The sequence below is a fragment of the Centropristis striata genome, chromosome 12, assembly GCF_030273125.1.
Source record: "Centropristis striata isolate RG_2023a ecotype Rhode Island chromosome 12, C.striata_1.0, whole genome shotgun sequence".
In the NCBI taxonomy this organism is placed as follows: domain Eukaryota; kingdom Metazoa; phylum Chordata; class Actinopteri; order Perciformes; family Serranidae; genus Centropristis; species Centropristis striata.
Window position 1 is genome coordinate 20,339,358 of NC_081528.1, and position 129,658 is coordinate 20,469,015.

The 129,658-nt window shown below is 39.7% G+C and overlaps 5 protein-coding genes and 1 long non-coding RNA gene across 8 annotated transcripts; 1 reads left to right on the plus strand and 5 right to left on the minus strand.

Moving 5' to 3' along the window:
* Window positions 1–6,321: 6,321 nt before the first annotated feature.
* Window positions 6,322–48,404, minus strand: psd2 (pleckstrin and Sec7 domain containing 2). Of its 2 annotated transcripts, XM_059345973.1 has the most exons (15): window positions 47,864–48,404; window positions 38,377–38,955; window positions 36,242–36,988; window positions 20,589–20,786; window positions 20,220–20,300; window positions 18,419–18,570; window positions 16,831–16,889; window positions 14,411–14,500; window positions 14,231–14,274; window positions 13,929–14,119; window positions 13,758–13,828; window positions 13,134–13,291; window positions 11,923–12,067; window positions 11,509–11,652; window positions 6,322–10,622 (listed from the first exon to the last, which is right to left on the minus strand). In XM_059345973.1, exons 2-15 carry the CDS (start codon window positions 38,868–38,870, stop codon window positions 10,404–10,406), a joined length of 2,793 nt encoding a protein of 930 aa, XP_059201956.1. In that variant the 5' UTR covers window positions 38,871–38,955; window positions 47,864–48,404; the 3' UTR covers window positions 6,322–10,403. The 2 variants fall into 2 exon arrangements, with proteins under 2 accessions (XP_059201956.1, XP_059201957.1); XM_059345974.1 differs by lacking the exon at window positions 6,322–10,622 and having other exon boundaries at window positions 11,170–11,652; window positions 14,411–14,501; window positions 16,829–16,889; window positions 47,864–48,392.
* Window positions 48,405–65,135: 16,731 nt separating this feature from the next.
* zgc:92242 (uncharacterized protein LOC436899 homolog) lies at window positions 65,136–73,682 on the plus strand. The gene is made up of 5 exons (XM_059346566.1): window positions 65,136–65,451; window positions 69,438–69,555; window positions 71,334–71,445; window positions 71,529–71,754; window positions 72,919–73,682. The coding sequence occupies exons 1-5, from the start codon at window positions 65,274–65,276 to the stop codon at window positions 73,068–73,070; spliced, it is 786 nt and encodes a 261-aa protein (XP_059202549.1). The 5' UTR covers window positions 65,136–65,273; the 3' UTR covers window positions 73,071–73,682.
* On the minus strand, window positions 70,535–75,872 carry LOC131982011 (uncharacterized). Its single transcript, XR_009395343.1, has 4 exons — window positions 75,625–75,872; window positions 73,232–73,306; window positions 72,895–73,152; window positions 70,535–71,717 (listed from the first exon to the last, which is right to left on the minus strand). It is a non-coding gene; the product is annotated as an uncharacterized LOC131982011 (long non-coding RNA).
* A 5,868-nt stretch (window positions 75,873–81,740) lies between these two features.
* On the minus strand, window positions 81,741–85,705 carry cxxc5b (CXXC finger protein 5b). 2 transcript variants are annotated; one of them, XM_059346248.1, is made up of 3 exons: window positions 85,548–85,705; window positions 84,182–84,450; window positions 81,741–83,345 (listed from the first exon to the last, which is right to left on the minus strand). In XM_059346248.1, exon 3 carries the CDS (start codon window positions 83,137–83,139, stop codon window positions 82,255–82,257), a length of 885 nt encoding a protein of 294 aa, XP_059202231.1. In that variant the 5' UTR covers window positions 83,140–83,345; window positions 84,182–84,450; window positions 85,548–85,705; the 3' UTR covers window positions 81,741–82,254. The 2 variants fall into 2 exon arrangements, with proteins under 2 accessions (XP_059202231.1, XP_059202232.1); XM_059346249.1 differs by lacking the exon at window positions 85,548–85,705 and having other exon boundaries at window positions 84,182–84,467.
* Window positions 85,706–86,199: 494 nt separating this feature from the next.
* Window positions 86,200–90,408, minus strand: zgc:110843 (uncharacterized protein LOC541492 homolog). Its single transcript, XM_059345621.1, has 3 exons — window positions 90,246–90,408; window positions 88,956–89,158; window positions 86,200–87,148 (listed from the first exon to the last, which is right to left on the minus strand). The coding sequence occupies exons 1-3, from the start codon at window positions 90,307–90,309 to the stop codon at window positions 87,056–87,058; spliced, it is 360 nt and encodes a 119-aa protein (XP_059201604.1). The 5' UTR covers window positions 90,310–90,408; the 3' UTR covers window positions 86,200–87,055.
* A 2,416-nt stretch (window positions 90,409–92,824) lies between these two features.
* ube2d2 (ubiquitin-conjugating enzyme E2D 2 (UBC4/5 homolog, yeast)) lies at window positions 92,825–105,730 on the minus strand. The gene is made up of 7 exons (XM_059345620.1): window positions 105,465–105,730; window positions 102,539–102,602; window positions 98,411–98,442; window positions 98,024–98,101; window positions 97,743–97,848; window positions 97,240–97,333; window positions 92,825–94,130 (listed from the first exon to the last, which is right to left on the minus strand). Exons 1-7 carry the CDS (start codon window positions 105,486–105,488, stop codon window positions 94,085–94,087), a joined length of 444 nt encoding a protein of 147 aa, XP_059201603.1. The 5' UTR covers window positions 105,489–105,730; the 3' UTR covers window positions 92,825–94,084.
* Window positions 105,731–129,658: the final 23,928 nt, after the last annotated feature.

Consider the following 129,658-nt stretch of genomic DNA (forward strand, 5'->3'; position numbering starts at 1 on the left):
TTTATTAGCTTTTTGAACCAGGCAATATCATTTTAGTTAAGTTTTTCTTTAAGTATGTTGTTGTTATTCTGTTTTGCGACAATAGGTTTTTGTTTTAGTTAAATTTCTTTGTTTTTGATAATAACCTTAAACCCTGCTCACATTTATATATTCATTATGTTAAACTAGCCAGCTGGTAAACAAGCTTACACTTTAATTTTGGTATTTTGGTTATTGTAATGACAGGACAGGAAATCACACTGTGTAAGGGGCAGAACCTCTTTTAAAGCATGCATATTCATGGTCCCTACAGGTTTCATCAAGTCAAATTTAAGACTTCTTAAGACTTTTTTAGGACCAAAATGAATACAATTTAAGACCCATTTCTCATCCACATTGGCAAAAAAAAGTACAAAAAACATGAAGTAAAATCGGTGGCCAGTAATTACTTGCAAAGTATATACATTTATTTACAGCTCAAATTCTGACCGGGCTGCACAGGTACTTAGTTGTTGTTTTTTGTAGTTATGTTATAGGGTCCTCAAACTCGTAAAATTTTAGACATTTTAAGGCCCTGCAGATATCCTGAAATGGTGGATTCACAATTTGAATAAAATTATATTGTATAATGAAATAAAATACCTAAATAAAAACAAACCAACCAGCAAAAATAATTATGGTTTACTTTTTTCTGTTTTGTTTTTTTTCCTTTGACAATGTCAAAGAGATTAAGCTTTAAACACCTGGTGCCACATGTCACACCAGGAGAGACAGGCATACGTGTTACTAATTAATTAATTAGGACTACATTTCAATTTACTAGTTTACACTAAATTACTAGCTTGAACTATTTTTGTCACACCCTACTCCTGACTGCCACCTCTCTAGTGTCAAAATTAAAGATATTGTTTTAGTGTACTTGAATAAATCATAACTCTTACCTTGTGTGCTGTTTCTTCATTCTGTTGTTCAGTTAAGTTTCAGGAACATAAAAACTTTCTCAGACTGTTAGCATCTTGCAGTGTGGGTCATCTGTCCACTTGCCGTTCAGTTGCACCCATAGACTGTATATAAATAATGGACGTAGTGACCATGACGTCAGCAACTGGTTTGTGGCCCGTTTGAGGCATCGAGTTCAGCGTTACACTCGTCGCCATCTTGTGTCGCCATCTTGTTTCGGATACGGGGAGCAGACCATATCTGGACTGTGGAGGAGCGAGAGGGATCTGATCACTGACTACAGCCTCTCTACACCTCAACCTGACTGAGAGAAGTCACTGCTAATTCATGTTAGCATTAACTGGAGCATTAACTGGGATGTTAGTTTTGGCTACAAACTAAAAGAAAATGTATGTTATTTACCTCAGAAAACTGAGCAGCGACTCCTTGGAGTGTCTGTTAGTCCAACCAAACGCTGAACAAGATATTTTTACTGAACAAAACGTTCAAATAAACTGTCATTAAGTGAAAATACAGTGGAAGGGTCAAAGTCATGAGACCAAACCGGTAAATTTTTTATACCTATATAGCGTTTTATATAACTTTATTGACTCCTGATGACGGCTCGCCTTGTTAGCTACCTGTCAATCAAAGGTAGAAAGGCCCCAAATCATACGATTCTTTATCTTCTATTTTCTTCTAAATAGGGCCATTACTAGAACTCTTAACATCAAATTGTCTTGAAGAAGATTTTTTACTGTAGACTGTAGTGTTGTGCTAAAAAAAAGAGATAATAAATCAAGTGAGAAGTTTTCTCATTTTGCATTGAAATGAATGGACAGAATTTTTTTTGCAGCCAAACTCAGCGCCCCCTGCTGGAATTTTTGGTAGAATGCAGCTTAAGGCATTTCCTGGTTTGCCTCCATGCTCAGACCAGGAGGTTGCCGCCTGGTTGCACTGCACCTGTTGGCCGCTTGATGTCATAACTTCTCGTTTTCATTAAAGACTTTGAAAGATGTTTTGGAGTCAAATTACGAAAAATAACACAAGACAGGTTAAATACTTTTTGAGGTTAAGGCAGTTCTTAGTAGACACTTTTTGGTCTGAAATAAACTTTTGTAGTGGACGTGTAGAAACAGCAACCTTAGCAACTGGTATAAAATCATTAGCCTAACAACCGGCTACAAACAACCCATAATGCATCACTCTCTCAAAGTGACAGACTTTGTAGCCCAGCAGAACAGGTACTGAGAAAATCTGCTGCTGTGAATAAATAAAACAAAATAACCATATTAACTTCCAGAAAATTAGTGTTAGCGTCTACACTTTCCACAGTTCACTGTGTACACAATATTTAGAGTGTTTTGTTTAACATGTATTGATTTTCAGATTTTCCATAAACTGTACAAGGATACGTATTTAAGCTGATATAAAAAATATATCGATATATTTTGAAATGTGATATGGAATAAGACCATGTGGCATATATTGATATAGTTCAATTTTCTTTCTTTCTTTATATATGAATGCTGCCCTTACTAGGGTTTGTCTATTTTATTTCATAGGCTATTTTTATTTAAGATATTTTTTTTATTTGAATATGCACTTTATGGAGCTTTGACTTTAATTTTTTTTAAAGGTACTCCTGTTGTTATACAGTATTTATGTTCACTTACATAAACGGTTTCAATAAAACTACTTGTGACAATAAGTACTTTGACTGAACATTTGCTCTCTTTTGTTTTAGTTTGCTCTCAAACATAAACATAATAGTCAGTGAACACATGGCTACCCTCCCCCCACCCTAATTGAATAATAAAACAAACAAAACTATCAAAAAAAAAAAAAAACAGCTACAAGAACAACAACAGAGACACACATAACATACTGTTACGAACACTGTTTTTGATTACTTTGATAATCACCTCGGTGTCTTAGATAACCATTAGCGACGTTAGCTAGTAACATTAGCCTGATTTTCACAGCTTAGCTAACTGAGGTCGCCCTGGCTCACCATCAGCTGGAAAGAAGTAAAAGCTCACAGAAGAGAAATTATTACTTACTGATGAAAAGCAAAGAAGGACCAGGCTAAACTCCACAGAGCTAAACACAGAGTCCTCATAAACCTAACAGTGTTTTGTTAGAAATAATCTGTTATTCTGTCTCTTATTCTGTCTCTGTTGTCTGTCTCTGTGGACGTGGGTTGCTGTCTGTTGACATACGTCATTATCTATGTGTATGTGTGTGCCCTCTCTGTGCATGCAAGGTGCTCTGATACAATGATCATGTGCTAATATTGTTTTAATAAATAAAACAATACAAAAATTTAAATTAAAATAAATTTACTGCATCTGCTTAAAATTCCTCTGCCCTATTTAGAGTATGATTCTATAATCACAAAAAAATTGCTTTATTGTTTTGTTGCAAAATCTGTGTCTCCAATAATATCTCTGCAAGTCCTATCAAGGCAGGAGGTTGTGATTTGAAAGTTTTGTGTGCTGAGCAAAAAGATAACTGTCTTCTCTTCTTGGTGACATGACGTGTCCACATATGCAATAAACTGACAAATCAGCGGATCGAAAGGAGGCACTTCTGGATAGATCTACCTACATTTTTTATTAAACCTCTGTTAGGATATAAAAAAGGGTTCAAGATAAAGTAGACTGGTCCAGACTTCATGAACTGACCAGCCTAATGTCATGTCAGGGACGTGTAGATTGAACCCAGAGACTCTGTAAACTGCACATTTCTTGACGTATTGTAATAAAGTGAAGTTAAACTGAGAACTCGGACGTCTCCTGCTCATCATTCCCCATCAAACGATCAGCTCAGAGAAATAGGTGAGGATTTCGTGTTGGCGTCAGATAATTTAATTTTAAAGGTTTCCTGCATTTCTCAACAGTTTTCTTCAGGCCCTACAAATGACCAAAAATTCTGAAAGTGCGTTTTATTTAACTAACAGTAAATACTACATGTATAAAGCTAACAAAAAGCTGTAATGTGATGACTGGAGGCTAAGATAACATTACTGTATACTGGACAGGAAGTAAAGTGACGTGCAGTTCGGAAAAAGGGTATATGTCCCATTACATTGTGCAGGTGGTTCATCAGGTATCTGTAGATATTATAATTATTATGAATGCAGTCATATTTTTGAGAGGCTCGGAAAGCTTGAATACTTCTACCCAAAATTTGGCACAAACATCATAACTGGCAAAACTTTCTGTGGTGATTGAGCTCAGACATTAGCTGGCTCCACATATATATATATATATATATATATATATATATATATATATATATATATATATATATATATATATATATATATATATATGGCTTTTTGCAGGAAAGTGATTGATGAAGAAAAATGTTGTTTTTAAATGTGGCTAAATTGTTAATGCTAATTGTATATTTTTTCAGAGAATAATGTTGGAAATAAAATAACTCAAATCAAACCTCATAAATATAGCACTTATCAAACAAATCAAATGCGTCTCAAAATGCTTTACGAACGGTTTACAAAAAACCTGTTAAAAATAGCAAAAAAGTCGAATGTGGATCTTGTTTCACCAATCTAAACAATTCAGTTCAATTAGCATTAGCTATAAAAAGATAACAGTACTTTTGTTTTTGAAGCTAGCATGTAATTATAGATCAGTCAGTTCAAGGTCAAAACAGCTCCCAAGTAACCGCGGCTATTTGACACTGATGGGACGTATCAGCAGTCAGTATTATGACATAAGTTTATTAATGTAATCAGCATCTCTCAGCTGCTGCAGCTGAGCCTCTCCAACATGTCTGCTGATGCACTAGAAATACTGCAAGACACCTGGGGGAACAAATCTGAGTGGTCGAGAGGGCGGTGCCTTTTAAGTTTAGATTTGATGCAGAAAAATGAAAATGAGGAGATGATACAGCAATGTGTTACACTGCCTTTTTTTACTGGAAGCTGGTCCGCACTAAGTTTTGCAAAAGATATGAATGCTGCACTGAAACAAAGGAATTCATACCACTATCAGTGTATCTAGTGTTATTCTAAACCATGCAGTTTTTAAAATGTGTCAAGATGAAGACTCTCGAAGGCATCTTTGGTGTTGTTCATGTAGTCTGTGTGTGTTATGATACATAATTTATGCCACATCAGGTCTGTTTTTGTGAATCTAGTTTTCTGACTGGGGTTGCAGCCCCCGGCTGAACATACTGTAAAAACTCTCCAATAATGACTTGTTTAAGGATTAATGATACTGCATGCTATTACATACTGAGTTTATAGTCTGTAGATATAAAGTACCTGGACACATATGGCTTTTGGTCAAGTAAACAGCTGTATTATACTGGATTTGACTAATGGGCTAACTTTCAAATTTAGCTGTTAAAGGACCCATATTGTAAAAAATTAGATTTTCACATCCCCTTTTTGATTAAAAAGCAGGTCTAGGTGCTATATTAATATTGTGAAAAGATGGTGCAGATACACACTTTCGCCAGTGTGACTACAGGTATATTCAGACCGACAGTGTGAGAAAAACAATGTGTTTTTTTAAACATAAAAGTATGTAAACATGTTATAGTTGAAAAGTATAAACCAGAAAATTAGCATAATATGTCTCCTTTAAAGGAACACTCCACCGTTTTTTCATATTAAAACATGTTATTCGGTCAAGTAAGACGAGTTGATACAGACCTCTTGCGTCTCAATGCGTGCACTCAATCGCCCTGGCGTGCGGCGCCACTTGGCTAGCACTTAGCTTAGCCCCGTTCATTCATTAGGATCCAAACAGATGGACAGTTAGAAGCGACCAAACTCCTCCACGTTTTCCCTATTTAAATACAGCTAAACGAGTAGTTAAACGACCAAGTATGGCGACACAAAATAAAACGTGGCGCTTTTCTAAGCGGATAAAAAGGATAACTACAATGTATGGCGGAATAGCACTTGGGAGCACTTCGACTCGGCGCAGTAATATCATCACTCCTGAGGGGAGAAGATTTTTCAGGGAAAACGTGGAGGAGTTTGGTCGATTCTAACTGTCCATCTGTTCGGATCCTAATGAATGAACGGGGCTAAGCTAAGTGCTAGCCAAGTGGCGCCGCACGCCAGGGTGATTGAGTGCACGCATTGAGACGCAAGAGGTCTGTATCAACTCGTCTTACTTGACCGAATAACATGTTTTAATATGAAAAAACGGTGGAGTGTTCCTTTAACTGCAGGTAAACATAACACCTGTAAACATCCTCCAAAAAGTGAATTTTCCCATCTTGGATTTTGTATAATGCTAAAGGTTTGAAAACAATGTGTTTGCATATTAAAGTAGATATCAAGACCACCAAGGTTAGCATACTGCTACTGTAAACCTTTTTTAGCTGAGTAGATAATATCAATAAATCACAACAACAATCATCTGTATAAAAGCTTACTTTATGAAGCACAGACTAAATATTCAGTAAATATGTCCTTTACATAGTATAAGCATCCTGTCAAAAAACAGTTCAGATATACAAACAAAACAAACAAAAAGACAGATCCAATGCTGACATCAAAGTGCCGAAGTTGTCTTTTTTTTTTAAATAAAACATAACAATCAACAAATATTTTTGTCACAATCCTATATTACAGCACAGGCCTACCCTAGAACATTGGGAAACAATGGTTAGCACAACAGCCAAAGTGACTATAAGGGGAAGTCTCCCTGTAAGAAAGCAGTTATTATCCTAACAATACAGCTTTATAAAATGGTATTTCCTCTCTGAAAACTCAGCTCCGCTTCAGCATTTTGGTCTGTACAAGGATCTGCTTCCAGGATTCCAGCTGTGATTCCAGGTTTCCAGCCAAGTCCCAGAAGGAGCCTCAGATCCTATCAGTCACTATTAATATGATATACGAAGCAACAGAAGCGCTGTGTCCCGAGCCAAAGATATCATAACCACAGCTCATGCTTCTGTGCCACACTGGGGCTGAGTGAGGGGGCACTAAGCTCACTGATCTACAGTTGTGTCATAAGCAAATTACGTAGAAAGAGAAAGGGTGTGTGTTTGGGTGGGCTGGGATCAATTAAGGTGCTCACAAACAGCGGTACCACCACATCCCCACAACATTACACGAGTACTTCTTCCATGAGAAACGGGCTTAATATGTTGTGTTCTTCTATTAGGAAAAACATGTGCTGGATGTCTGTTTTCTCTGTTCTTGGCTGGTAGAGACGGTCTTACCTAGAAAATCAAACCAGCCTCTTCTTCTTAGAAAACAAGTCTTTTCTCCTCCTCCTCCTCCCCCACGTGGGGGATGTTTTGATGGCTACTCTGCTGGTGGAGTTGTTTTGCTGCTGGTCCCCTCTCCGTTCCAGTATGCTGACAGGTTTCTTGACTTTAGCACATTGAGCTGGAGCAGTCCTGCTGCTACACTGTCCAATCAGCTGAACTCTGTCCTAAACAGGCAAGACCCTGCTTTCCCAAAAACATCTTCAGCTGTTAGGAAGAACACAGCAGTACTAGCAAATGTCCAATATGAGGCCAAGCAAGCAATGATAGGTCCATGTCACATGTTATCAGTCAGAACTTAGATTGGTAAGATGCTCTGTTTTAAGAGGTAAAGGTAGATTTTTTGCAAAATGATATCTGTATGGAAGCTCTGAGAGGCTAGTGAGAAAAACAATTCTGGTGATGCATTTTCTAAATTTGATCTAAATTGTTTTCCTCGTGTGTTTAGAACAGGTCAAAAAACGGTTTTCCCAGGATAATATCTTTCTAATTTAGTATTATTTTTTAAAATTGTGAGAACAGTTGAAAAAAAGTTTTGCCAGGGTTTTTTGTTGTTGTCTGGGTCATTCTTCTAATTTTCTTATTAAAATATGTTCATAGTGTTGGTGACTTCCCCCATAGGCTTCTGAAGCGCAGAAGTGAAATCTCAACAATGCTTGGACTCCTCCAAACTCCCGGCTAGTCCGAAAAAGGGCCGAAGAGGTGGAGCAGGGGATCGCTGAGGCGGGCTGAATGCAGCAGCGGGCCACCTGTGAGGGCAACAGCCTGTCACCCAAAGCGGCCATGCCCTTAATTATACATAACTTTAAGCCTTATTATAATCTAAATGGGTCAGCTGTAAAAAAAAAAAAATGTTTTAATAAAAATCATACCCCTCACAGTAATGAAGGAGGACATTTGCTATTGAGACCAAAACCTTTTTTTTGTGCCCAGCTGTTAACATGTTTATTTCTGCTGTGAAATCGGGCATTTTAATATGGGGGTCTATGAGGATTGACTCACTTTTGGTGGCAGCCTCTAGTGGCTGGTGAAGGAACTACAGCTTATGGCACTTTGGCGTTTGCATTTTTCAGCTCTGGAGGTTGCCGCTTCAAGTTTGTTATTATTATATTATTTCAGACCCAAGAGGCTGAACTAGTGCACTACCTAATGGTCTCAATACGATTAAACACATTCATGTTTTCTTCAGGTTATTTTTTTATTGCTCCATGCACTATAAACACAACTTACATATACTATATATCTTAAAGTGATGTAAAATTTCTGCCTTGTTTTTCTTTAGACTAAAAACCTGCCGTTAGGGTAAGGTGTACTGACATTAACCGACAGCTACGAGCTAGGTGAAATGGACTGCATAGCTAAAGTCATGGAAACGGGCACACTTCTCCACTTTTGAGTTGGAAGTTTAACCAATGAAAGAAAGCCTTCACAACAGTAATGTTACAAAACTTGCAAACACACAATATTTGTACCTTGTGTGTACTGTGCATAGAGAAATTAAACGGAGGAAGCATAAAAGATTTTAGTTCTATAGTGGTGCTCTTCAGCCTCTTGTGGCCAAAATGAGTATTACAACAACAAATACAAAAAGAAGAAGGTCCAGACAAAAATAATAGTCAGTCTTTTTTTCTAAAAGTAAGGAATTTACGAGCTTTTTTTCACCTGTTCTAAAATCATACACAGGAGCGAAAACTATTTAGAAAAGACTCATAAAATGTATCTTCGCCTTCAGGACAACCTTCGCTTCAACAAGTAAAGTTACATATTCTGTCAAAAGAACGATGTCTGCCTTTGTGCTGAAGATGCTTTTGAGAGCTCCAGGCCCGATTGTGATGTCAGTCTTATTCAGCAGAAGGCCATGGGATTGTTTCTCACAAAACATGCTCAATAAAGTCTTCATAGAAAAACATGACCCTGCTAAATGTACTTCTTCCTGTTGCCTACAGCTCCAACATCTCAACTGGAACCACTTTAAAAAGAGTAAGCCAATGCACACACGCATACACCAGCTGCCTCCCACCCACACTTTCCTGTTCTGCCCTTCACTTCCATCTTCACAAACCAAACATATACTGATAAACATCAGCTTATTATCACTCTGTTGTGATATAAGGAGAGTGGTTTGTAGGATAAAACAGAACATGGCACAGTGCTTTCATTCAGTCACATACCCTAATTCCACTTCACTTCAGATTTAACTTGTTGGAAACACAAACAGAATAATTGACTACATGTCAGTATTTGGGGTAGTGGCAGCTTAAAAATCACATAAACAGACTTGTGATCCCTCTGACAAGTGACTGACTAACACTCTCTAAATCCCTCAACATCTAGTGTCAAGGTGCCCTTGAGTAAGGCACTCAACCTCCAGTTCCTCTGGCGGAGCAGCTTAGTGAACAGTTAAAACCACTCGCCAGCTCCTTTACACTCACAGATGTATGTAACTGTATGAATGTCAATACGGAAATTGCTGAAAAAGAGCGAGCATGCTCAGTGTAAAACCCTTCCTGGGGCGAATAAAGGTTAGGAGAATTAAATAAATAAATAAATATGCTATACATGGCAGGGACTTGATCCTTCTGAGAAGTTCCTTTAAGAGTTTCTTGTAACTCTGGGACAGATATGTGGTATCTTCACTTGCCCCACTCCACCCACGCTGCAGGTCCATACACACGCCTGTGAGCGGCCGGGTGTGTAAACATGAGTGGAACAAAGGCCAAAATGCTACAGTAGTACCGTCTCCATCTGAATCCTGGAGCGCAGGATGAGGGCAGGACAGAGAGGACAAAGGCAGTCTGTCTCTCCTTCTTTGTTCTCTCTCTGGCCTTAAATGAACACATTATAAATGAGTCAAAGCTCTGCTCATAACTAAAAACACATTTCAGCTAAAGACCTCTGCATCGCTTTGAGTTTCATTTCAAAATAATACTGATGATGTTGTCATAAATAGTGATCACAGTTATGATCATTTGAATGTGCAATAATAAGAGTTCAAGGGACTGAGGTTTGGCAGGGTCACTTGTTGGGCTTTTCTTCATCTATTGCTCAAGGACAGAAACTTATCACCAGGGCTGATAAATTCTAAGGACGATGACAGTCGTTTCTCCAGCAGGAACGGAGGAACCCGAAACACAAAATACTAACAGAAAAACCCAGTAAGACGTTGGGGGATTAAGCTAGTTTGGCTTGGGGGGGTGATGTTGTCCTGGTCCTCCTGTCTTCCCTCAGCTCCTCTGTCCCGGGGCAGCCCTCCCGTTCAGCCCGCTGTGAGCCTGACTGATGGACGGGGAGGACTGCGTCTTGCGGAGGTGACACTCGCGGCCGGCCAGCCCACCCTCCATGATCAGGCCACCCATCACGCTCGCCTCGATCTTTTCAAGGTCGTCCGTCTCTGCGCGGATTTTAGCCTGCAGGAGGCTGATGTACGTCTCATACCGTGTCTTCTGCTCAGAGAGAGGGGAGAACGAGAGAGGACGTGAGACCAAAAGAAGGTGAAACGAGACACTAAACCCTGATCAAACATTCACCTCACAGCTGTCTTTTTATGCTAACTTGGAAATATATCCTATATTATACAGATTGTCTTTAATATTTAAATGGACTGAGGCTGTAATACAATGACTAAGAGTTTAAAAAAAATAAATAAAAAGAAGATGACTGTTTGAGTTAAAAAGACACTTCATATGTGCTAGCTGAACATCTTCCTTTCTACTAATAAAAAATATATAAAATTAAAAATAATATACAGTGATGGAACAAAATTATTAGACCACCCTTTTTCTTCAATTCCTTGTTCATTTTTTGTTGTTGATAATCACCAAAATCATTATCAAGAAAACCATGGAAAATGTCTAGATATCAGCTCTTAAATTAAACTCTTATCAGCTAGTTTTGTTGTTATCTTTATATTTATCCAAACAAATGTACCTTTAGTTGTACCAGGCATTAAAATGAACAAGAAACTGAAGAAAACAAGGGCGGTCTAATCATTTTTTCCATGACTGTACTTTAAAAACATATACATACAGTTTTCATATCATCACATCATCATAACTGCTTTATGTATTAATGTCTGTCTATTAAGTCTCTCCGCTGCATATGTAAGTATGTTACTTACTTGTGTTATCACATGTCATATTATTTAATTTGAAAAAATCTGAAAAAAGAATGGATATGAAAAAAACACCTAACAAGTGACATGGGCCATCTGTCATCTGTTTGGGTCTCTTGGCTGCCCTTTAACTTGGGGAGAAAAACAAAACATAAAACCTATAAAAACGAGACATAAAAAAGCAGACAAATTAACCGAGGCTGTCCAGAAGACTGTACCTCGTACGTGAGGTAGTGCTCTTTGAGCCGGTACTCCTCCCACTCGCGGCTTTTGGGGTCGGCTGAGGGCGAGTTTTTCCGGTGCTCCTCCAGCTCCAGGCTCATCTGCTTCAGCTTGCTCTCGTGACTCAGCAGCTGCTCCTCCTGCACCAATGAGAGCCCGCACCAAAAAACCAGAAGACCCCCAAAACAGCCAATCAGAGGAAAGCAGACACAAATAGAATATGTAAAAACGCCCTACACTGTGTCGAGACTTTTAATGCAGAGGGATTGTGCTTGCTGCTGTCATAAACTGTTTATTATGCACAATGAAAAATACCTATCAGAACTACGTATTTATATAACATATTATATAATATAAGCCTGCAGAGTGTGAGAGCAGCTCTGGTGCATCCTCTGTGTGAGTGTGTGTACCTGTTTCAGTCTGGTGGAGGAAGACGGCAGGATGGGCCGGCAGAATTTCTTCATGGAGCCGATGGCGGCAGGGAAGGCCGGAGCAGAGAACAGCGCTGCCACCAGGTTTATCCGGAAGATCCAAGACATCATCTCCTCCTCACTCCTGGAAAGAGACAGAGAGAGAGAGGAGAGTGAGGGGTTGCTGAAGGGCCGGAGAGCAGGTGAGTGCACAGAATGAAAATTACTTGATGGATGTTTCTTTTGTTGTATACATCAACAAAGGTTCTCTTCCAAGAAAAAGCCTGATACATTCAACTGGCTGCAGAAACTGACAGGAAACAGAGAATTGCTCAAATTCACAGAAATGTAATTGAAATAATGTCATCATCTCTCACTAGGTTCAACTATTATTTTAACATTGCAGCCCTAAATGTTTCAACGTTTAGTATTCTCTCTATCTTTACTGTATTGTATTAAATTATGTATTATTGTTTTTTTTTGCACCTTTTATTGTTTTGATCATGTTTGCCTGTATTGAGGCAGAACCTAGCCCAACTGCCTTGACTGAAAAGCACTTTAGGTCAACTCTTGTATTTTCTAAATGTTTTATATACATAAAGTGGCTTGACTTGACTTGAAAAAACAACAACTGTGAGGGAATTAAATTGTGAGCGGATTCAGGTATCACAAATTCACATAATTTTAGCTAGAGCCTTTTTAGCTACAATTTGCACTATAAAAGTATTTTATAAATTCATTATGAGAGAGGCACTACATCCGGCCTGACGTTCAGTTCTGTTGATTAAAAAAAGGTAAAAACCTGATGAAAAACAAATCATGGGAATGACGGATATTTTGCCACAATAAGTCCATTAAAGTAACAGAGCACTCCTGTGCTATAAGTAAAAGCCAATAACAACATGCATTATTAATGACAAAAGCCCTACTTTGCATGCCGCTGTTGTCGCAGGTTTGAAGCTAGCAGGTGTCCAGAAAACTGAAACTAGCTCTTTGTGTCAGGTATACATACCTTAGCTTTCTGAAAACATGGCCCCCTGAAAATAGTTGAATACCCCTAATTTAGTTCCTCATTATTACCATCCATTCTTTTTCTACATTAGTACATCCGGTTCAGGCCATTGCTACAAATAGTAATTGTCTTATTTCCTGTACTTTTGAGGCTTCATTTTTTGCCATGAAAACATCTCAGTTAGACATGGGTAACTTACGGTGCGTGCAGCAGAAAGACTCTCCAGTCGGAGGTTTTCAGCTTCAGTACGTTGGCTCTTTTGCTGTAGTCTGTGGCACGAGTGGCTAAAGCGTGGTGGATCCGCACTGCGTTCTTCAGGTCCACCTCTGAAATGTCAGCGTCAGGCTTGTACTCATCCTGGGTAAGTAAGGGGGAAAATATTAATTTAATAAAATAGTCATTTTGTCTATTTAGAAGCATATACATGGTGAGTATCTGCAGTATAAAGATGCTTAAAATACATTAAACAAATAAACCTTAAAATTAGCAACTCTTTTTAAAAATACCTACCACATAATCACGTTAAAACATAGCGGAAATATGACAGTGCCTGTGACAGAAATAGCTCATTCAGTTCATTTAAGTTGAGCATTTCTATGTGGTTAGTTGAGCCTTTCCATCAGCAGGGGGAGACAAACACGCAGCAGAGCAGCCATGCCTCATTTCCTCTCTTAATGCTCCATCTATCTCACTCCCTCTCCAACACACACACACATACACACACACACACACAGCAGAACAGCTAGCAGCATCCACCACCGCAATGACAGCGGTGGTGGATGTGTGTTACTATGGTAACAGAGCAGAGGAGGAGATGCGGTACCTTCTGGAGATACAAGATCATCCCCTTCAGGACCGCATAGAACTTCTTCCAACCGCGCCGACCCCTCGGGGCTGGGAGAGAGAACAGCGAAGAAATACAAAACTTTCCTGTCAGATTTTCTTACAATAACATTGTAAACAGTTAAACTGCGTCTTTGTGTCAATCACTCACTGCGTTTGCCGTCCATGTCAGCGTGGCTCTTGCGGGTCAGCACTCCATGTTTGTAGGTGACGGCGTTTAAGAGGATGGGGATGGCGATGAAAGGGTTACTGCCGTCCGTTACCCTGGCAACACGCTTACTCCCGCCCTCACACTGCTCCTCCACGAGCTCTGACAGACTCTTCCTCAGCTCCTCCTCCTCACTGCACACACAAATACCCATTCAAATAAAAATCCTGAGCAGAACATATTCAAGTGTACTTACTGGCATAGCCCAAATACTTTTCCTTGATGAACACAGAATGCATACTCACACTGCCCACTCAAGCTTCTCATTCTTGATGGAGTTATACAAGACCTGTGTGGGCAGGGCAATTAAAGAGAGAAGATGTAAACAACAAAGGGTTAGAATGCAGAGACATGCTTTAATTCTGAGGTATAGATGAATAAAAATAATTTGCTGTGGCTGTTCTTTCTCAGGAGGAGACCTGTACCTTTAATAAGTCTTTGGGAAAGTCTTTGCCGTTGTTGAGGCCGTCTAGATTACTGATAAACTGCTGGCAAGACATCTTCTTCCCAATGTTCTGAAGAGAGGTGAACAAACAGACAGACAGAGACAAAACAATCAGTCAAAGTTTTAGATGAAATTTCACCTTGCTAAAATATTTCACATTAATTTAAGGCCAGACAAGACAGGCAAAAACATTTTTTCATGTACTGGTTAATTTTGAGAGACTTCTTCTTTCAGACTAGTGGAAAGAAAACATCCAAAACACACTTTTACGTGTTAATTTTAATACACTTTGCCTATTTGAGTCTGTAGATTTCACTTAACTTCACCAAACGTTAGCATTGGATAATGCCTCATTTGTATAGTGAAAGATAAAATTCCAGAAAATTTGTAATACAAAAAAGTCTGAATTGTACTCATGTAGGTAATCAACTGGGGTAGTTTCAAGGTGGAAATTAATAATAATTTTACGATATTTATCTGTAGTCTTACAAAATGTATTGAATTTTATAATAAATATTTTTAAGGCTGTTTTCTTAAACTTATTCTTTTCGCAGCACCTGCATACACCAAACTTTACAGTTTCATTCCTATCTATATTCTGAGGGGTTGTTCACATACCATTCATTGCCTTTTCATTTATAGAACATTTTAGTCCTAAAACCTGGAAAAAATTGATTTTGTTTTCTGTTTTATGGAGTGTTAATAAAAAGACACATTCCAAATTCTTCTCAATAAAAACACTAAAACAATAATATTTTTAATAAATCTATGAACATTTTTTAACCTTGAATTATCCAATATTCAGATTTTTGTTTTGGAAAAGTATGCAGATAAGCACAAATTTTATAGCTAAACAAAACAAATTCAGAAAACCTTTAATACAAAAAAGTACTGTCTTTATGTAAATAATCAACTGGGGAAGTTTCATGTTGATATTATTAGTTGCAATGTGTACCATATTAATAAGTAGTAACCCCTCAATATGTGTGGAGTCAAACTGATCAATCTTAAGATCTGCTCAGCGTCCACAGAAGCTGACAAATATTCTAATTCCACAACAGCTAATAATTTCATCCGTCTTTATCTGCTCTGACATTGATGCAGTTTTGCAACTATCCACTGGGTGGCAGTGTTGTGCTGCTGGTTCTACTGGTCGTGGTGGGGAGAGGGGTAACATCTCTATCAGAGCTTATGGAATATCAGCTTACCACACAGTTCCCAGTGTTTTAACCTCTAATGATGATGCAGCATTACAGAAAGAAAACACGGGGAGGTGTTTGCGTGTTACTAGCCCTCTCTGTCTGAATAAAGCCAGTAACCTAAACAGATACAGATGTGGGAATAAAACTGACTGACTCACTCTGCTGCTACAAAAATTAGGAAGGGGAAAAAAAGATTTGGTTTGTGGTTCTTTATCAGCATTTTCTACTGCTGGGACTACGTTACAGTAGGGACAGCCCTGCTCTCTTTTCGAGGAAACGTACAGAACACCCAGGACGGGATGTAACAGGCATCACAAAAGGTTTTATGCTCCATTTATTTATAATATCTTGCAAATAGGTAGCGTGGTGTAGTCCACAGCCACATTTAATCTGGATTCAGTTTAGAACTGAACTTGTATTTTCATGCAAACTGTTCAAAACTTATGTTATAAAATATAGAGCCTTTGCAAAAATTAATCAATTGCATATCGTATTGCATATGCCGATATGGACTTTTATTTCAAGCAGAATAAAAATCAACTGTTAACAATATTTAAGCAACCAAATATTTTTTCGTGTTACTGCACAACATTGACTAAAATATTTACATCCCTGTGTGTGCATCCTTTATTATGAGCCCAATGTGACATCAGGTTTAAAATCATGACTTAGATTCTATCGTTAGCCGACAAGGGGAGGTACAGATATCAGTGAGGACAGTGTTAGCACTATAAATATACTTACCACCTGCAGGAGTGGAGAGGGACCGGGGGGCCACATTTGGTTAGCAGGGGGAGGATTTGAAAGGGAGGAGAAGGAAATTGAAAAGAGAGAAAGGATATTAGTTAGAGGGGGGATATTCACGAGAAGTACTACACGCAGGGACACGAGTTGAGCAGGAGGGTCAAGGAAAAGCAAAGCACAGGAACTAAGATACTGATGGTGTTGTGCTGCCCAGACCACAGTGCTCCAGTTTAGAACTGAACAGATGAGAGTACACGAGGAGAGGAGAGACAGAAACAGGTCAGAAAGTAGGCCGTGGAGGAGACAGATAGATAGAGAGACAGCAAGCGGTAGACAGAAAGAAATAGACAGGGAAGAAGATGTGACAAAAGGGCTGTCTTTATACTTTGTTGTGCAGGAAGATTAGAGGAAAGGGAATCCTGCAGAAGCCGTCAAACAGATAAACAGCACTTACATGTCCGTGTAGATCGGTGTTGAGCAGCATGAGGGCACAGGTTAATGTGTGGGCTCCATCTGCAACAGAACAATACACAAGGCCGAGGTCAGATAAATGTCATTCCACTCCTCTACACACATACAAATTCATGTGAATACAGTGCCATGCATCCATTTATAGTTTACTAGTGCAGTGCCATACATTCAAAATGTGACTCTTTAGAACAGGTTGACTGCTTGGCTTCTTATATTGCTGCTTGCAGCTTTCTCCAGAACTGCTCATTCAAACAACTTGACACTTGACTGAGCAATACACCTGCCGCTACATAGTTGTGTCCCTGATGCTTGAAATGTTTGAGTTTGCTACAATGCTCTCTGGTGTGTCCAATCTCTCTTTCTTCACCTGTTCTCAAATGTACTGTTTGATTATGTTAAAAATGTATAATATAACAATTATATTTTTCAACATTAAGCTCACAGTTATACAGTACTGTCCAAAAATCTTAGGCAGGTGTGAAAAAATTGCAGAGAAGAATTGGTGCTGGTTTGAAGGCAAAGGGTGGTCACAACAAAAATAGATTTGATTTCAATTTTTCTTAATTAATAAATTAACATTTCCATTTTTTTTTATCATTCTTGTTTTACAGCATTCTTTCACACCTGCCTAATACTTTACAGCACATCTATATAACAAGGATTGCCTTGAACTTCAAATATAATTAAACTGAAAAACACATTTTAAAAACTAAATTGTAATTTAGATAGTGTATAATATATAAATGAACATATAATTCTAAACAAACATTAAAAAAATAATGTTGTTCCACAGCCTAACTACTAAACATATATGCAATACATAAAAATAAAATTACATAAATTAAACCAAAATAAATGACATCAACTATGTAATGCACTGACACAACCTACTTAAAACAACTGAGCATATAGTCAACATTTTGGTAAACTATATTCAACATACAGTATTCTAGTCAATAACTCTGCTCATTTTCATAATCTTTAGAAGCCAAAAATTGTAATTAAAAATAAAATTAGGTTAATTGCCCAGCCCTAATGTACTGTAGCGAGCAACACATTGAGTTGTACCCAGCATGTGGTTCACTGGTGAGGAAGGTAATAAGGGTCCCCTCTCAATACACTACACAGTGTATACATAACACAATACTAATAAAAATGTCCTGTAGCCCTCAGTAGCTTGCGCTCAATACTGAACTTCCTTTGGTTGTCAGCAATACAACCGCCAAGCGTGAAGTCAAGGATGAACGCTTGTCAATAAAATCAAAGAACAAACAAACAAACAGACAGAGACTCCTTCTATTTTACTTCGATGTTGACACAAATCACACACACATCTGCAGAGCTGCATGCTAAATAATCAGCTAGTGCTGAATGGATTCAGTATTTATATTTGTGGCAGTCACATTTTAATGTGTCCCAACTTCAACACTGCAGAGTCAATATGCTGCAGTCATGACTGTTTGTTTAATTTGGATTAATATGGCAAACTGTAATTGTAATGCAAAATCATTTTGTTACTCATGATGTGGTATTTTGTACAGATGTTATGTATATTATAATATTCCTCTTACTGTCGTTGTCATCAGCATCATCATGCTCGTAGCTCTGACCTTCAGAGGTGAGTGTCTGTGGGTTGCAGTGACAGAAGCGTCTGGAGAAATGTACCAGAATCCTCTCTCTCTCCTGAGTCTCACCCATCAGTGGAAAAGCCTTTAAAAAGTTCCTGTCACACACACATGCCAGCACGAGGTCAACAGGAGGTCAAATCTTTCCCCACAATGCATCTCTGAAAAATGTAGGATTTCATCACTTCTGGCAGGAAATAGAAACTGTGAAGGAATGCAGCTGATGCAGCTTTTGTTGGAAACATTATCAAACAATTTACTCTGAGAAAACTTTCCTGCCTTTTAAATCTTGGACTAGCAGTCATGTGTTCTGTAATATATTGTCCCAATGAAGGATTGTGTTGTCTTGATTTTTTTTTCTTTAATACTCTTTTTATTGTTTTTTCATTTTTAAAAGCATAAACAAAAAGACAACAAAGCAAAACAAAATTAGTCCCACCCCAAACTAACAGTGAGTGCTGCCCTATATTTTTCTATTATACATAAAATAGGTAAGTAAATAAATGGATGACAGGAGACAGGTTAACAAAGAGCACATACATAAAATAAATTAAAAAGGCAGACAGTCGTCATCTTTCAGGGACAAATGAAGAGTTCTAGCTTCTGTAAAAAGGAATGCAATGGTTCCCAGATCCTCCAGAACTTGTCAGATTTGTGATTAATGTCATGAGTCAACTACTCCAGAGGAATAAGAGCAGAAATCTGTGATATCCACATGTCGACTGGAGGGATCTGGGGAGTCCACTGCAGGAAGATACATTTTTTAGCTTAAAACAAAAGATTTATCAACAGAGATTTGGTGTCCATGCATGATTAAGTAGATAGAAAGAAGGAGTCAACAAAAACTGTTTACCAGTGACCTCCTGGATTACAGAGAGAACCCCCTTCCAGAAAGTCTGGATGCAGTCACATGACCAAAACAAGTGGATAAATGTACCTTTGTGTATATTACATTTATAACAAAATGGTTGGAGGTGTTAGGGAACATTCTTCAAGGGCGGCTGTGGCTGGTTCGATCCCTGACCATGGCAGCTACATGTCGAAGTATCCTTGAACAAGATACTTAACCCCAAATTGCTCCTGATGCTGCGTTCATCGGTGTGTGAATGAATTCCCAATGGTGGCAGGTGGTACCAGTGTGCCTTGGTAGTATGAATGGGTGAATGAGCGTAGTGTGTAGTGTAAAGCGCGTTGGATAAGAGCGCTATATAAGTGCACCACATTTACCATTCCCTGGAGGCGAACTGGTGTGTAATAAGTTTGAAAAAATGTAAAGTTCTGTTTTGTCTTGATTTTTTAACTGTATGACAGAATCAACAGGTTTCATATAGCATCTCAACTTTCATACTTTTGAGGTTGAACATTGTAGAGTGTAAACAAATAGCGTATTCACTTTCAACAGATATCGGTTTTGTTAATTCTTTTATCTATGTTAATCATGTAGTGAAAATGTTCAATGTGACAGCCCGAGTGTGAAGACCTGATGAGGAAGATTACATACTGTATGGAATCCAAACTCTTAACGTGGGCTGAAGGCAGCAGTTTGAGACAGCAACATGTCAGGTACGAGGCAGTGATGCACTCTGCAGCTGTCAGCTACACTGGCTAACTGTACTCAACGAGACAGCTTGATTAGCACAAAGCTAATGTCTTTTGAAGAGGGAAAGTGGAGAACACATAGACGCGCGCATGTGTATGGACGTTTACATCACACACTCATCGTTCCAGACTGCTGACTGTGCATTACCTCAGGGCTCGATCCAGCGACAGGCCGGAGAAATCAAAGAAGCTCAGGTACTCGGATGCCACCAGCTGGCTGAACTCATTACTGCAAAGAGACGGGAAGAGAGCATCAGCACATTGACGTGGCACTGTGTGAACGTGTTATATAAATGTGTTCTACTGTTTCAGAGTAAAGAATAAAGTGTGTGTTTGATTATGTGTACCAGGTGTCTAGATTATGCCTCATCCATGCACTAATACTGAGCATATGTAGCTATATAAACATGTTTTCCTCAGTTTCTGGTGATTTGTCAGTCCATCAGTCATCATGTGTGCACATGTTTTACTGTGTGTGTGTGTGTGTGTGTGTGTGTGTGTGTGTGTGCATGCTTACTTCTTGCCCAGGTGTCTGGCCACATCACAGCGTTTGAAGCCCTCGAGGTGATAGAGGCGCTTGGCCAGCCTCTTGGCCGCCTCACAGTCGGCTCGGCAGCCATTGGCCAAAGTGTCGGTGCTGCCGCGCTCCAAACGCTCCAGACTGCCCAAATCACACTCTTCTGAGTCAGACAGCACGTCTGTGAGGTTGGCATCACTGCAGGAGAGAACATACGCACACACACAAACACACACACGAGCAGGTGCCTAGGTTAATGAATGGAACACATGTCCGTCGTTACACGCCCACTCACTTCAAACTAGACAGAGGAAACTGCTGAGCATTAAACTCAATTACACAAACATATGTTCACATATACACAAACAAAAGTCAAATGAGGTTTAAATGTCTTGTTATGACTCTGACCCAGTTTCACCGTCACTTAATACTTTAATGCAGTGAATCTAAAGGCTGATTATAATGTCGAAGCACCTGTCCCAATCTCTTCTAAAAAGCTCCACTAATCTCAGACAGTTAACCTCTCACACAATTTGAATTAAAGTGCTGTAATATAAAACCTCAATTCTACTTTTCTATCCCTCTGTTCAAGGAGAATATAGCCTGGGCGTCATAAAGGTCCAAATTGTGAACAAGTAATGCTCTCTCTGTCCTTAACAGCTCCCATCAACTCGTGGCCTTCAGCAAAACAACCAACTGAACCATTTAATTGTCCATCTCATGCTCACTGTCTATCACTAGGCTGTCTATCCCAGCTGTGAATGGGTGTATCTGTGTGAAAATCAAGCAGGGCGTTCCTGCAAAATCATCCCTGCAGGAGTAGTAAATGGTAGGAAAAAATTAAATGAACTGCCAAACAGTTAAAGACATGGCGTGAACACGAAGCCTTTTTTGTCGGGTAATGACTTGCAAAGACATGAATGACATGTTCTTGAACACTGTGTGCCCTATTTGAAGTTATAATCCTTTGCCAGGATTTGCTTTGACATTGTAATACAGTATTGTCTCCAACTGAAATGCATTGAAGATAAATGAAGTTACATAAAATTAATTGCAAACTATTTGTGATGATTATGACACCAGCTTCTTTCATGCTTTCTTTCAGCTTCACCAGACTTCCACTGGCGAGCTGCCATCTATTTTTATTTGAAGACATATATTAACACAAGAAGAAATAAATGTCAAAGCACTTGCAATGTTATTGAGCTGACTCAACTTAGGAGACGGAAGACTTGAAGGCTTAAAATTAAGAAATAAGTAGGGCTGTCCCAAATACCATTTTTAGGGCTCCGGAGCTTTGGTAGTAATCAACATGAAATATTTGAAGCCTCGGCCGGGGGATTGCTGAGCACGACTCTGCCAGACGTTTCTCTGTTCTCGGCTAAGATGAGGCATAGAACTGCAAAATTCAGTTTAATTAAAGGATTCTGTTATTCAACAGTATTGCTATTTGTACTGATTCTAAAACTTTCTTTGGTTGAAGAAGGTCCTATCTGTTCACTTTTTGTGACATAATAGAGCTCGTAACAGCTTGCAACATTTTTCATATAATGGATAAATATATTTCCACCTTCTAACAGAGGTATGGCTGGATAATGATCAATTCGGTTTTACTTATATAGCCCAAAATCATCACCCCAAATTCACAAATCTGCCTGGAAGGGATTTATAGTCTCTACAGCATTATGAAAGCCTCTATTCTTAAAAAAAAAACCTTTATCATGACAATATGCAGTACTGAGCAAAAGTCTTAGGCAGGTGTGAAAAATGCTGGAAATCAGAATGCTTTCAAAAATAGAAATGTTAATAGTTTATTTATATCATTTTACAAAATGCAAAGTGAGTGAACAGAAGTAGAACTAACTCATTCGAATCAATATTTGGTGTGACCAGCCTTTGCCTTCAAACCAGCATCAATTCTTCTAGGGTTTTTTCCACACCTGCCTAAGACTTTTGCGCAGTACTGTATATCATCAAAACAATAAAAAAAATGTCTATCGCTGAATTTTCTATATCGGGTCGAAAAACCATTGCCTCACAGCAGTACTTGTCATTTCAGTACTGAGTTATTTATATTTGTAAGTAGTATTTGTAAGTATTTAAATCACAATGAAGGATACAAAAATAAGCTTTATCATATTATTTCATATTGACCATTTATTTGTTATTAACCAGAAAACATGCCATATTGTGATATATATATATATTGGGTTGTTATATTGAGATATAACTAACTATAATTATCTATATCATGATGGAAAATTTTGGCCATATCGGCCATCCTTATCTAACAGTGCAATTAAAAAGTATAAATATAGTGCAATACAGTGTGCAGACAAAATTTATTTTAAAATTTGCTTCTATTGATAGCCTACATTTAGCAAATATTAAAAAGATCACCCAGCTGCAAACCAAATACCTACGCAACAAAAAATATCTAAATAGTTAAATATTCAGGTTCAGCCCTGGAAATAGAGCCATTACTGCAGACAGTACCTTGTGTCTTGCTCGGAGATACAGTTTAATGAACTAATCAAGCCAAGGCCTCACACTCTGTATAACTGTAAGTGTTATCAAGAGACAGCGAATCAATGCAGAGTATTAATTAGTGCCCTACTTATTTATTTATGACTTAGTGAGGTAGTTTGATTAAGATATTGAGTTGTGTCCTCTGTACTGCATTGAACTGAATAGTCTGCGACACACCACAGTCCATCAGGGGGGAGTTCATTAGCCTATTTATTGTACTTTAAAGGCCCAGTGCTGACTTTTGCAACTTCAGTTTACTGTGAAGCAAGCAACTTTTGATGGCTTCATTAACATTACTGATCTTCTTCACATCTTATTTACAGTGCCCATAATGCATTCATTTCACCCCCTACAGACTTAACATCAAACAGTCAAGCAAAACAGCATGCTACCATCCATGCTCAAAGAAACAAACATAAATGGCACTCCTTTGTATTAATGCAAATCAGCATATATACCTAATTATCTCAATTTTACATAATAAGAAGCAGACTGCACACATGCACCTCCATCAGTCTAATGGGCATTTCCTCATTTCCTGTCTGTGTGTGCATCTGCGTGGCACCGTCAGCATTCTCGCCAGATGATTCAGATGTTTTTTGCATAACCAGATCAGCCCAATTGCATTACCCGAACAAATTCAATACATTACGCGCTGTTGTCGTAAGGGATTTGCTGGTTCCCATGGATACAGCGGAAGCCAAATGTCCTGGCAATGGGAGAAGAGAAGAAGGAAAGGGATTGTCGACTACCTTACGGCTGTGTACCACAATTTTACACTGTGTGGCATAAAGGGACATCCGGAAAAACTGACTAATAAAAAGACTGATGAATAAACACAAACTATTCTTCTATAGTCAGAAGTCAGTCTCCTGCCTTCACATGCTGAATGGCTGACTACACACTCTACCCCTACAGCTGACCTCTACAAAGAGCCCTGATTCCCCTGCTCCAGGCAAGGTTACACTGCCCTGCCTTGACTGGTTCATTAGGCTCCTAGAATCACTCTTCATCTGATCCCTGACCTTGGACCAATTTGCCTTGGGACACACTACAAGAAGCTATTGCCCCGACAACACAGCTCTCAGGGTCACGAGGAACACATAAAGCCTCCACCATGATGAGGTGGGTCATGCTAACTCCTTATCACGGCAAAGCATCGCTGCCAAGAATGACAATAAGATTGCAGATACAGTTGGGTGAAAGCAGCTTCATTTGCAGGGTGCCTGGGCTCATCCTCAGGGACAGGGTGCGGAGTTTGTACATCCGGAAGGAGCAAAAACCACCGCTCTTTTGTCGGGACAAGGAGCCAGTTGAGGTGGTTTGGGGGATCTGATTTAAATGCTTCCTGTATGACTCCCTCTGGAGGTATTCTGGTCATGTCCGACAGGCAGTAGACTTCTCTGGGCAGATTCTGCTCAATGGACTATGTATGCCACCTAACCTGTGAGGAGCCACCTTTGGGACCCATACAAGTAGTGGATAACGGAAAAAAAAATGGGTGGATGGAAATATAAACGTATTGCACAATGACATAAACACACATATGGCCTCACACAAAATAAAATGGGTCTGTGGTAAACCATCAAAACAATATCTAGCCTGGTGTTTGCACTGAAATTGCCTTTGCTTGTCAGACCATATTAATTCACTAGACTCATAAATCATTCAAAGCTCATATCACTCACTGGGCTAAAATGATGCCCGAGCCCCCCCAATTCACTGCTGTCTGGCAATAATAGAACCAACACACACACACAAACTGAACAACAGTGAGAGAGACACAATATGAAGTGTCAGATATCTAGTGCAGGCCTTTTGTGCCAAGATACTTGGCGTCACTGAGGGCCAAGTGGCACACAGTAAACCTATTTGTCTATCTAAAGGCACAATTCTGTATCCCCAGGCCACACATATTCACCCACTGTGACCGCCACTCAGCCTCTGTGTGAGTGTGTCAGAGATACAGAGCATGATGGTGCATGCCAGTGACTCACATACTAATCTCTTTGACTGTGCACCACCCGTACCAACACCTACAAGGTGCGTCTGCGTGTAAGGTGTGTGTGTGTGTTGGTGTGTGAGCAAGGGGAAGGGGAGGATCTTCTTCCATGGGCATAATCAACTATTATGGGTTTAACCAGATAATGTAATTCTGTTATTTCACAGGCTTTTTCTTTCATTTTCACATCCTTTGATCGATGGCTAACTGAGGTAGACATATCATAAGAACACACACATCTTTGTGTGTTTGTGAATGTGTATCAGACAGACCATCTGCTGGGGTTTGTAGATACAATCTCTACACAGAACACTGTTGCAATATTGGACTCTGAAATGTAAAACATTTTCGCTGTTGGGTGATCAACAACAGCCATGACAGTTTTGTTTTTTAAACTGCTGTTCACAGTTGGAAGTACCCATGAAAATATCAATTTAAAACAATTAGGCATCTTTTGTGTGAGTTATAGCTACATTTGTTAATTTAATAATTACAGCTGAAATGATAATCCATCAACTGATTAAAGACTGGACACAAATTAATTAGAAATTATTTTGACCTTTAAGTCATTTGAGTAGGAAAAACCACTGCTTCCAGTTTCTCAAATGTAAGGATCTTTCATACTTATGTCCTTATTATATTAATTACTAAATAAACTAAATATATTTTGGTCTGTTAACATAAGACATCTTCTTGACGTCTGAAAACTTGTGATGGGTATTAGTTGTTATTTTACAGACTTTTTTTATTAACTAAACAATGAAAATATTGATTTGTTGATCATGAAAATAATTCTTGATCATAACTTCTCTTGTACCTGGTAATGTTTGGCTTGAGAAATAAAACCATCACAACCCATAACTCTTGCCTTACTACATGCCATTTTAAATTATAAGTCCTGATAAAGATAAATTGCTAATTTGTGGTAAAATCCTACTAAAACCTAAATCCACTACATTTATTAGCAGGCACTTTAAGTCCCTAAAGGCATACACCTCATATGATAACGATTAAATGTTATCCCAATCTTGGTGTCATAGATAAGTCCCCGTATAAATAGAATAGAAGTACTATAGTGACTGTTTGCCAAAGTAAAGTTACAGTACAGCTACTTCACTATTTCCACTTTGCCACGCAGCATAACGTTAATGTTCCCACCCATTTGGGATTTGTGAAATCTCAAAACAATTCCTGATCTGTAGAAATATGAAACTTACAGGAGTTGCAGCAAAAAGTCGAAGTGAACTTCATATTCCTCTTTCCACATCGTCTCTCGGAAATTTGTAAATCAGCGGTTAAAGGCGCGCTGAGGTCCCACCGCCTCATCATCCAGTAGTCAGTAAAATCTGCATCGGCCCGGTTTGTTATTTCACTTCAAGCCAAATCCGATTTCTTCAAAACGGAAGTCAGGTCAGAGATAATTACAGCCTATTCGGGTGATATATTGGACTGTATCGTTGTTTCATCATAGTGTCAACACACAGGGAGTGTGTTTTAGTTTTTCCTTGAAGTTTGTTGGCTGTGTGAACGCTGCACAGAGGAGAGGATGTTGGGGGCGGAGCCAGCGACTGCACAGACTTTTCCTGATGAATTACTGTTCCTAGCGGTGGCTTCACAATGGCCCTGTGTGTCCCAGCCAACACAACTTCCTCTGCATTTAAGTGAAAGGCTCTGAGCCAGCAGATCAGTTCAATATCAGCGGGACGTCCTGTATTTGGATTCACTTCACTAAGCTGCTTTCCAGCATGTAGTCATTTTATGTGGCTATTTCTGTACATTCCTCCAGGGTATTGCTTCAATATGGCTCAGCAGCCATGGATGCAGGACAGAGTAAAGCCATTTAAAACAGTTTCACCTTGAAAAAAGGTGAAACTATTTTAAATGTCCTATTTTAAATGTCAAATGAGGACGCCAAATTACGCTAAAAAGCTATGATATAATCATTAAAAGAAGCAGAAATGTACTCTATAAAAGTCACTGACTGTCCTTACACCTTTTTACAGACGTCTGCATCAATATAAATAATGTACAGTAATAACAGGGTACTCACGTGGGCTGATTATGAAACAATGGACCTCTGGGCAGAGACATGCACAAGGCCCCATCAGTTGGTGCTTTGTGTCTCTTTGTTGTCATTTTGTTACTTTTTTGGTCGTTTTGTGTTTCTTCGTAATCATGTATCTTTTAATAGTTACTTTGTGTCTTTTTGTTATCATTTTGTGGTTGTTTTGTGATTCTTTGTAGTTGCTTTGTGTATCTTTGTATTCCTTTTGTGTCTCTGTTAATTTTGTGTCTCTTTGTGGTAATTTTAAGTCTCCTTGTAGTTGTACTTGTCTTTAAGTTGAATTGCATCTTTATAGTCATTTTGTGTCTTTTTGTAGTTCTGTTGTGTCTCTTTGTAGTTGCTTTGCGTCTTTCTAGTCTTCTTGAGTCTCTGTAGTTGTTTTACGTCTCTTTGTAGTAACTTTGTGTCATTTTCTAGTTACTTTGTGTCTCTTGCAGCTGTTTTGCAAGTCTGTAGTTGTTTTGTTCTTTTTGTGGTGTTTTACTGTCTCTTTGTAGCCGTTTTATGTTTCTTTTGAGTCTCTTCCTGGTTGGTGTCTATAAGTGATATTTTACAGGTGAAGGCCAGGGGGGACCCTGTGCCTGCGTTCGTTAGGCCCATTCAGTAGTCAACCAGTGGGTACAGAGACATAAAAATAATCCTCACACACTATGTGATGGATTATGCTCCATTACAGACACTATAAGACACACTGACACATCCCTGCATGCTAATCCCTCCTTCCTCTTTTTCATCTTGTGGAAAGAAGAACAATAGAAAAATCAGTGGACAGAGAGGCAGCTGTGGGTTCAAAAGTACAACATTTGTGGGATGAAATGGAAGATGAAAATAGACATGAAGCCCCGGGGGAGGTTTGATTGGTATTTGGACAGACTAGTACTCCACAAGATTCACTGCAACCAGGTTCTGTGCATCATTAGGTACAGACAACAATGACTACATTTCCTTGACAACAACAATAACAGTGAAATTCAGCCAGCCCCGAGACCAGAATCCTTTTTTTTAGACCAAGCAGACGCTGCTGAATACTGATCATTCGTCAGTTTTTTGAGCAGCTGACTCATGGATAACCTTTGTCATTTTGCACACTGTGGATTTTCACAGACAGCAGAAATTATAAAGCTGTTGTAGCACAGATGAGATGTTCTCATGGCAGTCAGTGCATGGGAAAAACTGATTCAGGGTTTTTAAGCAGTTAGCCAAAGGGGGATAAATGCAATAAGTGCTCCTCAGTAACACATGCAGCATATTAAGATGAGCCCTTATTTTGTGCTCCTCAATCAGTCAGCGGTATTGTCATTATAAAGAGCTGTTCAGGCGGCCGTCCAAAATAAAAAAACACACAAGGTCTACATGTGTTTTATGGACTGGGAGAAACCTTATGAGCATCTCTCCCAGGGAGTCTTGTGGGGGACATTGCTCCCACTACAGTTATATAAGGGCCATTTCTACAAGCCATCCTGTCCTTATATAACTGGAGGGAGAGCCATGACTGTAATCTCAGAAAGGAAGTCAAACCTGTTAGTGGGTGTTGGGTTCTTTGTCACAATTTTAATTGTTATTTTTCATGGATAGGATCTCAAGGTGCACTGTCCAGTCTGAGGACTGAGAACTGCTTCTCTGCTTTTTGCAGACTATGTGGTTCTGTGGGCTTTATTATACAATGACCTCAAGCAGCTGGGGAGATTTGCAGTCAAGTGTGAAGCCTGAGGCCACGATTCTCCTCCAGAAAACGGCAGATGACTCTGTCTGGTTTGGGAGAGAGAGGCTGACCCAAGTGAAGGACTTTTAGTCTCAGGACTAAGTTTAATCTCTGGATCTTGTTCATGAGTGAGAGTAAAAAAGAACAAGGATCGACAGGTGGATTGTTGCACCATCAGCAGTAACGCAGGCATTGGTGATCAGGAAGGCGACAATTTTCAGCTCAGACATCCGGAGGGAGCTTGGAGTAGAGCTGCTGCTCCTTCATGCCGAAAGAGGTGGTTCAGGCATCTGATCAGGATGCCTCCTGGCTTTCTTTCTTTGGAGGTTTTCCGGGAACACACTGGAGAGATTATATATCTCATCTTGCCTGGAAACACCTCGACATCCCCCAGGAGAATTGGAAACATTAGGGGAGAGGGACTTCTGGACTACCTTGCCTAGCCTGCTGTTTTACCTCAATCTGGCCAATGATAAGCATTAGAAAATGGATTTATTGATAGACAGATTTTAAAATGGATTTGATCATTTGATAATGATAATATCTTGAACCAGCAGCAGCCACTATTGGTGTTAAAATAAATATCAACAAATCAACCTTGATCTAACTTGACTGAATTTTATTTATGTATCTACAAGACAAACAGAAATATGTGGAATTTAGCCATTGTACTTGTATGTGCCTAAGAAAACCTACTGGAATATTGCCATAACAGCAATAAAGGCTTTCACTTAAAACCACCTCGCAGTAATCTCATGAAATTTAATCGGTTACTTTACAGCTCTGTAAAGTACAATATTGTGGTATGGTTTGTTTTTCTCCCCTCTGTCTCTCTATTGCTCATACATAAACACACATAAAAGAACCCAGAAAACACCTACTCAGCAGCAGACAATGGACAATGGTGACCTCTTTCGGCTGGGTGAGACTAATTGTGTTCAGGTGTAGGATTGTGTTTGGTGAAACACTGAACGGCTTCATGTGACAACAACTAGAGGATGCCTTAAAATTGGCCACTGATTCAAAGAGGAGAACAGAAATAGAGGCGATTTTCTTGATTTTCTCTACTTGTCTAATACAGGAAGTGTTGACAGACGCCTCAGAGGAGAGAAGCCTGTGGTAAGAAGAACCTCATTCAGCCAAAACAGTCATTGGTACAGTAATACTGTGGGATGTGTCATAAAACATAGCGTTGAGCTAAAAATAGACAGGGATAAATCTGTTGGTGCTGAAATTATTCAGTTAGTGTGTGTGTCTGTGGTGAAAGGGTGAAAGAGAGAATTTGTATGTATTACTGCATGTGTTGCAAAAGTGTGTACACATATATTTATGTCTATGTGTGTGACTGTGCATGTCCATATCACTGCCTGACTGAGAGCCAGGAAAGGATAATCTGCAGAATGTTTCAGCAGTGCTATAGAACCGCGCTCAGGGTTTTATTCCCAAAATGACATCCTGAAAGATGTGTATGTGTTTTGTGTGTGTGTGTGTGTGTGTGCAAGTGAGAAACAGAAATAGTGAAAGATTCAGAGTGTGAAAGCTAGATAGGAAAGCTCCCATATTGGCGTCACTGAGCGAGCATTAGGATGTTTGAGCTTTATGCCCATTTTTGTTTACGCATGCATGCTGCTGGCCCGTGTGTCTTTTATGTGTGTGTGCGTTTCTGCACCCGACAGTGTATATGAAAGAGATTAGTCCACACGGCAGAGCTGCTTCTCTGATATGGAAACAACTGCGCCTGGCTTTTATCTGCTCTGCTTTGGCTTAGATCTAGTATGGCTCGCGAGCTTGGGGGGAGGAACACACACTCACAGCATGTCTCCCAAACAGATACACATAGAAACATATGCATGCATGCAAATGTTACGCCAGAATGTGCACATGAGTAAAAAGTATGCATAGATGAAAGGACATATACTTCCAATACCATGACTCTTGAATATTAGTTTTTGCTTTGATGTGACTCTGTGCATAATTGTCATAAATAGCATATCCCCATCTGTCTGCACTCTTTCTCTGAACAGTTCTCTGTGTATGCTCGTTTGTTTGCATGTGTGCTACTGTATGCCACAGGCTGCATTATAATATTAGCAACATTCAACTAGTTGCACTGCAAAAAAGTGTCTAAAACAAGATAAAAACACTAAATCTTAGGGGAACAAGATAAATTAAAGCTGCCAGCAGTGATGAACTGGCCCGAGCAGAGTGCACTGCAAATTATTTGTTTCTTACCAAGATTTTAAAAAACTTTTGATTTAGAAGTGTTGGAAAGTGTATCTTGTTTTAAGAGTTAATTTCTTATTTTAAGTGTTCTTAATTCAAGAAATCTTGTCAAGTGAAATTATCTGTTCATGCAGCAAGATCATTTCCCTCAGATTTAGTGTTTTATCTTGTTTTTAGACACGCTTTTTTTGCAGTGTGGCTCCACTGGTATATCAGCTGGCTATGTGCAGTGGTAAGCTGCTTGACAGACAAATAGACAGAGTGTGATTTCATGGCGGTTTCAGCAGCATCTATGGATTAAGGTTAAGCCTCAACCTCAGTGATGGTTCCCACAGGGCACAAACACAACTGTTAAAGCAACAGATTGATTGACAAACTAAACAAATGACCAAATGCGATTGACAGTCTAATCTAAAATACAACCTAATCGACTGGCTGACAGGTTTTCAAACTACATAATGTACAGTACAGGCTGAAATGTCTGACAATTAACAAGCAGTTTTACTGACAGAGGCACAACAGTATCGCTGTTTGCTTGAAAGAAAGCCTTCACTTCTTATTTCCATGTGTTGGATGGCTTGTCTACAACATCTGAAATACTCGCCAATGTTTCCTATATCCCTGTGGCCAGCTGCCGACTTTACTTCCTTCACCCACTGATGTCAGAATAATCAGCAGTAACAGGGAGAAGATCTGCAGGGAGAGTTTGGCTGAGGTGAGATTAGGTTTCTTTTCTTTGCCCGCGGCATCATCAAAGCTCTGTCTGTTATAGAATCTGAAGCCTGAATTTTAGACTGAGTCTGTATGCACTAAGGTTGTCTAAAACATTGATGCAAGGTTTGAAAGCCATGTGAATAAATCTGAATATTTTAATTCAGTGACAATCTGTGAGTCAGTGGTGTTTACTTTCATTGATGCACCACATATTGACAATACAGTTCAGAAATATATAATATACGATCACATTAACAATAAAAAATAATTAAAATATGGCACGAAGTATTCATGAAGGGCATGTTGGACATGTGTACAACTGATTTATGACTCACTAACAGTTTCTGCAGCATTTTGAGACACATATGGTGATCCAACTGCTTTTACACTGCATGCTAATGTTTTCCTGAAAGCATACACTCTCTCTCCTCTGCTTATTTGTCATTTACATACACTCTTTATCTTGCTGTGTGGCCATGTTAAGATCTGTGTGTCTTGGGAGCAAAACCTCTTTCTTCATACATGCTTATATATCTATGTATCTAGTACATGTGACTTATCTCTAGTGCCACCTTGAGTTGAAATGTTTTAAGTTGTTTAATACTTTAGTTTATGACTAAATATGGACAAAACTAACGACTTTACCATAAAGCTATACTCTGTGTTTAGAGCTAATCAGCTGTTAACATGCAAAAATAAAATAGGAAAAATGTTAACACTTATATGTTGTGTTTCCACTGCATGTTTTGGCTCTGCTTTACTCGACTCACTATGGTAACAGGTCTTTTTCTCTATTTCGTTTTCCACTGCACATAGTACCCGCAGCATTCTCAGCCAATCACCATGGCACTGTGGCATGAAACTGCCGTGACATCATCTTCAATACGACACTCACTGAATCCCATCATTGGCAACCAAACAGAGGAACATCTGCACTTTGTCAATTGTGCAGTGTAGTGTATGGCATAGTTTTGTGGGCCGCCATTTTTAGACAATTTGGGTCAAGTAAATTGAAAAAAAATGCTGGTAGGGTTAGGGTCTTAGTGTTGTTTCCCAATCTCTATTCTGGCTATGCTCTGTAGCTTGTGAACAGGAATATGATTTGGGTAATTCTATCTACTAACAAACAGAAAATCTGGATGACAGGCAAACACATGGACTGACTGACCCATAAAACAACTAAATCTCTGCCAGGTTGACGGACTGACTGACTGACTGACTGATTAACTTGCCATTTTTTATCCATTGCTTTGCAGCTGCTCTGTCCTGCAGTGAAAAAGACTAGTTATCCATGACGCCCGAAGTGCCAAAATGTGTTACTGTGCCAATTCTGTGGCTACCCACCGGGAAGAATGGAGGTAGGAAGAGGAAAGGAATGAAAGATAAGAAGCAGCAGCAGGACAGCACTGTAGGGGAAATGGAAGAGGAAGTGATGCAAAGAAGAAAGGAGGAGGACGGCAGGGGGGTGAGGGGAGGCGAGGATGAGAGATGAGATAAAGTGAGATAAGACAGATAAAGTGGAGAAATGAACACAGAGGCAGGAGGAGAGGTGGAGCAAACAGAGTTGGAGTGACGGAGTGAAGGAGAGAGAAGAAGAGATGAAGGAGGGAAATACACATTGTAATGGATGAGATAATGCATGTCGAAGGTTTTATAGCTTGTATTAATAATTATTTTGCTTTTACACACACATTTTACAGAGGTTGTGAATCATAAAAAGCTTTTAAGATGTGAATTTATAATGGCATGTCTGTCTATTCACTACAAGCTGTGTGTTCTTAAGAGTCCATCCAAAAAAATAAACCCTCCATTTCATTATTAGCATTTTTATCCAAGCTAGTTCAAGCTACTTCAATTCAAGTGGGCTGAAAAGTGAAAAGTAATTCTTTTAACATTATGCACACTCCCTCTGGAGAATATTGTAACAAAACAAACTTTTACTGTGTGTCAACTGGGATTTCAGAATGATGGCTTTTACCTTGGTTGACTTGCACTGAATTGCTAATGCTTGCAACCCCCTTTAATATCCTGAAAAATTAAAGTTGAATGGACATCAAGGACTTCTAGTTTCGTGATAAATTGGATAGTGTGAGTGTCTTTAAAACTTAAAATATCCCTTTAAGACTGACTAGCAGATGTATCCACTCTAGATTTAAGTGCTCAAATGTCTGGCAAGCTGGCTAGCATCGAGCAATAATCGCTCACTTACACACACACACACACACACACACAAAAGTATGTACGCATGCACGCACGCACGCACACACACGCACACACACACACACACACACACACACATTCATTCTAAGACCCTGCTGTGCAGAGGAAAGCTGAAGACGATGATGTCATGACATAAACAATAGCTCATTCAGTTTGGCGCTGGTGGTCAGGAAGCAAGACCGTGCTTAAAGGACAACATCTGTAGACAAGCAGAGAGAGAGTGGGAGAGAAGAGTAAGAAAAGGAGAACCGACATGTTAAATCCACTGTTCATCCTATAACTCATACTGAGCTGTGTGAGCATCGGGAGAGTCGGTGAACAAATCCCAGCAGTTAGCTGATCTGATCATGTCGGAGGTCCGTGCATCTATTCCAGTAACTGAAGCTGTGCAGGGGCTGCAGAGGTGGAGAACAAGCCACAGGGATTGTATAGAAGGCAGCCAGACAGACCTATAGCCAGCCGTAGTTCAGGTTACATGGCTTTTCCCATCTGGTTCCTGTTACCACCTCCCCCCCTTCAGTGGCTCTGTGCTGTCTTCCTCAACCCTCTTTAGTGCTATTAGGGTAATTAAATGTTAGAAAGTACTGTCAGCTGTTGCTAGATTCCCCCACGATTCCTTGGGGTCTATGCAAATGATGGACAAAGTGGATAAGTCAGAGATCCCAGTATAAAATATCAGCAATCATAAATATCAACTGGCTATCATAGAGAAGGATACTCCTGCTGTTTAGTTCATCCAAGTGATTCATTATACTGACAGGCACCCCGTATCTTATTTCCATACTGCTGTGTTAATCTGCCATATGAACCCACCACACCAGTCCTACACATTCTATTTCTGTTCAAAGAAGATCTTCTGTCATGCATAAACCTTATGTAATTTGGCAGTTTATCTCTCCCCACTGTGCAAGGACAATTTAAGCAAAATGGTTGAGGAAAGCAAATGCCTCAGCCACAATCTGCAGGTCTGCTTCATGAACTTGCTCTCTGGATTTACCAGGTTTTCACTACCAACCAAAGGGGCTGTTTCATTTCAAATGCAACAATCCCTCTTAAATAGTGCTTCTGACTCCATAAAAATGTAAAAGCTCTCCCACTGCATCTTTGAATTTCTTTTCAGTAGTGCCTTTTTGTTTGCTTGTTGCTTTTTAAGCCTGTTGTGCGAACATGTAACGTTCACGGTGAAGTGCACAAAGTTATTCAACCATGTACAGTACAGTTTCCCTTCTTCCTTCCAATTACAAAGATATGGAGGCTTTAAGCAGAGAAACATGAGCCTAGTATTTTGTGTTGGTTGGCTGGGTAGACTGGTGAGGGTTGCCTGCCAACTGAGTTTACATGTGTGGACAAATGACTTCCTTTAGAGCCACCAGACTACCACATTTACACCCAGCCAACCTCCCAGCCCCCTCCTCTGAGGGGCCCACAGCTGGGTCTCGCCATGCTCACGCCACCTGCTGGTTAAGCCAAGGTCAAAGCATATCACCATAATTACATTTCAGGACAAGAGTGTGATGTCTAACCAAAGCCTCCACTGCTGGACTGCAGCAGGACACACACTGGAATCTGCCATTAATAATGTGACATTCATCCAACTGTGTTAAACATGCACATACATACACATACACACACACACGGACACACACACACACATACACACACACACACACACACACACACACACACACACGTGTGTGTGTGTGTGTTTGTATGTATGTCATCTTCTACATTAGGGTGATTATCTTGACCACAGTTTTAAAGTGCTTTCTGTGTTATTATATATAGTTGCCAGAAGTGTTTTTTGCATTATGATGTTACAATAAAGTTGACATTGAATATAAAATGTCACTTCATCTTTTCATCCTTTTAGAAATGGGTGTGAATTTTGTGTCATGGTTAGCATATGATTTCTTGAGAAACATGAACTTGAAGAACTTGAAGAACTTCCCTCAAGGAGTTCGTGAAATATCACCTTCACGAAAATGGGACGGATGGACACACAGACAGACAGACAGAGTGAAAACATAATGCTTCCAACCACCAAGGGGAGAAAGATAGGTAGGATTTGAAAAATGTGACTTTCGTGACAGCTTGTGATAATATCAAAAAAGACAAGAAAAACAATAAAAAGGTAAAAAACTTTATGCTATAAATACCTAAATAACTAAACATAAATATGCCAAATCTGGCCTCCTTACCTGACAGAGTTGATCATGGCTCCCTGGGAGTCTGTGTGGTATCCATTGGGGATGGCCCAGCGTCCAGGTTGGCTCAACACAAACTCTGACCTGCTCCCTGGTATGGTGGTCCTCAGTGGGCTTCCTCCTACTCCAGCCCCAGCTCCAGCTCCAGGGACGCTGCCATCATCAGTGAGATCACCTGGGGAGTCTGGTCCCGCCTCAGCCCCTTCTTGCTCCTGAACAGTTGCCAGCTCCAGCTCCAGAGGTTCAGGACCCTGTAACAGCGCCCTCTGTTGGATGAGCGGCGTCAGTGGTGCCTCAAAGCTGACGCAGCTGTCCGTCTCATCTGTGAGTGACAGCACGTCCAGAGAGTCCAGGCTGCTGTAGCAGGTCCCGCCCCTTAGCAGGGCAGACTCCACGATGCGCTCGAACGTGGAGCTGAAGCCGTCTTTGTTGTCCACCCTACCCTTCTCCCTTTCCTCCTCCAACTCCCTCTCCTCTTCATCATCTTCCTCCTCCTGAACATCAACCTGCTCAACAATCTGCTCAAATGCTGAGCTGAAACTGTCCTGGTTTTCTCTCCCATCTCCCTCTTTCTGGACCTCTTCCTCCTCTTCCTCCACTTCTGTGTCGGCCTGTTCTACAGTTGTCTCAAAGTTAGAGCTGAAAGTGTCCAAGTGTGTGTGAGTCCCCCCCTCATCTCCTTCCTCGTCCTCCTCACCTGCTTCGTCGTCGTCTTCATTCCCACCTATGCCATTTGCCAGTCTGCTTCACCACGGAGAAAGAAAAGAAAGGAAAGTGGGAAATTATCTTTAGCATATGACTCAAACATACAGCACTTTCTTTGTGGAGATTGGCACACATGCATAGCAGATCATTCATATTCATAGCTGAAATCATTCCTCATTCAGGAGAAGTGCACACAATGGGCAAATATTTCAGCTTGAATAGCCACACTGACAATTGAGGCAAGATGAAAGATGAAAACGCACTGTCCAATTTGCTACTTTGTGAATAGCTGGAAGCTCATCTCCCCTGGTCTGTCAAACCTACACTATTTCATCCCTGTTATTTGTGACACTATGAATCTATTGTAGTGCTTGTGCTGAAGGGAAGAAATAACTCATAGAATTAGTTTTATCTCGAGTGAAACAGCTTAATTTATGTATATAATAACTCTATTTTGCATTGATGTATTAATGTTGTCTTTGTATCTCATTTTCTTATTAATTATGATGCATTCTATTTCATCTACATTGTTCCCACAAAGTTCTTGCTAATTAATAAACATGTCTCTGCCACATTTGGAACTGTTTACCTACTGCCCTTCACTGTCTTTGTTGGTTTAAAATTAGTTTACTGGGTCCTCCGGCTCTTTGAAAATTAGACCATTTTCTCCCTCTGTTTGTTTTCCTTTCAGCTCATTTAGCTTAGGCTTTTTGCCTGTTCATTTTGTAAAATGCTAATTAGGTTAATTATGTACCAGAGAACCACACTGAGAAAACAATTTGCCATTAAAACATTCTGCATGGAAATGTGGCACTCTATTATGATACATGAAACATAAACAAGGATTTCCGAACCACAAAAGTCTTAGGTCACCTCAAATGGTGAGCCTTAAAAAAGCTGTGTGTGTGTGTGCGTGTGTGTGTGTGTGTGTGTGTGTGTGGGTGTGTGGGAGTGTGTGTGTGTGTGTGTGTGTGTGTGTGTCAGAGTACCAAGATGAAAGCTGATGTAATGTTGATTGATTAACAGCTTTGTGCATGATTATTCTTATTGTCATGTGAACACAATAACGTAGAAAAGGGGAGAAAGTTAAATTTTATATGATACTTTAACATTTAAAGGTCAAAGATGTAGTCACACGATTTTCACAGCCTAAGGCCGTTTCTTGCTCTGATTGGTTGTTGGTCTGTTCAGAGGCATTTTGGTCTGCGCTCAAAGATAACCCCCTGTGGAAATAAAAAATGAACTGAGAGGTTCCAGACTAATACTAATTTGTGAATTAGTCTAACAAGCTAGGTGTGCATAGTTGTCACATGGAAAATCCTGATTCCTGCAGCCTATGTTCACATCGTACTGGCTAGAAAACACTTTTACAGGGATATATATCTTTACAAAGCACAACAATAGTGATGATATAGTGCACTGACCGCCCAGCTTGTTCAGGGTGAGTTGCCTCCTCCTCTGTAGACGCTTGCACCTCTTCATTTCTCTTGCCCTCCTCTTCTTCTTTCATCCCCTCCTCTTCATGTGTTGCCTCCTCCCCCGTTGAGCTTACCTCCTCATTTATACATCCTTCCCCTCTCGTCCCTTCCCTCTCTCCCTCCGCCCCTCCATCTGTTTGTTGATCCTCATCACCAGTGCCATCCACCTTCTCCTCTTTCAACTCTCCTCCCTCATCTTTTACTTCTTCCCTCCCCTCTCCTTCCCCATGTGTCTCCCCCTGAGCCTCCTCCTCTCCCTCTCTGATCTCTTCTTGTTGTTTCACCTCCTGGCTCTCGGCCTGTGCCCCGGCCCCCAGCTTGTCCTCCTCTGCCTGGCTGTGCGTCTCTGTGGGTGGGTCGGTGGTGGTGGTGACTGGATTGGGCTCCACTGGGTTCTCTGGAGGGGAGGGAGAGGGCAGAGCCTGCCCCTCCTGGGTCATGGTGCTCTTCACTAAGGGGGCGCGGCTGTCTACCCCAGCCAGAGATGAGGACCAGAGCTTCAGATCAGCAACCAGGGAGGACCCTCTGCGGGGAAAAAGACACAGAGAGACAGCAGAAACAGAGAGAGGAAAATCAGCATGAAATGAAGACAAAGTACCAAGAGAAAATGAGGAGGAGGGGTAGGCAGTGTTATAAAATGACTTTAATAACGACGGCAGATACTGATACAGTCATTTGATTATTTCTAGTCTTAATTACAAGTCACAGAGGTCACCTTCAATAAGAGAACAGCTGTGAATATGTGTGTTGCAGTGTGTGTGAGAGATGCATATGTCTGGAACACTTTGTCCTCTGCACCAGATGATCCCAGAACAGCTCTGAAAGGAGGGCAGGAAAAGGTAGATAAAGTAGAAAGCAGAGGAGTACAGACACAGGCAGGAAGGCAGAGAGAGAGAGAGATTTGTTTAATACAGCTCAACTGATTCCTGTCAGAATGATCCTGCCAGCTCATCCGCTCTCTGTCTATGTGGAGATTTCACAGCTGAATAGCTAACTATCTGTTTCTATCCCTGCTGTGACTGTGCTTTGTGTAAATGCATGATAGTAACCTGAGATTTAAACATGTATTCTAACAGTCTACTGTTACTCTCACTTGTACTGTTGGCTGAGCAGACCTCTGTACCGGAGGTCTTTCTTCCATCCTTAGCGAGGCTCAAGGGCAAATGCTAATGAGCACCTCTTAATTAAGGTTTTGCAGAGAGCTTGTGATGTTTGAATTAAGGAAGGCTGATATATTATTCTACTCATGAAAAATTAGCTTTTTTTGTGAGTATAAAAATATGAAATGAATCCGTTTTTGGATGCAATCTGATGAATTGTGTGAATAATGTTATTAGCAATAAAACAATTAGCTCATTAGCACCAAACTAATTTTGATAATCAATCGAGTATTTGACATAATTTGGATCACCCAACTTTCAAGGTCAACAATGAACTTTAAATCTAATTTTTTAAGGTCAACACAAAAGTCCTTATACTGCTAAGAACTGAGCAAACTTTACCCGCTGAGTAGGATTATGCAATGTAATTGAAAGATCCAGAATTCCATTCATGGACCTCGTGGTAAGTTTGTTTTGCCAAAAGCTGTTTCCAAGGTCAAGGATGAACTTTCAATCTCAATCAATCAATTGGAACATTATCGATTTGATTTGACATATATTTGCCCAGACAGTCTTTTCCCCAAAAATGGCAGTATAGGTTGCCTGAGTAAGCAGCTTAATGCGACAATGGCAATCATAAAGATATTCTTATTAACACAAATACCTCGATTTTAATAAATGAATAAAACAATAGTTTAGAATCACTAGGTCTATTTTAAAACATTTCCTTTGTCTCAACTGGCTTTTATGTGACATAACTCTTATGGTACAATGTCAGGACACAATTTTACCCCTTGGTAATGGAAAAAAACACAAGAATTCTGCAATAATCCAACAATAGGATGCTTCATTTCAAAATGGCATCAGTCAAGCTAAAGTGCATTCAGCAAAATGAATTAGGCCCACTTTATTAAGCACAAATATGCACTGATGGAGTGGATCTTTGAATCCTGATATTGTTGCAGGGTGCAGCCAGGAAGCAGCCTTTTACAGACAGTCCTTAGACAGCCATTAGATCTCTGCTCTGCTGAATCATCCATAGCAGCAGAGCACAACTGCAGCAACATGTTTGCAGGGATTCAGAGCTGTTCTGATGGCATGCAGATGCAGGTAAGGAGCTAGTTAAGCTGAAATGCACACTGAACACAGCCAGCAAAATGTTGTGGTTTCGCAAGGTAAATTTTGCTTTTCTGCTTCATTTTGATCAAATTGTGTAGAAAAATATGGGATCATGATGGAGAGGAAAGATTTGTGGCAGGCTAGGATGTGAGCCAAATTTGTATCTGTGATGTTGCAAGTGCTTTGGCTTAGCCCCTGAGCATGAGGATACCACAGGCCCACTAAATGTTTCATCACAGCTGCAAAAAGATGATGCAAATTATGCAGAACCAAGAAAGTCAGGCAAATTGCTCCCTTATTTCAAGCTTGTCTCTTAATTACAGAAGACTTTTCCTTTTTACGATTCAATGTTGTCACCGAAATGCAATGGTGGGATTGAGCTCTCCGTCTCAATCCCTGTGGCAAATGTTATTGTTGAAGCACCCAAAGTCAAGAACAAGTCAACAAAACACCTTGGCTGTGCACTGTCATCCTCCTTGTCAAATTTGAATAAATGAAAACTGTCTTCTGTCACGCTGAGAAGTACAAGCAGTGTAAAAAAAAACAGTATAACATCAGCAAATATGTGTTTCTTTTTCACAACCAAGCACAGGGTGTCTCTGCTAGCGTCTTCTAATCCTTCTCACTCTGACTGCTGTTGAAAGCGTGATCATCTCAAAGGACACTCTGACTGATCCCCCAACAAATTATTTCTGCATACGTGATCAGTCATTGGCCTACTCATTCTTTTTTTTCTTTTTTTTTTCATTGCATGAAGGAGCATGGGAATCGCTTGAATTAACTATTAGTCACCAGGCAGTTTGTCTCAGTGTATTCCATCTGCAGGAACATCAATCACATGCCACTTCACAGTATGGATCACATATGATTTATTAACTTCATTATGAAACATTGAGAAAGGTACATCTCAAAAACAACTGAAAGATTTTCGTTAGAGCTGACCGATATGGGATTTTTGAGACTGATATTGCTACTGATTTTAAAGATGAAAAATTCAACAATTACCAATATGGTTGCAGATATAGTTTTTTAAAGCTAGAATAAAAATACACCTTTTCTATGTGGACTGTTCACCAATTTGGGGCTATGGTTTTCATAAGTGTATCATTCATGGATCAGATTGTGCAATAAGTGATTAGCATGAGCTCAAATAATCCTAAATTCAGGTCCTTAATATTTTAACATTTCCATCTGAGTCACACACATATATATGCAAACAAGCACAATTTGCATCCATTTATGTCATTACACAAAGATGCATATGCGCATATTAATACGCAGTCTAATACACACACGCAAACAAAACAGTGACACATCTCCATAAATGGAAACTGTGAACAGTTATGAAACCAGACACGGAAAGTGGGAATTCTCTCTCTCTCTGTCTCTCTCTCTCTCTCTCTCACACACACACTCTCTCTCCGTGTCTCCAGTGTCCTGTTTTTCTCCCACTCTCTCCTCTTCATCTGTTCCACATTATGTTTTCTGCTATCTCACAGTCTAACTCTGCTCTCTCTTTTCTCTGTCTCGGGCTCTCATTTTGAAGTAATTGAGGTAAATAGGTCTTAGCCAGCAGAAAAAAGAAAGCTGAGGAAGTGAGCAACACCGTGACTCCCACTGCTGAGGAGGAGAAGATGTGCTCAGACACTCCACATAGATGGACGGAGAAAAACACAGCCAATGATAGAGAGAAGCTGTGTGGGGGGCTATATACGTGTGTGTCTTAGTCTTTGTGTCTCTATGTATACAATGGCTATCAGGAGAGACTTATTGCATTCCACTTTGTCAGCAGAACACTGGGACTCTAACATCTTATCAATTTCCTTTAATTGCGATCGGACCAGCTGCCAATCATGTGAACAACACACAAACACATATCTGAAAACGTCCATCCAGACATATAAACCACCAATCTAGTGAGGATGACGTTGGATAAAAGGCCAAATCCCCATTAAATAGCTCTTCTCTGTCTCTGGTGCCTTTTATATCTCTCTCTATCTCACTGCCTGTCTTTCTGTCTCGTTCAGACATACGCACACACTCTCTGATACACACACAAACACACACAAAAATGCACGCACATAGAGACGCACCATGAAGTAATTTATTGATCTCTGAGACACAGCCGCAGTCCACTGGGACTCTCCAGCGATAAGCATGACCAGTCTGTATAGGGGAAAAGATGCCAAAGAAACACTACAGAGATAATCAGACTATAGCCTTCAAAAATAAAATCAACTCTTTCTCAAGAATGGGCAGGTCTTACTGAAATAGGAAGCCCATCCAGCTGCTGCATTGCGTCCCAAAATTCAAAGTTATCCAACTTTATATTGTGGCTTAAACTATAAGCTGCAACTAAACAAATTACTTTGCAATGCCAGTGTTAAACTCTTATTTCAGTCATTTAGTATTACTATAAAGTGGGGGACATCGGCTGTCTTTTGTAATTGAGATATTGATATTTCCTGACAGCTACAATAACTCCGTCACTTGTAAGGAAATGCAGAAATTGGCAAAAGCGCCATTGCCAAAAGTTGCATTAAAATAAAATACAATAATAACATAAATACAATCAATTCTGCAGACTGAAAGGAGCTAAACAATGGTTGTTTGTAAGTGGTTTTACTCACTGCTCCAAATATGTGGCACAGCAAGTACTTCATTTAGGCCACTTAGATAATGTGACGGAAAGGCGAGCAAGGAATAATGTGGAACAATGTGTTCTTCCCATTCTGCTGACATTATGTGAAGCATGTATCTGTAGTTACCAAACCCCTGGGTCATTTTATTATTCTTAACAAAGCTCCTCCAGAGTAACAGAAGAAATTTTACAACAAAGCCAATTTGACATAGTGGCCAAACCACAGAATTATTTCCAGGTTTCTCAAAAGATGCCATTCAGCAGAAAATACTTTTTCCCATAAACTTACATTGTAAAAGAGATATCTCTAAATCACCAGCTAACTTTTTTTTTTTTTTTGAAGGGGGGGTGGGGGGCATTGACTTCCCAGTATGAAAACTTAAATAACCCTTCAAATCATCAGGTATTCAAAGTTAAAACAGTGCATAGTAAAATTACCTGGGAGGCGGACTTAAAGGAAATGCTAGTAATTAGTCCAAAGATGCGGAATATCCAGGTTATTGTATACATGGAAGTCAAACTTTTTTGGCTTCATGCGCCACTGAGCGACTTTCATAAGAATGAATTGGGACACCCCACCAACGGTGTATCCCATTTCCCTTATACATCCATGGTTTTCACATACCAAGTAGTTCCCTCCATTAGTCACACATGACTTTTATACATCTGTTCAAACATTAAATACAGAAAAACATAATAACTGGACACTTATGTGCCTTCAAGCAGAGCACCCAACATATTTCCTATTCATGTGGAGCTACACCATGGCCAGATGTTATTGGCAATGACTGAATGTAACATGGCACAATAGAGTGGATTACCCAGGATCCCCTGGGAGTTTAACAAATGACAAATCTACACAATAGGGAAGAAAATCATGCTGTGCATTCTCTGATCCAATATAATATGACTTGCAATATTGCAATAAGAACTGATTAAATAACAGCCTAAACATTTTATTTAAAAAAAACTTGTGATCTGCTTAAAAAACCTTAATCTCCTTAATCTATCTATCTATCTATCTATCTATCTATCTATCTATCTATCTATCTATCTATCTATCTATCTATCTATCTATCTCTGTTTTGCTGATAAATCCTTTTTAAAGCACAACTTGTCCTGCAGACACTCGTTTTGGGCATCACTGCACAACCTTTTCTGAGTTTAAGTGGTGGAACAGGCAGCCAATAGACCACTTTTAACTTGTCTGACCTCATTATGTTTGAAGCATTCATTTCAAACAAAAAAAACATTTGTGCAGTATTTTTGTTTTGTTGAAACCCTCCTGGTTGCTGTGTGCAACCAGGAGGGTTTCTTACCAGCAAGCACCACCACAGTACTGACAAGTGGTGTGAAGGACAAAGTGTTGGTGCTTCACTGTGGTCATTGACATCAAGTTGATTATCTCATACTCTAAAATGGTAATTATGTCACAAATTAGTTAAGCAGAGCCCACAGAGATTCAAAACCAGTATGTGTTACATATTTTATATTTTTAATAGTTTTTCTTTTTTTCTTTCTCTGTCAGAAAATGCAAGGACAGACAGGAGAAATCTGAGACAGCTATGAAACACAACAGAAAAATGTGCTTGTAAAGCAAAGGCTCATAGGAGTCATATCACTGGCGATTGCTGGGAGCCTGTCCCCACCACTTTTTGAAATGGGATATTTGACCTCCATCATTTTTTTTAAAGCAGAATTAGTTAAAAATGCTTTGAAAATAGTTTGCACGAAGAAATGTACCCTAAAAAATAGGAATGTTTTGAATAAGGCTTGTTTGAGCAATGAGAAGACATACAATGGAAAGTAGATATAGAAAAAAAAACATACGATGTGTCCTAAAAATCATCCTCAGCCTCCTGATTCAAAAATAACCACAAACGCGCTTGCCCCAACCATTTATAGCTGTGGATGTGATACATAGCTTATGTCAGTCAACGTTGCATTCATTTTATGCTGAATATTTTCATATTGTCGATGCTGTAGCCTACACTATGCCTTTTGTGAAAGCTAAAAACGTTTTCCCTATCACTGTTTGTTGCTTAAAATCACACGAAATTGATGAACAATACATTTTTAGTTGACCAAAAAGCTTGAAGACATAACACACAGAGCACATGTCAAACACAAGGTAGCCATGCCCTAAACCACACCGTGTTCTGTCATCTGTTTTTCTTTAAATGGGACCATAATGTACAAAATGAACATTCTGTATTGAAGAATATTCTGACTTATTTTTGTAACTAGTGGAGTTGCCCCCTACTGGCCATTAGAAAGAATGCAGGTTTTAGCTTCAACCCGGATGAAACCCACCCAATGATGTCTTAATAAACTCCTTAACTGCCAAGACCATTAGGACAACCCTCTAAACACTTTTCACAAGGAGCTCATTAGTAATCAAAATTAATTTATGAAGCTATCAGCTGAATACTGACGGATACTAATCAGATCTAAACACTAAGGACTTATCTCTTCCTCTCTTTATCTGTCTATCAGAGACATGTTTAGAAAAAACACTGCAGTCTCATACTATAAATGACCTACTGACCCTGTTCATAATCTGCAGGCTCAGTGCAGCACTGGCACTGCAGCCAACACACACACACACACACACACACACACACACACACACACACACACATACGGTGCAGAGATAGAGTCACCTTTCAAAAATGCTGTTGTGTTACAAGCACAGATGCAGACAGAGAGGAAGAAAAATCATTTCCTGGTCATTAGCCTGCACAGGAAAGCAGGGAAATATGCAGTCTGAAGTAGTCCAGGGTGTTTTCCTAGCCTGCCTGCCTGTCCACAACTCCCACCATTATGACCACAGAGCCTCCAACTAGCCACGCCATCAGCCTACTGGAGCGTAACAGTCAGCCAGCTTCCAAATCACCCCAATATGTCACTTCTATCCTGTCAAGGTCAACCATCCCCACGCATTGTCACTCTAAACGCTTACATCTAAATACATGCTCACAGTAATGTGGTGATTTATCTTGTTTTTCCCTGGGCATTTCTATTTTGTCATGCAAATTCACTCTTAGAATAACACACTTGCACGCACACACACTGGTATGCACGACATATCCTTTCTGGCATCTGAATGATTTGCAAAACTGCATGTTCCCTTTCTCATGTTGGAATTTCACGGTTAATAAAAACGTAGTATTTTGTGTTTTACATATTTGCTATCAAAATCTATATTTTCTGAACACAGTCTGGAATGTTTATTAAATGCTGCATCCTTAAGGGTCGTAGTATTGATCAGCTATTGTGACAAAAAAAAGTAATTAGAGGGATAACACATAGAGGAGCACCATAAGAGACAGAGCCAAGAGCAGAGGAAGAGATAAACAACAGTTTAGTCTGGAGCTGATGCTGCTGATGTGTCTGGATGTCTGACACCTTGAGTTCAAGATGATTACACTGGAGAGAGCTGCACTTTTGCTCGGGAGAGCCCACAGTTGTATTGGGGGAATGAATTACAATGGATCTAGACGAGACATGTAAATGCCTATAATTAAGATAATAGTGACTTTGCTTTGGGGATGAAAAATAACCTGCTATCAAACACCTGTTTAAAAGAAGCCACCCACATCCTGCAGAGGCAAAGATAAGGCAAAGACTAGTCCAGAAGCTGTGTGGGGAAAAAAACACTAAATTCCTATAATATTCTAGGCACTGTGGTAGTCCATGTTAGGCTTATAGTGATCTTATGGCTCATCATGCTATTTTTATCTCACTTATTGTCAATATAATCATACAGGGGCTTAGGGTTACCTTTAAAATGCATAGGATAATCGGGTACCCCTTAAAATGTATAATAAGGTTACTATGTGCCTGCTTCTGTTTCCAAAGTATCTCCCAGAACACTTAAAAAGACATAAACAAACATCAGATAGACAAGGCTTATTGTCTCTCTCGCTCTCCCCCTGTCTCTCTCCCTCTGTGTGTGTGTGTGTGTGTGTGTGTGTGTAAGAGAGAGGGAGAGAGTGAGTGAGAGAGCACAGCGCGAGACAGCCATGTTCTCCCAGCCTCCTCGAGCCAGTAACCATGACAACAGGATGGCTGGGAGACACGGTTCAAGCTCAATTGAGGCCGGTGTCTTTCTTTTCCTCCAAAATAGACCTTGGTCGCGTTTCAAGACCGACTTGTCCTCCTAAAAGCGGAAAGGAAACGTTTTTCTCTTTCTCTTCTCGGGGGGACACAGAGAGAGAGAAAAAAAAAACCCACACACCTCCATAAAATCCCACGGCCCGCACGGTGCATATCTCTCAGCCTATATTAGCTCCACAAACACTACTGCTGTCCTATAGCCTGCCGGTGCGAGCAGGCTGCAGGCTGTGTGTGCATTTTTTTTTGGTCACAGATTAGTAAGAAAAACAGGACGCGAAACCTCAACGCAGCCTATGAGAAATTCGCTTATAAAACTAAAATACATGATATGTAAGCATGGGCTGCGCTATAAACGCCGGTCAAACAAAACAGATTTTTTTTAGCGCTAACACAGAACTGCTGGCTTAAATATGATAACATTTAAAACTGAGTAACGTATCGTGTCTTTACTCACCAGTTAAATGTGCAGTCTGAGGCTGAAAAACGGGAGTTTTGCAGTGGTCCTGTCTCCCCCTGTGTGTCTCCTCATCCACACCGGGGACTAGCACTGACAGACGGGCTCTGTTCTCTCCACGCGGAGCGTCCTCCCCGCGGCCCCCCTCTCACCGGTGTGCGCGTGCGACGACCGTTGTTCACGGCCGCCGCTGCCGAAGCTCGTGGTGTTGTCTCGCGCCTCGCGGGGAGGTCCGGGCGGCGGAGAGAGCGGTTAGTGAGCGGCGGATTGATGAATGGATGGATGAACGGAGGCGTCCTCCCCGTCCCCTCCTCTCCGCCGTGGAGCCTCTGTGTGTTTGAATGGCAGCTGAGAAATTGTAATTCCGCTCCTCGGACTGCTCGGGAGCACCATCACTCTCCCGTGGCTACGGCGCGGTGTGAACGGGACGTGTCTCCAGGGCCTGTTGATATCACACACTGTAGCCTGCAGTGAAGATTAGTACTGTGTTGACACAAGTCCTTCTCCTCTCTCCACCACTGGTGATGATATAACTGCCCAGACCAAGCATGGATGAAAAACCACTACAATGAGTTTATCAGATCTGAATGCAAAGGGTGTCAACTTTTTCCCAGACTGAGGTCCAGGGGTGCCTAGAGGACCTTGGGTGGGGGTGTCCTCAGAGGAATGGGTTAGTCAGCTTGGCATTTGTTTATTTCACCAAACACGAACATTGGGAACACATGTTATTGGGAGGAAACGATTGGAAATTGACCAGAAAAACAGGCCATGCTGATGATTTACAGACAGTCAAATAGTCCTGTCCAAAGTCTAAAGTCCTGCAGCTGTCATATCCAGGATGTAACATTGGTCATGCTGTAGTTTGGTTTAGATAGGAATTTAATGTCTGCAAGGGAAAAAACATGACCCATGAAACAGTCAATAGTCGGATTTTATAGATTGTTAGATATGCTCCTCAATAAAAACAAATAGTTTGAAATATAATCATGGCCAAACAAATTAGGTAATTTCAAGGTAACTCAGTACAACTGAGACGCCTGAAGCGTAGTTATGCTTGAATGATGTTGTGTAAACTGAGTAATCCCTGACAAATTATGAAGAACTGAGATTCACTTGGCATGATACAGTTCCCCAAAAATCAGTTTCAGATGTTTGTGTTATATTAGATTATGTTGTCATTCTGCTTTTCCCAATATTTTATATATTGTACAACAATGTGGCCCTGACCTTTGACGTGCTGGTTATGCTTAGTTTGTGATGTTGGTGTTCAAGGACCAACGTCCCACTGTCCTGACCCACGGTGGTTGGACAGCGCCCTCACAGAAGCTAGGCTTTCGCTCTTAGTGCCGCTAGTACCGTTAGCATGAGTAGCCCTTCTTGCTGCTGTTATTTTACAGCTACAATGCTCCTTTAGTGTGTTGAAATTTTGAAGTTTGCTGTTCTTTGATTTGTTTGCCTTGCATGCTGATCCTGCAAGCATGTAGGTAGTGATGTGCTAATGAAGCCTCATGAACCATTTTCTTTATTTTCTGAGCCCTCTAGATGGCACTCTTGGATTATAAAAAAAAAACTTAAGCAATGGTAATTGAGTGTGCTTTTAGCTCTTGGTTGGAGAAAGAGAGCTCCATCTAGTGGGCTCAGAAAATAAAGAAAATGGTTCATGAGGCTTAATTGGCACATCACTACATCTAAGTAAAATTGCAAGTTCCCTTCTAAACTATTGACCCAATCCATTTGTCCCCACCTCATTTGCGTTCATATCCCAATGGCTAGCAAATTGCCACTGCTCTGAACTATTTATTTTCTGGGCCTGGCATGTGTTGGGGAACGATGCTCAACCTGCAGTTTCCACTGACAACGAACTGGCTTCTACAATGATGCCCTGCCACCACTGTGGGAGGGGTCATCCCTACGTTCCCCGGGTCCTATGTTCCCCGTTTTTCCCAAAAAGGGTCCTATGTTCCCCTGTAGCAATACATAGGCTACCGGGGAACATAGGACCCTTTTCCAGAAAAAGGGTCCTATGTTCCCCGCAGTCTGTCACACTTTATGGTAGATTCTCAGCATTGCCAGCAGGCCTACCACCGCATGGCCCACCTTAGCTCAAGCAGCCAAAAACTTAAATTTGCACAGCAGCTACTTTCTGGTTACTTTGTAGTTCATTTTTTGGCTTTTTAAATAGGGTTAGGGTTAGGGTTAGGCCTATTTGCCATGGAATTTGGCAGTAATGGTGGAAAAAGTAACAGACCGGAGAACATAGGACCCTTTTTGGGAACATAGACATGCTTCCTTGTGGGACTGTTAAGATTGTTAGCACCCAGTCTGTTAGCTTTGGTAGCAGAGCTTGTAACATTCAGACCGACAATGGCGGGACAGTGTTATCATAAAAGCTAAGTTGCAATTGTTAGAGCTGTTTGTACCGTTAGCTCCCTTAGCTGTGTTAGCACTGCTAGCTGTCTGAATGTCTATCAAACATTGCTGGGAGTTGTGTGGAGGCAATACCGGCCTAGCCTCTAAATATACCTCAGAGTCATGTATAGCACCTTTAAAGATGTATTGTTTATTTCCCATGCTTACTGTTAGCATGGATTGTATTAGCAATACTCCAACAATGTCACTGTTTTAAAACACAAAATGTTCTCTATCTAGCGGTATACCCACAGTGTGGGGTCGTACAAAGCTGGAGCCCATTCCAGCACGCACTGGGCGGGAAGTCGGGTATACCCTGTCTATCACAGACATAGCATTCACAAAACATAATCTTCTCTTGGTCAAATTTTTGCTAGCAATCGGAAATGCCATGACAGTTAGCCCTACCACAGAAGAAACTTCATTACTTGTGGTATTTACATTATTTTCTGTTGATCTGTGTCAGTTCCTTTTCTAAAGGTGCCAGTTATTCAGGAGGAAACCGCCAATACTCCTTTCTCTGTGGTGGGTCATAATTACAGCCTATCCAAAAGAGAAATACCACTAATTAAACCACTGTAAAGAGGACAATCAGTTATGTAGCCTGGAGAACAAAGATGAATAGCTTTCAGTGTTAGCCAGCATTTTCTGAAAAACTTTTATTAATAGAGTGTACATTCTTTTGTGTGTCTATATTTATATACATACTGTGTCATGCTGGGGAATCGAGTGGGAGTCTGATTTGCTTCCCATATTAGACAGACAGAAAGACAGATAAACAAGGCATGGTTTGAAATATCTGTGATCGTGCTGTCAAATAGGGAAGGATGCTTGATGATGCCGCTATGTTTGTTCTGTTGGATTGCAGAGGATCTCACACAAAATGTAAAATTCTTGGCTTAATAACAGGCATGCAGTTCATGTTATCTGCCAACATATAAATTAGCCTCTGTGTACTCTGCCCTTGACGAAGCATAGAGGACATTTCTTCTACTGTACCAGCGTGTGCCACCACCCATTTTTCACTGTCTTTCAACCTGCTCTTTCACTCTCACTCATCTCCCATGTGTAAAACCAGTGCAGTTAAATCCAGCCAAGAGCCAGTGGAAACCATTTGTATTGTATTTAAAACATACAGTGCTTTGAGAGTACCCTCTTACGGGTGCACCCCAAGGTCATAAACAGAAGCACAGCAGCAGTATATAATCACACATATGGCTCTGCTTTGTCTGCTGCCAAAATTTTACGATGTTTTCTTCAGGGATCTTGGATAAAGAAAGCCCTTGTAATGCAGAACAGTGCCAGGCTTTAATGTAACGTCTGCATGGATTGAGAACTTCAGCCTTCAATCCTGTGATCTACAGTGATCAATAGCACATTAGAAGGAGACAGAAGAAGAAGGGAGTGGCTGAGGAGAGAAGATGAAGAGAGAAAAGAAGGATTAAGAACAAGAGAGATGTGCAGAAAACAAGGGTGAGGATGTGGACAAAACAAAAGAGCCTGGTGTGTGTTTGAAGACAAGGGGAGGAGAAGGTTAGAGAGGCGAGGCCTGAAGTGAGACAGGTAGAGGGGGGTTATGCAAGGAGAGAGGGGAGAGACAGGGAGGGGAGGGGGAGAGGGAGGTGAAGATGACAAAGAGAGTTCAGAGGATGCACAGATGACCGGAGAGAGGGAAAACAGTTTTGGGGGAAACCCACTGCAGACGCAACGTCAATCCTAATTACTAATTCATTAACCTGCCCGACTCCCTTCCCCCTTGATAGCCACACACACACACACACACACACACACACACATGCACTCACTGCTCCCTGTTCTGTCCCTCCTCCGTGTCCCATGAGAGGCGGAGGGATGGATGGATGCAGAAATGAAGAGGTGGGTCTGCAGCTAAGTGACATCTGCAGGGCTGTGACGGCTGCAACGTGTTGGGGACACTGGAAATCCCTGATGTGACAATGGAAGGGAGGGAGGGAGGGAGGGGAGGGGGAGGTAACTGGTGAGGAAAAAAAGGCTAACAGCTTGCGTTTTGGTTTGTTAGGTGGGTGGTCTCCAGTGATGGTGCACATAAGTGTGTTAATGTGCATGGCTATGGTGTCAGAGTATGTATATGTCTGTGTGCCATCATGCATGCATTTACCTGTGTGTGTGTGTGTGTGTGTGTGTGTGTGTGTGTGTGTGTTCACAAGATGTGCAAGCATGAAGTGTGTGTGCATGCATGTATGTTAGCATATTAGATGAAAGCAGGTAGTGGGGAAGGTGAATCAATATGCTGATGTTGCCGTGCTCAAGTAATAGCATTGTGAGTATAATCAAAGCAAGGGGGAGGTGCTAGACAGACTGATGGTGTGTGTGTCTTCAGCCTCTGCTGCAAGACTCCTACCTCTTTTGTGTGTTTGTGTGTGTGTGTGTGTAGGCGAACAGAAGTGCACACATGGATGTTAGCATCCACACACTGAGACCTCCTGCAGAATTCCTCTGCACATGCTCACACAGACAACTCAATATGAAGATAGAGATACAAATTCACAAACAAGAACACATATTCACGCACCCAAGTGTTCAGACACATACACACACAAACACACACACATACACACACACACACACACACACACACACACAGAAGGATGAAGTGCTGCTGACTGAGGTGGAATTAAATGGAGAAATCCTCCAAACGAGCATCGATCCACAGAGTTTACAGCGTTGGCTCCGTCTGCCACGGCAGGCCAAACAACAGGGAGCTCTGTGAGACAGCTGGGGCGCACACACACACAAGCAGGAAGCATTGCGGGCACATACACCGCACACACACTGCAAAATGTGCACATGGAGTAGGTCTTTGATTTTGATCAGAGGACTTCACAGCAAAATGTGCTTTAGAGTGTAAAAGCATGTGTGCATCTCTGATATTTGATAATAAATGTATCCGTACATGTGTGTGTATTTGTCTGTGTGAGTGTGTGTGTATTGAATCTTCTTACTGAGACTTAGCTGAGAAGACAGATTCCACCATTGACTGTATAAAATAAATTGATGTAGCCACCATGGCATCACCAATTGCACCAATGAAATCTTGTTCTTTTTGGAGCCAGAAGTGACCAGTGAGAAGGTGGCTCTCACTGACATGGAGGAGAGCAAAGTTAGCTTTCATAATTCAAAGAAAACCAAAAACAATTTACAGCTATTTAGGGCCATGTGTATGCATTGCTAGACTCTATACTGATAAACAGGTAGCTGTGGTAGCAGCTTGCCAGTGACAACGTAGCCACACTTGAAGACATACTCTGCTTTATTGTCTATTTTACTCTAAATGGGACCGTAATTGACAACATGAACATCATGTTGTGTTGAAGACTTTAAACTAGTGACTAAAAACCATAAACTCATTAGGAAAATGTGTAGTGAGGTAATAAATCAAACTAGAAAATTTCCTCTGGGGAAATTCTGAAAGGGCCACGGGGGCTACTGCCGGTGTGTGTACACTATGATGAGATTCTTCAGAGATTTCAAGCTATGCCCTTTAACCTCAAAATGTGTGTGCATGTAGTTATAAATATATATAAAGTTACCTGTGCGTGTGTGTGTGTGTGTTTGAAGCAGTTGTATGCATGCGTGAGGAGTGTGCGCGCTTATGCGCATGTGTGTGTGTATCTGTAACTGTAATCACATCAAAGATCAAAGGCAATCAGATCAAAGCAATCAACAGAATTAACTGACACCTGTTTCGGCACACTGACAGCAGAGACTGATGGACTGGAATTTCTGGCCTCGAACAGAAAGCATTTTTGGAAAAACCATAATACCTATCATTGATCCGACTTCACTTTGAGCGTCCTGAGTTCTTCCTGAATGTCTACATATGTTTGTTTTTTTTTTTCAGAAAAATGAAAAAATAGCTTTGTTAGAGCGATCTAAAAAAATTGTTCCATCTTCCTTTTTCAGAAATCTTCCTGCGTTTTTAATATGGGAGCCAATGAGGCTGTTGGTGCGTGTTGGTGGATCATCTGTGCGTCCTGCACCCAAACTATAACTCTGACAGCTTTACCAGAGGATTGTGAGGGAGAAGACTAATTTTGCTATGTTTCTATGTATAAATTATTTCTGTAGAGTGGAATTTGCGGCCTGGAGCGCAGTTTTCAAATTTATTTTTTTACAATTTTTTCTCTCCCTCTACACTCTGGCGATGATGTCACACACTGTGACACCAACATTCCGTGCAATACACACCCATTATAATCTCAGAATTTCTCCAAAAATGATCATGGTCATTGAACAGGGATTGATAAAAAAACTATATGACCTATCGAAACCTGGATTAATACACCGATACACAAGACTTGTGTCTACTGTTTAAAGTTTAAATGGAGTCTCTAGGTGAAATTATGCCGGAGAAGTAGACATTTAAAAATCTCCAATTATTGTTCTTTTTCGCTCATTTTTTTTCGGCCGTCCCATTCATTTCAATTAAAAAAATTCATATTCTGTAGAGAAAAGTAATAGCACACTGATCCCGATCAAACCGCACGTTTTGATATATAATTTGTCCTGCAACTCTTCAAGTTGTAGGACTAGTAGCGGGACGAAATTGCGCCCAGAAGAAGAAGAAAAAACCAGTGCCCCGAGCACTGGTCCCTACAGCTATTGCTGTATGGGACCAGTGCTCGGTGCGATTGCCCTGTGGCCCTAATGAGAAATTGAATCATTTTCTCATAGACTTCTACACAACTAGACTTCTATTTTGTAACCAGTGGAGTTGCCCCCTGCTGGCAATTATAAAGAATGCAGGTTAAAGGCTTCACTTTTCAGACCTGAAGGCTGACATGATATTGATATTCTCATCAAACTCCCAGAAGGACAGTAAATAAGCTACATGTCAAACTATTTCTTCAATGCTAACAGTGAACGGCCAGTATGTTTGTCAAATGCATACATATAGATGTTAAAAGATCACAGGTTTGAGGTAGACAATTGTTGACACCATTAAAAAATGCTGTTACTTTAATACATTAGGTACAGTTGTTCAGCAGACATTCATTGGTAACATAATGGCTTTGTTCAACAATGTTTATATATATATATATATATATGGTCTCACCTGAATTTACCAGATTCAGTAAAAAAAAACAAAAAAAAACCATCCTTCCCATCTTCAGTATGGACATCATTATTTAGCAGCTTGGTGTTGGACTCCAGTGATTCCCATGACTACCTCATCAGCATTCATTACCACTGAAGAGGAGGGGGACGTGACATGTCACCACTTGCGTTTGTGTGAATGTGTGTGTGTGAGAGAGACAATGTGTCAGTGTGTGTGTGGCTCTCATCTGGGTCATTATATCCACAGGCATGAAAAAGCAGGTTACAATGACACACATCCCTCCACGTGACAGAGGCAAACACAGAGGGGGAGGGTCTTTATATGAGCATCACTCAACTCCACCTGTGACCACTTGTCCTCAAAACTGAACCGCCTCTATCTCTCTGTGTGTCTATCTGTCTGTGTGTCTATCTATCTATCTGTCTGTCTATCTATCTACCTGCTCTGGAGGAAATTAAAGTCGGGATGAAGTATTGATTCCACCAAATTTCCCCAGAGAGAAGACAAAGAAAAATGTACAGAAACAATCATCTTGAAGAGCTATATGTTCTCTATATGTTCATTTATGGAGAAACACCTTCACTGTTTATTTGGGTTCACATGTGTATGTGGGAGAGAGAGAGAGAGAGAGAGAGAGAGACAGATAGAAAAACAAGGAAAACACTCACAGCCTTGCCAACATGGCGACAGAATGTGCGGTGTGTGTTTGAAACGTTGTGTGTGTGTGTGTGTGTGTGTGTGTGTGGTATGTGTGCCAACTATAAGTCTGCTGGGCAGCCGGGTCAACAGACAGAACAGTAACCATAGCAACAGTGCCACACTCAGCGCCTCTGTGCCAAGTTGTAAATATGGAAGTCATATGAAACCGTGGATGTCTGACTGTTAAAAAGTTTAAGGACAGTGGCATTGCAACATCACTGTAAACTGAGCTAATGTAGCATACTACTGTCCAAAAATATAAGGCATGTAAACTCACCTCCCTCTGTATTGAAGAATACTTGAAACTAGAGATTGAGACCATAAATGAATTAAGAAAATGTTTAGTGAAGTGAGAATAGAGTCATTTTCTCATGGACTTCGAGACAATCTGACTTCTTTCTGCAGCCAGTGGAGTCGCCCCCTGTTGGCCATTAGCAAGAATGCAGGCTAAAAATCGCACCTGCATTGGCTTCACTTTTTCAGCCCACAGGCTACATCCACTTGCTTTTTTAAATACAGTCTGTGGTATTAGAAATGTGTTGTTTCTCCAAGGGAAAACATCAAGTTGTCTCTCAAATTTGCTTCAAACGTGTTTTCACTCTCTGATACGTGACCGTTTACGTGGCCTCAAATTGCTCACTAGTGTTACTGGTGTCTGTGGAAACGACACTCAAAAGACAAGTCCATCAAATAATGACACACATGCAGCCTGTGCATACACAGTATTGTGTATTGGGTGTATTTCGGTGTCAGAATGAAATTCGCTGGTGTTTTCCCTTCACTTTTCATCTCAGAACAGAAAGCTGTTTAAATGTGACAGCTTTTACAGCACTGACAGCATTCGTCTTAGAGCCTGGTGGGCACTGCTCCCAGCTAACAAGCTAGTTTTAGGCTAGAATTGCATACGAGCTACAGAAAGGAATATTGCTACTGATAGTAATAACATTTGAATTGTATATAGGTTTAGGTTAGGTTTATTTATTTGCACAGTTAGAATTACATAAAATGACAAAGATAACAAATAGTGTAAAGTGCAGGGAGAGGCAGAAAACCGAGATGGGCTTCTTCAAAAAGCCACCTAAAATGTCATCGTTATATGAAAGCAATAACAAACTGATAAAAGAAAAAACATATGTATAACATCAGCAAAAAGTTATGTCAATAACAAAAAAAATTATAAAAACAAAAATATGAACATGTTATAAAAGTGTATTTGTGTGTGAATTAGAATTTTTAAACAGCAGTTAAATGGGCTTTTAGACATCCTGTGAAATTTTTTATAGATGGAGTTCTTTGGCAGATGGGAAAAGGTATTCCATAATTTGATACCCCAAAATTTAACAATAAATTGTAAGAAATCTTGGAGGATGAAGATCTAAAGATTGATGTGTTGGATAAGAGTGAACCTGAGAATTACATTTAAAATAAGTCTTGCTCTGAATATCAATGCCTTTTCGCTGTAAGTTAATAGTATGTCAATGTTGTGCCTACAGCTTGTTACACTACCCGCATAAATAGGCAGGAAAGTCAAGTGATGCAGCTTTAACTGTTATAGGCTACTATGTTATTTCCTTTATGAGCCATATCATGTCATCAGAGGACCAGTCCTCCTGATGACACCAACACACAATGCAGGACTCCGCTCTGTACAAAACCTGATTAGTCAAATGTTCTCTGAATGTATTCAGGAATATGAATGTATTATTATCTACAATGGCTGTTAGGTTGCTATCATCAGGCACAAGCTGCATTCTATGTGGTGCAATGATGTTGAAGTCAGCTGAAAACTCCTTCAAAGTCATCATGCTAATCATGCAAAAATAGTCAACACGCGGCATCACAGTAGCACGTTACATCGACCACCCAAGGGTGCATGCTCCAGCACAGATGTACTGCCAGTTAAATTACTTTGGGGAATAAAGCAATACTTTGCGGTCTGTTAAACCACATGCATCTCTCATGTGAATCCATGCTAATGCACATCCTCTTCACAGAACAGGCTCCGTGTCGGTGGGCCGCATGCATTAAACATGGGGCGGTTTTGAAGGGAGAACATGTTGGAATACAAATAATTTTACCATGGAAAATCTGCCTGCCCATGTCGCTGAATTACGCCCCCAAAAGCATCATGGGAAGTACACTCTTGTGGTTCAAAAGGGAAAACTGACTTCCTCAGAGACTGCTGTTGGTGTCGCTTTGGACATATTGTAATTGTAATCTTTGTGTTGTATTTAGGTATACAGTAAATGGCATATGGAGTCACTGATAGATGGACCAGATAGATTATGCAGATTTGGTCTCGGCAGGGAATCTTATTGAATGCATCTACTTGATTTTTAATGCATGTTCAATATTACAGGTCAAAGATCATGGAAAATGTTGTTGACTGTGTATTTTTGGTGACCATCACTTAAAATGGACTGAAAAGCTGGGATGGATTAACCTGAAAAATCAACTGAAATTCACAGACAACTAAAACTCCTGCAATATTAATCAAAAGGAGCTTGTTGTGTTTTTCCCTGTGCTTTTCATTAGATGTATAATGTTACAATGTTGGATGATCATATTAAATGTGGAAAAAATTTCCAATAATGAAGCAAAGATATGTAAAAGTAATTTCATGGAGCAACAACCTCAGGTTTCCATCTGTTGTGGACCCTAAATTTCCAACAGTTTTACTAATTTGTTATATTTAAACTGTCTGTAAAAGTGAATTAGTTGTGGTTGCATCTTTATGCTTTAAAAAACAACACTATCAGATTTGTTATGCAGAATAATGCAATAACCAGCAAATGTAACAAGGTAAATATTGCAGTTTTGGTCTTACAAACCACTAACTGTGCTTTATAATATATAATTTTTATTATATTATAATCTTATTTTTATACAAGATTTTTTTATAATGGTTATGAGTTTTAAACTGCTTCAAATTATTAACATAAAGAAAATAAATACATACATTAATCAATTTTGCTAAATTATTCGTGAAATATAACCACAAACAACCTGCCATGTGTAGATGCAGGTTGTTTTTCTCACTGACTCGCTCTCCTCCCTTCCTCCAGCAGAGGGTGCTGTGCATGCATAATTTCCATTTGAATGTGACCACATGTCTAATCCTCTCCACGTGGATCCAGACTCAGTTATAATGCCTTGGTAACTGCAGGGAGTTTCCCAAGGTGTGCCATATCAAGGAAACATAAAATTGCGACAGATGGGCAGATTTTTTGTCCCCCATGGAAAGATATTTCCTCATACTTAATCATTCCTGTTAATAGCTCCTGCACACATCACCACATATTTAGTCACTACAGGCAGAAAAATATAAGAAGCTCAAGAAAGTCTCTTGTTGGTATATATGTGTTTATATCACACCTATATGTAGGTCACTGTATTGTTTTCCCTGGCATTTCTGACTTTGACCTAGGAGGAAAAGACGGAGAAAGAGATTATGTGTTTATGTGTGCATTCTCTTCCTTTTATCTTTCTGAAAAACACGTTTAGATAAGGAAAAGAGTAAGTGGCAACAGAAATGTCCTCACCTTAACCGCAATTTATGGTTGGACTCATTGGAATAACATTTACTGAAGTGGACATACATTTCATTTCAGACATGTTACCACTTGGGGTTAGAAGTTAACTTCAAGGATCTAGAGAGACATATTAATGTTCCTCACAAAAACAGCAGACCAAAGCTGTGTGTTCATGCGTCTGTGTGAGCAGACCTTGAGCTTCCTGATACCAGAGACAAACACACGGGTGTCTGGTTTCACTGAAACACAGGATTTGGTGGAAACCCAAATATACTGACCGATGACAGGTGTGGTTTCATTTTGCGTAAGAGTAAGGGGAAGATTGAGGGTAATCTCACTGAACAGATGACATTTTGTTGTTTTCATCCCAACTGCAACGAAACACAAGTATTGATTTTGTAAAAAAAAATTAATAAATAAAAGGTTCTTTGTTAAAGAAAAAACTTTTTTAAACTTTTCTTTGTCAAGCTTTATCATGCAGAAGTTATAGTTTGAGACAGTGTATTATATTCATACTCATTTTTACACATTTAAAAACAAACTTTTATTGGTAAAAACTAATATAAAGTTTCATCTGGTGGTCACAAAAGCTCATATCTACAACTATTCTGCAGTTTAAAGAAATGCAAAATTTGTCTATATTTTTGGTCACTAGTGGCAAATAACAAAGTTCTATCAAGAAACCATCCTGAAGTACTTCATAAAAACAAACTGGTGAAATAAATCATTACTCCCCTCTTTACTTGTGCTACTCTCACACTTCATGTCATTACCATTATCCTGTTGCTGAAAGGGAACATATTCTGCTTATTTTGCGTGTTCATAATTGTACTTTGGGTTTCTACAATATTAACGTGCTTTAATGCTTTATCACATTATTTTTCTCATACTGTCCGTCTGAATATACCTTTGTCTGAAACACTCAGCAAGCTATGCTTAAAAATCGATTTTGCCGTCTAATTGGACTTCTGTCTGGTCCAGTTTACATGCAACTGAAAAAATCGAATAACTGAAGGGACCGGCTTTCTTGAATGTTTTTGTTCCAGGATCATACGCCAGCACGGGGGGTGGGGGGTGGGGGATGGAGCATTCGCACATGCGTTGTCTTTTTATACATGCTAGTGTAGGTACCAAATCGGCTCGGCTGCCAGATCGGCTTGGGGTCCTTCGCCTGTTGATTACAAGCACAGAGCAACTACAAATAACTACAAAAAGACACAAAATGACTACATCCACCTATCTATCTATCTATCTATCTATCTATCTATCTATCTATCTATCTATCTATCTATCTATCTATCTATCTATCTATCTATCTATCTATCTATCTATCTATCTATCTATCTATCTATCTATCTATCTATCTATCTATCTATCTATCTATCTAAAAGTCAAAAGCTAATTAGTTTGTCCGAGTAGCCTTGCTGTAGGTAGCGTTTTGTGTGACGTAATCAGCATCAGACGAAGGCAGGCCGAGCCGATCTGGTACCTACACCGGCAAAAATCCTATTCCAATCATATTAGCTGGGTGTCCTAATCGAAGTTGGAAAACTCCGACATTAGTTGGACTAACACGTTTACATGCACTTCAGTTGTCCAGTTATAGTCAGATTAAAGGCAATAATTTGTTTTTTTCAAGTGTGAATTAAACATACTGACTCTGTTTTAGCACCTGTCTCTTTAACCCGCTCCCCCAAAATGTTCAGAAAAACCCAGCATGCATTTGCATTTACATTTAGTCATTTAGCAGACGCTTTTATCCAAAGCGACTTACAGGAAGAGTAAAAACAAACAATCAAGGTATAGTGCAACAATGCTCTGATTGGTCAGTGTTTGCTCTTACTAGAGTCTCTGCACCATCATTGCAGCCTGGGAATGACTGTACCGGCACTTAAGCAGCAGTTTCTAGTATAGCCGTGACATCCCGGCTTCACGGCTAACAGCATATTATCTACATCTGGTTTATAATAATAAAAAAAGACATGGAAATCTCACCTTCTGCAACATGGGACCTTTAACTGTCACCCTTAAGCTCCAGCCACTTGCTGACCTGAAAGAAAACGCAATGTTATTGTGGAAGGAGCACCTAATAATATTTACAGCACACTTTTATTTGCCGTAAACACTCCCAGTAGGTCGCACCCATACAGGCCAGACAGGTCAGTAACAGGTTAGTCAGCTCCATATAAATAAAGCACACTTGAATATGATTAGCTATAATTACTCAGAGCCATGTGACTGACATTTACACCATTCAGCTTCACTTATCTAATTTGTCACTGCGGGTTAACACAAAACAATGACTCGCTGGCACGATAAGTGTGTCAACAACCTGTTGACGGAAAAATCCGACGGAATAAATATCCAGCTTCCTTCCTGCACATGTGTTGTTGAGATTAATGCTTTCATACAAAGCCAGCAGGACTTCCTGAAGGAAGAAGAAGGAAGAAGGGGGTTGGGGGGGTACTGTCAGTTAAATAAGGTAAAAACAAAAAAAGACTTCTTCCCATGCTGCCACATATGAAAAGGTTACAGAGCCTGTCAGGGGAAATTAAATTCCTTGCGTCCTTGAATGTAGCTAAATGTCACAAGGGAGCAGATTAGAAACATGAAGCTATGCAGTTATTTATAGCAATGGATACACAGTATATGGATCAGGAGGAATTTAACTTGATAATATTTAACCAATTGTTATCTGATTTCATTATGGGAATGTAAACGAGATAAAGAAAGTGAAGGGGAGAGAAGGAAGGAGGAGATCAAGAGATGAATGCAGTGATGTCAGTCCGTCCCACTCCTATTCAGTACAAATGCAGCAGAGCAGAGCCTGCATACCACTGCTGCTGACTGATCTCACACACACACACACAAAAGCACGCTCACGTCACACACACTCATCATACCACACTCACAGAGGAGCTGAAACTCAGAGCGGTGCTGGGAGATGCAACCGGCTGGCAGCCACTGAGTAAGTCCACTCTTCCTCCTCTTCTTTCTCTCTCTCTCTCTGTCTTTGTTGTGATTGCCATTCTACGGCCCGTCTGAGTTCATTTATCTCTCACACTCTCCTCTGACGCTGTGAAATGCCCAGTGTTTTCTCACACTGAGAGACTTTTCAAACTTTTCTCTCAGTATGCCGTGCACATACCTTTCTCTCCTCTCCCTGCCTTTCTTTCTTTTCTCTGCATGTGAGCAAATCCCGGACCTATTTGCACGTTGGCACAGAGCCAGACCTGGACGTCTTTATGTTTGAATAACAGAGCTGAGCGTATATTCTCATTAACTCCTCCTGTGATTTCTCTATCCTAAAGTGTCTGTATTGGATGTGATTGTCTCTGAATAGTTTGGCAGGTTTATGATTTAATTGAGTTTTTTTCTGTTGTGCTGCAATGTGTTAGTGTGCAGTTATTGGACTGCTCAGAGGTGTGATTCTCTTATAGAAAATTTGAGCAATTTGCCAATGAATGGGCTGTTTTGTACTGAATCTTTAAGTCAGGTCCAGTTTATTTGCATTGGTCTTAATCAGAGTCTTGAAAGGCTTCACAATTCCTATATTGAGAAAGAATGAATGAAAACACACCCCTTATACATGAACAAGAACATGGGTCACAAAAACGTCACTCAGAAACACTATTGAAAGAGACTTGAGTGGTGCTGTACAGAGCAATGGATGAAGAATGGATGAATGCTGTTTCTAAGACTAATAATGCACTGAAGCTGTGTATAAGGGCTGTCGCAATATCAGACTTTCACTTCTCAATCATTGTGGCTGAAAGAATTTATGATAACGATATTATCTTGATGTCGACACTGATTTAAAAAAATCCTTTTTGATCTTCTTTAGAAAATTAACTTTTTGCCCTGGATTATTATGTAGATCAAGGGATTACATAAATACATGTTAAGGGGTAAAAAGAAGTGTCTTGTGTTTTGATGAATGAACATCAGCTCCTAAACTAAATTAATTCATTTAAAGAAACATTTTTTAAATGTTATCATCACAAACTAAATTATGCTACATTTACGCCAGCTCAGAATAATTTTTCCAGTGTGTAGAAAATTTTAATCAGTCAAATTAATCTTTAACTTTGTTTATTGTGTTTTTAATTTAATTAATTTAATTAATTACACTAACTTACAAGTGTAGGGAGGTATCTTTAACCATAGCTGTACAGAGGCATACAGAATGAACAATGACACTTAATGGATAGTTAAATGGCAATCATATCATCATGTGTATTATTAACATGATGTAAATAATAATTTAATAAATATCACATTCATCATCAGTGCCAGTAAGTTACAACACCCTTAGTGAGTGCACATTTAAAATAAATTAACTGACAGTAGGCCAAAGCATGTTTGGATTTTGGTTTAAGTTTACTATTGAAACAAACAGAGATTTATGAGCATGGGATTAAAAATAAAATGTTTAATACTATTATAATAATAATAATAATAATAATATTTCCACAGTTCTGCATTGAGTCCTGCTAGAGGCAGGAAAAACTTGTTTCACCGCCCTGTTTCGGCTCAGACTGTGGCATTATTCATGTCTAGTGTGAGGTTTACTGTAATTCTACGGCCCAACACCTGCCACACCTGAAACACTAACTGACAGGGTGATGTTTCACTTGTGTCAGCCTCAACTGATTTACCGTAATATTAGACTGCCCTCGTGTGCAGATTGGTGGACTCTTATCACAGATACAGATCCTATTGGCTGTCGCACGGCAACACACTGTTTCACATTTTTCAAAAGTGTTTACAGGGCGGAGATGGCTTTTATACAGAGTGTTTAAACAGTTTAGGGTGAAGGTTGATCTCTGGGATTTTTTTGACTATTGATATCTATCTGTGTCACATGTACTGATAAGATGTTAAACACAGTGGGGTGTGTGTGTGTGTGTGTGTGTGTATGAGAGAGAGAGAGAGAGAGAGAGTTACTGTTAATGCAATAATTCATGTGAACTGTGGCTGTCTTGCTCTCTATCTGTGTCTGTTAGACCCAGATAGCATGCAGCCATTAACGCCCTGCATGTGAGCATGTGTGTGTGTGTGTGTGTGTGTGTGTGTGTGTGTGTGTGTGTGTGTGTGTGTGTGTGTGTGTGTGGACATACTGAACCTGCCCCTGTTTGCCTTTCAGTGTTTGAAAGCACAGCGGCATTCTCGCTGCCTACTGTATGCAGAGTAAACACTGCATGCACACACGCACCGACACACACATTTGGCATTGTGGCTTATTTGCTTTAGGACTATTGTGTTGTGCCAGTCAGAACAGGATTGAATGGAGGGGAACTAAACAATACAGTAGATGTAATCTCTCTCTCTCTCTCTCTCTCTTTCTCTCTCTCTCTCTTTTTCTGTGTGTGTGTGTAAAAACGACAACAGCACCCTTCAGAGCTCAGTCCAACCGTACGCACTGTGCCTTCACCTCCTGAGAGGCCGACACACTCCCACAGCACAGAGGAAGAGCACTTGAACAAAGGACACTACAGTGTGACCTCCAGCAGTTAGACCGCACCTGATCCTCCATCCTTCAAAGAAAAGGGAACCTGACTCTGGGACAGGAAAAAAGGAGCGATCATACCCCACCGCTGAAACACGACCCACTGGGCACAGAGGCAGAGGGGCTGACGGCCGTCTCTGACACCCGGCGAAGACAGGCAGGATGCTGGCCAAAATCCTTGAGGACATGTGGGTGGAGCCCGAGGTGCTGGAGGCCCTCAGCGAGGAGCAGAAGAGGATCCTGTTCTTGAAGATGAGAGAGGAGCAGGTTCGCCGCTGGAGAGAGAGGGAAGAGAGAGAGGAGAGGGAAGGAAGAGACAACAGCACCAGGACAAAGAAAGGTAGGGTCCAACACTGGCTTTGTTCTACAGGTTACACTGGTGGGAAGTCAACTGGTCCACGGATAACACATAAGATAAACTTTAGTGACCCCACATCAGGGCCAAATACATCTCATTCCATCGCAGTAGGAGTATGATTTCCTGTAAAGCAAAAGAGGAAAACTCCGAGCAAAATAGCAACATAGTTTTGTAGCAGGAAGAAACAAGGTTTCTGGGAAAAGCTGCCTGATTCTCTGACACGGTGCCATTTATTTACAGTAAAAGATTAGTGTGTCGCAACACATGTAACAAGAGTTTGAGGGCAATAAAATCCACTTAGCCACACCTATAATTCTCACCAATCACTACTTTTTATCTTGTTTATTTAATCCGTACAAATACGGAAGTGAAACAATGATAAATCACAGTTTTAAGGGGGGTTGTTTGCTGGTTGTATTTCCTGTGAAGGTGCAGTAACTTCCTTAAATCTCTGCTACAAAGCCAGTTTACCATTTTCCCATGGGTGGAATACTGAATGGGCCTACCAGGCACAGGCCTAGTCCTGTCTGTTGTTGCCTTCAAATACAAAACACGTATCAACAAGGAAGTTGCACAAAATGACTATACAACATAAAATAAAAGAATACAATTGGAAAACAACTACAACAAGATGCAAAACATCTGCAAAGAGACCACAAAGAGACTCAAAATGATTTTGAAAATGTGCAAAACAAATACAAAGAGACAAATGAATATAAAAAGATATATAATAATCACAAAGGGACACAAGGAAATACTTAGAGGCACAAAACAACTATAAAAGACTACAAAGAGACATAAAAAAACAACTACTAACCGACTACAAACAGGCACAAAACAACTACAATAGACTACAAAGACACAAAATAACAAATATGCGACTACAAAGATGTACAAAACAACTACTTAGTGATCTACAAAGACACACAAAACTACTAACTGACTACAAAGAGACATGAAACAACTACAAATGATTACAAAGAGACAGACAACTACAAAGACTACAAAGAGACACAAAAAACTACTAACCGACTACAAAGACACAAAAAACTACTTACTGACTACAAAGAGACATAAAACAACTACAAAGAGACACACAACTACAAATGACTATAAAGAGACACAAAAAACTACTAACTGACTACAGAGACACGAAACAACTACAAACGACTACAAAGAGACACAAAACAACTACAAACGACTACATAGAGACACAAAAAACTACTAACTGACTAAAAAGAGACACAAAACAACTACAAACAATTACAAAAAGGCAAAAAAAACTACAAATGACTACAGAGAGACACAATAAACAACTAAGAGACACAAAAAAACAAGTACAGAAGACCAAAATAATTATAGCGACAAAAATTACTACACAAAGACACAAAACCATTACAGAGACCCCCAAGACAACAAAAAGAAGCTAAATAACCATAATGTCTGTGTTTGATCTTGTGTAGGAGTGGAAATGTGACCTTTTGCATTAACAGCCCATTGCTCCATACATAATATTTTTTATGTTTAGGCTGCTTTCTCTTGCTTCATATTTATTGCAGATGAGAGTCACAACTAATTAATCACCAGAAAATCTTCTCAACTCTGAGTGCACATGATACACAAGCTGTGTAGCAACCATAGATAAATAAGGTAGTGACACCCACTCATGTTACCAATCTGATTAATGTGTTTAAATGACACGTAAAGTAATGTAGTCCCGAGTCTTTTCATTGCTCTGTCAGGGGTGTCGCTCCGCTCTACCATCAGTCTCACTCACCCCTCCTCCATTTAAGGTGTTTCTCTGACTATCACCTCCACTGGTTCTGCTGCACAATGTGTGTGTGTGTGTGTGTGTGTGTGACTGACAGACTCTATCACCACCAGTCGAATCTTTCTACAGGCTGAAGGCTGAATAAGATTGAGTAAGCCCTGTGGTTTGGGGCGTCGCCACACTTTAAAATCGCATATCAAATTACCGTCTTTGTTTTCCCAATCTGTGCCATGTCACCTGAGAGGCGGCCGAGTGTGTGTTGTCTGCCTGTTTGTGTTACACAACATACAATCCAGTTAGGCCTCTTTCATGCTTTGTTCACTGCTGTTATCGGGAAGGACAACGATTACGTGTACGTGCAGGCCTATAAATGTCACATAAACAGACGATAAATCATTATTATATAATTTTATGACGTGCTGCATTTCTGGTTAATTTGCAGGTGTGTTAATTATAAAAACAGCATAGTTATGTACTGTAAATAGCATCTATGTCTTATATCACAGTTAAATGTGTGAACATGAAGATGACTTATGTCAGAGATGGTCTTACGTCAGGTGACATCAGATTGAGACGTCCACACAATGTCCTCTTATGTGCCGGGTGACATGTGCAAAACACAAGTCATTCCACTAAAATATGAAGGGGAACAGAGGTCCCTTTGTGAGCTGGTTTCTATCAAATCTGTACAGTCACTTCACTGTTAGGAGCTCATTGTCTCTATGGACTCCTACAGGCTCTGTTTTTCTGAGCCTGCTGCGTCTTTAAATGATAATCTGCTTTAAATTACAATTGGCGGAAAAGTGCAGCTGTTCAGCTCTCTGAGGATTTGAATATTCAAGCCACGCCCCAAACAGTGATGTCATGGCAGGTGTTTTCACCTTGATCAGATGTCACGGAAAATACCTGTTATCACTCACTGAAGGGTGGAGGGGTTTATTTTTGTCAACTCTGCCCTGATGCCCTGACATCTGAAGAGACCCTGTTTAGCAGGGTGCTGATGTCATGGAATAAATGCATTTGAAATCTATTATGTGGTAAAGATTAGTTCATACAGAAGATACCATGTATTACTTTTTTATCTAAAATTTACTGGATATAAATCCTCCAAACCAACTACTCTACAACTACCACAAACAAACAACAATTCTTACATTCTTTTTATATCATATAGAGTCATATCTATTTTATTTTATTCTTTTTTATTCCAACGTGTGCCTTTTTAACTTATTTTGTGTTTTTTTAACTTATTGTATGTCTTTAAGCTGTGAGTCTGAAGGAAATCTCGTTATCTTGAATAATGACAAAGACTCTTGAATCTTGAACAATAACAATAATTTTAATCACAAGTCAGCTTTATATTTGTATTAAATATCCTTTTTTAGGGTTGACTGAAGGAGTAAAACCCTGATTCCAAACAATTGGGCTGTTGTCTTAAACAAAACAGAATGCAACCATTTTCTAATCCTTTGTGAAATATATTCAATTGAAAAATGTCCAAAGACAATATATTTAACTAACCTATTAAAACCCAAACCTAGGATTCATGCTGAACCAGCAGAACTGATCAACTACAATATGTTACCTTTCAAATTATGTCTTATACATATAATTTGGCCTTTCAGTTCCTCTGTTATAACCCTTAGCTCGACAGCAGTTTTTGGTCTAATCCTAACCCTTGCCCTATATAACAGTTGATAAGTGTAGATTAATTATATGACATCTTGTTCAGCATTATATCATAAGTTATTCATTAACAATAATTTAAGAAATATTAAGAGAGAGTGAATTCAGACAATGCAATGTTTAACAAAACAAGATGTTGGCTGTTTCCAATTCAGACCTTAGAGGGAGTCTCTGTTAAACTGCCCCAGGTCAGATTCTGTGGCCTGCTGACTGTTATTAACTGTTGTCCTTTCCTTTTGTAATGATCTCACATTATTTAGGCGGAATGTATTTGACCCGATAGAAAGACAGGAAAAGAGGAAAAAGAGGAGGAAAAGGAACACAGTTTAACAGTGAGATAAAGTCTGTTGCTGTTGTGTGAGATTTCTCCAGCTCTATACTTATAGGACAGCACCACCTTCTGGATAAAAGCCAGAATAACCATTTCTTATGAGACTAGTGCTTTTATCAGGATATTGCTGGGTCGGTCACAGCTTACCAATGTTGTTTTTTCTTATCTTTTTTCCACCAGCTGACAACAAACACGTGAGGTGGCTGCTGGGTCGGGACGGGGATGTGAGCGTCATCGTGATCGGAGAGATGGACGAGTTCAGGTCCTCCAAACTGCTGCAGAGCCTCATGAACAACAGGTAGGTGCAAGAAACACAACACATGAACAAGAACATGAGTTTAAATACATAAAAAATATTATAACTATATATATAAATATTTTTTGTTATTGGCATAACTGTCATTAGCAGATATAAAATAATGCTCCGTAAACAAAAGCATGTTTGCTGGATGTTTATTGTAGAGCTGCAACAAATATTTGATCAATCGAACGATAATCGATTATTAAATTAATCGTCAACTATTTTGATAATGTAATAATTGGTTTGAGCAGTTTTTTAAAGACAATAAGTCCAAATTCTCTGATTTCAGCTTCTTCAATGTGAATATTTCTGGTTTCTTTGTTCCTTTATGACAATAAACTGAATATCTCTTTGGTTTGTGGACAATACAAGAGGACGTCATCTTGTGGTTTGGGAAACACTGATTGATATTTTTATACATTTTATTGACCAAACTAATCGATAATTGACAGATTAATCGATAATAAAAATATAGTTATTTGCAGCCCTAGTTTATTGTGAAGCAACACAGCAATGATTTGATTTTTATTAATGTAATCTACAGTTTGTTTCACAGAAAGTGTAGACCATTAGCTGATCCCTGTTTTTGTAATATTATTTATCTTTTTTCTCATTTTTTTCAGATTACAATGAAAACTTTAAAAGGAAGTTAGGTTATTTTCTGTAGAGATAAAGGCAGAAAAACAGTAGGCAAAGTTGTGAGTAAGTTGTTTTGTTTTGAAGTATATAAAAAAAAAGAGTGTAAAACGTTACAGAGAAAATTAGATTCATCACCTCCACCATGTCCGCCCGTCACATGCTGATAATAACAGGCTTTCTGAGAAAATCTCATTCATGTGGTTTCATTTATGAGATCAATTTTTCCAGAAGATTTCATGGAAGCAGCGTCATCCAGAATGTGCAAAACCACCAAACCAAACTAATTCACAGAAATGACAAACTCATGTCTGTTTGTTAGGTTTTCATTATTTTGGTTTTAAGGCTGACACGGCAGGGAAAAACATACTTTCTGTCGTGCAATGGGCAGCAAAAGACAACAACCAAAATACATATTTAGGGGTTTATTTAACTATACTTTGTCTATTGCGTCTCTGTTTTCATTCCTGTCTATATTCTGAACGTTTTTACAGAGGGGTTAGTTCATATATCATTTATAGCCTGATTTATACATACACATAACATATTATTCCTAAAAACCAAAAAACTGACAGCATTGTCTGATTTATGGAGTGATAAAAAGAGATTTCCAAAATTCCCTCTGTAAAACCCTTTGACTTTAATATGTCAACACAGTGGAACAAGAAGCTTTATCCAATGTTCATATTTATGATCTGGATAGTTATGCAAATTAGCACATATTTAATAAGACAATGCCTCATTTGCATATTTCAACATAACATTTCTTAAAATCTAAAAACTTGTAATATGAAATATAATTGTTTTGATGCAAGTCATTAATTGGGGAAGTTTCTGATGATATCTATTAGTTAAAATTCTACTGAATCCTCCTTTTTTGTTTTTTAAGTGATGGACTGTTTTTATCCAACACATAACAACATCTACGTAATAAAGTTTTCTTCAGTCCCTTCAACAAACGACATAACACTGATTGACTTTGATAAGATCAACTGTGAACTAAAGTGTTTCATTCAGCGAGCCGTCTCCTCGTCCTAACTGGATTATTGAAGTTATTTGCCATATGACTAACTGGAGGATTGATTCAAAGGTTAGGACGGCAGTCTGCGGGACTAAAAATGGACGTCTTTGTCTTCCAGAGTCCACAGTGATAATATGAATGGCATCCAGACGGCAGACATGCTGCCAGGAAGAGAGGCCCAGCAGCACGGCTTTAAAGAAGACATCCAGCTGTCCCTCACAGATGTTAGCGTGAGTTCATGTGTTTGTGTTTGGGTTTGGAGTTAAAATGAACAGTGTATCCGAGTCTTACTGTGTCCCACTTATATATTCAGGGTGACCCGGCTTCACCGCACGACCAGTGGTCTGAGGAGGACTCCTGCAGCGCCGATGACGACCCCAAGGACCCCGCCGAGGACAGCGACAGTGAATCAGGCAGCAACTCGGACAACCTCGGCGACTGGACTCCTCTCTACAGGCCCCATCTTAGTAGCCATGGCAACCAGCCGCTGCTCAAAGCCAAGCTGTCAGACACAGAGAGGGCCAGCCCGCAGGACAGAGGTAACAACACAAGAGAGAGGGGAGGAGACGAAGAGAAACCTGAGCCTGTCATTCACTCATTTACTCTGTCTCATTAAGTACTAGCACATTGTAAATAAATGCTTAGACAAGTAAAAGTCCTGCATAAAACCCTTAAAATATATGCATGAAAAATAAAAAATAAAAAAGGTACTAAATGCTATATACAACAATACTAAATATAGTCTTAATGCAGAATACCTCCCTTTAGAGTGTTATAACATACATTTCATTATTGGCTTCAGTATCAGATTCAGATCTTGGAGGCAAAATGAGGTTATGTTACAGTTGTTCCCAAACTATGTACAGAATGAGGGAAAATCCATCTGGAGGGCTATGGCTAACTTTGGAAATATTTACAAATTAGACACTGTATTAAAGGGTAAAGTTCACTTCCATCAGAGTACAACCCCCAATAATGTTTAATAAAGCATTAAAGTATGATATAAGGAAAGACCTGGGTTGTACATTTGATGAAGAAACATGGTAGAGGATTATTTCCAACATTGGTGAATATATCAAAGAAGCCTAAGGCAAATATATTAAATATTTGAAAAATCTTAGATTTTATTACACCCCTACAAAACTCAGTAAAGTGGGTCTATTTAAAGCAAACAAGTGTACATATATGCATGCAGGGAATGTCCCATTGTGCCGTCTTAATGGAGGAATGCTGAAATATATGGGTGAATGGTCACGATGTGAACTGCCTGGATCACCAAAGTTATGTCTGCTTGGGGACAAAACTGTAGTGCTGCAGCTGAGTACATTTGCATTTAGAGTATTAACAACTGACTTAATAATCTGTGCCCAGTTGGTTCTACGAGCCTCATGCTCAAATACTGAAAATGTGGAGGGAATAAATGATGGGCGGTTTTGCAAGTGAAAAGATGCTGGGAAGATTAAACAGTAAAAAGTGCTAATTCTCACCACAATATTGTAACGAAATAACTGTAATTATGATATGTTCTTATGTTAACCTCTTCTCTTTTTTGGTGGTTGGATTTTATTTGAAGACAATTCAATAGAACTTTAAATAATAAAAATAATAAAAAATAGACTTTCAGCTTAGAAGGAACTGGTGCTGAATAAAACTTTTCAATATATTATTTGCTGACTCACATTTCTCCTCTCTCCCCTCCTCAGAGATCGTGTCAGAGAACAAGTCAGACTACGGAGGGCGCGTGGCACAGCTCAGGAAGGCATTCGCAGATGATCCTCACAGCACACCTGGCTACACCAAACCTCCTATACCTGCTAAACCTGCTCACCTACAGAAAGGACCTCTGGTCCATTAGGACTAAAGGTGTGTCCAGCCGGCTACGACACAACACTGTGACCCCACAGAGGCAGAGCCTGCTGTGCTGAGTGTGACGAGCCCTATGAACAAAATAATGGCTCAGTGAGACACTGATGGACCAGGCTGAGGCCACATACACTGGAAGAAAAGGATCCTTACTTGAACCTGAGTGGTGAACTGAGTTTCACTTTGTTGGGCTTCGATTCACGGACCAACCTGCAGACAGAAAAAGGTCTGGGGGGGTGGAGAGACTTGAAAGCTTTTCTACTGAAGTCAACCTGAATGATAAAACCAAGCAGCTTTGATGTTGCTGAGTTCAAATACACTCACAGAGTTTGTGTGATTGACAGGCAGAGAGACATGTCCACACACACAGACTATTGACTACAGGTGGAAAACCAATGTGGTGCACTTTTTAAAAGAGTTTTAATGAAGTTTTATTATTCAAAGGCAGAAGAGGTTATTGGGAACTGAAACATGTATTTGATAAAAATATATATAAGCAGGTCTTTCTGTGCTGTTTAAAGCTTTAAACTGTTTTAAATGTAGTCCACGTTACTTCTTGCTGTACTGTTTTAAAACCATCTTCATCCAGTATATCAATCACATTGGGGGGGGGGGGGGGGGGGGGGGGGGGGGGGGTTGGTGGTGAAATAAAAGTACTGAACAGACTATAACTATCAGGTGCCTGCATCTTTAAGGTATTTTCAAAGCATTTTACAATCCCGCATTAATGCACGCATTCACTGATGACTGGATCATCAGGTTAAGTTTTAGTGTCTTGCTCAACAACATGCTATCAGGAGGAAACACCAACTTTACCATTATTGGATATTCAGCTCTTAGCTATACAAGCTTGCTTTCAACATAAGCTGTGTCTTATTTATGTGTATGAGCGGACAGGATATAATGGTGTCTTATCTACAACTATGATCTACTAAGACTGATGAATAAGTGTAGTATTTGGACAGTGACATGGTTTTAAATTACGTTTTGGCCTCTTCTGCACATTGGATTTAATAGGAAACAATAACTATGCGGTTGAATAGCTGACTCATTAAATTGAGGGTGTTTACAACATAAAAAAAGAGACTGTAGCTTAATTTTTGCATCCACTGCATTTATACTTTGGTCCAGACTGAAACATCTCAATGTCGGTTGGATGGATTATTGTTAAACTTTGTACAGATGTTCATGTTACAATGGCGATCCTATGGACCTTGGCAGTGGTGGAATGTAACTGTAAATGTAAAAGTACATTTACTCAAGTACTGTACTTAAGTACAATTTTGAGGTACTTTACTTAAGTATTTACAATTTATGTAACTTTATACTTCTACTTCACTACATTTTAAGGCAAATATTGTACTTTTTACTTAGAAAACATCATACATTTTAAGTGATTAGCCATTTTCTTAAAATTAAACCTCATAACAGTATATTAAGTAGTTAAAAAGACCTCTACCTTGAGAAAATTGAAATGTATCAATAATAATCCAATTATATATTTGGAATATGTAGAAAATAACACTGTATGTTGGTCCATTCAACCATGCATAACATAACATAATGGTGCATAACAAGTACTTTTACTTTTGATACTTTAAGTACATTTTGATGCGGATACTTTTGTACTTTTACTTAAGTAAGTTTTGAATGCAGGACTTTTACTTGTGGTGGAGTAATTTCACAGTGTGGTATTAGTACTGTTACTGAAGTAAGAGATCTGAATACTGAATACACTACTCGACCCTGGTGACTTTTCCTCTAGCACCCACATCTGGTCCAATTACATTTAGTGCTAAATAGCAAATATTGCGCATCCAGACAGGCTGAACAAAGTTGTTCAGCACGTTGTTTAACATGGTTAAAATGTTATAGCTGCTAAATATCAAAATGTAAGCATTGTCATTGTTAGCATGCTAAAATACTGATGATGAAATGTAGCTTTAACTATGACTATTAGGGTGATTCTCATGAACATGGTACAGCTCATAGCAAAAATCCAACAGCATTGAATACATATTTCCTTTGACCCTTTATAACATATAAAATCAAAAGGCACTGTTTAATATGAATTTATAATCCATTTGAAAAACATTAATGTATTTTCTGACATTTTTAGAGACACTGAGCACCAAAATTCATTACCGTTACACATTTTTCAAATAGAAATAAAAAAAACAACTAAAGTTTTTGGTTTTTTTTTTCTTTGGCAAGCACTTAAATATGCTCAAGGTTAATGGGTATCACCAAAATGTATTTTATTCACATGTTTTAATGCAAACAATTCTATCATTACTGTAACATTGTAACAACCATTTTTTCTCATCAATTTTAATTCAGATTTTGTTCTTTATACATTGTTAAAAACCATTATGTTTGATTATATTCTGTTAAATTATACATTTTTAAACAAATGTATATTTATTTTAATAGTTTATTAAATATTTATTGTATATAAGTGTGGGGAAACCATGACATTTTTATCAAGAGGGTGGAGCTGTGGAGGTTACACGGTTACAGAAAGCATAGCAGAAGTAGCTACTCACCTGCTACCAGCTAGCTAGTGCTAGCTTGCTTGGTTAGCATCGATAATTCAAACAGTCGAAGTTAGCTGTCTTTCAGTACAACGGGGCGCTAAACTAGACATTCTATGCGACAAAATGTTACATTTGACTTTCATGAACGTAAAGTAATGTGAGAGGGTCAAAGTTCTGAGATGAAAACGCCCAAAACAAGTTGAGAGTTAATTAAATAACGACAGGCATTGCTACCTTTTCGCAATGTCTCAATCTTGATTGACAGGTCGCTGTGGCAATAGGTTACTATGGTAGCGACATGTCAATCACAAAGTAGTCCCGCCCTAAGCCTTCCCTTCTTTATCATCTTTTTTACTCTAAATGGGACCATCATTTACTGAATGAACATCACAATATATTGAAGAATACTCGAAACCATGGATTGAGACCATAAAGTCATTAGGATAATTTTTATTGAAGTAATAAATCAAGTAAGAAGTAGGGTCATTTTCTTTTTGGTTTCAATGCAACCCGACTTCTTTCTGCAACCAATAGACCATTTGACAGAATGAAGGTTGAGGGCACTTCTGCATTGACTTTTTCTTTTTTTTTTTTTTGATCAAAAAGTTGCCTCTTGCCATGGTAATTTTATAACCGAGATTCTCATCACGAGGTCCACTTACTATGTCACACCATAACAACTCCATGACAACTGAAACAACAGATAGGCCTACCACAGTATTTGTCTGAATACTTTGGAAACAAAGTAAATGGATCTTGTGATAAGATTTTTTTTTGTCAAACATCATGTTTAATATTTGCACTGTTTGAAGTCTGTGACAAACAGAAATCAACAGACACTTCCATTGTTAGCATCTTCACTTCCTGCATGTGTTGGGGCCTTTTTTGCCTTTAGTGGTGTATGGTTAGTTAATCACATGATCAGGGGCACGGTCATGTGACAGACTTAACAAGAAAATTACAATTTTTGTCCCTTAAAATCTGCTATGATTTGGAGGGACTATGTATAAACGGCACTCCTCTGCTGCTCAGCCAACACCCTAACACACTCCTACAGCTTTGAGTCAGCACTTTAACGTTGTGGTTATTGTTTCATTTGGATTCTGGTGTCCTGGAGTCCTAAAAGAATGGAAAAGACGTCCCTGGACAGATATCTACGGACTGCACTGCAGCACTAAAGGGACACGAGATGCAAGAAACTGCAGAAAAATATCAACTCTTTCTCATATGTTACTATCAGGGATGTAGCAGTACTTCAATTTGAAAGTTTGCTTGTTTGAGCTGCAGTTACTACCTAACTATTGGGTCACATATTCTCTTTACTTGGTCACTAATTCCCTGTTAAAACCCTGCTCCTGCTGACACTTTGACTTTTGTATTCTACCTTCTATTTGTATTTGTATTAATGACTTTCTGTGTGTTTTATTGGTGTGAAAAAAGAGTAATTAATGCAAGCAAAAGACTGATTTTATCTTTTTCGCACAGTTGTGTCTGTTCATATGGTTATAGCGTGCATTCAGCAGGGGGGGGGGGGGGGGGGGGGGGTGCTGATAGGGGAAAACACAGAGGAGTTGCTGATGGTGGTCACTTACACAATGATTATCTATTCAGTGGGATGCGTCAGAAAACAGCCCATCAGAGATCAAACAGAGAGCACAGAAAGCTGATTAGCATGTGGTTTAGAGCGAGACAGGGCGAGACGCTCGGGGAGACAGAGCCAATGGGAGTCAGGTCACGGGAAGCAACACGTCAGAGGCAACTCAATAAAACTCTTCTCATTCCCTCACCACCTCCACACCCTCTGTGTGTGTGCTTCTGCATGTGAGTGTGTGTCCACCCACCCATATTTCTTGAATCATGTGACTTGACACGAGCAGTCATGCACAGTGTGAAAAGCCTCGCTATATATAGTAAGGCAGTGTTGGGTTTCCCGGCTAACTATTGTAGGAGTCTGGTCATCTTTGTCCCATAACAAAGTGCATGCTGTTGACTTGTGATGTTTCTATTTGCTGTCAGTGTTAAGAGTCTACTGGTGTTCCTGTTTATTTTCTGTCCAGCCTGAAAGGTGAAATTGGGACACAAGAACCAGTTTGTGCTCTTTGTGTTGACTGAGCGCCTGTATGATAGTAAACTTAAGAGATTATCACAACAAGGATTAGATAGAGAGTTTGTGAGACTAATAAAACATATCTTATCTTATTTTCTGAATGAAGTCATTGTAAAGAGACATAATGAGTCAGGTGATCAGTCAGTCAGTTAACAGCTCTGTACTTAATGAATAACAGTAGCATTCATTTATGATGTCACTGGATTTTCCACTAAAGACAATGGTTTCTTTATAGGGTTCGTAACCTCAATGTTGGTGAATTGATGTAAAAACCTTGAGGACAAGGTAAGAAGTAATAAATATATCAAGGATTAATGTGAGCATAAAATAAAGTCAGGAGTTGTGTATTTGGTTACCAAGTAACTTTGTTTTCTCTCTCAAATTTAATAGATTTTGGATATTAGTAGAAATTAAAATGCTTCATAATACTTTACACTGAGCAGTTAATTAAACTTAAATTACAAAACATTTCCTGTTTCCAAACATCTTGCAAATTACACCAATATTTGAATGAAATACAGTCATGGAAAAAATTATCAGATCATTTTTTCTTCAATTTCTTGTTCATTTTAATGCATCGTACAACTAAAGGTATTTTCGTTTGGACAAATATAATGATAACAACAAAAATACCTCAAAAGAGTTTAATTTAAGAGCTGATATCTAGACATTTTCCATGGTTTTCACGATAATAACCAAACTCATTATAAAAAAAAAACATGGACAATGTATAGATATCAGCTCTTAAATTAAACTCTTATGAGCTATTTCTGTTGTTATCATTATATTTGTCCAAACAAATGCACCTTTAGTTGTACCAAGCATTAAATTAACAAGGAATTAAAGAAAACAAGGGTTGTCTAATATTTTTTTTCCATGACTGTATGTTGTTGTATGTAATGCTAATTTGCATGCTAACATGCTAAGCTAAGATGAGTGAACATGGAAAACATGTATGTGCTTATTATTCAGCACATTGTCACTGTGAACATGTAAGCCCTGGTGTGAGTCTATGGAGCCTGCTGACCTTTTTTATTTTAAATTCAAAATAAGAATAAAGAGATTCACACTTGTTTTTGTACTCTGAATGTAAATATGGTGCCAAAGTGTATCTAAAAAAAGCATCCAAATAGAGTTTGTTTGCTTAAAATAAAAGCAAGTGGATTTCCATCTTGGCAAAGATGAGAGAGAACAGCTAACATCTGAAGGGTTGAAAACAGGCAATAAGTCAGTTAATTTGAAAACTAAGATGAGTTATGAGCCTTTTAATACTTACTTAATTTATCTGATAAACATTATTAATGCTTGTTTATTATTTGGCCTCTGGTCGTCTGTCATTTTGCAAAAGTGGCCCCCGGCCAAAATGAGTAGAGTACCCCTGCTGTAGACTCCCAGTCATGTTTATTAAAACATCACATTTACACTCTGAAATCACAATTTCCACCATTTAGAATCTTTTCATGTATTTTAGTCATTAAATGGACTTAAATACTTAAATTCACAATGTAGATGACATCACAGCTCTGGCTATAGTGTGCTGCTCTGATTAAAAAGGTGGGAACCAGCTAATTAAACATTGTTTGCAACTTCTAGCTCGATACTCACTGGCAACATCATGAGGTGGCGTGAAAAGAAGCCATGATGAAATATCACTGCAGGCAGACTTTATCACCACGCTTTGCCTAACTTCCTGGAACCAGCGTGCCTTTTTTAAAATCAGCAGCAGGCTAAAGATTAACAGAATTTTGTGTACACATTACCTCTAAAAGGAGCACCATGTGAACCCGCCTGAGGATCCAAATGTCAGAATGTTTTGAAAGCTAATTTTCTTTTGTGCCTGATATTATGGATGTGTGTGGGTTTAGACTGATGGCAACCCACAAAGGTCCTTTTTTAATTTCACAGGCACTGAAACATATAATAAATTCAATTCAAAAGCAATTTAATAGCGTCCGTGCTTGTTTTTTTTCATAGGAGCAAACAGAAGTAGATGAGGCTGTTTATAGAAGTTGGTCTCTAATGAATGCACCTTTAACAGCTTTAAGGGTCAAAGGTCAAGAGTCCCCTTTGACCCTAGTGTCACCAAAATACAACCTAAGGGCAGATGAGCCGGACCTTTTCAAGGATGTAAGAAAGCATTGTATCTCTTCTTGGGACTAACATGTTTCCCATGTGTATAAAAGTGAACACAAATGGGTACCAGAGGCGTAATGAGGAATGATCTCAGAAAGATGCTGTTTCTGCAAAGCTGTTACACATTTTCTAACACTGGGGATACAGCCAATGGAGGAAGAAAAAATTCACAATGAGACACAGTGTCTCCAAGCAGACGCAGTGGCCAAAATTTCAAAGGTCTGGCTCGTGAGTGAGGGTCCGCCCAGCTCCAGTGCAGGTTGCCTTGGGCTGGCAGGTTGTTCCACTGCAGTGTGTGTGAGAGGAGTTTTTTCTCCAGAGTGGGCAGGGCCGCTGGTGCTAACATATGTAAGCTCTACAGGGGTCTGTGACGGCACACACCGGCTATCTGGACAATGCATCCGTCATTAACCCCCATCTCCCTGCGTCTCACTGCTTCTCGCTCGGCCTCCATCACCACGCTCGCTCTCGGATCTCACACTCATCTCTCCTTCTCTCTTTGTCTGGCCCACGTTATCTTCATCCCCTGCTGTCCATCTCCCCGTCCTCCTCCCTGCATATCTCTCTCTTTCTCTTTTCTCTCCCCCTGTGGCCTGCTTTTCATCTCACCCACTCTCTCTTACCCCCCTCTCCTCCCTTCTCCCTCTCTGCCCTTCACCACGTCTCTTTCTACCCCCCCTTCACCCTCTCCCGAGATCCGCTTTCCACCCCCTCCTCCTCCCCCTCTCCCCCAACTCTCTCTCTCTCAACCCCCCCACCCCCTCCCCCTCCTCTTCTCTGTCCTCCGTTCAATCCCTCCTTCTGCCCCCCCTCCTCCTCCCTTTCTCTCCTGCCATCTTGCAGGCCAGTGGAGCCAGACTGCAGGCGTTCAGGGAGTCACTGGACCTGCTGGGCAGCGGGTGACACAGATTTCCGGTGTGTGTGTGTGTATGTGTGTGTGTGTGTGTGTGTGTGTGTGTGTGCATGCGTGACGAGAACAGGGAGGGGGGATTAAGCTCCAAATCACTAGAAAGGCACCGAAGAGAGAGGGGGAGAGAGAAAAAAAAAGCTGCAGATCCAAGAATTTGAAATTCCCCCTTTGTCTGGGAGATGAAGAAACACTAGACTTTAACTAAAAGACTGTGTTCCTCATTCAGTGGGAGCGTTGCAATAGCATGATGTTGGAGCTCACTGCTTTTCTCCATGAGTTGGCAGTGTCCTGCGTTGGCTGGCGTGCTGCGCTTTCTCTCTCCCTCTCTCCCTGCCTGACAAACACGCACTCACACACACGCACGCACACACATACACAACCCCCACACCCCCACAGATGCACACACACACACACACACACACAGTCCCTCTGCGATCCCCCTGACTGAAGGCACACAGGAAGTGCAGCCGTGGCCCAATTATAGCGTGACACCTCGGGCCGGCCGTTGCCATGGTTACGTCTTCCCTGCGGTCCCCTGGAGTGTGGCGCCGAGGAAGAAGGTCTTATCACATCAGCCATCGTTACGGCAACAAGCAAAAACCCACCCTGTAGCCTCAGTCCAGCTGGCTGTGTTTTTTTGTTTATAATGTGTGTGTGTGTGTGTGTGTGTGTGTACATGATCTACACTTGTGAATAAAAAGGGAAATTGCATCAGTGTGTGAATGTGATTTTGTGTCAGGTTAGGTGTGTTCGAGTGCATGCTCCGGACTTGCCAAGGCAGCGTGTAGGTGTGTTTGTGTGTGTGTGTCTGTGGGGTTGTGATAAGGCTCTCAGCCACACCATTAGGTGACTCATAATCCATACAACCTCACACACACACACTGACACACGTGTGCGTGTACAACCTGAAACACATACACCCAATTAAATATGAACACACACAGACATAGTATAAACCCAGCCTGCAGACAAGTGCACATGGCCAATTTCTTTTATTTCAAAAGGGCAAACAGAGCTATACAGTACAAGTTGCACATGAAATAATTTAGCCTAGGCTGAACTCATTCATTTCTTACTGATGCAGTGACGTCAGAACAACAAAAACAAAACTCCCCATTAGAAACAAAACATTTGGCTCCTTTTTTTTTTATCTTGAAACACAATACATCCAAACTGGAAAGGGATGTAAAAAAAGACATAATGTTTTCCAGATATTTACAGTCTATTTACAGCATTTTTGTCGTCATCTAAATATTGACACACATTGGTATCCTTCTTTCTCTCCTCTCCAATTCACTGATTGTCAAAAGAAAGGATGGGAACGAGTGTGGACATTCTGAAACAGAGCTGCAGCTCCTCATTAAACACAAGATCTTTGAATCACAGTCCGAGTATGTTAACATGGAGTCCTGTGTGTTTTTATCAACTGCAGCTCCTCAACAATCATCCAACTGGGATCCTCTGACAAATGCTGTCACCACATACATTACTATCCATCCAAGGCGCCGTTGCTTCTCTCCTGTGCCAGACCCAAAGTAAAGTCGGAGCCCCTAAGATCAAACCCAGACACTCTGCTCTCAAACCCAGGACCCCCTGGCTTCCTCTTCAGCTCCTCACACTTCCTGTATTTACAGATCTGGTGTCCTCTCTTGCGATTGCGGCAGCTGCTGCACTGTTCGCAATTTGTCTGACGCCGACAAGGTACGCACTCCCCGCACCTCTTCCTCTTCCTTCTCCCTCCGCTGCTCCCGCCCAGAGAGCCAGGAGAGTAGCCCTCTGCCACCAGCCCCTCGATGCCCTCAGCTCCCATGGCCGCGCTCCTCCAGTGGCCTCCTCCCATCTGGAAGCCTGCCAGGGGGAACAGAGCAGGGCTGAAGGGGAACCAGGCCCCCAGGAAGGGCTGGAAGTCAGTGCCACATCCAGAGGAGTCCTCTTCCTCCTCCTCAGGGCCGGATCCGCCTCCCTCCCCGTCCCCCTTTGCCTCTGCAGCCTCCCTTTTAGCCGGCTGGCTGCTCTGCGCACCCAAGCCGGCCTGCTCTGTGGTGGCAGGGGTCAGAGCCAGCAGCCCGGCGCGCATCAGCAGCTCTGCGGCGTGGGCCAGGTGGAGCCCGCTGGGCGACTCCCACATGTCAGGCCAGGAGGGCGCCCGGCGGGGCTTACTGTGCGCAGGTTGGGCGGCTCGCTGCTGGGCTGGGGAGGGCTGGATCAGGCTTTTGACGTCCACGGCCGGGGAAGGGGTGGAGATGTAATGGGAGAGGCTGTAGGGGTGGTTGGAGCGCTTAAGGCTGGGTCTCAGAGGCTCATTGGGGATTTTAGCGCTGCTGTGGGCCTGATCAGGGGAGGAAGGGCCAGCGATGTCTACGGCAGTGGACATAGCAGTGGCTGTGTGTGGGGGTGTCTGTCCTTCTGTGAGTGTGTGTGTGTGTGTGTGTGTGTGTGTGTGGGAGGATAGGTGAGGGAGAAGGGGATTGAAGCCGATGCGGGGTTGACAACCGTCCTGCTGTTACTTCAGCCAAAATGGCAAGCCTTGGCCTGTGTCCCTATTCCCATTCTCTGCAGCAGCCTCAGAGTCCTGGAGAGCTAGAAATGAATGGGGGATGAAGAGAGGAAGGTTAAGAATAGAAATGTTGGAGAGACGAATACAGAAAGAGAGTAAACAGAGGAGATGAGACTGGAAGATATTTCTCAGCCCGAGCCACTAACACTGTCAGAGAACCAGAGTGTAAAGAATCTGTGTTTTAAGAGAAAAATAACATATATGTATGTAGATTTAGAAAAAAACAGCTTGAATAGAGATGAACAGAGCCATGTAACAGACAGTGTATGGCTTGCCCATGATTTCCGCATACAGGAGGCAGTATCCCTTTAAGAATTTCACGGTATATCAATGCAATCAATAACAGAGCGACAACAATATGCAAAGATATGCGCATATGCGCAGGTCAAATGTGGAGCGCGCTTTTCAAATACATTTTGACGACTGCTGTTATGTGTGCCAGCCAAAGCTTAAGCTCTACAGAGAAAGACTAAATAGAGGACCGTAAAAAAACAGGCTGTCTTTTGTCTGGTATCGACGACGAGGAGCGAGGTGCGCAACGATGCGGTTGCTGTGGATAAAAAAAGACCAGGCTATATTCCATGTCCACATTTGTAGAAAATCTACTCCTGTGATTAAACACGGGACATATATGTCGTTACAGGAGCACACTGTAAAGCTTTTTACGGGTCGATAGGGAAACCCGATCGATAATTTCACCGTAATTAAGGTTACCTAAGAAGACGGTGCTCGACCGACGCCACGACGAGCTGACCACAGTCCGAGTGGTCGCTGCGACACGGCGCTGCGCGCAGGAAAAGGCGACAAAACCAAAACAGCGAAAATCAACAGGAAGTGTAGGTAAAACGTCTCTTCTTACCTTCTAAATGGGGTCCAAACTCTCCTGTCAAACATATGATGAAGTCATGAACTAATGGCGTGGTGATTGTAGTGTATATGGACGGCGGAGCTGCCGATTCCTCCTCCACCTCTCCGTCCCGGAGGGTCTGCAAACACTCTGCACGGAATTTGGGGGCGTCGCTCAAAATGCGAAGTGGACTCTGCAGCCGAGACCGTGGTCAGAGCGACCCCATCATATCCACAGGAACACTTCCACATCCACGGACAGCTGTCACTAGCAACACTAGACTATAAGATAACAAATAAGAGCAGCATTAATATGTACGGCCACACTACCCAATACAGCCAGCAGCGTGTCAATGGGCGTTACTACCATCAACACATATTATCCTTATTTCATCATTAATATAAGGGATGCCCTGCATATAACCAACACTAAATATAGTTTATATAGTCTATATAAAATACTTTGATATAAATATATTGCTATGTGATATTTAATAAGGACGTAATAAGGACATGGCCATTACATGAGTCTAACACTGCTGTACATATTAGGCTGCATCTTAATAATTTGTCGTTATGGCCTTTTGTCAATAACCTCAATTCATTCATTAATCCTGTTCTGTAAACTTTGGCTATGTGCTGAAAACAATGCCTCTAGACTGGGTAGAGTAGAAGATTTAAAATTATAATGTGTAATTTAAAATTAACTTAATTAAAAGACACGTGCAAAAGCTTTAGTAAGTAGCTAATTGGTGATGTATGCTCAGAATGGAACTGCATTAAAAGTGAGATGTGAATATTGGCTTTATCTTTTCAGTTGATCTAGAACAGCACACTTTTATCAGCAGTATGCAAATGTGTCACATGTTGTAAAAGCCTCATTTGTATCTGCAGCCGCTTGGTGAGTTGATATTGGAGATCACATTACTTGCTATTTTAACAGTACATCTAAAAAATGTACCAGGGACATAAACGCAAAAATAAAAGCATAAAAAAACATAAAAGATAACAAAAACATAAAAATATTTCCCCCATAGTCCTAATTATCCAAACCGGAAGTCTGTGTCATATACCTTTATTATTATTATTATTATTATTATTAATAATAATTTTTTGGTAATTTTCGTAAAGTTTTTTTGTCTTTATTGACAATTAAGGAACATTAAAATCCTAAAGTCAGACGAAAAGGGATTACAAGAAACATATTCCTGTCATATACCTTTACATTACAGGTATACTGTTATTAATACGTCATCACTGCTAAATTAAAACAATAGCTTCAGTGTTACATAGGGTCGACCTTATGAAGTCGCATATGGTTAAAACGACAAAAAAAATTATAACTGGACATATAATTAAAGAATAAAAAATATTTTCACCAACACTGTCGCTAATTAGCAGTCAAAGTGTGAGCCTACTCAGCATAAAGCGGCTCCATGCAGCAGATCCATGTAGTCCCTGTGAGCTGTCTGCTAAAGGTGACTCCTCACCGGGGATGGAGTCCACTCCACCTCTTGTGAGAGCCCTCCGTTGCATCTGGCACGCAGCCAGATACCTCGTGCATGTGTCTGTCTGTGTGTGTGCGTGCGTGTGCGTGTCACTATGGGAGCAGGGGCCCACCGTACTCGCGTACACTGTCTGGCCTGGACTATCCGTGTAAACACAGCGTCTTCTAGTGGTCACCGCAAATACTGCCACATCTTAAAATGGCCACTAGTGCTGGTGGACACTGCAGCACAGGCGGCCCCCTCACCTCCAGCCAAGGCCTCACACACACACACACACACACACACACACACACACACTGGTCCCACTGCAGCTACCACACAGGGCTGTTTACTCATTATCCCTGTCCACTGTTAATCCATAAACACACTGCCCTGCCTGGCTGCTAACAGAGGTGAAGTTGTTCGGTGAAGTGCATTTGATCCTGTGGGTAAAAAACAAACAAATGTTGAGTTTGGCCCCGGGGCCCCCACAGTAAGAAAAAGCCTCTGAAAAAAAACCAGATAAATATGTGAAGCCTGCACATCAGATCAGTCAATGAGTTTTATTCACAATGTACAGAACAATGAATCAAGTCAGACACACCGCAGCCAGTAGAAAATAAATCTAATGAAAAAGCAAAATATATCCTTTACAGAGTAATTACAAGTTCCTTCAGAAAGCAGACAGTAAATGGTTACAAACAGCAGATAGTGTTTCAACACGTTAAGATTGGAGAGTTCATTAAATAATCAAACCAAACTTGTTTGTCCTCTGACGAAGCAGCTCTTAGTGCAAAAAATCACAACATGTAACATTCATATGGGTTGTGTGCCTTCAGACTTTGGGTCATGGGCTGGAGATGTGAATATAAGGCCTTTGATGGATTCATATGTAATACTGGGCTGACTGAGGCAAAGAGCTGCCAGTTCATTATGTTACAACCACCTGCTCCACTCAGAGGAGTGGAGAAGGAAGGGGACACAGGTGACAGCAGACAAGGAGGTACAAGCCCTGCATGGCGAAGTATTTCAGGTCCAGTGAGAATCTTAACTAAACTTCACATTAAGCAGGTCAGAATGCCACTGCACAGCCGTACCTCCCTGTCTGACTGTGCTGATTGTCAAAGTCCCTTCCTTATCTATCCTCAAATGACCTTTGATTACAAAGTCAGTCGTAGTAGAAACCGTGTAGCAAGTATGGAATCAGAATTCACAACATTGTCAGTATTTCTGAGTTTATGTTCTGGGCTATGAAGATTATCCGCTGTTTGATTTAACTGCAACAGTGTCATACTGTAACCATGAGTGTAACACTGCAATGATGACTATAAATGATTGGACAAACTGGGGCCGGGTGCATTAGAAGTCAAGGGAGGGCGAGGTTTCCCTGATTGGGCGGTTTAAGCCTCCTTCTTCTTCATGATGATGAGCGGTCCCACGTTGTCTCCGGTCTCGTCGTTGTGTTTGGCGTGGGCTCCATCACAGTAAGGGAACTAAAAAAAAGAAAAATGCACCATGTAAGAGGAAAACAAAAGTTGCTCTTATCTAGGGCTGGGCAATATACCGAAATAAAAAAATATATATTGATACATTTTTAAATGTGACATTCAATTAGACCATATTGCATATATCGATATAGTTCAAAGTTTTTTTCTTTTATATATAAATGCTGCCCTTACTAAGGTTTGTCATATTTAGTTCTTTTGTAATGTTCTTTATTTTTTTCTCATATAAATATATTTATTTCAGAAAAAGATTGGCCTATTTTATTTCATAGGCTATTTTTATTGAAGATATTTTTTGTTTAAATGTGCACTTTATCGAGCTTTGATTAAAAACAAAAAAAAGTATTTATGTTAACTTAAACGGATTCAATAAAACTACATGTGACATGTCATATTTGGCTTTAACTTTGACTGATCATTTGCTCTCACTGCAATAAGAATATTGGGATATGTATCATATATCGACATTCTCGGGATATGACTTTTGGTCCATATCGCCCAGCCCTACTCTTACCAAGTTTAAGACCATTGTTCTTTATCATACAAGTGAACACAGTGAGTCAATACTGATCTAAAGGACTAGTTTGGATTTTTTAAGGTGTGGTTGTATCAGGTACTAATCCACAGTCAGTGTATCAGCTACAGTAGATGGCGGTCGGCACACCCACAGTTTGGAGAAGCAGGCAGGACACAGAAGCTAAGCTAATGTACTGCTGTGGACAGAGGCAGCAGAAAAATGTATTTTAACCACCTAAAGAAACCAGTTAAAGTGTATGTTATAGTTAGGATGTTTTCACGGCTTTACCTTGCTGTTGGACAACCCCATTTGAGTCTACAGGGGGAAACTTTAGACTCCATTGACAATCATTTTAATTTGCAGAACATGGAAGTTGCTGGTCTACTTGTGCCTTGACCAGTTATTCTGTTATAGTGCGACTTTTTAAAAGGTCGTCCGATTTCACTAATGTCATACAATAACACAAACAAACTAACCGACCAATGTAACAGGATACTCACAACTCTTGTGAATTGTGAGGTAAAATTGCTGTTTTGTGAAAGGATTCTGGTGGCTTCATGAGAGCAAGGTAAAGTGGCAAAATATTTAAAAAAAACATTTAAAACATTTTGCTGCTGCCCCGTCTACTGCGGGTAGATTGATCATCTTTTAGAGTAGATATGTAAGCTCTACCTGCAGCCTCAAGGTGACTGAAGACCATGTTATCTTTATGATCATGATACAATGAAACAGCTCTACTCAAGTCTCCCAAATTTTCCATTGTTAAAAGTAATCACAATATTCAACGTTGCAGACTTGAGCAACAAGTTAAAGAACATGTTGATTTCACTAGTTCTTTATTCTATGGCCTTAGGCAAATTGTAGATCTTGTTTCAGTAAATAGCTTCTCTCCATCTAGAGAACACCGTGTCACTGGGGTTCATTTCAGTATGTTGCAGTTATTTTTTTTAATGTACCCTCCACTCAAAATGATTGCTTCTTGCTTAGTTAAACTCAGCTGTTGTCAAAAGTTGGAAATCAGCTTCACCAAGTGCTGCATTTACTCCTACATGGTGCCTGAGCCACTAATGACAGCCTCGTATTTATGATAAGATTAGCAGAGTTTACGGGTTTGAATGGTTGTTAAAACTGAATAATTTATTACAATTAGAAGTGCAACATGCAACATGTGTGAAAGCCCCACAAACAGTAAGACAGTTAACTGTAGATTTGCTCAACTGCTTTACTCAATCATCAAACCAAAGTGCAATCATGAATGTGTCTGAAGTAGCTGCTGACCTTCTTTGACTTCCAGCAGCGGCAGTAAACAGCCTTGGTGCCGATATCCTCCATGTCAAAGCTGTGGACCACTTTGGGGCTATCTTTGCTGATGGATGTGTTCACCAGACCCTTTTTACAGCTTCTCCCACTCAGGTAATGGCTCACCAGGAAACCTCCGACAGCTGCAACCACTGCAACTGGCACCGCAACCACAAAATGCTCTGGAAAGAGAGAGACGGTCACAATGTGTGTGCATACAGACACAGAAAGGTGATTTGACTGCCAAAATACACCCGTCTCTATATTGCAGATTAAAGTCAGGAGATCATTGTGTGCTACAAAGTATTAGAAACAAATGTAACCAAGAACGACACCCTCCATAAAGACCAGACATGACTCGACATCTCTATGACACAGAGCCAATAACAAGTGAAGATTATAGGGTACAGAAAGTCATGATTCCTGTTTTGCTGGCCTGCATTCCAGGTGTAAATAATAAACCTGCGTGACGTGCATGTTTGTGTTATCCAACTGCACATTTATGTAAAGCCAGAGTCACTAATCCTATGTTAAACAATTGTTTTCTGTGTTTTTCTGATGGTTAAGCCTCTGCAAAGCTCATATTTTCAGTATTTGCTGTGCTTTTTCAGTCTGTTGACTATTCTCTCCACCCTTGCAAATAAATCTCTCTTCCTCCAGCCATGTTGCATCATCAGAGGAAGGACAAAAAGTGCCTGTCTATTAGAAACAGAGAAAACTTAAGGTGTGTGCATTGGCTTATTCATTTTGAGCGTTTCTTCAAGGCAAGGAGGATTATATCCAAGCCCCCTGAGCATCACATGATGTAGAGTCGTAAGACAGGAGGAACAGGGGCCCTGCTGTCAGTCTGGATCAGCAACTTCACCGATTAGCTGCTTTAGTAGTGAGTACATAATACAATAAGATACTCCCACTGTAGATACTGGGATCGCCTCCAAGTGTGACCTGAGCTGACAGGACAAACTATCTGAGTGACTGTCTGAAGTTGGAAACATGTCAACATGTGTCTGGCTGCAGTTAGCTAGCTAAACGCCTGTTAGCTAGCTAAGAAACAGTTGTTAACATTGCAGAGGAAAAATAACTAACTCTCAAAATTAGTCAACTATTTACATATGCATACATCTACTAGGATTCTCCATAAACAGCACCGTAGGCTGTAAACATGTGGACTGTAACGTTAGCATGGGTAATGTCAGGTCACACACAGTTTACGAAAACACTCGCTAATGCTAGCTAGCTCTTAGCTCGTGTTTAGCTTTAATACTTTACCTTTTGTTAACGCGAGTCCCGGCTTGGGTAATGCAGGCAAGGCTGATAAACTCGGAGTGGTCATGTTTTCCCTGGACGGTGTGTTGTTTGTGTTTAGCGCTCAGCAGCAGCAAGGTCAACCGAGGAGTCTATCTGAACTCTAGTCAACTCCTCACAGCCAAGGCGCTACGTCACTGGGCAGCAGCCAATCAGCGACGAGCAGGGGGCGGGACCTGTTCACAGAACAAGAGGCCACATTCTGAGCCTCCAGCGGACTTCCGGCTACGCTTCATTGCTGTTAGGCTGGCTTAACTGCATCAATAATCTCACATTTGATCATTTTTTTAAAGTGTTTAGGTATTTAAGATGCAATGGGACCACTTTAACCTTAAACAGTATCTTGTGTGAACGCATAATCTATCCCCTTATATTGAGAATTTTTTAAATACTTTATTGCAAGGCTTCTCACCTTCACGAACATAATCAGTCATTTCGTTTTCTTTGCAATATTGTACCTAGCATTTTTCCCCTTTTTTCCTGGTATATATTCACAAAGTAAATACCAAAGGTAAGGTAAATAGACATATATACAAGGCAAACCGGTATTTCCCAGATGAGGATCTCAAAGAAAAGAAATAAACAAATAAACAAAAAAATACAAAAATGAATAAATAATAAAATAATAGAATAAACTAATGGGAAAATAAGGGATGGTGCATGTATGCGTGTTCATGTATCTGTGTGTGTGTATGCATGTGAGTGTTCCTGTTGGGGTGGGGACCATTTAGTTCATCTCCTTAATTTGATTAAATATTTCCACTGTTTTTATCAGCCTTTCTTTACAGTATAACTTATTCCAAATATGTATTTGTTCCCCATTTCTAAAAGTTAGTCTTTCCATCTCTGAACTTTGTTCTGCTGTTAATACCCATGCTCTTAATTTTGGTGTATTTGATTGTTTCCATGCTTTAGTCACCTGCTTCATGGCGGTTACTCTCAGTATATTAAAAAAATAAATGTCCTTTGCTCTTATCTTTCCTTTTAAATAAATACCCAACCAATGTTGTACCTGCAAAGGCTCTTTAAACTCAAAAATATACTTTAGGATTTCCTTAACTCCTTCCCAGTATGTTATTAATACTGGGCATGTAAAGAGAAATAGAAAGTTAATTCGTGCTTGATAGCTAACCTGCAAGTTAAAAAATAAAATTACAAAAAACGTCCGTCTGTGTGCCACTGTCGATCAGTGGTGGAATGTATCCAAGTATATATATATTTTTTAAACTCCTTTTACCTTTTATTTTCTGTGTATCAGAGAATGTCTTGTGATTGTTCCTCCTCTGTCTCTTATTGTTTTTCTTTTAATTTAACAATAAAGCCTTATGGCATCATTCTCTTAGAGATTAACTGCTCTCTGTTGAAGCACTTTGTAAACTGCTGTTTTTAAAAAGGTGCTACATAAATAAAATTACATTTACTCAAGTACTGGACTTAAGTATAATTTTGAGGTAATTGTACTTTACTTAAGTACATGTTTGCACTGTTAGTTTTTTGTTAGTAATTTAGTTGTTAGTTTTTTAGTTTGGTCTTGTTTGTTTGGAATTTTATTTTACTTTTTTTTTTAACCTTTATTCTATTTCATTTATATTATTGTATTTTCACTCTGTACTTGCTGGAACACCTGAATTTCCCCCATGGGGATAAATAAAGGAATATCTTATCTTATATTTCATGTAACTTTATACTTCTGCTCTACATGTTGAGCCAAATATTATTTGTTTTTTAAATCCACTACATTTATCTGCCAGCTGTAGTTACTTTTCAGGTCAGATTTAACATGAAGAAAAAAAAAAAAAAAACTAATTCAAAGTGATCGGGCATTTAAAAAAAACCCCCAAAAAACATCATAACTGCAAATGAAGTAGTTAATGAGCCCTACCTTGAGAAAAGTAAACACTGCTTACATAAAAACATCAAAACTAATAATCCAATAATATATTTGGAATATATAAAACAATCTGGTGGGTCCAATTCTTCTTCCAAGTCTTCTCTGAATTAATTTCAAGAACCTCTTGAGAGAAAAGTCTATTTCCATCTTTAGCAATTTATTGATATATGAAAAGATCCGCCATATATTGAAATGTAAAGCTGCGCTCTTATTTCACCTGCATGAAAGAACCACCAGGGGGCACCAAAACGTCCTTTACCAATATTAGCATTTAAACCATTTTGAAAAAATGAAATGAATAAAATACTGTGATTTTGAGTGCAATGTATATAGGTACTGCATGTTATATATTTTATAGTTCTGTAAATCCATTCTTTTACCCATATATATTCATATATATTCAAATGTTAGCTTCACACTTAAGTGCGAGCACAAGCAGCAGACAAATTGTGGACATCTCTCACACACTTCTAATAATCAACAATTTAACAACTCTTTAGCTTTGAGGGGTTTTCTCCAACTTTTCAGAAGTGGAATTTAACCAACAGTGATAGCGTGTGATAAACTGGGTCATGTATAATGTGACCTGGCTTCACATGTGCCTTTCCTACCTGTGAATGTCCTTCAAAAGGGGCCTGAGAATGAGTCAACACAGGAATCATGGGTTTTTATTACACAGTTTAATCAACACACAAAGCTCAACGAGCCTCTCAGGTAATTCAATATACAGAGGTTTTGTGCAAGAAGAGTGGGTTCTCCTCGCACCCAGAGCCCAAGCCAGTCCCATAGCCATTTAAGATGTTAGCCTCTAATTTAACAATAGCAAAAAAAAAGAAAACAAAAAGAAAACAAAAAAGAAAAGGAAAGGGGGAAAAATGCAACCTAAAGAGTTATGGGGTGGGGTGGGGGTGGGGATAAAAAAAAAAAACACAGGTTAAACTAAGAAAAATAAATTGCTTAAATACCTGGTCCAGAACCTCCACTTTGTGAATAAAGAAAAGTTGGTGGTAGTGGTAGGGGTGACATGGGAGTTACATTTGTGCGTGCATGTGTGTCTATGTGTGTGTACAAAGGGGTCAACTTGGGTGGGAGGGGGGTTGGGGGGGTTCGGAGCAGGTGTGGGGATAAATTCAAGTCCTTTCATAGAATCCAACAGAAGACCAAAATAGGCCATGTGCATTTTTTTTTCCATTTTACATAGCCTGCGCTGATTTCTTTTAAGTATTCATTGTATAAAATACAGAGTGCCCTTCGACTCGCGTGCAAAAACAAACTGCTTTCTTGAATTGTCACCTCTACAGATGGAAATTATAAGGACAACAAAACAAGAAAGGGTGCAGAGTGTAAAAATCCCTCCATCTTATTGTCCCCCACTCCCCTAAAAAATAAGGGAAATAAAGAAAAAAAAAGGTCCCCTCAAAGTTTTACAGATGCTCAAAGGAATGCATTTAGTGATTAACATCTGGGGAAGGAGGGTGAGGATGCAGGTGTGTGTAGGAAAGAGGGGGGGGGCAGCCCAACCTGCATGGTGACAAAATGTAACGGAAGTCAGGAGATGGGGTCAGAGGTCACAAAGGAGGGAGGAGGTGAAAAAGGAGTAGGGAGAGATGGATGTTAACCATTGCAAGTTGACAATATGTACACTGGAGGGTGGGCAGGTGAGCTGAGAGGCAAGAGGGGAGGAGAGAGAGAAAGAGAAGGAGAGAGAGAGAGGAGGAGGGGCAGAGGGAGTTTTACAGGTACTCTGGTGAAGGGGAGGCGTGGCTCAAAGAAAGCACTCCAATGGAAACCAACAAGATCTTGTTTTAAACTTTTCATTTGTTTGAATGGTTTTTTGTTTGTTTTCTCTTTACGTCTGAAGCTCCCCTAACCTTATGTCGTAGAGGTGGTTGGCCATGATTCTATCCCAACACTACATTGCATACTTTTGTGTCCATTCCCGAGCTATTTTGTTGTACCTGTGAACAAGCAGAGAGAGAAAGACAAAAGGAAGCGGTTAGTTATTTGGCCTTATAAAGCCCGACATGTTGGGATTTTGTTACATCTTTTACAAAGAATCTGTAGCAAAGTTGTGACACTGTGACCTCCATTAATCCCCAGGTGTACATCATAAGTTTTGCTGCTATTCTTGCGGCAGCAGCATGGTGAGATGCCAGCTGGCTGGCATCTACAAGGGCACATACAGTTCTGCCATCTTGCACTGATTTCTTAAGCCAGTTTGTTTTTAATTTCCTCTTCTCACTGCCGCAAACTGCCAGCAGTCGATGCTGCCGGCCAATTAGTAACTGGAAGAACAGTTTAGGCCCAGATATGGCACAACCACTGGACTGATTATTAAGCTTGCTGGTGTGTTATACTTGGTACCAGGGGATACCACATTGGATAAAGAGGCAAAAGAGCTAATTGAGTTGGACCTTCTCTCATTGTTGTTTATCATGAGGCATACACATCCCACGGCAGAAAATCATACAGAAATATACTGATTGATAAACACTATTAGAATAAAGTGGAGGACACAAACCGAGTCATGGCCTAAAATTACCTAATTGTGCTGGAAACAGACCAGCACTACACCCAGGCTGTTAATTCGTTTTTTCCCCCTATAAAAATTAAAAAATTGATCTATAGAAAAATGCATCAATCACAGACGCCTAACAAATTAATGGACTTTTTAGAGGATTATTTTATCCATGCATCACATTTTTTTAAATTCCCATTTTAAGGAAACACATTAATCCCATTCTAAGCAGCCACATCTTGCTATAAAGTATTTCAGCTCCAAAAACAATAGACTAAATGCAAATCAAGCTGCGGCAACTGTGCAGTTGCATTACTGTCATGAAGCCAGATGGATTAATGGAGCCAAATGAAAGTGTAAATCTTGTGCCCTTTATGAATGGCCAGAACCTGTTTTATGCCCACATTGTACACACCAACTAACAGGCCTTGATGTGGGTGAACACAGAACTCCCAGTGGGTTTTGTCCACTGACATCTCCTATAATGTTTATTTGTACAAGACAGCCGCATCCTGAATCCTCAATAAGAGAAAAATGTTGACTACTCTGTGCAAAAAAAAGCAGAAAAATATGGAGCCACAGATGGGTGGGAGATGTGGACAATGTGATCAATCTGATCTGCAGGGAAGTTCAGCTTCATAGCATAACTAATCACTATAAACCATATCTGCATTTGATTTTAGTTGTATTGACCAATCATGTTGGCGCATGCTTTGGTTGCATGCAGGTAATCCGTCCACATATGGAGCAAAAGAGGCGAAACGTGTTGGCCGAAATGCAGTCTAGGATTCCAACAGCCACCATCTGATGACAATTAAGCTTTTAATTTATTATCCAGAAATAGTGGCAGTTGCCCCAAGATGCTAAAACTTTATCTGACTGCTCAGCATCTCAAAACACAGCAGCATATGTAAAATATTACTCCAGTAATATTAAAACAAGCTTAACATGGCTTATGACAGATCTTTTGACATTAGCCATGTGGGAAATTGGTCTGTGGTCCTGTTCAAACTGCAAGGCGGCTGACCCAAATTTCTGACTTGCCAGAAAATCCACCAGAGTGTCTGAGAGCCAGATCGTAGATAGATCATTCAGGCCATTAATCAGACACACTGCTTATTACTTTTGAACAATAAGCAGTCTCTATATTTTTTAAAGCCAGTTCTTATCATTTAATCTGTGATAACACATGCTTTAAAGCCGCTATCCTTGTTTATGTTGGCTTTAAAATAATGTAGACAACACAGAAATTGATGCAAATTTTCTGTGACTATTGCAATTAAAGTTGCACTTTTTCTTAAATCTGTTATTGCCAGTGTTGCACTGAACTGCAAAATATTGAGGTGTTTCTAATATAATAATAATTATAATAATGACAACAATTATTATTATCTGACCCCCCTCATGCATATAGGGAGGACAAAAAGAAGAGTAAATAAATGAGAAGAAATGAGAAATGAGAATGAAAACAAATAAATGAGAAGCTTTCACCTAAAAATGTTATAGATGTTGCCGCCTGTGATTTTTGCACAGATAAAGCCAATAGCCATACAGCCCATTAAGTGATTGACAGTCCATATCTAGAGTGAAATGATGGAATGGAGGGAGGTTTCCAAACTATCTATAAAGCGTAGCCACCTCAGTTAGCTGCTAGCTGCCTAGCTATCAATTAGCCTAATGTTTGCTGCTTTTTCACTTGAAGGAACCAAATGTTGCTGTTAACATTTTTAGCTATTTAATTTAAAGGTAATGTGATATGGTACACTGCATAAATAAACATGCTGTATTGACATGCAATAATAGGACTACCATATTGTTTCAACCTTGATCCCTGGAAAATCAACTAACCTTTATTAGCCTGCAAAATCACTAGCTAATGACACTTAGAGCAAACTTTACTTTAACATTAGCTACCCTCACTATCTCTCCATCGGTGAAAAGCTGCAAGTCCTTTTTTAGGACTTACAGAAGGATTTTGCTCAGGGATTTTGTCCTCATTTCAACCATTATTTGTCACATCAAAATAGGACTGACAGATCACACATTTACAGAGTGGCAAGAGAGGCTCAAGCGCCATCGTCATCATTTTGTGTGAAAGGAAAAAGACAAAAAATAAAAAGACAAAAATAAAAGACAGTCAGATAGCGACTTTGTTATTATTATGAAAGTAACGGCATATCAATTTCAAGCACCTAAATAAAAAAACAAATCAATTTTCAAACCTTTAATACAAGATTTCCTTCTACATTTCTTGCTTTGGAAAAATCAATAATCAGTAGCCAGAAGAAGCTCCTTCAGTAGCCAGTTTGTGATCCAGACTTTGATCACAACTGAAGTTTATTAGTTTGGGTTAGTTTAGATAGAACATACTTTATTGGCTACTTTTTTGCATGCAATAAGGCTGCAATTTGTCTTAGCATGTGAAAAATGTGCTTAATCACACCCATACAGAAGATATTTTGTCAGAGCACCGTGTTGACAGAAGGCATGTAACATGGAAACAAATCCAAATACCTCCAAATGCACAAATCGGTGTGAAGCTAACTTACTTTTCCCTGTCCGTCTTGTAGATGCGGGCGATCTCGGGTACTAATGGGTCATCCGGGTTTGGGTCACACAGCAGAGAGCAGATGGACAGGAGGACTGCAAAGGACCAGTTATGTACCAATCAGTATTCACACAAAGAAACAGCCATTTACCTTCAATTTACCCTTGGACACAAATAAGGTATTTGTTACGACTAGAAAACTGTTGAGAATACGTGTAATTGCAATTTAAAAAGAGAAATTGTTGTTGCATGAGAGACACCATTTAAAGCACGTCCGGTAATAAGCAATGAATGAAAAGGGCTGAAGCTGACATTTACAGAGACTACTCCAGTTTAATACAAAAACCTCTGCGTGACAATGGAGTGGGAAGCATTTTAATTTAAAAAGGACACCAACCCCTGTTCCTCCATTCTTAACATTCTGTTTATAAAAACAGAAGCATCTGCCATTTATCCGGAGCCATATGTGCAGTTTAATGTGTGAAGTCCGGTGAGGAAATGTACCTTTGGAGATGGTGAGAGCCGGAGACCACTGTGATCGCAGAATGTCAAGACAAATGCTGCCGTTGCTGTTGATATTTGGGTGGTAGATTCTTGTGGTAAATGCAACCTGAAAACAGACGGAGAGAAAAAAAAAATGTGAGGGGAGGGGTGAGAGAGAGGGGTAGGTGAACGGAACAACAGGAAACTGAATGATGTAAAGCTGTGGCATGTTTTAGCAGGCAAGAGGCACGCTGTTACTATCTTTATGTAAGCTGCTGCTGCTGCTGCTTGGTCCTGCTTACCTTTGGCGGTTTGAAGGGGTAGTCTGTGGGGAAGTGTATGGTCAAGAAGAAAACCCCGCTCTGGTAAGGACTGTCATTCTAATGCGGGGAGAGAGGAGCCCATTAATGTCATTAGTGAATGAAGAGTAACGATGACAAATGAAGGGAATAAAAGAAATTAAATACTCGCACTGCTGTCAACCAAGAAAACATTGTCTGGCTAAAAGTCGACCTTCTCTGACTAAATTCATTAAGTAAGCAGTAAATTCAGTTTACTCAGAGCCATCAGATGCTGTATTGGTCGAGGTTTTGAGAGCAATAAAAATGACAAGAACATTCCTGTTGTTCTGTTAATTCCCAGCTAGAATTAAACTAATAACAGTAATAAACAAGAAGTGGAATACTTACAGGTCCCATTATTGTGGCTTGCCAGTGAAACACTGCAACAAAAACAAGATAAAATGGTTATGAAACGCTAAGAACACAATGCATGGCTGAGAAGTGTTAGAATAAATAATGCCACATGAAGTGTGTGTGTTTATTTGTACAGTTGAGTAACAGGCTCTTACATAAAGTGCAACTCAGGACAGATATTCCTGGAGGGGTATTTTTAAAATTCTAAATAGTAAAAGGATCATATAATAACAGCAGAATCACATTTAAATTCAGAAAAGGCCCCTATATGAATTATAGTACAGCGAGTGCTAATTATAGGAGTAAACTGACATTCTGACATGAGGTACAATTTTTAAAAGCTTGGACAACAAAAAGCAGAGCATGAGAATCTGACAGTGTCTAAACCGGTCTCATTCAAACATCCTGTTGAGGTCTGAGGACAAATGTCAAACTGAAAGGAGAAAGTAAAAACCACTGAAATTAAGTTACGAGAAACACTTTCTGTCTTGTAGTTCATAGTTAAGTGGTTTCTTTGATGTTGGATGACAGGAAGCAAGTGACTGTTCTGTTCTGCTTTTTTAGCGTGAAATGTGCCACACACCTGCTAAAGATGGAAAATATGTTGAGTGTAACACCATTAAAACATCACACATAATTAGGAGTAAACATGACAACAAAGAAGTGATTTCTCTCTAATTCTTTTTCAGCTTTGACAGAATGATCCAACTCCCCTTATTAATGTCTGTATAGTGGAGTGATCTGATCCAAGGACACACTTCACCATGTTGATTGTTTTTATGGAGGAAATGTTAATAACACAAAGACAATGCTGTTTAAATACACATGCCCAATTTTATCTTAACTGATTGAAAGCAAGGATGCTGATAGTACTCATATGGTTGAACAATGAAGGGGGGTCTACGTTTTTGATTTATCAATAATGAATATCTGAACTGCTTTGAATAATTATTTTCCACAATATTGATACCAGCTTTGCTTTCTCTTGACTGACACACGCCGCCGCAGGCATTTTGCTGTTCTCTGCTACTAGCCAGGAAAGACAAGTTGTTGTCATGTAATATTTATCTTTTAATAAAAGTCTAAAATTTAAAGCCTTCAGAGTGGTGTCAGTTTCTCCCGGTTGTATCAAATGTTGCTAATTTTCAAGTTATTGCATTGAAGTAAGAAAGTCCAGTGTTGTGTAAACACATTTCCATATTACCAAATACAGACATTTTCTGTTATGATCTCTAATGATATGTGTACCTGCTGACAGATAGGCACAATATAATCACTAGTCCATAAAGGCATTCTCACTTTATTATTGACACAGCATAAAATGAACCCTTAAACGGGGTAAAATGGAGTTAATCACGAAAAATATGGCAATACGCCTTCAACTCGGCTGCCGCTTTAAAAAACGATGTATAATTTACATGTCTATTTCTGCATGTAGAAAACATACTTTTAAATTTTCAAAATGTCACTTCAAGCAGTGTCATCAAAGATAAAAGGATCACATTATAATCTACATCAGGGATGGGCAACTGGAGGCCCGGGGGCCGCATAAGGCCTACACCCTGACTTGAAGTGGCCCTCAGTACAACTACATGCATTTGAGCATGAAATCTTAAAAGTGCAGTGTAAAAATGCACAAAATTACTTCTTGCAATTAATGGTGGTCTGCTGTTCTTGCACTGAAAAAAAATAAGTTACTGCACTGTAAACATATTTAAAGTTGCGGTTTCATCATATCTGGTTAAGTGCATGGTCCTGTATGTGGCCCTGTGGTGGTATGTCCATGAAAAATTGTGGCCCCCTCCAGCATTTAAGTTGCCCATCCCTGATCTACATAATGCAAGACCTCGACGTCATCAAAATAAAAGTTGCATTCTATGATGATGATAAAAATGTACTCTTAAGTATCTAAAAATGAGATTGAGCCCATGTTAACCAGAATCAGACCGTGGTGATGAAGGCCATAGTTTTGATTCTGACAACATGTAATCATTGTGCCTACATTATGCGAGTGGTAACATATCAGTGTTACCTTTGCTGCTACTGTGTTAACAGCAGCAGTTGCGTTAGATGTGGATCTCTTTACTGACAGTGAATACAGTCAATACAAAGGTTGGTGTTTACGTTACGCTGAATGGTAAAAACACCAGAGGACAGTAATGCACGTGTCACTATAAACATTGATGGCTGTTTGTTGTGGATTACCAGGGCAGAACCACGGCCATAAAACCATCCACAAATATAAATTGAAAACTATCTACTTGAATAATAAAAATGTAAATTATATAAACGTGTAAGGTAGCTCTCTTTGTCTGTTCATTGCACCCTGTTAGTAAAATACTGGCCAGACTTAAAGCATTTTTATTATTTGGCCTAAAGCCTTCTCGAGTGCTGCTACAGATAATTGTGCTGGCATGTACAAGCAAGAGATTGACACTATACACATAACACTCATATTTTCTCTTCCCCATACACAGTAAATATACAATGGGTGGTATTAAAATATACATTCACTTCTCTGTGTAACACAGTTAACCACATAAAGAAATATTGGAACCAAGAGCCCTCTGACAGAGTCCCAACCAAACCAGATCATTCTCAAACATAGTAATTATCATGGGGCATCACACTTGCTTTAGATTCAATTATTCAATAAAGATGACATTTTTATATTAAATCATTTTGAAACAATTACACAGACAGCGTAACTGTCTATTATTGAAGGTCAAACTGTATTCTAAAAATCAGACTTGCAACAAAAATCAGAGTTTTGAGCATCTGAAATTACTGTCTGTCATGACACACTCCAAACTCAACATTGTAGAGATGGATACTGAGGTGTAAAAGCTACTGAGAGATGAATTAACAACAAGGCTGAGATACAGGTGGCTGGCATGTTAAAGGCTTGATGTTAGAGGTTTGAACTACTGGCAGAATGAGACAGACTACATACAACCAGCTGGTATTTATTTGTTCTGGATAAGACACAGTCAACTGTAAATCCATAACATCATAACCATTCTCATTCAGAATAAAGATATGCAGTAATGTTAATGTTTTTCTATATTTGAACATTCATGTTGTTTTTTTTTACTAATAAAACTTAAATATCTATCAAAATGAAGATGACAAATTTAAACGCTAACCTGTCATGTAAAAACTGTATGAAAAAGGTGTTAAGATGCAACACTTAATACTGATACTTAAAAATCTATTCCTGTATTTATTTATTTTTAAGTAAATTCATTTAAATATGAGTTATTGATACTGGCATTTGGCACAAGTCAGAGTTAAACTTGCTTTCTATCGTGTTTTTTTCTGAAAACAAAAAAAAAAGGTAATATATATCTGACCTAATATCTACAGTGTGTATAAAAATAATCTTACATAGTGAAATTTACAAAAAAAATGAATCTTTATGGGATGGAAATATATTGAGATGTGGATCATGAATGAACCACAGCGAAGAATGCTAGCCAGACGACATACTTGCCCTGAAAGCAAAAGTGAAACGGTAACCAAATGTAACAACAGAGGTGTGCTATTATAATGAACTAGTATCTATACAAGAGGCAGTCAGGTATTTCCTGGATCTGTTTGCTTAAAAAACAGAGGTACTTCCTTAATTTAGTTAAATGTACTGAAATCCACACATAAACAGTCAGCACCTCCACTGATGCGTGCATTTCCCTCTCCAAGTCACAAGACTAAACATGACATGAAAACATGTTATGTATTTGAGTCGCAGTCTGTGGTAATTGAAAAATTGTAGCCTTTTTTGTAAAAGATCCAAACTAAACATGTTAATCATAAATGTTAACCTGAGACAGCAGATGTGGAGACCAGTGACAGATTCATCTACATAGCCTGCATAGGTTGAATTACTCCACTGTGGGATTAATAAAGGATCAATCTAATCTAAATTAGAATATAAATTACTCCTTTTGGTGTCATTTGAGGGAATTCTGACCAATAAATATTTTTTTCTGTGGGATCAGTTGTTTATTAAGCAATCTGGACAAATTAAAGGGGCCAGTAAACCAGGAATTTGTTGAGTACTGCTCAATTTTGAGCCCCAGTCACCAACAGCTGCCAGGACAATGTTGGTGTTGATGAACTTACTGTCATCTCCTACTGGTCCTGCAGAACACTGGGCTGGGGGGTCCCGTGCCAAGTCATTCAACTCCTAAGAATAACAAATGAAAAGTCAGTTAATCAGGTCCTACATGGTGCAGTGTTTCAGACCTCCACAAACAATAATCCACACATCAGAACTGGGAATGGCAACACAAAAACAAAATTCCTGGAAAAACATCTTTAACAATCTGATGTTTTTTAACATGATCTAACAAGCCTAGTATAAGCTCTCTGTATGGTTGACTCATTAACTGTTTGTAAACAGGCTGGTGCCACTGCAATTGCTACAAAGTGTCACTGCAACACTCCAAAAGCAATAACTACTGACACAACAACCAAGACTTTTTTACTAGTCTTACCCAGAGGGGCATAACATAAATTACCATGAACAAGTTTTTCTTAATTCGTGTTTGCTTTAACATGGAAAAGCATTGGTAAACCAAGCATATCACAGTGGTTTTGGGAAAAGGGAAGAAAGAAGATTTATCTTTACGTTTGCCCTTGGAAAGAATTACATACACGCTTAAGAATAAACAAGAGGTGTTTCAAAGAGTATGGGGACGTTTTATACATTATATTAAGAACAATAATCTAGCTCATTTAACAAACGAACGTGGAGCAGAATAATTTTACCCTCTGCATATTTATACTTATGTTCATTTGCTCTATACCAGGGATGGGCAACTGGAGACCCGGGGGCCGCATACGGCCCGCACCCTCACTTGAAGTGGCCTTCAGTACAACTACATGCATTTGAGCATGTAAAATGCACAAAATTACTTCTTGCAATTAATGCTGGTCTGCTGTTCTTGCATTGATAAAAAAAACAAATCACAGTAAGTGGTTATTTTTTTATTTGCTTCAAACCTTTTGTATTCCTATTTATACTGTTCTACATGCATTTGAACATGAAATATGTTAAGTTACTGCCCTGTTAAAAAAATTTAAATTGCAGTTTCATCATATCTGGTTAAGTGTACGGTCCTATATGTGGCCCTGTGGTAGTGTCCATGAAAAATAGTGGTCCCCCTCATGCATTTAAGTTGCCCATCCCTGATATATACTCATGTACTCTTTTTTGAACGGATCCTCAAGGACTCTTGTTCATAAACTATACTACCTTTGGCAGCCATGTTCTTATATGTTTGCTTGTTTTATATTTATCTTGTGACATATGTATCAATTTTGTAAAACAAAACTCAATAAATATATTGTTGGAAAAAAAATACTGACACAACAACAATATAGTAGCACTGTGAGCTTTGATTATAGAGTGACCGCTATTACATAATGGCATTTCTCCAGGTAGAGCAGATAGTACATGTGACAGCCAAAGTGAGGTCACGACAACAGAGGTTTTACTACGACCAAGACACTCTGGTAAACCGAGCTGGATGCGTGTAGCCCAGTCAGTGTAACCTTATGGTGCAAACAGTACAGCATGTCAAGGGAGAGAAACATTATGCCGGCAGGTCAGCCACATGATGACACGGGCTAACGTTAGTGGAGGAAATGACAAGACAAAACACAACATTCATCCAACTCAATCAAACAAACGCTATAATAAGGACCTGCTGTCAGCAACATGGCATCAGAGGCGAACAACGCGTGGGGCCTGTTTCACCACAGCTAACCTTATCATAGCGTCCCCTATAGCATGTTAGTGTGTCGAGTAGAAGCCATCACAACCTCAAATACAAGCAATAGCACAGTTATTTGTGCATGGCTATGTAAAATACCTACAGGTTGTGCATTGCGGAGACAATATAAGGTAAATGAAAAAACAGGGATTAGATGCATGATATCTTAACGATAGGTTGCATCCATCTGTATGACACTGCCTCCTAAAACTGGATTATATCGATGAATATAACCAAAGAATTGGAATAAAATGCGCCACCATATCCTTGTTACTGTCCCTACATATGTAATGGTATTATTGTAACTGTAGTGGTACACCGTTGTCTCTGGGCTGTTGCAATTCTACTCATATCCAGATATAAAATCATCGAAAATAGCTAAAGTTAACTCCAAATAAGAGAGAGAAATGATATACGTGTTTATGAAATGAGCGCGGAGTCGTCTTTAAATTAAGATAGCGTTAGCGTTAGCCGGGATAACTTATCTGTCAAATCAAGGAGCGAGTTAAGCAGGTAACCAATAATGTTAGCTACCTTCACTAAGGTAGAAGGGAATGACCAGGTAGATATGTGATGCCTTAAAACACTGAGGACAGAAACCTGCCGCTGGTTTAGTGTTAGGATGTAGCGGTGCTGTAGTGAGCTAGCTGGGACAGAAGAAGCCCTTAGCTCAGGGTGTCACACTGATCCAGAAAGGGCCAAGTGGCTGTAGGTTTTTGTTCCAACCTAGCAAGATCACACCTGATAAGACTAATGAACCGAGTGAAGACAGCCCAGGTGATGAGAGGAGTGGAGTCAGGTGTGTGTGCTCCTGCTTGTTGGGATGAAAGCCTGCAGCCTCTTGGCCCTTTCTGGATCAGTTCGACACCCTGCCTTAGCTTATCCAGCTAGCTCACCACCGGGGCACTAATGTAGCCACAAATAGCTAACACATCGTTGATATCATAGTAACCGGCACAGCTAGCTGGACCATCCCGCTACAGACAGCATTAAACATGGATGGTGCCCATCAGAGGCTCATAACGGTCTCTAGTAGCGGTATAACGGTCCGGTTGGCCCGCTGGTAGCAGACAGGCGGCGCGTTGCTGCTCTCCTGTCGTCACTCTATTCACAGACCGTTAGCTGGCAGTTCAAACCCAGCCCGACTTATTTGGTCAGTATTTTATATTATTCTCAGTTTATTAAACCCTACAAACGAGCATCAGACGGACAACCTTGGTATTAAACCCCTAGTGAAGCTGCGGACCGGGCCTCGCCGTCCACTTCCTTACCTTGTGAATTCTCTTCAGAGCCATTGTTGTGCTAGCGCTTCTGTCAGGGGAAACGTGCGATTAAAATGGCGATTGGTATCACTGTCCGTTGGTAATACTACGACTCGGTTATCATAGAACACCGTTACTGTACACTCAGTTCACTGATCGTTAGCAAAGGGAACCACCGATGAAATTTCGAGGCGAAACGTAAAGATAGAAGGGTAGAACCGCGGTCCTTCCTCCTACTGCAGCGGCTACCAAATCACTGCGGCCTGGGCTCTGCCACCAGCAACAACCACTACACTTCCGACACACCTCTTCACAATAAAAGCCCCGTCCACATTCACCCAAACCGACTAAAGCATCAAGTTTACACAAAACTTCACAGATTATAGTTCAAATTGAAATAATACTATTGGCTGTACTTTGTTCTCATACTACTAATTAAACTGAAACCTTCAAAAAATATCGATGCACTTAAAATTACTGTAAATATATGTATATATATATATATATATATATATATATGTATTATTGTTCTTAATATATGTATAAAACGTCCCCATACTCTTTGAAACACCTCTTGTTTATTCTTAAGCGTGTATGTAATTCTTTCCAAGGGCAAACGTAAAGATAAATCCTCTTTCTTCCCTTTTCCCAAAACCACTGTGATATGGTTGGTTTACCAATGCTTTTCCATGTTAAAGCAAACACGAATTAAGAAAAACTTGTTCATGGTAATTTATGTTATGCCCCTCTGGGTAAGACTAGTAAAAAAGTCTTGGTTGTTGTGTCAGTAGTTATTGCTTTTGGAGTGTTGCAGTGACACTTTGTAGCAATTGCAGTGGCACCGGCCTGTTTACAAACAGTTAATGAGTCAACCATACAGAGAGCTTATACTAGGCTTGTTAGATCATGTTAAAAAACATCAGATTGTTAAAGATGTTTTTCCAGGAATTTTGTAAGCCTCAGACTCAAAAACTGAATCAAGGAAGGTCAATACAACAAATAAATAAAATAAGCATTGAATGAAAGACATAATTTGTTAACAAATAAAAAGGTTAAGAATCATAATAGCAAACAAATACATACATGAAAAGAAGCACTGGTACATAATTATCCACAATTAACTAAATAGTAAAATTCCTTTTTTTGAATGAATGTGTGAGTGAACCTAATGAAGAATGTATAGTCTCTATATTTATATGTACAGTCATGTAAAAAAAATATTAGACCATTGTTGTCTTCAAATACTAATGCCTGGTATAAATAATAAAGTAATTTTGATTTGATTTGATTGATTTGGCACAACTAAAGGTACATTTGTTTGGACAAATATAATGATAACAACAAAAATAGCTAAGTTTAATTTTAGAGCTGATATCTAGACATTTTCCATGGTTTTCTTGATAATAACCAAAATCATTATCAGGAAAACAAACAAACACAAAAATATATACTAATAATAAATGTCAAATAGCAGAAATGTATGTATAGAATGTGTATAGAATGTATGTCTAATTTTTATATTCTTTATTCTGTCTTCTATATCGATGTGTCTGTACCTTAAGCTGCTGTGATGACTAAATTTCCCCACTGCAGGATAAATAATGTCATATCTTATCCTATTTAACATGCTAAAATATATTTTCCCCAATGTGCAATATCTGTAAAATGCAAAGTAATTTAAGGAAAACAAACAAACAAAAAAATATTAATAATAAATGCCAAAAATAGAATGTATGTACATCAATTAATCGAAGAAAACAAGGGTGGTCTAATATTTTTTCCCATGACTGCATATCAAATTTTTAAAAATGATTTTACTGCACTTGAAAATTAAACACCACCCTTTTATTCTGAAGGCCAGCGGCCCAAGCCGGAAGTCTTGTTGCCGGAACGCATCTCTCACTGCGCTGCAGCTCGAAAGCCTTCCGCCGACATGAGCACGTAAAGGGCTCACAGCGGCAGTGCACGCCGGAGACGTCCTCCTGCAACTGGCATCATTGTGGCTCCGGGCATGCGGCGCTTGGGCTGTGTTCACATGGTCGGGCCGGAGCCAAAATGTCTACCCAGCACGTATTTTGCATAAGGTAAACTCAGGGAACCTGCGCTAAGACGGTGTACCACCACAGTTACAATAACACCATTACATATACGGACAGTAACAAGGACATGGTGGTGCATTTTATTCCAATTAGTTGGTTATATTCATCGATATAATCTAGTTTTGGGAGGCAGTGTCATACAGATGAACTGCACTCGGGGTTTGCTCAGCGCGGAGTGATACGATTACAAAGAGTTGTGGTCGTGGGCACATTTACAGGCTGTTTTGAGGAAGTATAGTTATATTTATTCTGTGTAAGCTGGACCTACAGCTACTACGCACTGTACGTATGATTTAGGTTTTGAGTACACTTAACTGTATTTTTTAATAGAGTGTGTGACACTGAGTGTTGTGTTCGTGTATCATAAAATGCTCTGTTTTATTCATTTGCATTCGTCGAGCTGAAAGAATGGTCTGCAAGGTAAAGGTGTATGTTAACCCATAAGAACCCAGACCTATTTATCCTTGAAAGAAAATGATGGGGGATATACCACAGACCAAGTTGACCATATAGAGCACATTTGTGATGTTTTTTTTTTTTTTAATTCTACCCCTAAGTGTCAAAGATCTGTGATGTGACATATACGTTACATTGGACCTTTATGGAATTTATGATTATGATATTTCTTCTTTTAAAATAAATAAACTAGACACCTTTTCTGCTTACAGAAACACAAATTTGCCTTTTTCTTTGCATCTCCACAACATTTATCAAAATTGAGACAGGATAGAATTATTTTTTGTTTATATTTGGTCAAATGTACTTTAAATTGAACAGCAGAGCATATATTAATTTAAAAATAATTTAAACAGTAAAAATAATTGAGTGGCCTATTACCATTTTGTTATTGTGACAAATACGGCACATCATTTTAGGTTAAAAGCCTGATGTGTGGTATACGTCACAGCGATATTTTTGTTACTTGTTTTATATTAATTTGTTCAGGAAATATGGTCAACACATGTTAAATGCAATACAGGACATTAACTGATTAGAATAGTTAAATGGGTTTACATTTAGCATTGTAACAAAAAATAAGCTTTTTGAAATGATCTACTTTTTCACATTTCTGTTTCCAGTCACAGTCACATTTTGGAGAAGTCACTTCTTATCACAGTCAAACAGTCTTGCTAAGGGACTTAATGAGTTAAGGTGAAGCATAAAGCTGAATATGGGAGATTATAGAACATTTAAAGTGTTTGTTACATGCGTGTCACCATGGGTTCTTATGGGTTAAAAAGGTGGGCGGGTTAGTAAGTTACGGGTACGGGTTACGGGTAGTAAGTGAAAACGGACCTGTCCAACGTTCAACCTCTGGTGATTGAGAGTGAAACCACAGTTTGAAGCCACGAGGTGTATTATCGCAATGGAAAGGCGAACAAGTGCAAACAGCCCATGTGCTCACCTTCAGTCCTCTCACGTGCTTCTATCATTTCTTCTGCCCAAACTCATTAACTTAACACATTTCCCATATTGGAATACATAGAAACAGATTACACCTATGTAAGATACACATTTAAATGTTAATTCAGTCATTTGTACACCCAGATCTTTATTAACAGAGAGAGAAATACAGGCATTCAGGATATAAACAAAGACATATAAAGAAAAATGTCAGTTACAGTATCTGCAGAATACATATATATATATATATATATATATATATATATATATATATATTAGGGTTGTCACGATACTAAAATTTTCAACTCGATACCGATACTCAGGAAAATAGTCAATACTCGATACCATTTTTGATACCACAAGGATAAAAACAAAGACCCCAAAATTTAACAGAAATATTTTTATTAACAAGAAAGATGCAACATTAACAGAACCACTGGTTAAATATTTATAATAAAAAACATTTGTGCAAAAAGAAACTGCAACTATGATAACAAGCTTCAGATACTCGATACTTTTGAAAATGAGTATTGTATCCGGATATAACGTTTCAGTATCAATACTTTTTTGAGTATCTTATATATATATATATATATATATATATATATATATATATACATATATATATAAAGGCACTTAGGGTATAAGGTGCTAAGTTTTATACTAGTCTGGGGTTTCTGAAAATAAGCTTTTAAAGTGTAGCAGAGTGCGTTCACGTTTCTTATTCTTATTAGTTCCAAAGTCTCGATATAAAATTTCAATTCTATTGTAAAAACACTAAAGTTAGGGAGGGATCTGGAAAATTGAATCTTGTGGATGTGAAACTTACCCCTCAGAACCTTAAGATTTGTTATAAAGCGTACTGTTTTGTTATTAGATTCAAATTTTGAGATAATAGGTTAAAAAATGATGGGCTGTCCAGTGTTATTGTATATGAATTTTTTCATATCCCTCCAAAATATAGATGACAATGGGCAAACATAAAATAAATGTAAAGTTGTCTCTGGCTCATCTCCACAAAAAGTGCACATATTGCATATATCAACAAATTGTGATTCCCAAAAGAACTTTCCTCTGGGGGAAATCCTATTTTTGTCTCTGTAAAAATGTTCTGATTTTTTTTATCCATTATGTTATTTCAGTCATAAAACACCAGCAGCACTTCCCATTACACAACCAGTCCATACATGTCAATAAACTTTCCATATAATTCAATAAACCCTTCAAATAATGGTTCATTCATATTAGCCAAAAATATACCAGGTTACAACAGCACACCATACATGCATTTTCTTGTGAATGTGTTTTTGAAAAAAATGAGATAAGAAATACAAAAATAACCAAGTTCATATATTTTCAAGCAAGACACTTAGTGGGCTCAGTGAACCTTCCCTATTCCATATCAGTATTGATCCAGACCATTGCCATCTATAATGTTTGATCAATTGTACAAAGAGATTCATATACTAATTTCACCTTATGTAGCATTATGCAGTGTGGCATTTGTCACTGGATATGCAGAAGGCACATTAAAATAGGCATAGTGTGTACATGTGAATGTTTGATCCTATTTATTTCTAATGACTGACTCATGAAATTAAGAAAAAAGCCCAAGTTGTGCGAAAAGGCAGATTGGCTTAGCGCTGTCTACCAATTATATAAACCTCTGATATTATATTTTAAGGTTTTTAAAGCACAGCCCCCTCCTAAAATCTCTACATTGTCCTTACCATTCTCCATCTAGACTCAATTTTACGTTTGGAGTCAGGGTTGGAGCATATTTTGGATTTGTGTTGCACTAATAGTGGTAGCAATAGTATTAATAGTAGCATATTACAGTAATATAGAGATCTAATATTGAACACAGATGTCTGTACAGCATTATTAATAATGTTTCCACAACATACGTATGCTTTAAAGAGTATATCAAATAAAGCTGTTGTTTTTAGTATATATATATATTTTTTTAAATGCTCTTGTATCATATATCTTGAAAGAACACAAACATCTGTGGAAAACCTAATTCCCTCCATTTTCCTCGTCATCTTCAAATATTTTGCCCCTTTTGCCACCCAAGTTATATAAAAATGAATGCAAAAAATCTATGCATCTATTGATTTATCAATAGATGCATAGATTTTTTGCATTGATTGATTTATCAATTTATTGATTTATCAATAGATAAATATTTATCAAACAACTATATAAATACTTATATGTAAAGCATACCATTCTATAAATATTCAAGCATAACCCATTTTTTTTTAATTCATGGGGAGATTCCCTATCTTAAAAACCTTATTTTTAACGTAGACACCAAATCTTTTTCTACTTCAGACAAAATAATCTGCTGATGACACCTTAGGTTTACATTAATGCATGCATTTGATATTAAGACTGCCCTTTTTAAAGGTTTTATGTAAAATTTATCATTGGTGTACACTTCACTCATTGAATCTATCCTCACTTACAATATCTCTTCCTGGTTTAACTTCCTCACCCTCAAACACAAAACAAAACTCACCAGAATAGTAAACCAGGCCAGTAAGATCACCCAAACCCCTCAGACCCCCCTCTGTGAACTGTACAGACGATCAGTGCGGAGGAAAGCAACCCTCATCACTGATGACGTCACTCACCCTCTGCATCACTCCTTCTCTCTGCTGCCATCAGGCAGAAGATACAGAACCCCACTGGCCCATAAAAACATTTATAAAAAATCATTTCTACCATCTGCAGTCGCTATACTAAATAGTGGCCGGTAACACTGTACCCCACGTCCTTCTTTTTATTGATGTTGTGTTTTTACTGAAGTGTTGTTGTTTTATCTCACTTCATGTAATTGTTGTGTGTTTTGCATGAATTTTTATAGCCGTGTCGAAAGACAAATTTCTGCTCTGTTGAACAGACAATAAAGATATATTCTATTCTATTCTATTCTATTCTAAACATTGAGACATTGTAGTTTCCATAGCCCTCTGTTTTCCTCTAATGTCCTACTTTTTGTTCCTAATTAATTGGCAGGAAATACACAAGGTGTAATTAAAAACAATGTTTCTGTTTCATGTTGGTGATCAGTAAATCACACTAATAATGAACTAATGAACATTGCAAGGACCCTGGAATAGACACGTCTAAATATATTGTAGCCTCAGTTAATGTTGTTATTACACCTGTGCTGCCAATGGGAGGCCTAATCTACTTAACTGAAAAATAAATGCATATGAAACTTATATGGGATGCTTTTTGAATGAACAAGTTTATCTTTGGTCCCCATTATATGAATAATATCCAGTGCATGCAACAATCCCACTGGGGATTTGGTGACAACTATTATAAATATATCCATCAAACTCTTCTCAGACTCCATAGTTCTCCATGCATGATATACTGTTGGCAGTAAAGCCTCCTAATATTATGTGTACAATATTTGTGTTTATTATCTTCGAAATTATAAAGAATAGAGATGCAAGAGTTTGACACGAAACAGAGACTTTGCAGTTCATGCAGTGGTATTGTTCATTTACTAAATTTCATTACTAAAGTAGTGTACTTATGTACAATTTGGAGTTACTTGTACTTTACTTGAATATTTCAAATTCATGCTACTTTATAGTTCTTCTCCAATACAGATTTAGATCAATTAAAAAACACCTCACTCCAGAATTCCGATTACATGTACAAAAAACTACATTTTATCAGTTTGAATATTAAATATAATGTCTTTGTAAAATTTTCCACAAAGGATTAGCAAATTATTGCATTCTGTTTTATTTTTGTTTAGAAAATATCCCAAATTTCTCATAAGGTAAAATTGAATTCCATTGTAAACATTATGATGTGGTATTTTAGGTTAAGATACCCATCAACAAATAATAAATCAATAATTACAATAAGACCCACCTTTACCAGCTGGAGCATTAATGATGTGATGTTCATGTTAATGCATCAATTACTTATTTTACAGTATTAGTATACAATGAGTTATTCTGCATAATATGTACTTTATACTTTTGATACTGAAGTAATACTTTTATACTTTTACTTGAGTAGGAGGAGTAAGGCAATGCAGGACTTACACTCACCGGCCACTTTATTAGGTACACCTGTTCAACTGCTCATTAACCAACTATCTAATCAGCCAATCACATGGCAGCAACTCAATGCAATTAGACATGCTGCTGGAGTTCAAAGTGAGCATCAGAATGAGGAAGAAAGGTGATTTAAGGGACTTTGAACGTAGTATGGTTGTTGGTCTGAGTATTTCACAATCTGCTGATCTAACAACCATCTCTAGGGTTTACAGAGAACGGTCCAACAAGAGAAAATATCCAGAGAGCCTTGATGCTTGTTGATACCAGAGGTCAGAGGAGAATGGAGACTGGTTCAACAGGAACTCAGAAAACCTTGTTACAACCAAGATCTGCAGAAGAGAATCTCTGAACCACAACACATCCAACCTTGAAGTAGATGAAGACCACACCGCCATATTTATTAGGTACATCTGGCTAGCCAATAAAGTGGCCAGTGAGTACAGTACTCTCTAGTATTTCTTCCGATCCTTCAGTTAAATATCTGAGCATTTCCTCAACCACTGAGTTCTTGGTTGGTATCTTAGTGTCTTTTTATACTCCTGCCATTGGAAAAACATCAAATCCTAAAAAAAAATCCTACAGACAGCTAAATTGCAGTTGGTGCTCACTAACTGACATATTGTCTGGATATACAGGTGCATCTCAATACATTCAATATGATGGAAAAGTCAATTTCCAGTAGTTCAAGTCAAACAGCCCCAACCAAGTATTGAGTCATATAGATGTACATACTTTTCAGAGGCCAACATTTACATATTAAACATACTTTTTAAAATCGGTGTATATATATATATATATATATATATATATATATATATATATATATATATATACATTGAGACACTGAGTTGTAGGTCTTCATTAAGGTTAGGTTTCATTCTGTGTGTAATGGATCTATATAATGTGTTATTTCCACTTTTTGAATTTAATTACTGACAAAAAAAATGTTCTATTCTAATTTATTGAGATTCGCCTGTACTCTAAAACCGATACCACCTACCAGATATAATTTGCGCTTTAGAATAAAGTCAGTGGATCCTGATCTTCCAGAGTAAAACTGAGCCTGACTGACTGCCTCAGAGAAATACAGGCACCACCATAACAAACATGGCCAGTGTTTTGGCGCCACCTAGTGGTCAGACTTGACATCTGCCTCAGCACCTCTCCAACCAACAGTTTTGTGTTAAGCTGTAATGAGCACTCCAGCCTCACAGCCTGCTTGTTCGACATTATTAACATATTTTGTGTCTTTTTGAAAACACCCTTTTGTGTTACTATTTAAATACATGGTATGACGTGTTGTGCCTGTTCTGTCACATAGATATCCAATAAACCCAGCAGACAGTTGATCACCTTTAACCTTTATTCCTCTTTTATCTGATCGCCTTTAACAAAACGCAACACAAACCCACGTGATCTCTGTCAAATAGCTTACTATACAGTTTAGTTACACACGTGCACGCCCCCACGCGCAAACCCACTCCACAGACTTGTTAAGGGGGGATGCCCTGTAATCAATGCCTCCACAGGATGGCAGTATGAGTCTGAAGTGTGCGCATTAAGTGTGTGTGCGTCCCCGCGTGTGCGTGAATCTGCGTGGGAGTTCCTTCTTTCGCCATTCAGGGGTGTTGCCAGCTGCACGGCACCGCTTGCAGAGGCGTCCTGGAGAGGTAGAGCCTGCGCGTCTCTTCTCTCTCCAAGGCGTCTCTTCGCCCTCTAACCTCCAGAGTCCACCCCCACCTCCCTCTCCCTACTCCGCCACCACTCCTATACCAGCATCCCTACACCCCCCGTCCGTCCAGCCCGCCCCCCCCTGCCTCAAATAACAAATTCGGGATCCAAGCATGCCACAACAGCAGCTAGGTATCCGCCTCTCCTCCCCCAAAGTGACCGCAGGCGCAGCAGCAGGCTTCCCCCGTCCGAGAGAGCACGGAGACTCCACCGAGTGATGCCACTACTGCAGCAAGAAAAGCACCCAGCAACCGCGCATATTCTCGACGCCTGCCGGAGGACCCGACACCACAGTCTCGGCCCTTGACAGAAGAGCGAGAGAGAGTGTGAGAGTCCCCACCCCCACCCCCCCCTCGGCTCCGTTCCCGTCCCGACTCCAGGATGTCCGACAGCAACGCAAGTCCCGCCGACCGGGTGATCAAATGTAGGCATGCCAAATCCTGCACGGCCAGTGAGAGCTACATCTGTGCCAATTATTCTAACTCATCTTTTTAAGTTTGCATCCTTGTCGTTCAACACTGTCTCTTATGCGCACGTTTTTTTCCTTTGGAGTCCATCCCTTTTTTAAAAATGATCATAGCACCATAATAAAGCCTTTTTGGCTGGCGAGTCACCATGCATGTGCCTCTGAACCTTTTAAGGGGAGGGAGGGGTGATGGAGGGGGAGAGGGAAGGGGGTGGGGGGTATCCAGTAAGGATACGCCATAATCAGGGTCTTCCCTCGTTATTCTATTAGAATTCACCCCCTCACCGAGGCATTACCCCATTTTCTAACGGGGGGGATGTCTCTTCCTCTATGTATAGCCAAAGCTATTGTGCGACACCCTGTGTGCTGCATGAGCTCCATTTACGCGCTCCCACTCCTAGCGGTGGTTTCGTGTTACTGAATAATACCCTACAGAGACACAACCGAGAGAGTGATAGAGAGAGGAAAAGCAGGGAGGGAGAGAGAGGGAGATGAGCATCTTGTTCCAATGAAACATCAAGCAGTGTGACGATGACAGCGAAAGGCAGACATAAAGGTAAATAAATGTTACGCATAAGCTGCGATCTTTGGTGTTGTGTTTCTGCTGTGGATGTGGATGGTGTCACGGGATGATGTTGCATGTAAGCAACGATGTAAGGAGAGAGAGAGGGAGGGTAAGATGCTAAGGGGACTTGTCACTCGGAGACTCAAGGATTTTTTTGTAGCTTTCTGTCTTTGTGTTCATTTACTGTACGTTAGTGGCGCCCCTGTGTTGGCTGTGCCGACCATCTATAGGGTGGCCTACATTAGCGATCTAGTTTTATTTTTCGTCAAATTCGAGTCAAAGTGAGGTAATCGAATGATTTAAATGGCAGGTAAGCTGACAACTTTGCCAGGCCGAGTGCGCGCCTTCAGAGCCGAGAGTTTGGGGTTTAATTATACAGGCCTTGTAGATGAAATCACCCCCGATGTGACGTTTAAAAAACCACGAGTGCACATGATGAATTTACGAGACGCTGCAAGTCGACGTTTTCTCATTTCAGGCCTGAATGTCAGCGGGTGATTGTGCTTCTCCTGCGCGTATCGCTCCTCCACGTCTCCGTAAAGGTCTCCCTGGCTTCCCCCCTCATGAGTGTCAAAGAAGAGACTAAATTGAGTTAAAGGGATGCTGCGCTGCGTAACAGAGCCTATTGCCCGACGATGATTATGCATACCGCCCTAATGGTGTTATTGCATCACTGGATTATGGAATATTTAATATGTTTATGAGAGTGTCTGTTTCTGCTTTTTACGCGTGGGCGGCTATATATGGGGAGGCGAGGAGGGGGATGAGGGGGGCTCCGCTCGGGTTATGATCCGCGGAGCCTTGCACAGATTGTCGTGCTTATCGGGTCACTACAAGGCTGGCATGGCAGCGGCGTTTCCACGCACGCAGCCCCCATGTCACATGCGACGATGCCCGGCTGACTGTCTCTCCCACTGGCTCCCCTTAATAAACTCTCAAGGTCTCTCTGCCGGAAGAAGCGGAGCTGACAGTTGGATGCGTCGCTCGGGCATGCCCCGGTATTCCGTGCGTGCGTCGTGCTTGGAAGGGGGGTGGGGTTGGGCTGGGGGCGTGGGGGCTCTTGCAGCTTTTTGCACGTAGGACTTCAGGATTGCATGTGCATATGCCTACGGAATGGCTTGTTTGTGTGTAACTACATGGATGCAGTTGTGCAGGGGCGGTGCTGCAAAATGTGATCCCCTAAAAAATAAATAAAAAGGGTCTGCCCCCCACCAACCCACTCTCATCCAGTAGTTATCTGCTTTTACCCCCCAAACCGTAGCTCCCCTTCACATGTATATCTTTACATCTTCATCTCTGTTTGCATGTGTGTTGTAATGCAGCTGGGCCACCGGAGCTCAGCTGCCTCAACACTGGAACAAACTAAACGGCCTATATCCTCATGCATCATCCATCTCACACACATACACACGCATAGTGGATAAATGCACCTTCTGTAACAACCATGCAGCAAAACAACACAGCAATTCATCAGTGAGGTGGGAATGATTTAGTGTGTATGGAGCAGGAGAGAGATGGGGGCATCAGTCAAAGAGACGTCACTTGTGGCGGATGGACTGCGCCCGGTAGTTCCCCTCGTTATGGATTTTAGTGATATTCAGCAGAGAGAAGTGCACAGCGATGGAGCCAAAGGACAAAGCATATACCGAGAGGAATGGACAGAGAGGCAGAGAGTGTGGGGGCGAGGTGAGGGAGAAAGGGAAGGAGAGAATGTGACAAGGCCATGGAGGAGGTGAAGTAGAGAGAAAGAGAGGCACAGAGGGATGGAGACAGAGGGAGAGAGAGAGAGAGAAAAAAAAAGGGAAAGACAAGAGAAGTAGTGTTTCACACTGCTGAGTGGCAGGACAGCATCCTCTGACTTAACCGATGGACTTCTCACACCCTTTTTGATTCACTTACCATGCAAACCCGTCTGTGTGTGTGTGAAAAACAAGCAGGCTTCAGAGTGTGAGAACGTGACTCTTACATAAAAGTTTAGTTAAATAACTTTAAAGTAGGTTCTGCCAAATATTGCCTTTATTGTTCATAGTAATGCAGGCTGGAGGAGAAAAGAATATTTTTATGAGATTTTGTGGAAACAGTGTAAGTTCTGTTACTGCTCGTGCCAGAGCCATAACTACATCTACAATGGGAACACCAGGATCCTAATTCATCATTAGTTACACAGAGAAAAGACATCATGTTATCAGTCTTCTTGTTCCCACATTCACTAGGGACAAAGGGACAACCTGTGCCCGTGACTCAACAGCAAGGAATCCTGGCTGCACAAAAATTGGACTTAATGTTATCTGCTAATAGACTACTGCTGGTATCAGCAAATACACATACAATATGGAGGCTGGTACATTAGCTCGACAGGGCTTAATCTTCATGTCCATTTCCTTGAATCCTGAGGGTCAAAGCAGGATACAGATAGACCTGCTGAAACATACAAATAGTGCTGAAAAAAAAGACGGTTTTGAAGATCAATTAAATGTTTTACACTCTGTGCTTAGCACCAAATAGAAAGGAAAATAAAAAAGATGGTGGAGTATTGCAAGTGAGGTTCTTCTGTGTATTTTATCAGACAGTGTAAAACCTGGAAAAGCAATATTTGATACTTCTGCCCCTAATGCTTGATTCTTTAACATGAAAATTCCAGATGTGTTATATCTTACTATGGCAGTAGCACAGGTGCAATTAACACCAATGACTATTTTTACGTGTATACTAATAGTCCTTTTCTTGCATTAGCATTTTGACCAAAAAATAAGTGGTTGTAAACCCGAGAAGTTGGAACCAACAAGGCAACCTGAACCAAAGTGGGTATGTCATATTCTGCCGATTTCGCATCAGTAGGAAAAACCCACTTACAAGACCACACTGAGCAAAATGGCACAAGTAGCTCCAATTGTTGCACTTGTCCATATTTTGACAGGATAAATGTTAGTTAAATTGAGTATCTCAGCTTCATGTAAACAGGAAAATTAATGGCATATTCATTCTCGTTGTCCATGTTAACAGCTTGGTGGAAATTCTGTCTTTTAGCAGGAATTTAGGCCAAAACTAAAAATGTTGCATGTAAAGTAGTCATAGAACGCTGCATTCCATATTTCAGCTAGTTCAGGTGTTGTGTATGCTGGCTTACTGGGACACTTTACCCCTTTTTGACCAAAGCAAACCTAGTTCTTTTACTGGGCTGGTGCTGGTTCTGGTTCTGGTTCTGGTTTGCAGTTGGTTCACCTTGTGAACCGTCTCGGAACCTGTTTGCTTTTCACAGGCTTGAGAGCCATGTCATTACATCTCTGTAAACGTCTGTATATGTCTCCAGTGTTCACAAGTATAATAACAACAATGGCAGATTACATCGTCTCTTTACAAATGTTGCTCCTGGCTTTGCGAGCCGACATTGGCATTGAAACACGACATGTACAACACATTTGTTAATAATAACCAAAATCATTATCAAGATAACCATGGAAAATGGCTAGATATCAGCTCTTAAATTAAACTCTTATGAGCTATTTTTGTTGTTATCATTATATTTGTCCAAACAAATGCACCTTTAGTTGTACCAGGCATTAAAATGAACAATAAAGTGAAGAAAACAAGGGTGGTCTAATATTTTTTTTGCATGACTGTATACAGATAAATTAAATGATTAACCAATGGAAAAAAACACACTGTTCAATGGATACAGCAGGCAATCAGGAGGAAAAAAACAGCTGAAACAGGTTGAACTGTGCTTCATAAGACAGATTTCCAAGGGTGAACTAGCCATGGATGTGAATGTGGGTCGACAAAGTATCTTTCTAAATGTTGCAATCCAATTGCCCATTGTCACGGTGGATATTTCAACGTGTCAAACACAGGTGTGACTAACAACATTAATCATGGCTGTGTTCCATTTAGCCATCCCAGTGTCAAGGGCCCAGTTAATGTGCATGCTGGCTCCCTGACACGGCCTGCTGGCTCACCTAAATGGAATAGCTACATCATTCATATTATTAGTTACCTGTGAATTTGCTGGCATGACGAGTTTGTGTGAAAAAATGATCTAAAAAAATGTCAACACATTTCTGACAGAGCATTACGAGCTTCATAAAATGTATTGCATCTAATTTTACAGGTGTTGTCGCATCCCTGGCTTAATGACAGTCGACTCTTTACCTGATGGTTCACAAGATTTATTCTCACAACTGTAGCTTCATGAAAATAAAAATAAGACATTTCTTGGCCACCTTGTAAATTCACCATAAGAGCTACGAGATGGGAAAACAATAGCAAACATTAGCATTAAACCTTTAGCAAATAAACACTTTTACTATAGTTAAGACAACAAAAATAACCACTATATATGACAGAAGGAAATAAACTTTAACAAACCTTGCCGTTCCACCTTTTATTTCCTGTCACTACCCTTCAAAATAAAAGCACCCATTTCACACTGGATGTCACTTTTTCAAAATAAAAGCACCACAACATTGTAAAACACCTAGAAAATATACAAACATGAACAATAAGCCACATAATACAAACACACCACAAAGAACCATGCTAAAGGTCATTTACAGGTGTAGTTAATACATCTGCAAACTGTTGTTTATAAAGGCAGTTAAATGATCACTTATGTCTTGAGTATATGGCATAGAATTTTGGCCTAACTGCACGTATTAACGATTATCTAGGGTATGAAAATTAACATTTTAGTAATCCACAGTTGGTATTGCATTTATTACATCTTATAATGTACCAAATCCTTCTGTCATATGTTATTTAGCATTTTCTGTGTGTGTGTGTGCGCTAACATAATGCAGGACGGAGCTACAAGAGATAGTTTTGCTGCAAGATGTCATATGGGTAACATGCCAATTCACAAAACTGCCTGATAACACAGTTAAGAAAGACTCTGATCCTTTCAAATGTGCCCTCCTATGCAGCCATACACCTAAATAGCAAGCTGGCGTTATTAGCATTCCTTGTTCAAAACATTGGCCGAGCTCCCTTGTCCCACATTGAGACAACCCACTCTCTCTCAACTCATCACATTCTGATGCTGGGTCAGCAGCCCTCGACTTTATAAAGGGTACCCCTTTAGTGAACAAACGTAGGACTTTCACCACAGAAATCACTCTTTGTGTCAAAAACATACTTTTTTAAAAACCCAAGCCACTTTCTTTTCCTAGTCTTAACCAAATAGTTTTGTTTCCAAGACATAACTAAGTAGTTTAGTGTGAATTTACACCAATAACCATGTGTTCAATCTATTTGATTAGCCTGCACTTCTGGAGATGACATTGTAGGTGTGCCCTGCATGTTAAAAAGCTACACCAAGGGCACCGAGCGCCGTGTGTGACAAGCTGGCAGTGGGGATGTATTCATTGAGAAAGTAGTTCCCTTATTCAGAAAGAGATAACTGTTTAAAGTGTAACGGTGAGTGAAATGCATTGTTTGTAAATTGTGACCTTTAAAACATATCATTGAATTAAATTAAGAGTATTCACCAAAGAAATGAGTGGAGCCGTATCAAATATGCACACATGCATGCACAAACTCTCTCCCACACACACACGCACACACGCACGCACACACACACACACACACACACACACACACACACACACACACACACACACACACACACACACACACACATCACCTCTGGCAAGGCTTGGGGCACACTGGGCATATTTCCTTTTAGTGTAACATGCTGTCCCATTCCCTCATAGTTCCCTCAGAGTCCTGTGTGTGTGTGTGCGTGTGTTTGTGTGTGTGTCCCTCTCTCTGTCTCTCTCTCTCTCTCTCAGTGCATGTGTCTGTGAGTGTGTGTTTGTGTATTTGTGGATTTTGGTGTTATCCTTGTGAGCCAGGGGTCCCACCTTGACAGGTCCCTGTGCGCCCTGTGGGGAGGGTGGCAGGGCAAGGGCTATTTATAGAGAAGGTACTCCAGAGAGAAAGAGAGAGAGAGAGAGAGAGAGAGAGAGAGAGAGAGTCTAATGAGGACAGGCTGTTAGGGGATAGGCCGTTGTTTCTGTTTGTGTGTGTGTGTGTGTGTGTGTGTGTGTGTGTGTGTGTGTGTACACAGATGGTCCTTCATGTGTGTAGTGTGCATTAATTGAACGACTTCAAACACATCTTTACTTGTCCCCCCACCACCACCTTCAAAGACCCGTGGATCTATGTTAGCTGATCTGGGTCAAAGATGGTAGATAAACACAGATTCACACACACACACATATATATACACACACACACACACACACACACACAATATGCATGTGAACAGTCATATCTCTGCGCTCTCATACACCCCAATTTTTGCTTTGCCTCTCTCTCTCTCTCTACTCATTCGCTGCACTCATTCTTTCATCCCTCAGTTTCTCCCTCCTTCATTTATTCATGCAGAGACATGCAGTGGGATGAAGTGATCTGAGGATGAGATGTGTGTATGTGTGATCACTTTATATGAGGTCCTGTAGAGGGCAACACATCTAACATACTAACACACACACAGACACACACACACACACACACACACACACACACACACACACATACACAGGCATGCCATTAGTTGTGGTCGATGTTGCTGGATGAACACCAGATAGATAAAGTCTGCTCAGGCACAGTATTATTCACTGTAATAAATAGATTCATAGCTTGTATGTAATACATATAGGCAGTTTATACTGTGTTTGCTTCTGTATGTACCGTTTTTAGCATGCACTTCATTGTAGTTTAACCTCTGATGTGTTTATTGTTTAGCAGCACAGATGATTTCCTTTTATTCGCAATCATCTGGCAGACAGTTAATTGAGCAGCACACATTTGTTTTGTTTTATACCTATTTAGTCATATTTTGCAACATTTGGAGGACAGACACAAATGAGGACAGATGGATCAAGGGTGACTCCTACAGTCATTTCTGCAATCTGTCTGTTCTCGCTCGCTGTCACTTCCTCCATCCTGTACCAGTCCCTCTCATTGTGAATGGTGTTCCTGTGTTATTAAAACTGATGAAATATCCCCATAATTAACTTTAGCCATTAGGGAGGATGCACACAATAACAAGATGATTCTGATCAGATTCTGCTCCAGTTAGGCTATTAGGCCAGCCCAAACAAATTTAGGAGATTTGGTTGAAAGCTATGTCATAGATTTTCTCTCAGGCTCCCCCCTCACTGTGCTGTGATGTGGAGATTTTTTGGCTGAGCTGGCACCTTTGGCGCTTAATAAATTCCACACCGGGGAGTTCAGCTTTGGAGAGTGGGCCAGAAGACAAAAACAGTACATTAGGAAGAAGCTAAAAATGCTTTCACCTCTTTGCTCATCTTACACCCCACGGTCCAGCTCACCGCACACGCACGCCATGCATCGTGTGAACGCTTCAGTGAAAAAGGATAGCTCTGTTTTCTCTCTACTTGCCTGCACTTCAGAAAGTGGAGTTCACTGTGTTCTTCATCTGTACTCAGACGAGGGACAGCTTAGACTGTACTGTCAGAGAGTGAAGTCCCCTCACAAGGTTGAAACGTATCACTAAGTGTTAAAAATGCCTTAGAGCAGCATTTTGAGATAAAATACAATCCACCATCACTCTACTCAAGAAGAGTGGCATTTATGGCTACTGTATGTCAAGCTACACTGCTGGTATATGTGAAGGAGGAATTAATTGGGACTCACTCTGACGCTATTTCATCACTTTTCTCCAGTGTTGGAAAAAGTATTCAGATCCCTTACTTCAGTAAAAGTACTAATACCACACTGTGAAATGACTCCACTACAAGTAAAAGTCCTGCATTCAAAACTTACTGAAGTAAAAGTACAAAAGTATCAGCATCAAAATGTACTTAAAGTATCAAAAGTAAAAGTACTTGTTCTGCAGAATGGACCCACTCAGATTGTTATATTCTATTACATTATTTGTATTGTATATATGCATTTATGTAAGCAGCATTTTAATTATGTAAAGACATGGCTCATTTTAACTACTTAATATACTGTTATGAGGTTTAATTTCAGAAAAAATGTCCTTGTATTTTTTTATGTTAAATCTCAACCTGGAAAGTAACTAAAGCTGGCAGCTTAATGTAGTGGAGTAAAAAGTACAATGTTTGCCTCTAAATGTAGCGAAGTAGAAGTATATAGTTACATAAAATAGAAGTACTCAAGTAAGTACCTCAACATTTTACTTAAGTCCAGTACTGGAGTAGATGTATACCGTAGTTACACTGTAGCTTGTACTTAGTTTGGTAGCTCTCTTTGGTTGCCCTCTAGTTACATTCTACCACTGCTTTTCTCCAGAATGTATTTGTAAGGAAAACACACAATAAACATCTGGAGCCGAACCATTTAGTTTTCCAAATACTCACAATGGATGAGTGAATCACAATTGTGTAGCCAGTCAGAGTTGAAACTCACGGTTTTAGACCATAAACTCATTAGGCAAATGTTTACTGAGGTAATAAATCAAGTGAGAAGTATAGTTATTTGCTCATAGACCTCAACACAATTGGACTTCTTTTTGTGACCAGTGAAGTCGCCTCCTGCTGGTCATTAGACAGAATGCAGGTTGAGGGCACTTTCACATTAGCTTCACTTTTCAGGCCCATAAGTTACAGCTCGTGCCCAGTGTTAGCCTAGCTGCCATGTGACCACCAGGTGTGTCTAAATGTGAATAGTTTAGTTTGGAAACAGCTTATCATCTTTACACAGAATCCTAAGGTAGAACAGTCTCTGTTATTTGAGCATCAGAGGCTAAAAGTATTGGAGCTAGCCTGGTGCTAAAATAACTACCAGCATGTTAGCAAAGTAAAGTGTGTAACAACTATGCCATAGCCAATCAGGAAGACACTATATGATATGTGTCATTCTACAAATCTCTGCCATAGCTTTAGCAGAATGTAGTCAAACGCTGTTAATGTTTCAGTGCTAGCTTTAGCGTGTGCACCAAGTTGGCAGGATCAGTTCCATCTGTGGCTGCAAGTAAATTTTGTTTTAAGATGAAAGTGTCCACTGTTCATCCAATATGTTTGGAGCTTATCTGTAATAGGATAATGAACATTATTTATTTTTTTCGAATGTGCTGGTTTGACTTGTATTCTGCTAACAGCAGGGTAAGAAACATAGATTTTGTGAAACAGGAAATGTTCTCCGTAGCCGTGTTTCCATTTCCATTCATGTATATTTATGCGCATTTTATCGCGTTAGGAAAGCTTTATGGAAAAGACCGGGATAAGGCATTAGAAGACTTTTATAAATGCAACAGTGTATCTCTGTGTAGCATTATGATATCAGAGACTAGTTCACCATCCAGTAAATGATGAAAACGCCTCCAAAAGTTTTGCAGGCTTGCTGGATGATCTGGCTTTCTCAACAGTAGTTGCAAAGAAAACTGTAAACCCCCGCTGCTTGTTTTCTCGCTTCATAACCTGCGTCATCGTTCGTGCAGCAAGAAACTACCCAGACGTGTGTTAGATCTCTGGTCTCACACAACCGCTGTAAGCAGGCGGGTTACAACAGACCACTTGAAACTACTCAGCGTTTTCAATCGACACTGGGAGCAATTTGTTCTGCACAAAATGTGGACAGAGTCTGTTCTTGTTGTCATCTCAAAATTACACATAATCATCCTTTGTTGGAAACAAAAACATAATTTCCTCATTATTTTAAAAGAAGGACATAGACAGTCCTTTTTCAGGTGATAAAGCCACGATCCTTTGTGTGAGCCAAGCAGGTCACGACAATTTCGTCACTGAGATTTAACTAGACGTCAATGTTGATAATAAAAGGAAAACTCTACTGGCATATTTTAATCTGACTGAACTGAATGTGAACTCAACCCAAAGCCTCAGGGTTTATAACCTTTTTGATTTGCTTCCTTTTATTTTTAAGAGCTGAAGCTTTCTTGTTGCTGCCTAAAAATACACAATTTTTCTTCCTCACTTTCCGTTGCTAACTTATCAGTAAAGCCCTTTACAAAATGTTTATATCACAAAGGGTTTTATAAGGAAACCAGCAGAATACCAAAGCCCAATTATTGTAGAAGCAAGACAAAAAAAATGCCACCTTCTGTATTAAAGGTCACGTCGAATTTTTAATCGATGTGTATTTTTAATTTTAATTTTATTTTATCTCTGTGTATCAGTATGACTGAACTGAAACACGGCCGAGTGGTCAGTTCTGTGGCCGTACGTCAATAATCCAATGAGTTGAGTATTAAGTTGGATAAAGCTACATTTTACAAACTGAAAGTTGCAATAACAATTATAAAACACAGAGAAATACAAGAGTATTAATTTGAGCAAAACTAGCTTACCGTATCAAACCTTGCTAACATGAATTACTGAGTTTAATTTGATCTAAAACTTATTTAAACACAAAACACACTTAAATACATAAAAACCATAGACTGTATATAAATAATGGACGTAGTCACTGTGACGTCACCCATTGGTTTGTGGACTGCCCGTTGGAAGCCTCGAGTTCAGCGTTATACTCGTCGCCATCTTGTTTCCGATACGGGGAGCAGACCATATCTGGACTGTGGAGGAGTGAGAGGGATCTGATCACTGACTACAGCCTCTCTACACCGGCAACCCGACTGAGAGAAGCCGCTGCTAATTCATGTTAGCATTAATTGGAGCAATAACTGGGACGTTAGTTTTGGCTAGCACAAAACAAAAACAAAATGTATGTTACTTACCTCAGAAAACTGAGCAGCGACTCATTGGAGTGTCTGTTAGTCCAACCAAACGCTGAACAAGACATTTAATGAACAAAACGTTCAAATAAACTGTCATTAAGTGAAAATACAGTGTGAAAGGGTCAAAGTTATGAGACCAAATCGGTAAAGGTCCTCTTTTATATCTATATAACGTTATATATAACTTTATTGACTCGTTGCCGTGGATACGCATTGCTCTGCTTCTCTCCTGATGATGGCTCGCCTTGTCAGTGATCTGTCAATCAAAGCTAGAAACGCCCCAAATCATACGATTCTTTATCTTCTATTTTCTTCTAAATGGGGCCATTATTAGAACTATTGACATCAAATTGTCTTGAAGATCATTTTTAACTAGTGATTGAGACCATAGTGTTGTCCTGAAATTTTTTTCGGAGGTAATAAATCAAGTGAGAAGTTTTCAAATTTTGCACTGAAATTAATGGGCAGATTTTTTTTGCAGCCAAACTTAACACCCCCTACTGGAATTTTCGGTGGATTGCAGGCTTAAGGCACTTCCTGGTTGGCCTCCATGCTCAGACACGGAGATTGCCGCTTGATAAAAACATAAAACATTGAACTCCTTGACGTTATCTTTACAGTTTAATCCCACTTGAGTTAGTTTTACAACGTTATCAACAGGAAGTCTCTTTTCGTCCTTTCAACCGTGACAGGTCTACTCATTATGCAGAATGACCCATTTCATAATAATGTATGTAAAAATATTGTTTTCAAAATAGGCTACTGCTGGTAGTATTTGAATTTTCAATAATGCATGGTAATAATATCTTGTAGTAGGAGTAAAATATATATATATATATATATATATATATATATATATATATATATATATATATATATATAGTACAATATTCAAAGTAGCGTAAAATGTTAATACTCACATAAAATAAAGTACAGGCAAACTGTAGTGAAGTACAGTACTTAAATTAATCCTTAATTACTTTTCACAACTACCAAATTATTACAGGAATAAGATACATACAAACATATTAACCACAAAATGTAATGATGGGTTGTACTACTGAAAGCACATACTGCAGATCATAAATGTTGGTGCTGTATTAAATGTAAATGCATTTCCTCTGCGTCAACGAGCTCCAGGCCTACAAATTCAGATGCATAATGCAGAAAGCCTTCCATTATTATTAGCGAATATCTTTATTTTTTGCCAACAAAATTGCTCTGAGGAAGAAGAAGCCGTACCAACATGTTCCACAAGTTTATATCAGAATTGCAATATTAAATTCAGATGTGGTTTCTTCATAATTTATAGCCCTTAACCCCAGACAGCTTTCCATCTTTAACTTTTCCATGTGCGCTTGAACCTCTCTGAAGAAATCCAGCAGCGTTGAATTGTGCGCTCATCAAATAGTCAGTTGTCAGGTGCAAAAGACCTTCTTGGTTTGACTCTCTGCTCTCTCCATTCTCTAACTGCCAAGTATAGTTTTCCCAAGTATAGTTCCTTCCCCAAGCTCTGTGTCTCTGCTGCTCTCCACTCTCTCTCATACCTGCCCTACTTTCACACTGCTCACACAATTTACGAGTTTCACACTCCTTCCCTCTCGCTTCTCCCCTTCTCCCTCTCTCTCTCTCTCTCTGAGTCTCTTTCACACACACCAGGAGTTTTACCTCAGACCAGAAATATACATACACACATTGGCCCTCATTTATCAAACGAGTGTACGACAGGAAGTGGCCGTACAGTGGGTGTACAGTCATTTCTACGCAAGGCTCGGCATTTATCAGTTTGGACGTGAGCGGAGGATATGATCAGATCTGTCTGCTCTCAGCTCGTGGATACAAGTTTGAGTCAGCATTAAGTCCACATGTCTGAGTCAGGGTTACAGGCTACTAGCCGAGGCTGTTAAATGTTGTTGTCTTCTGCCAATAAATGTTTACCATTATCCGGTAAACACTTAACTCACCAACGTTATCCGGTGGTGCGTCAGTGTCTGAATAGAAACATTTCCAAAAGTGCTGTGGGACAGAATTCTTACTTTTTTATTTATTTTTTAAAATACTTTATTTTTGGATAGGGACAGTGCACATTAATGAACATCGAAAAACATCTTTGTAAATATGCCGGATTATAGCAAAACTGCTAGATTGCATCCGTAGTCCCTAAAAAAATAAAAATAAATACAAATATAAAAGACAACAAGTATATGGGTAAGATACAAATAGAGGAGACAACACACACACACACACACACACACACACACACACACACACAACACAGCACATACCAGACCCAGACAGGATATAACTATGCTATAAAAAAGTAATGTTCAAGTAGTCTCAAGTCCAGTTAGTGGTCACACTTTTGATGTGATTTGAGCCATTGTTTTAGATTTAGATAGGAGAGTAAGTGGGACATTCCCTTATTACACACACACACAACAGATAACACATTCCTCCCATACTTAGGATGTAAATAAGTCAACATCAGTGTTTATATTAATGTTCTAATAATGTTCTAATCTCTCAATTATAATTACATTATTTGCATATTATATAGGTTATTAGGCTATATATATAAATGAAATATTCCCACCTCACCACAACGGTCAACTGCTACTCTGCTGACAGTAGCACTGATTTCCTTCCTTTTCATTTTTTATGCTGCCAAATAAACAAACAAATTGTTCTGTTGCACCTGTTGGACGTCAGTGTTTCACTTTCTGCCTCTGAGAAATTTCTGACTTTAAAACATTGTTTACCTCCTGCAACCAAAAAGCTGTGAAAACTTTAAGTCTGTGCTCCTAATTTAAAATATTCACTGAACTTGTTTGAGTATATAACTATAAATACTGAAACGTCTATTTGTAACGGTGCACTTTGCTAATAAAGGTGATTTACATAAAGAAAAAGGGGGGAAATCCTCTTTTTTGGCAGTATTGCGTCCTGTTGTAAACTCTCGGGGCAAGGCCTCTGAACCGAAAATATATATGGGTTGTGGATGCTTGTTTCCAGCTGCCACATTTCTCAACAGCTGATCATTCTCACGCTGTGATTGGACAGATACGAACACTTCATGAATCCCACGTGAGCCCTGTCGTAACACGATGTATACTCTCAGATCTACGCTGGTTTCTACGTTCGTTTCATAAATGAGGGCCATTGA

Bases quoted from the DNA above. Each gene is read 5' to 3' on its own strand.
- cxxc5b (XM_059346248.1), bottom strand. From the start codon at position 83,139: ATGTCCACTGCCGTAGACATCGCTGGCCCTTCCTCCCCTGATCAGGCC.
- zgc:110843 (XM_059345621.1), bottom strand. From the start codon at position 90,309: ATGACCACTCCGAGTTTATCAGCCTTGCCTGCATTACCCAAGCCGGGA. The intron at 89,159-90,245 runs GTAAAGTATTAA...CTCTCTTTCCAG, and splicing joins GGGACTCGCGTTAACAAAAG to AGCATTTTGTGGTTGCGGTG. The intron at 87,149-88,955 runs GTCAGCAGCTAC...TCTTTTTTTTAG, and splicing joins GCTGCTGGAAGTCAAAGAAG to TTCCCTTACTGTGATGGAGC.
- ube2d2 (XM_059345620.1), bottom strand. From the start codon at position 105,488: ATGGCTCTGAAGAGAATTCACAAG. The intron at 102,603-105,464 runs GTAAGGAAGTGG...TGTTATTCTTAG, and splicing joins CTCTGAAGAGAATTCACAAG to GAGTTGAATGACTTGGCACG. The intron at 98,443-102,538 runs GTAAGTTCATCA...TTTTTGTTGCAG, and splicing joins AGGACCAGTAGGAGATGACA to TGTTTCACTGGCAAGCCACA.
- psd2 (XM_059345973.1), bottom strand. From the start codon at position 38,870: ATGACCCAGGAGGGGCAGGCTCTGCCCTCTCCCTCCCCTCCAGAGAAC. The intron at 20,301-20,588 runs GTAAGCATGCAC...GTCTCTTTGCAG, and splicing joins GCCAGACACCTGGGCAAGAA to TAATGAGTTCAGCCAGCTGG. The intron at 11,653-11,922 runs GTACACACACTC...TCATTGGTGCAG, and splicing joins CCTCCACCAGACTGAAACAG to GAGGAGCAGCTGCTGAGTCA.
- zgc:92242 (XM_059346566.1), top strand. From the start codon at position 65,274: ATGCTGGCCAAAATCCTTGAGGACATGTGGGTGGAGCCCGAGGTGCTG. The intron at 65,452-69,437 runs GTAGGGTCCAAC...TTTTTCCACCAG, and splicing joins CAGCACCAGGACAAAGAAAG to CTGACAACAAACACGTGAGG. The intron at 69,556-71,333 runs GTAGGTGCAAGA...TTTGTCTTCCAG, and splicing joins CAGAGCCTCATGAACAACAG to AGTCCACAGTGATAATATGA.